The 121,896-nt window shown below is 37.5% G+C and overlaps 7 protein-coding genes across 13 annotated transcripts; 4 read left to right on the top strand and 3 right to left on the bottom strand.

The window, feature by feature from the left end:
- Nucleotides 1–1,047: 1,047 nt before the first annotated feature.
- lmna (lamin A) lies at nt 1,048–27,215 on the top strand. Of its 2 annotated transcripts, XM_077526908.1 has the most exons (14): nt 1,048–1,362; nt 5,956–6,003; nt 9,607–9,968; nt 17,496–17,652; nt 17,889–18,014; nt 18,090–18,260; nt 20,942–21,067; nt 21,152–21,372; nt 22,275–22,578; nt 22,713–22,820; nt 24,083–24,202; nt 24,990–25,046; nt 25,122–25,295; nt 25,935–27,215. In XM_077526908.1, exons 3-14 carry the CDS (start codon nt 9,634–9,636, stop codon nt 25,968–25,970), a joined length of 1,935 nt encoding a protein of 644 aa, XP_077383034.1. In that variant the 5' UTR covers nt 1,048–1,362; nt 5,956–6,003; nt 9,607–9,633; the 3' UTR covers nt 25,971–27,215. The 2 variants fall into 2 exon arrangements, with proteins under 2 accessions (XP_077383034.1, XP_077383035.1); XM_077526909.1 differs by lacking the exon at nt 5,956–6,003.
- An 8,463-nt stretch (nt 27,216–35,678) lies between these two features.
- Nucleotides 35,679–82,304, bottom strand: pear1 (platelet endothelial aggregation receptor 1). Of its 4 annotated transcripts, XM_077526538.1 has the most exons (26): nt 81,938–81,994; nt 81,770–81,821; nt 80,666–80,867; nt 79,678–79,718; nt 57,521–57,631; nt 56,074–56,175; nt 55,886–55,986; nt 53,723–53,815; nt 48,948–49,194; nt 48,098–48,200; nt 47,758–47,894; nt 47,354–47,566; nt 45,832–46,006; nt 45,598–45,718; nt 45,355–45,518; nt 43,560–43,662; nt 42,294–42,446; nt 42,095–42,226; nt 41,861–41,992; nt 41,660–41,776; nt 40,217–40,432; nt 39,022–39,131; nt 38,806–38,935; nt 38,428–38,490; nt 37,027–37,239; nt 35,679–36,895 (listed from the first exon to the last, which is right to left on the bottom strand). In XM_077526538.1, the coding sequence occupies exons 5-26, from the start codon at nt 57,625–57,627 to the stop codon at nt 36,756–36,758; spliced, it is 3,072 nt and encodes a 1,023-aa protein (XP_077382664.1). In that variant the 5' UTR covers nt 57,628–57,631; nt 79,678–79,718; nt 80,666–80,867; nt 81,770–81,821; nt 81,938–81,994; the 3' UTR covers nt 35,679–36,755. The 4 variants fall into 4 exon arrangements, with proteins under 4 accessions (XP_077382664.1, XP_077382663.1, XP_077382662.1 ...); XM_077526537.1 differs by having other exon boundaries at nt 81,770–82,304; XM_077526536.1 differs by lacking the exon at nt 81,770–81,821 and having other exon boundaries at nt 80,662–80,867; nt 81,938–82,304.
- gpatch4 (G patch domain containing 4) lies at nt 82,019–84,875 on the top strand. Its single transcript, XM_077526539.1, has 8 exons — nt 82,019–82,085; nt 82,311–82,389; nt 82,468–82,541; nt 82,619–82,711; nt 82,857–82,976; nt 83,069–83,178; nt 83,420–83,470; nt 83,554–84,875. Exons 2-8 carry the CDS (start codon nt 82,311–82,313, stop codon nt 84,083–84,085), a joined length of 1,059 nt encoding a protein of 352 aa, XP_077382665.1. The 5' UTR covers nt 82,019–82,085; the 3' UTR covers nt 84,086–84,875.
- Nucleotides 84,331–92,092, bottom strand: LOC144022073 (oxidized low-density lipoprotein receptor 1-like). The gene is made up of 8 exons (XM_077526540.1): nt 91,916–92,092; nt 91,096–91,173; nt 90,869–90,949; nt 90,542–90,649; nt 89,725–89,910; nt 87,702–87,871; nt 86,687–86,808; nt 84,331–85,968 (listed from the first exon to the last, which is right to left on the bottom strand). The coding sequence occupies exons 1-8, from the start codon at nt 91,962–91,964 to the stop codon at nt 85,809–85,811; spliced, it is 954 nt and encodes a 317-aa protein (XP_077382666.1). The 5' UTR covers nt 91,965–92,092; the 3' UTR covers nt 84,331–85,808.
- A 418-nt stretch (nt 92,093–92,510) lies between these two features.
- Nucleotides 92,511–95,137, top strand: LOC144022074 (tetraspanin-13-like). The gene is made up of 6 exons (XM_077526541.1): nt 92,511–92,673; nt 93,338–93,505; nt 93,608–93,688; nt 93,756–93,869; nt 94,121–94,240; nt 94,564–95,137. The coding sequence occupies exons 1-6, from the start codon at nt 92,611–92,613 to the stop codon at nt 94,636–94,638; spliced, it is 621 nt and encodes a 206-aa protein (XP_077382667.1). The 5' UTR covers nt 92,511–92,610; the 3' UTR covers nt 94,639–95,137.
- A 1,094-nt stretch (nt 95,138–96,231) lies between these two features.
- Nucleotides 96,232–113,346, bottom strand: bag6 (BCL2 associated athanogene 6). 3 transcript variants are annotated; one of them, XM_077526111.1, is made up of 25 exons: nt 113,182–113,346; nt 111,996–112,083; nt 111,806–111,923; nt 111,182–111,399; nt 111,024–111,095; nt 110,647–110,769; nt 110,316–110,524; nt 110,101–110,233; nt 108,715–108,915; nt 108,257–108,488; nt 108,000–108,047; nt 106,440–106,792; nt 105,875–105,947; nt 105,372–105,691; nt 104,376–104,640; nt 101,322–101,491; nt 101,105–101,158; nt 100,901–101,009; nt 100,568–100,692; nt 100,362–100,496; nt 99,373–99,429; nt 99,070–99,273; nt 97,763–97,870; nt 97,081–97,227; nt 96,232–96,800 (listed from the first exon to the last, which is right to left on the bottom strand). In XM_077526111.1, the coding sequence occupies exons 2-25, from the start codon at nt 112,074–112,076 to the stop codon at nt 96,705–96,707; spliced, it is 3,651 nt and encodes a 1,216-aa protein (XP_077382237.1). In that variant the 5' UTR covers nt 112,077–112,083; nt 113,182–113,346; the 3' UTR covers nt 96,232–96,704. The 3 variants fall into 3 exon arrangements, with proteins under 3 accessions (XP_077382237.1, XP_077382239.1, XP_077382238.1); XM_077526113.1 differs by having other exon boundaries at nt 108,395–108,488; XM_077526112.1 differs by lacking the exon at nt 113,182–113,346 and adding an exon at nt 112,796–113,026.
- A 536-nt stretch (nt 113,347–113,882) lies between these two features.
- Nucleotides 113,883–115,061, top strand: glrx3 (glutaredoxin 3). The gene has a single exon (XM_077526114.1). It carries the CDS (start codon nt 113,921–113,923, stop codon nt 114,890–114,892), a length of 972 nt encoding a protein of 323 aa, XP_077382240.1. The 5' UTR covers nt 113,883–113,920; the 3' UTR covers nt 114,893–115,061.
- Nucleotides 115,062–121,896: the final 6,835 nt, after the last annotated feature.

The raw sequence follows: 121,896 nt of genomic DNA, 5'->3' as shown, positions 1-121,896 counted from the left end.
AAAAAATACACATCATGAAAAACTAAAATAAAGAATACATTTAAATATTCAAAAGTATTATAAATTCCTACAATAAACAGAAATAAGAAATTAAAAATTATACTGAAAAAAATGTCTGCAAACAACAATAAACTACCAGTGTTTGGTATCACACTGGAGCTGATGTTGCTGTCATGTGGGAATATGAGTCAGTGTGGATGACTTCATTGCTTTTTGAAGCTATTAGGTCACTGCAACTCTGAATTCCCCCCCCCCCCCCCCCCCACACACACACACACACACATTCCCCTCCCCCTGACCCAACCCGTCCCTCCCTCCATTGCCTCCAATCAAAATGAAGATGATGAAGAAGATGATGAAGGCTCCTCACCTCAACGCTTGCTTCCTGGATGCTGTGATGACCTCATGCGGGTGACATCACTGACAACCTGGGAGGAAATGCACACGCACACACGAATATATTTGGACGTGATGTAACAATTAAAAATTGTGTTGATGTTCATAGTGCACAGGTAGAAGTGACAAATTTCTTAATGTTTTTAGAGCTTCAAGTATTTGTAATTTTCTGACTACTTTTCACTTGTGCTCCCTACATTTGAAAATTCTTCAAAACGAAGCTTCAAGCTGTTTAATGCCACTCCCAATTAAAGTTTACTGTTCAAAGAAACAAAACATTTTTGTTATACTTTTTTATGTACAAAAAACCCCCCACACACATAACAAATAAAACTAGAAAAAATATATTGAATATTTCAATAAAACGATAAGGGAAAAAAATACCCTTGATTTGAAGTCTAAAATAGCCTACATAATAAATATACATAAACAAAATAATGTATAAAAATCGATATGGAGGAGAAAATACGTCTAAAGTTGACTTACTAGTGAGGCTCAAAGAATGTACTTCCAGCTGGATATTATTGACGTGGAATAAATGCTGAAATTTCGACATTTATTCCACGTCAAGAATCTGACATGAATGCGGAAATGCCTTAGCATAAATACTGCACCTGGTTCCCTCCCCCAAAAACCCCCCATGAATGCCAATTACATCCACTAGGTGGCACTGTGATTGTGCAATTAAGCAAAGCGAGCGAGCAGGCCCACTTCCACGACACAGGCTCGCTCACGCACTCGCTCCGTGTTTGTATATTCTCAGTATTTGCAGTCAGTGTGCGCCAAAGGGGCTTCTGCTTCTTCCCTGGATTCAACGCGGGGGTTTCTCCTCACATATCTGCTTTCTTCTGCAATGTGACAGTGGGCCCACTGCGGCGTTGCTGCTGTTGTACGTGTGGACGTCAACAACGCGTGGAAAGGTGCCGGGTTGCAAATTGATCCCGAGGAACATTCGAGAAAAGTCAGGTAAGGTTTCCGGTTTGGGACGTGCATGCGGCGGGTTTTTGGTGTTTGCGTTTTGGTTTAATTAGCAGGTTGTGTAGTTAAGTTGACGTCATGAACTCTGCGACCCCCCTCATGAGGACGTGATAATGTTTTTGTAAATTGACTGCTTGGTTTTGGTCTTGCTTGGACATTGTTTAAAGTATGGTGTTTGTTGTGTTAAAATAAAAAAGTATTTTACAAAAGAGAAGGGGAGAAAAAAAAAAAGGACGTGATAATGTTGTAATGTTGTAGAGGGGCTCCTCAGCCGCTAGGTGGCGCCAGGACACTTCTTGACGGACTTGTTGGTTGTGTTGTGATCGATAGAAGGCCCACAGAGGCGCTAGCAATTCATGTAAATTCAATGGCAAAAGATACAAATTAAAGTGACTGTAATGAGCTGAAAATGATGTTATGAAGTAAATAAAAATTTGTAATTAAAACCCTAAACAACAAACATAAATCATAAAGCTGACTAGATAAATTAAATTAGATTAAATTAAACCTAAGCTAACATGTAAAAAAAAAAAATTCAACTAAACCAAACAATATTTCTTCAATTACTAAAACTAAAAACTGACGCTCATGTTAAGTGTAAAGACAAAAAGGTAAATAAGTAAAATTTCTTCATAATTTTATTAAAACTTATACGAAACCAAAAAAAAAGCCTAATTTTTTTTTACTCAAACTAAACTTAAACCTAAATTAAATGTAAGAGGAAAAAAGAAAAATAAATGGACCAAAAATGTATTAAACTAAAATAATTTCATGAATTAAAAATATTTAAACTTAACTAAAGCAACAAATCATAAAAAAAATCTTAAGACACAAAATAATGTGTCTAAATGATAAATTGACTGCTTTTTATATAGCACTTAAACTACAAACACAAAACGATACGTAAAATGAAAAAACAAAAACAAATGAACAAATAAATAAAGTATGAAAAAAAGATAGACCTGATGAAAACTAACGGGAAAAGAAATTGTTGATTTTTAAAATGGCTGAAATTGGTTGACTTAACAAATAATGTTTCTATTTTTTAATTTTATTTAAACTAAAACTAATAAATAAATGCTACTATTAAAATGACTAAAAATACAAAAATAACTGATGTCTAATATTAACTATAAAACAAATCTTAAATAAAATGTATTTGAAACTCTTCTTTCTCTATATGAGAACTGTATTTTCACAATTCAAATGCATTCGAAAAACAAAAAACAAACCTAATAGAAAAGTCATTTTCGTCTCGCACAGGTCACATCATTATTCATCATCGGGACATTGACAGTAAAACCCAATGTATACATTGAGTGTTTGCACAGCCTGTTGAACCTTCCTCCCTCCGGTCAAACCACTGTTGTGTGCGCACCCAAAAAGTTCCTCTTGATCTGTGCCTGTTGTGAACAAATCATGACCATCGTAAAGTGTTGACCTGTCACATATTTGGCTTTCAAGTATTGTCGAAAAAGATGCGACGGTGATTTTTGGGAGCTTGTTGGCCTTCTCTGTTGGAAAGGAGCCTCACGGTGTGTGTATGCGTGAAAGTCCACGCCCTCGTACTCGGCGGCCCCACCCAGGAAGGGAAAATGACACTGCAACGATAACACGTCACTCTGTGTGTGTGACTGTGTTGCGAGTTGTTGCTATCGCAACAAGACTTCCCTAGGAGATACGCCTCTTTGTATCATTAACACGTGAAAACAAGCTTTGTGTTACACATTTGCATGGTGCGAAACGGGAATGTCAATAGCGTCAAAAATTCACACTCTAAAAAAGTAAAGATTCTTAGTACCCAAATGCAGTTCTTTGGGGAAAACTATTTTAAAACTGCTAGCAAGATTTGAATGTTGCCTCACTTCACTCAACATATTTATGTATAACGGTGCAACCAAATATTTGTACATCACTGTAGTTTTATTCCCAGTGCGTTTTATTAAAAAAAAAAAAAAAGTGGGAAGTCTGGTTTCCACCCCCCTTCTTCTCCAAACAGACATTAACATTTCAGGCTGACATTCCTGTGTGTGTGAGCATGTAGTGAGTCAAAGACGACAGACACACCTTTTGTGTTGCGTGTGTGCCTGCTTGGAATGTTGCAGGCCCGACTCGCGTTTGCGTCTCGCCTCGTCTGACATGTTGCATCACAAGTCGCTCCACGCACACATGCTCTAATCAGAGCTTTAATCTAGAAAGTGTCAGCAGAGCTGGATTGGGATCACTTTCCAACAGTTTATATTAGGAATGGACTAGTGTCGCTGTCATGCCACAATTATCTTGATACTTGACAAAAACACAATGTAACTGCACGCAACTGTGCCACATACATCAACCGGAGCACTTCAGCGCCATTATTTATTAAATAACACGCAGATTGTAACACGTTTTGAACAGTTTTCCTCTGACCAAGCAATCGGTACGGATAAATGCTGACGTGAGGACCAATTTGAAATGTGCAGTCCCATTGCTGATATAGTTGGCGTTATGAGACCCTGGGCAGATTAGATTGACATAGCAACACAGAGGATGAAATCTGATTGGACAAAAAAGAAAAAGAAAAAGAAAATCTTAACTACTGAAAGCAGTTCAGCCAAGAAAAGACTGTTTGGAATTAAAATTTAAATGGAATAAATATTAGAATCTAGCTAATCTATCAAATCTTTTTATACACTCCACAATAATGATTTTTAGCCATCACATGGGCTGCAGTTGAAGTAATGCGGAACTACTAACATGCTAACTTTGCTAGCCCGCATGCTAGCTCTAGTAAATTCACATCTATGAGACGGAGGTAAAACAAATATAAGATATTTCAGAGAGATAAAGAGCTTCCTTGACTCCAGTTTTCCTGATCAAAGCAAAATTGTGTGGTCAATTCAATTATAAAAGATCAAAGAAAGTGTCAAGGAAACAAGCTCAAATTTAAAAAGGAAGTCGGCCATTTCGGTTTGACAGCCATTTTGGGTGAATGCTCAAGCTTAATTTTCGTAAAATAGTAAAACTAGTTCCTCAGATACCAGTTTGACCAACATGAAACATGGTTAGGATGTACAATATGTCAAATCTGAAGGACCCTTATGTTAGAAATTGAACAGGAAATCAGCCAAATTCAGACATGGCGTCAATGTTTGCTGATCATCTAACTAACATTCCAGTTTGTTGATGTGTGACTCAGTAGAACTTCAATGGAAAGCCAATTTAGGGGAAAAAGAGGAGGAGGAGGTTGTTTAAACGTGTGACTGCTGCTTTCCACTCGGCCTGCCACCACCAGACCAAACCGGGACGCACTGTCTTGGTCCATATTTAACTGCACACACGTATATGCATGTCTTTGTGCCCTCTTCATCTCCATGGTTCCATTAACTCCACCCAGAGAGGAAACCCATATAAAAGCAAACTCAACATCTCCTCGTTGAGACGTTTGAAGATTTCCCTCGTGAATGAGTGGATCCATGAATGGAATATCACAGATGACCGGATTTTTTTTTTTCTTCTTCTCCTATTTCGGATTCAATGGAGCACCAGAATCTCTTTCACGAGGATACAGGCAATTGTGTACACAGGATGTCCTTAAGGAAGTGAGATTATTCATTTATTTATTTATTTATTATTATTATTATTATTATTATTATTATTATTATTATTATTATTATTATGAAATATAGATACCTCATGTTGTGGCCAGTAATGTTTATATCTTGAGTACTTTTTCGCATTGTTAGACAAAAATAAAAAAATAATGTGTGTAGATTTATTTCATGCTTGATGATTTTGCGGAAATAAAACATAAGGCGCCATAATACGTAGCCCTGTGGGACGCCATCTGGAAATATTTTTTACCGTTTTTATATCAGCCCAAACCATAAATCATAAGCCAAATGATAGTTTGTCCCACCAATAGCTATGCAGTGTTGACAGTGCAGCATTCCGTAGGGATGATATTGATGTTCGGCATCAGAGAGCGACAACATTGACGTGACAAAACTCTATCAACGCTGTTTCATAAGTATTTGTGTGTAGCAGCCTTTTGTCCGTGTTGCTGCTCCGTATTGAAGGTTTAGAATTACTGTAACATCTGTGCTAACTGGTGTCTTTGCGTTGTATGTTAGCATTACGCTAGCAGACGTTTATTACACCAAATGATATGACTTGGTTGGGCATTTTGGTGTTTGGTTGCTCTGCATTGCAGATCTTCCACCTGTCACAGGTGAGACTGGGACGTATTCTCCCGCGATCAACGGGGTTTCACTGTAGTAGTCAGTTGCAGACTTTCAGTAGGGGGCGCCGGATTAGTGTCATCACATGAGGTCACTGTGTCTGTCTGTGTCTGTCTGTCTGTGTGTGTGTGTGTGTGTGCTATCTGGTTAAGTGAAGATAAAGCTCAACAGCTGCAACTTCACACACACACAGTCTCGCCTGACTCCTCCTAGTCACCTCCCTCAGTCCCTCCCTGCCTTCCTACAAGCCGGAAAGCAGTCCAGTTTTCCAGGCGTGGACACACGCACACACATGCACATACTCGCATAACCAGTAAGCGAGCACTCTTCTTCTTCTTTTTCTCCTCCTCCTCCTCGACAGGCGCGCACGTCCCAGCAAGCTTCTGCCTCCATTTGCAACCCTGACGAGGTAAGGTCTAAACTTGTGCGTCTTTTTCTTCTTTTGTTTTGTTTTTTTGCAGTGTTCCATTTGGTCCGGGAGAGGCCTCGAACAACTTTTAGCTGGGGGAAAAAAAGTATAATTTGTAAAGTAGGCGCTGGTTAAAAGCTCCACACGTACACGAAGAGCGTTAAATGGGCAGGCTGATGTATTAAATGAGCAGTTTTATGTATTAATGAGCACTTTTCCATGTTGAGTGAGTTTGGAGAGAGCTCATGACTTTGCTCATGTGGGCGTGTACGTGCACATGTCAGTGGGGCTGGCGGGTGGGTGGCAAAAAAGTTTGGCCGCCCACTTAGGAGGCCCCCTCCGAGTCGACTTTTCCCGACAGTGGGTGTCCTGGTGTGTGATGGTGACAGCGTGCATGATGGTGTACCTGAAGGCATCGTTTTACTGCGGTTGCACTGCAGGGTAAAAAAAAAAAAAAAAAAAAAAATACAATTAGAACTTCATTGATTCCGGATTTGCCAACTGGAATATCCTGTTTAATGGAAAATAAGTATTGAAGAAAGCGTGCACAAATGTTGACGTTGTTGGATTGCGAGAATGCTTGTTGATGATAAATTTATTTAATAATTTATGATTAGTGCTGCAGCTAGCAAACGTTTTTAGAACTGAGTATTCTAGAATTATTTGAGTAATCTGATAAGAATAAATTTTGCATTATTAAACACAAATGTCAGGTGCAGCTATTAATTGTGCTCACTGGGAGTCGCCATCCTCGCTATAGTATCTGTGACTTTTGAGCGTGTACGGCTTTAAGAGGCGGGGCTTGCTTGGTTTGGTGAGTGACGTGGGTTTCAGCAAAATCAAGCTGGTAACTTGCTAACCTGTTAGCCAGCCTGAATGTTGTGTGACTGCTGTTACTATAAAAACTCGTGTGATTATGCTTAATATATGCAACAACAAAAAAAATCTTATGGCAATATTTTGTGACTTTTTTTTTTTTCCCCCTTGCATTCGACAAATATGCCATGTATTAATTAAGCATTCTTTTTATTTTACACATTTTTATATTTTTTGTTCCAACAAATCAACAAATTATTAAATGAGCTTAATAACTCCCTCAAAAAATGTATACGTTTCAGTGAAGCAATTTTAAATGAATGCACCAAATATACATTGCCAGACTCTTGTTAATATAAATGCTCAGTGGGCCTAACATACTTTGTCCCAGCCACGTTTAAGCGTCGCAGACGTCGCCATTGCGCAAGAAGACCATTTTTCATTCATCCACAACCAGCAAACGAGTTGCTGCAATCAGCAATAGAAAATCCAACTTAGCTGTAATCCTGTTGCCAGGCTGCTGCTGACTCCCATGTAAATAAACGCCCAGCAAGCACCACGCCCAAATTAGGACTTCCTCCTCGGCTGCTTAGAATGTCAAATCTTCTTTGATAGTAAACGGAAATTGATGCCAAGTGGTGCAGTTGAGAAAGAAAAACCGGTCGGGCATCAACATTTTAGGTGACTACATAGCAGAAATAAAATAACCGTGGCTTCCAATTAAATTCACTGCCTTTGACAAGTATACTTGTCAATTGTATTTTTTAGAGCGGTGCTAAATGGGGGCGAATCTGAGCATGCTCCACTGTAAATATCAAACTTGGAAACAACTTTACTGATGCCCAACCACCGGTAGATGACATCATTGCCCCATTTTATAGGAAATAAACACAGTTTCAGAGTCCATGGGAGAAATGGGTGTATTTTGGCAAACCTACATTTTTCTGCTGTCAATTATAAAAGAACGGGACGGGACAAAAAGTAGGGAGTCTATTCTGTTATTTGGTAGATTCGGTTTACATATAATTATTGAATGGAATATCACGTGAGTATTGGTAATGTAAAAATTTTCTATAATGACTGGCAGTGAATGAGTTAAAATGTCAGACACGCTTTACTGGATATTCAAATGTCAGCAAAGTCTGCCAGCAAAGCAGACTTGATCAAAAGGATTATTTTTTATTTTTATTTTTTACTGGTCATGTCACGTACCATCTGTGATTTGTCATTAGGCATCATTTGTGGGGCACCATCTCTTCTGAATCAATTGAATCATATTAAATGCTTTGTTTTAGTTGATTAGTTTTCGTTAAAAAAGTAAATCAGAAAATGCTATTCTACTTGTATAATAAATGTGATATACAGTTCTTTCATCGTGAAAAACTACCAGTAAAATAAACAAGGTTTTTATTCTATGATTAATATAAATAGTAAAATACTACAAGTATTTTTCTGACAAAATAAATTTAATTTTTTAAAATGTATTTTAAATTGGCCAATTATTTTTTTTAATACTGATGAGAATGGTTAAATTTAAAAGCAGCATGAAATATATATATATTTTTAAATTTTGCAAATAGATTTGTAGTTTTATTTATTTATTTTTGTTTTGTTTTTTGTTTTTTCTAAATTCTCCTCTAGGGCTGCTCGGTTATGGAAAAAATAATCATGATTATTTGGGCAATAATTGTAATCACGATTATTCAAGCAATTTATTTTTTGGTACAAAACAAGAAAATCTTTAAGCATTTAACAATATTAAGAACAATTATAAAAATAGAAAACCTATAATTATGTAAGTTACTTTTGGACCAAGCAGAATTTATAATAACATATAGTTTATAATATTTATTTATTTATTGGTACAAAAAAAATGTTTAAACATGAAAAATATTAAGACAAATAAAACTCTATAATTACGTAAGTTCCTTTTGGACCAAACAGAATTTATAATAGTGTATATTTATGAAAATATATATTTATTTAATACATATAAATTCATTTCTTTTGGTGCAAAACAAGAAGATGTTTAAATGTAAAAAAAAAAAAAAAAAACCTCATAAAAAATATTAAGACCAAAAATTTTATTAAAATTAATAGTAATATTTTTTTGCGATTATGCTGATTTTGTAATTGTGGAGTATAGTAGTTGAAATTGTAATTGAATTTTGATTAATTGCACATCCCTATCCTCCTGCACATAAAACTGCGCCCCCCCCGCCAAAAAAATAAAATAAAATTAAATTAAATTAAATAAAAAATAAAAATGTGTCATTTGAGGACACAAGTTTGCCCCGCCTGTTTGAACAGGAAGCCTCGTGGCGATGGACGCTTGTTCTGATGCGAGTGAGCCAGCCAGGAAATGCGTCCAGCCTTCCTCAGTAGAATAATAGAGGTTGTAAAAAGTAAAAATAACAGGCACTGGGCATTTGATTGAATTCGTCCTGGAGGATTGTGGAAACGTTTTACAAAAAAAAAAAAAAAATCATCTCCAATGTCAGTGTAACAGGGTTCATGCTGGCTATGTGCAGAACTGTTCACTCATTCTCTATTCCGTAATTACTATTATAGGGATTTTTATATCGTGGTCCTAGATTGTTCCCTAAAAATTCCACAAAAAAAAAAAAAAAACAGCGATGAGGGGGTAGAGAAGTGAACAATGTACCACTGTCTGTGTTGTTTTTGTTTATGGCACTGAAGAAATGTTTTGATCTCAAAATGTTTGACTAAACTATTATAATAATTATAATAAAGAATGACCACATGAGCTCTACCTTAACCTCGCAGTGACCCGCCTGATCCGAAGCCATCGCCATGGAAACGTCGAGCCAGAGACGCAGCGCGCGCGGCGCCAGCTCGCCCACCCGAATCACCCGCCTGCAGGAGAAGGAGGACCTGTGCAACCTCAACGACCGGCTGGCCGTCTACATCGACAAGGTGCGCTCGCTGGAGACCGAGAACGCCGGCCTGCGCCTGCGCATCACCGAGTCCGAGTCGCACGTCAGCCGAGACCTCAGCGGCCTTAAGGCCACGTATGAAGCCGAGCTGGCCGACGCCCGCAAGACCCTGGACCAGGTGGCAAAGGAGCGGGCTCGTCTGCAGCTGGAGCTGGGAAAGGTCAGGGAGGAGTACAAAGAGCTCAAAGCCAGGTAAAGACGCTTGGGACATTTGTCCTTTCCCGTTTTCAGGACCACATGCCGGAAAGCAGACATTTTAAGATGCGTCTAGTTTTGAGACTTTACAGTAACCTAGTTTAATTTTATCCAGCATTTTTAAATTTAATCTCGGGTTTAGTCCTGTTTCAAGCATGCTTGTTAGTTTTTATTAGTTAGTCTACCCCATCCGTTTTCATTTAGTCTATTTTTAGTCGACTATAAATCTAGCGTTTTAGTCTTTAACTCATTCACTCCCAGCCATTTTCACTGAAGCAACCCCCTTCGCTCCCAGCTGTTTGATTGTCTGATTTTGTAATGTCCACAAAATATTGTGTTCTATTGCTATAGAAAAATGGAAGCTACCAAAAGAAAGAGTCTCTTCTTTCATCAGGAAATAAAATATAGTTTTATCTGTTTCCGTTTTGCAGCAATTAGCATTAGAATATAGCTGTTTGATCATTATTCAAAACCTGTTGAAAAAACTGGGAAAAAGAGCTTGTTGCAACATGGCCCTGGCTGATCTCTTATACTCTGCTGCCACCTGCTGGCCGTTTCTTTTAATAACTACCAGTGCTTCAAGCGACCTCTTCATGTTCGAAACTGTATCAAAGCCTTCTGTATGCTCTAGCATAAAAAACATAAAAAGAAAATACGTTTTTGGGAGTAAAGGACAATGTATTAAAAAACGTATTTATACAGTTTTTATTTAGTGCAGTACATTTTTGTCTCGTCTTCATTAATCGATGAAAATGCAGACGGATTTAGTCCCAGTTATTGTTTTATTCATGAGGGTTTTAGTCCAGTCCAGTCTAGTTTTAGTCCGGTGAAAATGTGTGTTGACAAAATTATTTTTGTTTACTTTTTGTTGACGAAATTAACACTACAGTAACCCGCCCAAATATGACACCTTTAGGCCTGCTACAGTCATGAACGCATGTGATAACGTTTGGGCTGATGGATTTCTGCTGATGATGGAGGCTTGCCAGCTTCGTGCGGGATGTTGTCAAATGAACGTCTCCCCTGGTGTCTATGCGGGAGGTTTCAGGTAGTGCTGGCATCCGAGGAATGTCTTGGAGCAGTTCAAGTCGAAAGAGGGTGGAGGTCCGAAAGGGAAACCGTTGCTAAATATAGTCCAGTGGACCCTCAGAAGTGTTTTTATTTTTTTTCCTCAGCTTTGTATTTTCAGTGGTGAGCTTTATAAACGCAAACTGATTATCAGCTTCAGTCTTGTGACATGCAATGGGCAGTTTGTGGCCCGGAATCACCCCAATTTGTACAGCCAGCAAGGCCTTGGGCTGCTTTGTGTTTGGTTGCCACGGCGACCGGGGAGCCTCGGCAGTCCCTCGTGATTGAGCGGTGACTCACCAGGGCCGATCCGATTGGTCGATTTTGGAATGAGTGACTTTGTGCGGACAAATTGGAAAGTGTGTGTTCCCTTGAATAGAAGGCGTCCAACTACTACACAATCGCATGCGACACACGCAGCCACCGCACGACCCCCCTCGGGCACGAGCTCACACTGCTGCTGCTGCTGCTAACGGTTCCTCATTGAAGTATTGTTTAATATGGAAATAAGGAAGAGGAGTGCTGATGGGCTTACAGTTAAACATAAATTTGTCTTTTTCTTGTTCCTGTGGTCAATTAATTTCTCTTTATTTTTAAAATCATTGTATTTTTCATCCTAATTTTTGAAGATATTTTTACAGACTATTTCACTTTTAAAAAACATATTTTCTACATATTAAATATTTTAAACAACTAATTTTTAATTAAAAAAATATTGCAGTTAATATACATGTTAAAAGATATAAAAAATTACTTTTTAATTTTTTTATCCTTGTTTTATTTAATTATATATCATCATCATCATCATCCCGATTGTGCAAAAGCAACATCTCAAATTAATATTTTTTAATGTTAGTGTTTTAATAGATTTAGATTAGATTTGATATTTTAATAACAATAAAAATAGAAATTAGTTTTTGTAATTTAAGTCTGTTTCTGTCATGTCCATTTTATCTAATCTACTGTATCGAGCTAATCTTGGATAAATATTCCTATTCCTTATTTTATGTGTTCAGTTTCAATATTTAAAGAAATTAAAACTAATAAAAAAAAATACTTTTAAGTTTCTGTGGTAAATTAAGATTTCTATTTGAAAAATGCAAATATTTTCACTCACCTTTTATTTTTCTGCTTTTTTTTCCCATTTACATTTATTTTAGGTATGTTCAAGTTTCAAAATCCTTTCTGAGACTTGCAATACTTTGATGTATCATAGTTTTTTGTTTTTTTTCTGTTGTGTGATAGTGTCATTATAGTGGCCCTAACATTGATTGGCCTCCTGCAGATCACACCCTTGCTTGCAATTGTGTATATTTCAGCCAATGTAAACTTTTAATCAGCTTGTTTGATGGTTATCAGTTGGCCATTCACCAAGAAGGATATACCTGCTCTGTTACCTGTCAGTCAGTCGGTCGGGCGGGCGTCGGCGGTTGTAGGGCGCGGCGGCCGAGTGGAGGGCGTGAACAAGATTTATGAACACGACATGGCTGGACAAGCTTGAATGTGAAGACTATGAATACAAAGGCAACAAAAGGAATAGTTTCCTTATCATGTTGCATATTTTTCCTGTAGCTAACGTGAACATAATGTAAGAGAAAATGAACAATTTTCCCCATTGGACACACAATTGGGTGAACATGTCCATAATAATAAGATGCACTAAGAATTATCAATCACTCATGTCAGAAAAAAATAAATAGGATGTAGCCATTTTGTTTTAGCAGGTGAATTCTTGGGCACGGACTTCGGATATGTCATGGACATGACTATCATAACAAATGTTGGCATATTCTAAGGCTCATACTTTGACAAGTTAATAAATAAAACTGTCAGGATCTGATCAATATCAATTTGGGCAGACATGCTTTTGAAACAGGAAACAGGACACATACCCCGAAATTTAACTTTTTTTTTTTTTTTTTTTTTTTTTTTGCTAATTTTATGGAATTATGAATTTTCATGAACTTCTAATGTAGAATTCGACAAATGAGCCCAATTGGAAGCAATTATCCTAAACAGATGGACGACATTGGATTGTGAGATTTTTTATTTTATTTTTTATACGCTATGTAGTGTGGGCGGAGCATGGCGACAAAGCTTGATGAATATTTTGACGGTTCTCGGAGAGTTGGAAGAAATTTGCCCCCAGCACCAATTTCACCCGCTGATACCAAAATTGGGTAGAAATAAAAAAAAAAGTCTCAAGCACACATGTCTGAAACGTATCAAGAATTGTTGACTTGTTCTTTGGAAAGGTGTGAAAAATTAGCCCCAACACCAACTTTTGTGTCTATCAGAACCGATTGCAAGAAAAAGTCTCAAAAACTCGTCTTAAATGAAACATGAAGTCGGCCATTTTTGTTTGACGCCACTATTGCGCCGAATGCTAGGTCTTGTACTCTGCTCTTCAAATGAGCCTCAATCAGAAGTAGGCATCCAAGATTGATGATTTGTTTTTTTGGCATACGCCATCCAGTATATTTGTAGCATGACATCAAAGTTTGATTATTTCGAGGTCTGGCCTTGAAACAGTGTGTACGAGGACCCGTTCATCTCTGCTTGCTGCTCTAATTGTCTTCTTTTTCTTATTAAAGCTAACAGTAAGGCGTTGTTGTCTAATGTGGAAATGAGTAGCAGATGTGTCCAATAGCTGTTCTCTTTGTAGACTTTTTGTTTGACGTAGGCTAAATGAGGAGATTGGATCTCCACAACTTTGTGACGAGTGAAGTTCTTGGCAGGATAGTTTATATTGCGTGCGTGAGAGTTTATAGAAGTTTCCATGGAAGTTTGGAGTCGGCTCAGCCCTCTGTGAGTCACTGTAAATCATTGTAAGATGGCGGATGAACGTTCCCAGTGGGCCGCGGGTAAAAAAGCTGGTGCGTTTCCATTCACTGTGGCTTCTTATGTAACACGCAACTGCGTTTTTAATTTGAACCATCTGAACACTTCAATGTTTGGATGATGGGTAGTTTCAATGTAAACAGCTTTGACTTATAGCAAAATTATCCACTGCAGTTCTTTTGAGTTGAGTGCTCATTTTTACTGCACTGACCTGCATGACTTATTTTTTATGAGTGAGTGTTACGTTCACAATCAAAATAATCTAATTCCACCTTGGGCTAGTTGGACAATGGCAGGAAAACGCCATTAAAAAATCGGCACAACCCCGTGTTGATAAAACCTTGCACGGCTCCTCTGTGCTGAATTTGATGGGATGATATCGTTCTCTATGATTAACAATTTTGTTATGATGTGATAATCATAAGACTAAAAAGAGATCACGGCAGTAACGAATGTGTAAAACTAGTCAGGACTCGTGACTCATTCTCCATTGAATGGTTGCAAAACCACACGGGATTGGCACAATGGCGCCTCGTATTACACGCACGCACGCACTGTTGAGTGACTGTTTGCCAAGCGACAGCGTTTGCATACAAATGCTGAAGTTGACTGAGTTTCTCATGGTGACGGCCCAAACAAAAGGCGTCGCTCCGCCTCTTTTGTCAGCAGCCAGACTCCTCTACCTTTTCTTTTCCAGCCCCCCTACCCGCTCATTACACTTCTCTTCTACCCGTCGACCAGCACCGTCACAGGCTGTGAAGCTTGAGGCGTGCGGCGCTTGCTTGAAACTGGATACAGCGACGGTATTTGTTCTCATCATGAGCACATTTTGCCTGCCGTATACCCACACGCACACAATGAAGCACTTTGTCCTCACATACTGGAAGTGATGGTCATGTGACTGCCTCCATTTTGCTACCTTTTCCGCGTCAGAGACCTAGCTAGACATTTGAGCTGTGATTGGACCAAAAAAAGCTATAGAAATTTTGGATTTTTATTTATTTTATTTTTTTTTGGCCCTATGTTTAGATGATGACTCATTGGAAAATCCCACTCACGTGCACATGCACGCACATGCTCACCAGATGTGTCTGTGTGTGTGAGTGAGATGAATAGCTGGTAACGGTGCCTCCCTGGTGCCCCGGCGGCCAGCTGCTCACGACCTAAATGGCGCAAACAAGATGGCTCTGTACCGGCCTGGTCCAGCTGTCCGAGCATGAGGTGGCGGCTGGTGTGCCTCGTTGTGACAAATGGTCTCCGCCATAAAAAAATGCAAACACTCACCAAATAGCTAGCGCAGAACCAAATTAGCTTCTGACTCGGAATCATTATTAGCAAAGTGTTGCTATATTTTCTGCTCATGCTAGCAGGCCTGACGATGAGGCCTGGGTCACCCTGGCAACACCAAAGCAAACCTGGTAGAAGCGGGCTGGCAGAGGGGGAAGCAGGAATTTTATTTATTTATTTTTTTTCTGGTGGCGAGCTTCATTTGTGGCTGGCGCGGTGGACAAAGATAGCTGCCTGTGAGTCATCGTCGAGGCCGGGAGGAAAGCCAACACATTCCTCTTCCTCCTCCTCACATTTCTCCTCTTTTATTCTTTCCCCTTTTTCTGTTCACGCTCTCCCACAATGCACCTCTCCTACCCTCGGAACGGTGTCACATGGCACTCGGGTTGCAAACATCAATCACAATTTAAGGAGACCCAATGCACACTTTTCAGTGGCAAGCCTCAAAATAATTGGCAAAATTCTCGGCAACTTTATTAGCTTCAATCTGTTTCGGATACCTGCTTACGATTTGGGCAATTTCACGAGTAGAAGCACCCAAAATGGCTGATTCAAGAGCAAATGGCCGACTTCCTGTTCAAGTTTGGGCATGGGTCCTTGAGACTTTTTTTTGTGTGTCCTATTCTGATAAGACATGTCCACCAAATTTCATCTTGATAGGTCAAACTGGGATAATTTCTCATAACGTTCCAGGGGGCGCCAGTGAGTGAGACATTCCATAGTTATTTATTCAGAGGCCCTCTTGTTCCACAAATCAGACTTAGATGATATAAACAGGCTGTCTTGCCTTCGGGAAGAGCTCGCACACACGCACACACAAACGCTAGTCAAGATCTAAATAGTACATGACATCAAAGGACACACAAACGCACACACACAGTAACCTAATGGCAAATGCAGTCGATTCTCTTGGTGACTGTGACACATCTATTAACATTACATCTAACATGGGCACCCTGTTGCTTTCTCAATGAGTTTTTCTCCAAAGGAAATAATGAATGAAAAAGACTGAACTCAATTACAAGTTGTACAATGTGTTCTTCATATTTTTATGAGCGTAGCTTTCCTTGGCTTCATTTCAGACTTAAATAGTTGTTTGTGGTTTTGTTTCCCATCACTAGTTTTGTTCTGTGATGTCAACTTAAAAAAAAAAATGCCAAAAAAAAGCAAAAACATAGTGTCTCCAGTGAACCAATTATAGAGGAACTATACAACCATGTGTTAGCATTATGTTAGCATTGTTAGCACCGTACATTAGCATTCTTTGTCAGGGGAAACCAGGTGTCAATTGTCCCATCTTGAGACCCGTTAGTGTCTTTATCTGGTTACTACTTGTCAGCTCGTCTTATTGTGGAAGAATTTTGCTAGTAAATGAAAAGTCATAATTGTAAGTACAGCTAGTAGTCTCGTCTACGTTTTGATGGCTTTTATTTGCAACTGTGACATTCACATTTTTGTTTGTCTGGTACAAACATCTGTTTTGAAAATGGCAGTTATGTGTAATAAATTACACTGCTTTGTTGTTCAAAGCAACAGCAATTTTGAAACTTTTAGCAACCCACGCCAGCCCTCAAAATGCTTTTGTGCAAACACACTAAATCAATCAAGCACTGTTTAGCATTTAGCTATCCTTTTGATAGCTTAGCTTCTTTAGCTCTTTGCCATGTCTGCACTGTTTATGAAAGCCACACTAAGTCACGGTAATAAGATACAATGAAGAGTTTCCCCCTCGGAGCAAATGGAATTACAGGAGGCTTGTTTCCGTCCTCGGTCTTCTTTTAATCTGCACACATGCGGTAAACATGAATTCTCCTCACCGAGGAGCTGGAGCTTAATGGGCACTTACTGGCTAATTTATGGCTAATTGCAGCAGCGCGTTGTTGGTGACATGTGGGACATGTGTTAAAATAGCTCTGTGAGGCGTTTAGGGTCATGCGGTGTAAAGCAAGCATATGATTATGAACAGAAAAAAAAAGTACAGCAGTGCGCTATTCCTTATTTTAAAATAAACATTACAGCATTAAAAAAATAAAATAAAAAAGGCAGGCAGTATTATCAAAATATTACTAAAAGGAACCACACTTAAGTGTTTTTTTAATACAAAAATATTCAATCAAATTTCTTTGCACACTAGTAACCATAAACTGCAAAAAACATAATATTAAATTTGTGCACACTTTCAGCAGGTTTCACTGTTATGGTTCACTTGCATTAATCAACTATAACTGTGCACTAGAGATGAAATGGTGTGAAAATAAAAAACAAAAAAAAACACTAAAACATCCATGTGTGACATCATCATCTTGTTGTTGGTGATGTGTCTGGCAGGAACAGCAAGAAGGAGTCCGACCTGGACGCAGCCTTGGCCCGCCTACGGGACTTGGAGGCGCTACTTAACGCCAAAGATGCCTCCCTGAATACGGCCCTGGGGGAGAAGCGCGCCCTCGAGCATGAGATCAAGGAACTCAAAGCTCAGCTAGCCAAGGTAACCAAAACTTGGGCACAACTTTTTATGCTCTGTGAGGGCTGGCAGCTCATGATTAATGAAGACAAAGTTGTCCGATTGCTCCACCTAGTGGCACTGCTCATAAAATACTTGCCTTTTCACAGTCCTCAGATTTTGCTTTTGTTTGGGGTCTTAAGTTGGAATATTAGTGTTTCACCTTATAGTGTTGAATAAATGTACTTTAAAAATCTTAAGTGTTGTTCTCCTTTCCTCAGTTGGACGGTGCCCTGGCAGACGCCCGTCGTCAGCTTCAAGACGAGATGCTCCGCCGCGTGGACGCTGAGAACCGTCTGCAGACGGTGAAAGAGGAGCTGGAGTTCCAGAAGAATCTCTACAACGAGGTGCCAGCTTCTGGCCAATTAGCGACCAGCTTGCCGTTTTCTGTACGTGTGAGCAATGCACCTTCCGTTTCTCAGGAAATCCGCGAGTCCAAGCGCCGTCACGAGTCTCGCATGGTGGAAATCGACAGTGGGCGGCAGCTGGAGTTTGAGAGTAAACTGGCGGAGGCTCTGGCTGAGTTGAGGGCTCACCATGAGGAGCAGGTTGGACTTTACAAAGAAGAGCTGGAGAAGACTTATAATGCCAAGGTAAACTGCACCATGGCGCCACCTGCTGTCCAAGCTGCGACATTTGTAATGTCTTTATGTACTACACAAGCATCAATCTGGTTTATGGCTAAAGCTAACGCTAATTATTAACCCTAGTTATAAAGCTTTCTCCTAAACATAGCTCAACCCATAGCTAATAGGAATGCTAACCACAAATTCTAATCCTCTGTCAATGGTAACAGCTAACTCAACATGAACCACCCCGCCAACAATTACTGTAACCCTGATCGTAATGCTAACAACTAACCTGTAACGCCAGTGCTAATGCTAACCATGAGTCCTCATGCTGGCTAACCCCTAGCCCAATACTAGCCAAAACCACTAACTTTGCTAATAGTAGCTTAGCCATTAGCTCTCTGTCGAATCCTAACTAATAACTAATCCCTGACCCTTAGCCCATAATGAAAATGTCTAGCTGAAGCTAATCACAACCCCTTACCCAAGCCATGTTAACTGCTAACCCCTATCACTATGAGTTAAACATTAAATAATAACACGTTAAGTTAACCCTAACCACCAACTCTTACATAACCTAACCCAGACCACTAAATGCTAAATGGTGGTGCTAGCTATCCTCAGGGCTGGACTGGCACCAAAAAAAAACAAAAACAAACAAAAAAAACGGCCCTGGCATTTGACTTTGGACCACCGGCCCGGCCCAGCTCTTGCCTAACATGTAGTTCTGTTTAAAGGAAGGCTCCTTTAATTTTACATGTATGGCTTGATTGGCAGTAAATAGTTAGTATAGCTACGAAACATGCATAAGTACTGAAGAATACACTCCTATATTGATTTATTTAACTTTTTTCAACATAGAAGTACTTCCGTGTTGCAACGCCCCCAAGTGGTGACGTCACTAGTGTGTATACTCGCTTGGGGAACAGTAGTTCACGCAGACATAACAACGAGGAAGACACAAACGTCAGTTATGCCTTACTGTATTGCAAAATTTTGCAAGGCGTCGGCAAGGAAAAACCCGCGAGACCCCCCCCCCCCAAAAAAAAAAAAAAAAAAAAAAAAAAAAAGCTACTTGAGTAGACAATGGTTTGTTTGCTAAGTGCTGTCAACCTCCCGAAGGACAAGCAGGCGTGCGCGCAGCGAACATTTCAGGCATGAGGACTTCGAATATATGTTACAATTTGAGATGGGGTACGCCACACGCCTAATACTAAAGCCCAACGCAGTACCGAGTATCTTTAAAGAACCAGACGTGGGAAATAATCAAGCCGATGGAGGAGCCGCAACTGCTAGCAACACGGAGCCTTCACTCTCACAACAGCCGGCACAAATCGAGGTCTTACTACGGCCACTGAAAGATCTCGGAGAAGCGAAGCAAATTTAAAGCGAAAGGTAGGCATGTTTCGGGGGTGGGGGGGCATTGGTTATTATACTGCACGGACTGTTTTATTTCATAATTCATTTGAAGGTGGCCAACGCAGGGGCACGTCGGCACGTTACCGTAATGCACAGTATTAACAATCGTTGGGGCGGCTGGCTTGACTTCGTCTTTTCGAGTGGCGGCTGGCCTGACCGCAGTGGGACGCTACGCAAAAAAGAAAAAAAAAACAGCTAGGGGAGGTTGGGTGCTGTAACGACGATACATTTAATTTTACTATTTTTTCTTTTTCCTGAAATATTTCGTCAGTTCCACACGTTTTGCATTGCTCGTACTGTGTGTCACTTTACCTGTTGGATATTTGCTCCTCCAAGACTTTTCTTCTTCACATCTTTCATCGCAACCAAAGCTATCCTGAGAATGTCTATTTAGTATTGCCATGTTGAATGTCTGATGTTCCAGGATGCAGTTGAGATTGTCCGCAAGGAACCGATCCTCGAGTTCTTTCATTTCCAGACAGCACACATTCATTAGCGGATTGTCCATTCCTGCAGCTCCCGCACGAGCACCACTCACCCCCCGCCTGATTCACTCGTTCGTCAAAGTTTATTTTGTGCCCGAAAAGACCATCTGGCGCCACAACTTTCACATCCAAGGCAGACTTTCCTTCGGTAGTGTTATTTTGTCGTGTTGGCTCGAAGCGATAAGGTTTAATCCTTCCGGGTTTGACGCTAGATGCACGGCTGCGTTGCATAGTGCTTCCATAGTGTAGCGTTTACACACTAGTGACGTAAACATCCGGGTTATTTAGTCACGTGTAACAAACATGCCGGCGTTCGATTCATTTTAACAATGGTTTAAAAGTTATTAAATGTACATAAAAAAATAATCACGTCACCAAATTAATTATTGAAAAAGTAGCAACTTTTTGCTGCTAAAAATGGATCAATAAGTAAAGTGTCCCTTTAAGTTAATGGACTGGCCCTTCTAAATTGTGGGCCAGTCTCTCGTGGTAAAATGTAGGAAAATAATAATGATTTAAAAAAAGCACTGCATCTGCCTCAAAAGAGGCCGGCCCACCGGGCAGCTATCCTTTACGCCAGATGGCCAGTCCAGCCCTGGCTATTCTGAACCCCTAACTCCTAAAACCTTACTTTTTAACGTCACAATGTTAACCACAGCCCGTACCACTAACCTTAACCCTAGTAGTAAAACTTAAATGCTAACTGTGGCAGCTAACCCTAACACTAGTTTCAATATGATCCACATATCAAATGTAGCGGCAGTTGCTAACCTACGTGAACTCTCGTCCCGTCTCCGCCAGCTGGAGAATGCCCGGCAGTCGGCCGACAGAAACAGCCACTTGGTGGGCGCCGCGCACGAAGAGCTGCAGCAGACGCGCCTTCGAGTGGAGGGCATGACGGCTCAGCTCAGCCAGCTGCAGAAACAGGTGTGCACACATTCCATCTTGGAAGTTGGTGATAACTGCCACCTTGCACAATAGAAATAAAAACCTTCCCTCTCCCCTGCCCAGCTGTTGCTGAGCGAGGCGAAAGTGCGCGAGCTGGAGGAGATGCTGAGCCGGGAGCGCGACTTGATGAGGCGCAGGATGGAGGACAAGGATCGCGAAATGGCCAACATGCAAGCGCGCCTGCAGCAACAGCTGGATGAGTACCAGGAGCTCCTCGACATCAAACTCACCTTGGACATGGAGATCAGCGCCTACAGGAAGTTGTTGGAGGGCGAGGAGGAGAGGTGAGCAGACGCCGGAAAAAAATCAAATCTTGAAAAAAAATAAAACATCCATTTTTATTTTATTTTTTTTGCTCCATATATGTTAGAAAAAAGTAAAACTAATAAAAACTTAAAGCATTAAAAAAATATACAAATGTAATTTTTTTTTTTTAAATCAAATATTTAAAATTGACTGAATTAAAAAAAGTCAAAATGAAATAAAAAATTATAAAAACTTTCGTCAAAAAAAAATAATTCAAATGACTGAATTTTAAAAAATGTCAAAATGAAATAAAAACTATAAAAACTTTCGTTAAAAAAAATAATTAAAATGAGTGAATTAAAAGTCCAAATGAAATAAAAACTATAAAAACTTTCGTTAAAAAATAATGACAGAATTAAAAAAAAAAAAAAAGTCCAAATGAAATAAAAAATTACAAAAACTTTCGTTAGAAAAATAATTAAAATGACTGAATTAAAAAAGTCAAAATGAAATAAACTATAAAAACTGTTGTTAAAAAAATAATTGACTGAATAAAAAAAGTCAAAATTAAATAAAAACTTTCGTTAGAAAAATATTTAAAATGACTGAATCAAAAAAGTCAGAATGAAATAAAAACTATAAACTTTCGTAAAAAATAATTAAAATGACTGAATTGAAAAAAGTCAAAATGAAATAAAAACTATAAAAACTTTTGTTAAAAAAATAATTAAAATGACTTTTTTTTTTTTTTTTCAGTCAGTCAAAATGAAATAAAAACTATAAAAACTTTTGTTAAAAAATAATTAAAATGACTGAATTTAAAAAAAAAAAGTAAAATGAAATAAAAACTGTCACAAGAAATCCAAAATGATTAAAACCCTGTTGTGAGTTAACCCTTAATCAGCGAATTGATTCCTGACTCCGCCCCCTCTTCCATCAGGCTGCAGCTGTCCCCGAGCCCAACGCCCGGCCGCGTGACCGTGACGCGCACCTCGGGCTCGTCGTCCCACAGCCGCCTGCTTCACGCCACGCCGGCCCTCGCCTCCAGCAGCCGCACGTCTTCCGGCGCCGCCAAGAAGCGGCGTCTCAACGACGACGACAGCGACACGTCCAGCATGGCGGCGGCCGGCGGCACCGTCACCAAGACGCGCATCATCCAACATGCCGCGGCAAGCGGCCGCGTCACCGTGGACGAGGTGGACCAGGATGGCAAGTTTGTGAGGCTCAGCAACAAGAGCGATGAGGTGAGCGCTTGCGGAAAAAAAAATTGGGGATATTCAAGCGAAATTTGTGATAACCAAACGAGGAGTACATTTTAGGTCCAATATCCTGAAAATATTGGGTGTTGTGTATGCTAATGAGCATTTGTCACCTGCAGGACCAATCATTGGGCGGCTGGCAGCTAAAGAGGCAAGTGGGCGGAGGTGCCACCATTGTCTACAAGTTCCCACACAAGTACACCCTGAAGGCCGGCGCCACCGTCACTGTAAGATACACAAAGATTTTTATTTATTTTATTTTTTAAATACCCAAATGCACATTTATTGATAACAAAACAATTTAATTTAAGGCAAAAAGAAATGTGTAGTGAAAATAAGCTTTAAAATAAATATCTTATATATTTATAAATTGTAACTAAGAAGCATAAATTGTACTTGAGAATAAATTGAAAAAACTTCCAAGGAGCGGCTTAAATGAAAATGATACTTTTGCTACTTTTTTTTGCTAAAAAAAACAAACAAACAAACAAAAAAAAAAAAATTGTTATGGCTAAATAATATTCTCTTTTTTTTTTTTTTTTTATTATTTTCTAAAAATATGTGTTTATTGCTCACATTTATTTATTTATATATATATAAATTAGCGCATTTTTTTGCTTACAAAATCTTGATTGGTATGTTTTTCTAAAATCAGTACAGTGCTCCTTCGCTATAATATGGTTCACTTTTTGCAGCCTCTCTATTTCACGGATTTTTGTTTTGTTCAATTTTGCATGCATTTTTTTTTTTTACAGTAATATATCCATTTTATAAAAAAAAAGTATGAAGGGTTGAACATTGAAAATTTAGTTTAAACAAGAGAGAAATGTGAAAAAAATGTAAATGAATCGATGAGAAAAAGAGTATAAAAAATGTGGTAGGGGGTTTAGTGCCTTAAAACATTTATAGTAAATGTAAAACATAAAGCTAACTACTTCACAGATTTTATTTATTGCTGATATTTTTTGGAACCTAACGCCAGTGAAAAACGAGGGAACACTTTAGTGCATTTTTGCTTAGTTTTTGTTGTGCCAAAACTCAACATTTTTTTTTGTATTGTATTCACTAAAATATCTTTATTATTGATTTAATTTTTTTTATTTTTTTGGTTCGGTAGGCGTGGCTGAAGTGGTTAGTGTTTATATAAAAAATAAAAAAATATCCCGCCCCCAAAACTTTTATTCATGTTTTTTTTCTGCTAATAAAATGCAACTACTGTAATTGCTATTTTTAATTATTTTTATTTTTTTACTAAATCATTGATCTCTTTGACTAAGGTTTTCAGTTGCGTTTATTTACTCTACATAAACAAATGTTTTTTCTTCATTTAATAAACGTGGAAAAAATATCTTTGAACATTTCTTTCTGCTCTTATTTTTTTTTACCGTGTTATCCCGCAGTAGCACACGCCACTTTGTTTTTTGTTTTTGTTTGGTGGCTGCAGTTTGATTATTGTTCCTAAGTGTGACCTTTTGTGACCTTTGCACAGGTGTGGGCTGCGTCAGGTGGCGGAAGTCACTCCCCTCCAACAGACCTGGTGTGGAAGAGTCAGGACTCGTGGGGCACCGGCGATGTCCTGCAGACGGTCCTCATCAGCGCCTCTGGAGAGGTCGGTCACACGAAAGTCACACGCGTGCTCGCTTGTGCACAAAATTTATTGACTTCTCCCTTTTACACTATAATGACCATAACGTTGAGATTTTTTTTTTTTCCCCTCAGACAATTCGGATATTTTTCTTCCATTTTTGTCTCTGAACATTTTTCTGGTGAAATATTTGGCATTAAAAAGTGGGTGCTTTTCACAATTATTTTCTTATATTTTTCCTCTAAAATTTAGATATTTTTCTTATAATGTTACAGGTTAAATACTCAATTTAGGTATTTTCCCAGAAAAAATAAATACATTTTTGCTTACATTTTAAATATTTTTTCTCCTTAATTCTAATAGTATTGCTTCTCAATATTTTTTGTTTCCCTTGTAAAATTTCAACATTCTACATTTTTGTTTACATTCAAATTCAGATTTTTTTTTTTAATAATTAAATGATGTCTTTTTTTTCACGTACAAATTCAGATTTTTCTTGTAATTTTACAACTTATATACTTTTTTTTTTTTTCCCAATTAATCTATTTCCCCTCAAATGTGCATTTTTCTTTCAAATTTTTCACATTTTCCTCCAGAAAAGCAAATTTGGTCGATTTCCTTTTTTTTTTTTTTTTTTTTTTAATTTATTTATTTATTTATTTATTTATTTATTTATTTAATGATTTGATATAGAAAAGATATCCGAAGCAGAGAAAAAAAAACACAAATTAAAAACAATCAAGGGAGTGAGTTTACTGAGTGTCCTTGAAGGCATCATTACAACCATAATGACTTTTGTCTCGTCCATCAGGAAATGGCCAGCAGAAAAGTGACCCGCACCCTCTTCCAGGAGGACGAAGATGACATGGTAACATCTTCCTCTTCCTCACTCTGGTGACGTTGAACATGCAATTATATGAACACGCTCTGCTGCCCCCCGCAGGGAGCTCACAGCACCAGCGGTGAGAACGAGTACAACCTCCGCAGCCGCACGGTCATCTGCGACTCGTGCGGCCAGACGTCTGACCGCGGGCACGGCAGCCACGGCGGCGGCGGCCCCGGCCCCGAAGGCCTCGTGGGACATTCTTTTTTTGTGGCCGACAACCTGCCCAGACAGGTAACCCAGTTCCACTCGCTTATTGCCAACTAGACAAAGTGAAATTTCTGCAGGAATTCCGTGGGAATGCTGAAAGCTGAATGCTAATAAAATATTTTCCAAGCGAGATTTGAAAAAATGCACTTGCATGTCTCCGTAACGCCAGGCAAGTACTGAACATGTGAGCCAACTTGGCTTGTTGAAACTCATGGCTAATGGCCTATTTATATCTAAAAGTGTTATCTGAAAGTGCCCTCCATTCATTTAGATGGAAAAATGGAACTGAGACCCAATGGAAAAAGAAAAAATTAAATAAAATAAAATTCACGTAATAGCACCACCTAGGCATGCAGTACCCGCCATTCATTTAGCTGGAAAAGTGGAACTAAGATTCAGACGTACATGTAATCACTTAGCATAATTGCCATGGATACATTTGCAATGTACAGTCGGAGGTGGGAGTCGAACCCGCACTTTTATCCTTTTTTTTTTTTTTTTTTTTCCCCCCACCCTCCTAAAATTTCAACATATTTTCTTCATTATACTTCTGTCTGTACACTCTGATCATATTGTAGCTTCATTTTGATATGTTAAATATATTCATAATTTTTCTGTGCAAATGTTTTATTATTTTTTTATTTTTTTATTTTTTTCTTGCAGAGTCGCGTGAAGCCTGAGAACTGTGCGGTTATGTAAAAGCAGACTTGGCCCCGCCTCCTGTTGCGCAATCATGAACATCAACTTTGGGATGTTTTTGTTTTGATTCTTATTGTTTTTGTTATATTCACTATCAACTTCTCTGCTGCTTGAATGTCGCCTGAAGGTTTCAGGAGCTTGCTTGTGTATAATCAATCCGTTTACTGTATCCTATTGCATGCATGCCAACGCTTGCGCTAATGCTAAGAGAGAAACGCACACGCGCACACTTCGACAAATTCAAATGCGGTTCACGTTGGATGCTGTCAAAAGTCAACACGCACAGATGGTGTTTTTTTTTATACGATGAACTTGACAAAATACAATTCAGAATTCCAAATTGTCATTTAGAGCGTTGATTTACAGAAAGTGCAAAATAGCAGAAATATATATATACATATGTGTTGTTAGTCTAATAGCGTTGTTGCTTAATTCATATTTGAATGTTTTCAGGAAACAAGAACAAATCAATTTTTAGCATTTTTATTGATATTATTAGCCTAGTAGCATAATTGACAGTATTTTGCTGTCACAATATTCGTACTTGTAAAAAATGTTTTGTTTTGTTTTTCCCCCCTTGTTTTCTGAGAACATTTAAATATGACTTAAGCAACAAAGCCATAAGGCTTGCATTTCCCCCACTTTTTTTTATTTTGTATTTGTGATTGCGCCTGGATAAAAAGTTTGATAATCTCAGGGCAAAAGTTTTTCTATGTCTTATTATTTTCATTTCCCGTCTTGTCATTATTTTCATAAAATAATTTTTAAAGGATGTTTATTTTTGTTTTGTTTGTTTGTTTTTGTGCTCAACATCAAAGATTGTGGACTTTTGGATTGGGTGTCCTTGTATGTGGCTGGTGCCACACATGAACCTTTATTTGCGCAATGATTGATCATGTCGTGATGCTTTTTTTTTTTTTACGGCAACTTTTTTGCCTTGATGGAACATTTGTACTGTAGTTGCGCAGCTTGTCCGCCAAAGAAAGCATAACCAAGCGCTTCTTGGAAAATACTTGATGGCTCTTGTTTTTGTTTATTCCCTGATGCTTTTTTTTGGGTGATATTTTGTTACCCTAAAGTGCCTTCCAGTCATATGCAACGATTTCGAGTTAAATCTGCCAAATGAAATATATGCTTGCTCTTTTGAGATATCATGTTTGTCTTGACCGAAGCCATATTCATCATTGTTGGATTATGTTTGTGCTTTTCCAAATAAATATGTTTAAAAAAAAAACAAAGAAGATACTTAATTGTTTTCATGAATACTCCACTTTTTTTAAATTTTATTATTATTACAAATATGCAAGAAAAAAAAATATGGTTACATCTCAAAATATGAGAATATGAATATGTACAAGAAAAGAACACAAATCTTGTAAATTTATTTGCAGGTTTGACTTTTTTTGGGTATAAAAATAAAAATCTCATTTGAATTAAATTCTGAACATTTATATATTTTATTTTCCCACTTTTTTTATTGCATTTTTTTTTTACCTCACATTCCTTAATAGTCACATTTTTCATTGCAATATTTTGCACATATAATATAACTATAATCTTGTAATTATGACTAAAATTCCTAAAGTATTGCCTTTTTTAAAATGTTCAATTTGTCATGTAAAAAATGTGGATTTTGCATGCCAAAGATGTTGACTTTCTGCTCATATATGAAGACTTTCTTTGCTACATGCAAACATTTTTAAAATAGTTTTCACTCCCCCCCCCCCCATATTACAACTTCATTCTTTACATTTTGACCTTTTTTGTCAAATAACTACTTTATAGTAATTTGATATAGTAAGGCGGTTAAAAAAACAAAAAAAGACCATGTAAGGCGTTTTATTTTTTTTTGAATGACCATGTATATAGTAAGGTGTTTTTTTTTTTAACGACTATGTATTGTAAGACGTTTTTTTTCTTTTCTTTTTTTAAACAACCATGTACTGTAAGACGTTTTTTTTTTTTTTTTGTAATCGACCATGTATAATAAGGCATTTTTTAAAAAAACAACCATGTATAGTAAGGTTTTTTTTTTGTTTTTTTTAAGCGACCATGTATAGTAAGGCATTTTTTTTTTTTTAAACGACCATGTCTAGTGTTTTTTTTTTTTTTTTTTTTTTTTTTAAGCGACCATGTTTAGTAAGGCATTTTTTTTTTAATAAAAAAAAAAAAGACCATGTATAGTAAGGCGTTTAAAAAAAAAAAAAAAAGACCATATAAGGCGTTTTATTTTTGTTTTTTGAACGACCATGTATAGTAAGGTGTTTTTTTTTTTTTTTACGACTATGTATTGTAAGCCGTTTTTTTTCTTTTCTTTTTTTAAATAACCATGTACTGTAAGGCATTTTTTTTTTTTTTTTGTAATCGACCATGTATAATAAGGCATTTTTAAAAAAACCGACGATGTATAGTAAGGTTTTTTTTTTTTTTTTGTTTTTAAACGACCATGTATAGTAAGGCGTTTTTTTTTTTTTTTTTAAACTATGTATTGTAAGGCGTTTTTTTTTCTTTTCTTTTTTTAAACAACCATGTATTGTAAGGCGTTTTTTTTTGTTTTTTGTTTTTTTAAAGCGACCGTGTATAGTAAGGCATTTTTTTTTTATTAAAAAAAGACCATGTATAGTAAGGCGTTAAAAAAAAGAAAGAAAAAAAGACCATATTTAGTAAGGCGTTTTTTTTGTTTTTTTTTTAAACGACTATGTATTGTAAGGTTTTTTTTTTTTTTTTTTTTTTTTAAATTAAAAAAAGACCATGTATAGTAAGGCGTATTTTATTTTTTTTTCCTTTTCTTTTTTTAAACAACCATTTACTTTAAGGCGTTTTTTTGTTTTTTTGTAATCGACCATGTATAATAAGGCATTTTTTTTTTTTTTTAAAACGACCATGTATAGTAAGGCGTTTTTTTTTTTTTTTTTAAACGACTATGTATTGTAAGGCGTTTTTTTTTTCTTTTCTTTTTTTAAATAACCATGTATTGTAAGGCGATTTTTTTGTTTTTTGTTTTTTTAAAGCGACCATGTATAGTAAGGCATTTTTTTTTTTTATTAAAAAAAGACCATGTATAGTAAGGCGTTAAAAAAAGAAAGAAAAAAAGACCATATTTAGTAAGGCGTTTTTTTTGTTTTTTTTTAAACGACTATGTATTGTAAGGTGTTTTTTTTTTTTTTTTTTTTTTAATTAAAAAAAGACCATGTATAGTAAGGCGTTTTTTTTTTTTTTCCTTTTCTTTTTTTAAACAACCATTTACTTTAAGGCGTTTTTTTTTTGTTTTGTTTTTTTGTAATCGACCATGTATAATAAGGCATTTAAAAAAAAAAAAAACGACCATGTATAGTAAGGCGTTTAAAAAAAAAAAAAAAAAAAGACCATATAAGGCGTTTTATTTTTGTTTTTTGAACGACCATGTATAGTAAGGTGTTTTTTTTTTTTTTTACGACTATGTATTGTAAGCCGTTTTTTTTTTCTTTTCTTTTTTTAAATAACCATGTACTGTAAGGCATTTTTTTTTTTTTTTTTAAACGACTATGTATTGTAAGGCGTTTTTTTTTTCTTTTCTTTTTTTAAATAACCATGTATTGTAAGGCGATTTTTTTGTTTTTTGTTTTTTTAAAGCGACCATGTATAGTAAGGCATTTTTTTTTTTATTAAAAAAAGACCATGTATAGTAAGGCGTTAAAAAAAGAAAGAAAAAAAGACCATATTTAGTAAGGCGTTTTTTTTTTTTTAAAAAACGACCATGTATAGTAAGGCGTTTTTTTTTTTTTTTTTAAACGACTATGTATTGTAAGGCGTTTTTTTTTTCTTTTCTTTTTTTAAATAACCATGTATTGTAAGGCGATTTTTTTGTTTTTTGTTTTTTTAAAGCGACCATGTATAGTAAGGCATTTTTTTTTTTTTATTAAAAAAAGACCATGTATAGTAAGGCGTTAAAAAAAGAAAGAAAAAAAGACCATATTTAGTAAGGCGTTTTTTTTGTTTTTTTTTAAACGACTATGTATTGTAAGGCGTTTTTTTTTTCTTTTCTTTTTTTAAACAACCATGTATTGTAAGGCGTTTTTTTGTTTTTTTAAAGCGCCCATGTATAGTAAGGCATTTTTTTTTTTTTTTTTAAAAAGACCATGTATAGTAAGGCGTTTAAAAAAAAAAAAAGACCATATAAGGCGTTTTATTTTTGTTTTTTGAACGACCATGTATAGTAAGGTGTTTTTTTTTTTTTTACGACTATGTATTGTAAGCCGTTTTTTTTCTTTTCTTTTTTTAAATAACCATGTACTGTAAGGCATTTTTTTTTTTTTTTTTTGTAATCGACCATGTATAATAAGGCATTTTAAAAAAAACCGACCATGTATAGTAAGGTTTTTTTTTTTTTTTTTTTTTTTTTTTTTAAACGACCATGTATAGTAAGGCGTTTTTTTTTTTTTTTTAAACGACTATGTATTGTAAGGCGTTTTTTTTTCTTTTCTTTTTTTAAACAACCATGTATTGTAAGGCGTTTTTTTTTGTTTTTTTGTTTTTTTAAAGCGACCATGTATAGTAAGGCATTTTTTTTTTTATTACAAAAAAAAGCCCATGTATAGTAAGGCGTTAAAAAAAAACAAAAAAAGACCATATTTAGTCAGGCGTTTTTTTTTGTTTTTTTTAAACGACTATGTATTGTAAGGCGTTTTTTGTTTTGTTTTTTTAATTAAAAAAAGACCATGTATAGTAAGGCGTTTTTTTTTTGTTTTGTTTTTTTAAACGGCCATGTATAGTAAGGTTTTTTTTTTTGTTTTGTTTTTAAACGACCATGTATAGTAAGGCGTTTTTTTTTCTTTTCTTTTTTTAAACAACCATGTATTGTAAGGCGTTTTTTTTTTGTTTTTTGTTTTTTTAAAGCGACCGTGTATAGTAAGGCATTTTTTTTTTATTAAAAAAAGACCATGTATAGTAAGGCGTTAAAAAAAAGAAAGAAAAAAAGACCATATTTAGTAAGGCGTTTTTTTTGTTTTTTTTTAAACGACTATGTATTGTAAGGTTTTTTTTTTTTTTTTTTTTTTTTTAAATTAAAAAAAGACCATGTATAGTAAGGCGTATTTTATTTTTTTTTCCTTTTCTTTTTTTAAACAACCATTTACTTTAAGGCGTTTTTTTGTTTTTTTTGTTTTTTTGTAATCGACCATGTATAATAAGGCATTTTTTTTTTTTTTTAAAACGACCATGTATAGTAAGGCGTTTTTTTTTTTTTTTTTAAACGACTATGTATTGTAAGGCGTTTTTTTTTTCTTTTCTTTTTTTAAATAACCATGTATTGTAAGGCGATTTTTTTGTTTTTTGTTTTTTTAAAGCGACCATGTATAGTAAGGCATTTTTTTTTTTTATTAAAAAAAGACCATGTATAGTAAGGCGTTAAAAAAAGAAAGAAAAAAAGACCATATTTAGTAAGGCGTTTTTTTTTTTTTAAAAAACGACCATGTATAGTAAGGCGTTTTTTTTTTTTTTTTAAACGACTATGTATTGTAAGGCGTTTTTTTTTTCTTTTCTTTTTTTAAATAACCATGTATTGTAAGGCGATTTTTTTGTTTTTTGTTTTTTTAAAGCGACCATGTATAGTAAGGCATTTTTTTTTTTTTATTAAAAAAAGACCATGTATAGTAAGGCGTTAAAAAAAGAAAGAAAAAAAGACCATATTTAGTAAGGCGTTTTTTTTGTTTTTTTTTTAAACGACTATGTATTGTAAGGCGTTTTTTTTTTATTTTCTTTTTTTAAACAACCATGTATTGTAAGGCGGTTTTTTGTTTTTTTAAAGCGCCCATGTATAGTAAGGCATTTTTTTTTTTTTTTTAAAAAGACCATGTATAGTAAGGCGTTAAAAAAAAAAGAAAAGACCATATTTAGTAAGGCATTTTTTTTTGTTGTTTTTTTAAACGACTATGTATTGTAAGGCGTTTTTTTTTTTTTTTTTTTTTTTTAATTAAAAAAAGACCATGTATAGTAAGCCGTTTTTTTTTTTTTTTTCTTTTCTTTTTTTAAACAACGATGTACTGTAAGGCGTTTTTTTATTTTTATTTTTTTTTAAACAACCATGTATATAGTAAGGTTTTTTTTTTTTTTTTTTTTTAAATTAAAAAAAGACCATGTATAGTAAGGCGTTTTTTTTTTTTTTTTCCTTTTCTTTTTTTAAACAACCATTTACTTTAAGGCGTTTTTTTTTTGTTTTGTTTTTTTGTAATCGACCATGTATAATAAGGCATTTAAAAAAAAAAAAAACGACCATGTATAGTAAGGCGTTTTTTTTTTTTTTTTTTAAACGACTATGTATTGTAAGGCGTTTTTTTTTTCTTTTCTTTTTTTAAACAACCATGTATTGTAAGGCGTTTTTTTTGTTTTTTGTTTTTTTAAAGCGACCATGTATAGTAAGGCATTTTTTTTTTTTATTAAAAAAAGACCATGTATAGTAAGGCGTTAAAAAAAGAAAGAAAAAAAGACCATATTTAGTAAGGCGTTTTTTTTGTTTTTTTTTTTAAACGACTATGTATTGTAAGGTGTTTTTTTTTTTTTTTTTTTTTTTTTTTTTTTTTTTTAATTAAAAAAAGACCATGTATAGTAAGGCGTTTTTTTTTTTTTTTTCCTTTTCTTTTTTTAAACAACCATTTACTTTAAGGCGTTTTTTTTTTTTTTTTTTTTTTTTGTAATCGACCATGTATAATAAGGCATTTTTTTTTTTTAAAAACGACCATGTATAGTAAGGCGTTTTTTTTTTTTTTTTAAACGACTATGTATTGTAAGGCGTTTTTTTTTTCTTTTCTTTTTTTAAACAACCATGTATTGTAAGGCGGTTTTTTGTTTTTTTAAAGCGCCCATGTATAGTAAGGCATTTTTTTTTTTTTATTAAAAAAAGACCATGTATAGTAAGGCGTTAAAAAAAAAAAAAAAAAGACCATATTTAGTAAGGCGTTTTTTTTTTTTTTTTTTTTAAACGACTATGTATTGTAAGGCGTTTTTTTTTTTTTTTTTTTTTTAATTAAAAAAAGACCATGTATAGTAAGCCGTTTTTTTTTTTTCTTTTCTTTTCTTTTTTTAAACAACGATGTACTGTAAGGCGTTTTTTTATTTTTATTTTTTTTTAAACAACCATGTATAGTAAGGTGTTTTTTTTTTTAACGACTATGTATAGTAAGGCGTTTTTTTCTTTTCTTTTTTTAAACAACCATTTACTTTAAGGCGTTTTTGTTTTTTTTTGTTTTTTTGTAATCGACCATGTATAATAAGGCATTTTTTTTTTAAAAACGACCATGTATAGTAAGGTTTTTTTTGGGTTTTTTTTAAGGCGACCATGTATAGTAAGGCATTTTTTTTTTAAAACGACCATGTATAGTAACGTTTTTTTTTAATTTTTTTTTAATTTTTTTATTTTTTTAAAGCGACCATGTATAGTAAGGCATTTTTTTTTTATTAAAAAAAAAAAGACCATGTATAGTAAGGCGTTTAAAAAAAAAAAAAAGACCATGTATAGTAAGGCGGTTAAAAAAAAAAAAAAGACCATGTAAGGCGTTTTATTTTTGTTTTTTGAATGACCATGTATTGTAAGGCGTTTTTTTCTTTTCTTTTTTTTTTTTTTTTTTGTAATCGACCATAAGGCATTTTTTTTTTAAAAACGACCATGTATAGTAAGGTTTTTTTGTTTTTTTTTGTTTTTTTAAAGCAACCATGTATAGTAAGGTTTTTTTTTTTTGTTTTGTTTTTTTTAAAGCGAACATGTATAGTAAGGGATTTTTTTTTGTTAATTAAAAAAAGACCATGTATAGTAAGGCGTTTAAAAAAAAAAGACCATGTATAGTAAGGCGTTTTTTTTTTTTTCTAATTAAAAAAAGACCATGTAAGGCGGTAAAAAAAAAAAAAAAGACCATGTAAGGTGTTTTATTTTTGTTTTTTAAAGCGACCATGTATAGTAAGGCATTTTTTTTTTAAACGACCATGTATAGTAAGGCATTTTTTTTTTTTTTTTTTTTTTTTTTTGTAATCGACCATGTATAATAAGGCATTTTTTTTTTAAAAACGACCATGTACAGTAAGGGTTTTATTTTATTTTATTTTATTTATTTTTTTTAAAGCGAACATGTATAGTAAGGGATTTTTTTTTAATTAAAAAAAGACCATGTATAGTAAGGCGTTTAAAAAAAAAAAAGACCATGTATAGTAAGGCGTTAAAAAAAAAAAAAAAAGACCATGTATAGTAAGGCGGCTAAAAAAAAAAAGACCATGTAAGGCGTTTTATTTTTGTTTTTTGAACGACCATGTATAGTAAGGTTTTTTTTTTTTTTTTTAACGACTATGTATTGTAAGGCGTTTTTTTCTTTTCTTTCTTTTTTTTTTTTTTGTAATCGACCATGTATAATAAGGCTTTTTTTTTTAAAACGACCATGTATAGTAAGTTTTTTTTTTTTTTTTTTTTTTTTTTTTAAAGCGACCATGTATAGTAAGGCTTTTTTTTTTTTAAACGACCATGTATAGTAAGGTTTTTTTTGTTTTTTTTTTGTTTGTTTTTTAAAGCGACCATGTATAGTAAGGCATTTTTTTTTTTATTAAAAAAAAAGACCATGTATAGTAAGGCGTTTAAAAAAAAAAAAAGACCATCTATAGTAAGGCGGTTAAAAAAAAAAAAGACCATGTAAGGCGTTTTATTTTTGTTTTTTAAAGCGACCATGTATAGTAAGGCTTTTTTTTTTTTAAACGACCATGTATAGTAAGGTTTTTTTGGGGGGTTTTTTGTTTGTTTTTTAAAGCGACCATGTATAGTAAGGCATTTTTTTTTTATTAAAAAAAAAGACCATAAGGCGTTTAAAAAAAAAAAAAGACCATGTATAGTAAGGCGGTTAAAAAAAAAAAAGACCATATAAGGCATTTTATTTTTGTTTTTTGAACGACCATGCATAGTAAGGTGTTTTTTTTTTTTTTTAACGACTATGTATTGTAAGCCATTTTTTTCTTTTCTTTTTTTAAATAACCATGTACTGTAAGGCGTTTTTTTTTTTGTTTTTTTTTGTAATGACCATGTATAATAAGGCTTTTTTTTTTTTAAAGCGACCATACAGTAAGGCATTTTTTATTTTAATAAAAAAAAAAAGACCATGTATAGTAAGGCGTTTAAAAAAAAATAAAAAAATACCATGTATAGTAAGGCTTTTTTTTTTTTTCTAATTAAAAAAAGACCATGTATAGTAAGGCGGTTAAAAAAAAATGACCATGTAAGGCGTTTTATTTTTGTTTTTTGAACGACCATGTATAGTAAGGTGTTTTTTTTTTTTTTTAACGACTATGTATTGTAAGGCGTTTTTTTTTCTTTTCTTTTTTTAAACAACCATGTACTGTAAGGCATCTTTTTTTTTTAAACGACCATGTAGAGTAAGGTTTTTTTTTTCTTTTTCTTTTTTTTAAAGCGAACATGTATAGTAAGGGATTATTTTTTTTTTTTATTAAAAAAAGACCATGTATAGTAAGGCGTTTTTTTTTTTTTTTTTTTTTTTAAACGACTATGTATTGTAAGGCGCTTTTTTTCTTTTCTTTTTTTAAACAACCATGTACTGTAAGACGTTTTTTTTTTTTTAAACGACTTTATTTTTATTTTTATTTTTTAATTAAAAAACGACCATGTATAGTAAGGCAGTTAAAAAAAATGACCATGTAAGGAGTTTTTTTTTTTTTTAAACGACCATCTATAGTAAGGCGTTTTTTTTAAATCCTTTCTTACCTGGGGCCCCTGGAGAATATGGTACACCACATACACCGCTCACCTATGATGGCTTTTTTTATTTACAAATCTACACAAAGAAAACAAATGGTTACATCCTGAAATACATGATCACAAAAAAAACAAAAAAAAAACAACAAAAAAACAAACAAAAAAAACTGAACAGTGTATAAGTAGCATCTGTAAAGCTGACAAAAGAAAAATTGCTCCTGGTACTTTCTGCAGTTGAGTAAAGAAGAGGCCTCTGACTGGCCAGTCCATGAGGAATATATATTCTTTTTTTTTCATTTTATTTTATTTTTTTGTACATACAATTTGGGGAAAACAACCAATAGTGTAAAAAAAAAAATAAAAAAAAATAAAAAAAAAAATAAGTTCATGAGGGTCTCAACATTCCTCATTTATTTTTTCTTTTATTATAAATTTCAATGTTTTCTTGTATTTTTAGGACTTCATTCTTGCAATTGCAACTGTATCGCGCAGTGTAGCTTTTCTATGAATATGTTATAACTTTATCCTCACACTTTTACTCTAATATCTTTGTTTTAGCTATTATTTTATTTTTTTCTGCAATTGGGTTAAAGCTATCGTGTTAAAAATGTGAGCAAATTTGGAAGTTTCTGACAATCATATTTTCTTGTAAAAATTGTAGCTTTTCCATTCAAATAGTTGTATAATTACACCACTCTTGTATGATTACTATTCTTTTTTACATGCAGTTTGTGGAAAAACAACCATATTAAAAAGTGAGCAAAGGATTTTTGTGCTAAAGTGCATCATGACATAGCGACAAACTCGAAGAAACCAGACAAAGTTGTAAACAAAAAAAAACCCCAAAAACATTGAACATTTGCCAGCTGAAGAGGGTTCGAACAATCCTGACATCCTCCCGTCAAGTCTTTTCTTTCTCTTCGAGTCCCTCCGCTTGTGCGGAGTCCCCACCTGAAGTGGCGTTTCCTCACCAGTCGTGAACAAACCAGCGTCCTCCACCAGGGGGCGTACGGCGTCTTGGAGGCAGTTTGAGGAGCCTCCCGTGAGTTGGCGTCATCGACGAGGGGTCAGCGCGGCGTTCTCTCGGGCGAGGGGGGTCGACGGAGGGGTGGCAGGTCGTAGTGGCCCGGGATGTGGCTGTTGACCGGGAGGTCATAGTGGCCCTGCAGGTCCTCGTGGGGGGCGTGGCCCACAGAATGTTGACGCTCTGCAGGTGGGGAAACATTCAATAATTTCCATCTTATTTATTTTGTTTTACTGCATATCAGAAATCCCATTTGAACAGGGGGTGTGTAGACTTTTTAAATCCCGGTATAATTTGTCATGTCTGTCACTCACGTCGTCGTAGAGAAGCGGCGCTGAAGGGCGGCGGCGGGGGTGGCGGGGGTCCGCTTTGGGTGTAGGCGCGCTCTCGGGGGACGGCCGCCTTCATCTCCATGTAGCTGCTCTCGGGGGGGCAGAAGGGGGGTCCGGGAAGGTCCTTGATGGTGGCGTACGGGTTCTCGCTATTTAGGGAGCTGCTGCTGGCCCTCCCCGCCGCCTCCGCCAGTTCTGGAGCCGCAATTGACATCACAAATCAGGATTTAGTGGCACAAAAACTGCAGCAAAATTCATCATCACAGTCCAACAAAAAGCAAAGAAAACAAACAAAAATGGTACTGCAATGTTTTTAAAAAATCAAATATTTATTGTTGTTGTAGTCAAAAATGTAAAAAAATGTTTAATCTCAAATTGATTTTGTTTGGTATTTTAATAATTACATAAAAAATAATTAATTAAAAACAAATAAAACAATGAATACATTTGAATATTAATAAATACAATACATTTTAATATAAATAAAACTATAATAATAATAATAATAATAATAATAATAATAATAATAATAGTAATCCCACAGCAGCACAAAGAATCCAAGTTCTGGAGAAAATGGGACTGTTTCGTCAAATCTGAATATGAAAAACAATTTGATGATAATGATGACGTTTTGCAATTCTCTGTACATATTGTATCTGTGATCTTCTAGCCTTTTTTTTCTTCCTCTCTCCCACTTCATGTTTGTATTTCAAAAAATGTTAAAAAATAAAACATTTAAAAAATGATAATAATAATAGTAATAGTCTTATATGTCTTATGTTTTCCTACCAAAAAGTAAATAATTTGAAATTATGTATTCTTGGATAAAAAAAAAAATACTGTATAGTACATATTTTAAATCACAACTTTCCAGTTATTTTCTAACAACAACAAAAAATGTTAACAACAATAACAATTTAAAACCTCATTTTTGCTGGTGTCTTGTGGATTTAGAAAGATTGACTTCTTTATTGTTTTCCAGATCAGAAAAGTAAAATGGACAATTGTTATTGTGTTCGGAATGCAATTATTATTTTTTTTTTTTTTAGGAAAAAAAACAAACAAATGTTCTCAATATTTTGGGGATTTTAACCAATTGAAGATGTTTGTTGTTTTCGTGGGGGAGGGGAATTTATTTGTTTTGTTTGGCTTTCTTGACAATTTTTTATTAAATATATAATTTTTCTGTATATAAAGTATGTATTTATTTTTTAGCTTCATTTTTTTCCCCGCCCATTGTTGTTTTTTTTTGGAGGAAAATAAATCAAAATCAGTATTTATTTAAAGTCTTGCAGTACCACTCTGCGCCTCTAGAGTGCATGAGTGAGTCCTAAACGCAAGCGTCAATGTCTCTTTCAAGAGGACTGCGCACATCCTACCGACCTTTGTTGAAATATTTTCCAAGGCTGGCGCTGTAGCTGTAACTCCGATCGATCCCAAACGCTCCTGTGAACACCAAAAAAATACTTTTATTAGGGAAAGAGATCGTATAAAATGCGTTTGAATTGTTTTTATATCTCCATGTTCAACAAGTCTTCTTGACTTGCCCAGAGGAAATCCTGTCAAAGATGTTTTATAGCCAATAAAAGCAGACTTGGCAACACAATAAGCGGACGATTGATTCACATCCAACAGACCACAAGAATGAATCAAACTCCTTCTGTTCTGCTGACTTTGAATGTATAAGTCAATGTGTAGGCAGTGGTGGGAAGATATGAATAGATTCATTTTGAAATATTGTCCCTTATCAGCCCATCTGACCTGGCTCCTTGTTACGACCTTCGTGATGTTTCCAGTCGGCGGGCAACGTGGCGTTGCTCTCCACGCCAAACAGGCCGCGTCTCTCCCGATCTGTGTTCTTCATGCTGCAGAACAACTGCTTGTTGGTGTTCTGCAAAACAAACAAACAAACAAAAAAAGTCATCAGGAAAGTGGACAAAGGAAGATTTTGAAAGAGCGTAGTGAAGTAAAGGTCACCTTGATGGTGCGGTCGTGGTTGTTGGGGAGGTGAGGCAGTGGCGGACGGTTGTCCCGAAGCGTGTGGTAGCTCGGGTTCGAGTAGTAGTGGTGGTAGTTGGGAGCCACATCTGCACACATACAAACACATGGAGAAACATCAATAAAGTCACATCATTTACACAAAACATATATATATATATATATATATATATATATATATATATATATATATATATATATATATACACGTGTGTATATATAAATAAAACTTCTTTGTTGATTTCTGGATAAGAAATGTAAAAATAAGAATGTAAAAAAAATTACCTCAATCAACAATTTGTTACAAAATTTGTAAAAAAAAAATTGTAAAAAAAAATGCTTTCTTGATAATCATAAATATAGTTTTTATTTATTTATTTTTTTTTTTATTTTTTTTTTTTTAACTATTATTATTTGCTGTTTTCTGGATATACTTTTTTTTTTTTTTTTAATTACCTAATCATTTTTGTTCTTCTCTCGATAAAAAAAAATCTTAAAAAAAGATTTTAAATATTTCTAAAATTAAAAAAAAGTACAAAAAACACTAATTTACTTGAAAGACATTATTGTCAAAGAATGTTTTTTTTTTTAAATACGTTTTTAATGACTTAGTGTTTTTCTAGATTACAACAGTAAAACAACTGTCATTTTATAAATTACAAATCTTTAAAAATAGTAATAATAATAAGAAGAAGAAGAAGAAGAAGAAGAAGAAAAATGGGGTAAGTGTCAAACTTTACGCACATGTTGAAAAAGAATTTGTGAAAAAATTGTATTAAACCCCAACTCATTTTATTTTAGATTGGATTTTTCTGGATATGAGTTAAAATGATTAACATTTTTTTTTTCTACATGAAAAAAAGTATAAGAAAAAATGGGCTGAAAAAAATTAGAAAAAAATTTGATAAAAAAATTGTTTTTTTTATTAACTGAGAAAATGTTGCTTGTTTTCTATTTTTGTATTTATTTTTTAATAATAATATATTTATTTCATTTATTAATATTTTTTACATTTAAAATTAGTTAGATTTGTTGTCTTTTTGTTTGAAGGCAAAAATATTAGACAGGAGTGATGTGGAAACCCGGAATCAAAATTGTAATTTTTTTTTAAATGTAAAAAGTACTCATTAAGTTGATGATGAGCATGTGGCGCGGCGCACGTGGTGTGGCCTACCTGGCACGGCGTACTCGGAGTTGACAGTGCGACTGGCGGAGAAGGAGACGGTGGGCGCGTTGTTGTGCTTGAGCCTCTGCTGGCGTCGGTAGAGCAGCAGCAGAACCAGCAGCAGAACCACCAGGATGACCAGCGCCACAACGCCGCTGATGGCCGCCCACGACTCCTTCTCGCCTGGGGGCAGCGGCACCATCACGCTGCCGGGCTCTGCCGCTTCTGAAAGCAAATGTGGGAAAAGTCAGAATTGGTTTTGTGCAGGAATTCTCAAAACCCAGCGATTGGATGGGGACCAGTTTGGGGTGTACCACGCCTCCCGCCCGTTGACAACTGGGATAGGCTCCAGCATGCTCGCGACCCTTGTGAGGACGAGCAGTTCGGAATAATGTGAAAAAAATAAAGAGATACTTCACTTATTTAGCCCATTATAGCAATAAAACGTTAATATTTTGTCTATAATTAATTTGCTACTTTCATTATTTTTCACGTACAATTAGTACCTTCAAAAACACATTTTGCAACTTTCTGTTGACTGAAAATGATATCACAGGGGTTCAGGTAACCAATTACAGCTCACCTGTTTTCTAGGCTTGGTCATGTGACATTCACAAGCTGAGCTGTGATTGGTTACCTGAGCCCTTGTGATGTCATTTTCAGTCGACAGCAACTTGCAAAATGTGTTTTTAAAGGTAATAATTGTACATGAAAAATAATGAAAATATCAAATTTATTATAGGCAAGATATTCACAAAGCCTGCTTGTAGGAGGCCTCCCTCTAGTGGTATGCCGAAGAAGCACTGTCCAAGTACAGTTTAAAAATTGTCATTATTTAGGTCATTTTAAAGGTTAACTTTTTGTGTGATACATTTCAATTGAGTCGTTATTTTAATTACAGAATTGCAGACTTAAAATTGGCATACAATTGTTTTTCTTGAAATATAATTTAGTTTTTAGTAACTTAAAAATTTAGTAAGTAACAATTCAAAGAAAAAATGCTTTTATTAAAAAAAAACTCAATTCAAAGTAAGGATTAAAAGACTAAAAATCAAAATTAAGAAAAAAAATAAATTAATATTCAGAAATAAGCAAAATATTTTCTAAATGAAAAATGAGAAAAGAAAATCAAATTTAAAATGCATTTATAATAAACACTTGGTACAAAACATAAATTATATCATAAATAAAAATTGTGATTAAAAATGTAATTTAAATTTCAATCAATTAGAGCAACGTAAAATAAAATTCCATGATTAAAAAAAACAAAAAACAAAAAGGGAAACATGAATAATAACTCAGAAAAATATTGCAAAAAAAATAAAAAAATCAAACTGAATAAAAGTTGATTAATTATTGAAATAGAATTTGCATATGTTGCATAGAACAAATGTTGTCATTTTCATTTTTTTTTTTTTTTTTTAATACGTGTGCGTGCATGTATGTGTGTACCTTGTTGACAGTCAGCGTCTTCGCACACACATTCTCCCGTGACGCGGTCACACAACACGTTGGCGGGACACGAGCAAGTTTGGGAGCAAAAGGAGCCGAAACGTCCTGCGCCACAAGCTGGAGACCCAAAACACGATTTTAAAATATCCAATCAATAAATAAAAATAATGAGTAATATGAATCTGAAGAGTTGCCGCTGACGTATTGAGCAGTCTGTGGCGGTCCAGCCGGGCAGACACTGGCATTGGCCGTCCCGGTGGTTGCATGTGGCGTTGTTGGCGCAGCTGACGCACACTTCGGAACAACCTTTGCCGTAGTAGCCGGACGGACAAACTGCAGCAAACATGACACGTAATATGAACAACAACTTTTAATCAGCCTGGGGCACTCTGGGCTGCAACCCCAGTGCTTGTGAAAATGAATGACTGGACCCACCTTGATGGCAATCATCCCCGGTGTACCCCGGAAGGCAGTCGCACTCCCCGGTCACATGGTGGCAGCGATACGATTGGCCGCACGACGGGCAGGACTGGCCGCACTGGTCGCCGTACGTACCCGATCTGCATTCTGGGGTAGGCGGAGACGCGTCAGCCGCAGACTGGCGTCGCGATCGCTGTCACTCGGCGACACTCACTGTTCTGACAGGTGACCCCCCAGAAGCCCGGCCGGCACACGCACGCCCCCGTTTCGCGCAGGCACGTGTCGCTGTTGGGGCAGTGCTTGAAGCAGGTCTGGTTGCAATGGCGCCCCCACAGGCCCTCGGAGCACGGCTCGCTGCAACGTGGGCCTGACGGGGACAAGGCGGCTTGATTGACTGATTGATCGATTGATTGATCGATTGATTGAATCTTTCCTGCTTTCTTTTTTTTTTTTTTTAAATCATTGACTGCCACCCAAGTTCAAAAGTATTTTAACGTCTATAACCGTCAATGGCAGTAAATAAAATATATATATATTTTTTTTAAATATTTATTCAGCATGCTAATTATATAGCTAATCCTGTTTTCGCAATATCACTTTGTACCTGTTTTGATTAATAAACTCACACTTTTTATTGTTGATTTCTAGATAGCATGTTTTTTTCCCCGAGAATATTTTGAGTGCAAAACAATCATTTTTATTCTTTCACAATATTTTTTTTTCGGATTTTGACATTAATAATGATAATAAATAATGATAATAAAATTCTGAATTTGGCTTTAAAAAAGAGAAAATTTCCCCCTCATATTTAGACTTTACTGATGCTAATGTATCATTTTATTGATTTTTGCAATTAGTCAATACAAATTAAACTCAAAATGATATTATCAGTCTTGTTATTTTTATTATTTATTTTTTAATTAAAACTAATATTTTAAAGTATAAGCTTATATATAACATTTTAAAAAGATAATATTTGTTTAAAATAGATGCTGCAAACTTAAGCTAAAAATGTGAAAACATTGAACTTTTATTATGGATTATCTTGTTTTACTAAAACAGTCCAAAATAATATATCGTAAATTTGTAAAATATTTAAATGTTAAATATATTTTTGGTAGATTTTTGGTTTCTTTTTAATTTTTTTGGGGGGGGATTAAAAAATAGCACTTCTTACTGGATAAAATGAATGTAAATATTCAATAGAATAAAATACTAATTAAATAAAAATTCAATATATATATATATATATATATATATATATATATATATATATATATATATATATATATATATATATATATATATTTTTTTTTTTTTTTTTTTTTGATCAATAATTAAACCTGTAGTACAGTTGTACATCACTACAAAATATAAACAAAATATTAAACATATTCTTCCACATCTCAAAAGTGAGCATTACCATCGTATCAATATGTGTTTTATTGCTAGTGTGCTGTTTGAAAAAATGGCCACTCACCAAACCAGCCTGGCAGACAGTGGCACTCCCCTGTGGTTGCCTGGCAACCGTCAGCATGGACGCAGTCGCATCTCTTCAGGCAGCCCGGCCCGAATGAGCCCATCTGCGAGTGGGAAGTAAAGCCAGTCAGGAGAGTCTCTCCAGGCAGTCAAATGGACCAGCGCCAGGCAAAATGCTACAACAGTGGGGGGGCTGTCACCATGGCAACAACGAGAATATCCAAAAAAGGCTTCCAAGGAAAATGTAGAAACATTTTGTAAAGCAGACACAACAATGTAGATGAATGGAGAACAGTTACATGGTCACTTGTTGCTAGGCAGAGTTCATTGATGGTACCAGAGGTCAGTGTCAAAACTGGCACATGGCAGCCATCTCAAGTAAACTATTCAAAAGGCGATTGGATTATAAGATGTTAATAATGCTCTGTATTAAATGTAAAATGCATAATTTGGGGGTTATGGTTGTTTTTTTTTGTGTTTCAAAATATTTTTTCCTGTTTTCTAGATCATTGTGTTTATTCATCCATCCATCCATTTTCTTGACCGCTTATTCCTGACAAGGGTCGCGGGGGGTGCTGGCGCCTATCTCAGCTGGCTCTGGGCAGTAGGCGGGGGACACCCTGGACTGGTTGCCAGCCAATCGCAGACAAGGGTCGCGGGGGTGCTTGTGTTTATTCAGATTTTTGTTATTTCTGGACACAAATATGTTTGTTTTTTTTGTTTTATTCTGGATGCAAACATTTCATTTTTATGGATTAAAACATGCTTTTGTTTATAGTCGGTTATTTTAGTTTTAGTAGAGTTTTAAAAACAAGACACTTTAGTTTTTTTTGATGGTTTCAAAATGTTATTTTTGTGTTTCCTGTATTTTGCGGGGAAAAAAGCGCAGGTCAAGTTTTTTGTCATTATTTTAGGGATAAAAATATACCTTTTATAGAGAACATTTTTGTTTTAATTTTCTAGGGAAAAAGTGCTATTTTTTGTGTGTTTTCTGTATAAAGAAAGTTAACATATTTGTTTCACAGAAGAATATATCTATTTTTTGCTGGTTTTATTTATTTATTTATTTTTTGCTTCATGGATGAAAATATTCTGATATGGGTTATTTTCTGGTTAAAAAAATGTCTTTTTTTTTTTTTTTTTAAATCAGTTTTTAATGTTTTCTGGTAGAAAAAAAAAATTATTTGTTGTTTTCTTGGTTCCGTTATTGGGTTGCTTAACCTTTTTTATTCATATTTATTTTTTAATTACTTCTTTTTTTATTTCCTTATATATATATATATTTTTATGTGGGCGGCACGGTAGTTGACTGGTTAGCACATCCGCCTTCCAGTACTGAGGACGCAAGATCGAGTCCAGGCTCCGGCCTTCCTGGGTGGAGTTTGCATGTTCTCCCCGTGCCTGCGTGGGTCTTCTCTGGGTACTCCGGTCTCCTCCCACATTCCAAAGACATGCATGGCAGGTTAATTGGGCGCTCCGAATTGTCCCAAGGTGTGCTTGTGAGTGTGGATGGTTGTTCGTCTCTGTGTGCCCTGAGTGGCAACCAGTTCAGGGTGTTCCCCGCCTACTGACTGAAGCCAGTTGGGATAGGCTCCAGCACCCCTGAAAGCCTTGTGAGGAGCAAGTGGTTAAGAAAATGGATGGATAGATATTTTTATGTGCATTCTGGATAATAACTAAAATTTCAAACATATAACGAGAGACAATATCTATCTACTGTGTCTTGAGGGGCATTGCATCCCCTGCCCCCGAATGCATACACACTCTTCTTCTGTCTAAAGGTGGCGAAATCTCACCAAACACGCCTGGTCGCAGTGCGCCCCCTGCCAGCCAGCCGTGCAGGTGCAGGATCCATCCGCTGGGTTACATTTAGCCCCGTTGGCGCACTGACAGGTGCTGTTGCATCCTCGGCCCCAGGTTCCCTCCGAGCACGGAAGCGAGCAGTCGGGCCCTCGCCAGCCTGAAGACATTAAAAAATGAGAGTGATGGCGGAACCTTTAACGAATACCCGCCCACTTGCATGTGTGAAGAAGCTTCACCTTCTTTGCAGAAGCAGGTGCCGTCGATAGGTGAGCAGTCCACAAAGTTCTTGCAGGAACACTCCAGGGAGCAGTTCTTGCCGTAGGTGCCGCTTTTGCACGGATTCTCGCAGTGAACACCCTGCGAACATTTTTCAAACGCAAAGTGTTATTTATAGTAAGTAATATGAAGTGAAACTGGATCACTTCCAACCAAGGCACACTAATGTGGTTGGATGATGGCGGGTTGCTGACCGTGTATCCGGGGGCGCACTGGCACAGTCCGGTGGCGCCGTGGCACACGCCGCCGTTGACGCACAAGCAGGGCTCCAAGCAGCCGTCGCCGTAGAAACCGTGGGCGCAGGTTTCGTTGCAGTGCAGCCCGGCCCAGCCTGCCTGGCACGTGCACTCGCCTTTCATCGGGTGGCAGCTGAAGGCAATAGTCAGGTAACATGAAATTAAATTGGAAATTGGAAAAAATACAGTTAAAAAAAATAAAAAATTACAAAAATTTAGCTATAAAAAAAAAAAAAAAAAAAAAAAAGAATCAGACAAGAATTTTTTTTTTTTTTTTAAAGGAAAGGTATTTCTATTTTGTTTTCTAGATTAAAAAAAACACACCACAATTTACATAACTGTTTTCAGGATTAAAAAAAATGTAGTTTTCGGATGATATTAAAAAAATCTTTTGTTTTAATTTGTTTTAGATAAAAAAATAATTATAAATGTAATTTTTTTTAAATTTTGTAATCAGAAAAAATAATACAAAAATAATAAAATAATCTCAGTCATGTAATTTACAAAATATATATTTGCAGCTGAAGGGAATTGTCATGTAACATGAAATGAAATTGGAAAAATTACATTTAAAAAATGCAGATTGTTTTGTCTATTTATAGAATCAGACTGGAAAACACATGTTGATGCTTTTTTTTTTTTTTTTGAAGGAAAGCTTTTTATATTTTGTTTTCTAGATTCAAAAACACAATTTACTTAATTGTTATCAGGATAAAAAAACAACTGTTAGTTTTGGGATGATATTTAAAAAATATTTTGTTTAATTTTTTTGGAGATTAAAAATAATTATAAATGTACATTTTTTTTTTACATTTTGCAATCAGAATTAATAATACCAAAATAATATAATAATCCCGGTCATTTACGGTAATTAAAAATATATATATTTATTACATTTAAATTAACATATCTTAATTGAATGGAATTTACTGGTAATTAATTTAATTTAAAACCAAATATTCAAATTTAATGCACTTATTTTGTTTATCTGGATTTGCAGAAATAAAGTGTTTTCTGTATTATAAAACACTTTTGTTTTGTTTTCCAAAGTAAAAAAAAAAATTGTTTACTGTCGTTTACGAGATTTAAAAAAATATTTACTGGCAAAAAAAATAAGAGAAAACCTTTCTTGTATTCTGTATTTTAAAAAATAATCATTTTATTGAAATTAAATTAATTGAAATGGATTCAATTTAATTTAGCCTCCATTAATTTTATATCTTGAAAAGTAAAACATGTAGACATTGACATAACTGCGCAATTAAGTCACTCCTATGCACATATCAACAATGTTCTAAAAAACACATGCTTCAAAATCATAAATATGAATATTATGCATCATTAGCACCAAAGCTCCAATTTTTTTGTGTGGTAGCCAGGGGGCACTATTTACCTGCAAACCTCCCAAACAATAGAGTGGCTATGGCTGGGATTAGCATGAACACTAATCTAGTTTGCTTTACTTTCTTTGTATGCTCACCTGAGCGTATGCTTGTCCTGGCAGAGACACGCGCGTTCGCAGTGCATGCCGTATTTTCCTTGCGGGCACATCCTGTCCTTGCAGCTGGGCCCGCTGAAGCCCGGTTCGCACAGACAGCCGCCGTCGATGTTGTAGCAGCGAGCGCCGTTTGCGCAGTCGCACGCGCCTTTGCAGTCCTGACCGTAAGAGCCCACCGCGCACTCCTCGTTGCACCTGAGCGAGACAAACAAAAATCCAGGAAGGTTTTGAGGTATGCAGGCATCTCACAAATTCTGCCTAGCAACAAGTGACCTCAGTGCCAAAAAAGCATTACAAACAAATAATTAGTTTCTTGACTGCACTGTGATCGGCTGACGCACACCTCCGGCACTTCAACGTCCTTGGTCACCTTGACAATTACGCACCTGTTCCCGGTGAAGCCTTTGGCACACTTGCACTGTCCCGTCTCGGGGTCGCATTTGCCGCGATTGTGGCAAATGCATTCCTCAGCACAGTTGGGTCCGTACCGTCCTTCGGGACAGCGCTCCGTGCAGACAGAACCCTGTAGTGAGGAAGTTTAAAAGAAAAGGTCAGTTGAATATGATGCGAAGTGGAAGTACACTGAACAACTGGCGGATGGATTATCTCGGCAAAGGAGAAGTGCACACTAGCAGAGCTTTAGACATAATTGTGAACGATGTTGAGTTGTGCTCATTAAAAATGAGAAGCAAAGCAAAAGTGTTGCATTTCTAACATTTTGCTTACCGTCCATCCAGGAGGACAGGCACAGATCCCTTTGCCCCGACAGATGCCGCCATTTTGACACGGACACCGTGCCGGACACTTCCTGGTGCACGGCCTCTCACAGCTAAAAATGCATACAATAACATCTATCAGCTCGCATTTCTATTGTGCAGGTGTACCAAAGCACAGACTGTATTTTACTAGGGCTGGGTATTGTCAACAATCTCACGATACGATACGTATCACGATACAGGGGTCGCGATACATATGTATCCCTATACATGATCTTCAAGGCAATACGTATCCCAGTATTTGACATGAATTTACTTGCATTTTTATTATAACAGTCATATGTATAGCTAAGTGATATGTTTATTATGCTGGATGGCAAAAATGCAGCTCTTCTGGTTTACCACCAAGTAAGCAACCTTGTTTTAACTCCCTATTTAAAATTAATGAGCAATATCGGTTCTGACGCCTGCGTATCGATACGTGTATTGTAATGAGGCCCGCAACGATGTATTGCCATATCGATTTTTTGAGCACACCCCTATATTTTACATTAGAAAAATCCCACATATCATTCCATACTCATCTTATGAAATGCTAACGTCTTAAAGATGATTTGATTGAGAAAAAAAGTCACAAATTATATTCGATAGTGCTTCCTTGAAGCCAATTACTACTTTCCTTTTAGTTTAGCCAGGGCATTCACGCCAAATTATAGCATCTTAAAGCATCAGGGAAAGAGCACAAAAATATCTCCATTGCACATAAATAATAACTATCATGGAAATCAAATGACAAAAGTGAAAATTATCATTTCCTGATGATCTCTCACAGTTGACGACGTGAGTCGTGAAGTACTTACAAGGTGCCAGTGAAGCCATCCCGACACGTGCACTCCCCGCTGGCTTTATGGCAAGATCCTCCGGTCCCGCACTTGCACTTCTGCAGGCAGCCCTTCCCAAAGGTTCCAGCCGGGCACGCCTCCTCGCAGTACCGTCCAATGAAGCCCGGCGGGCACTGACACGTCCCCTTGACCGGGTCGCACGGCGCGCCGTTCTCGCACTTGCACTGCTGGCCGCAGCCCGGACCCCAACGTTTGTCTTCACAGGCTGAGGGGAGAAGTGACACTGAGGATTATTTTGAGTTGTTTGGTTGATTTCTAATGTGCAAGATGGTGGTTATCATGAATAACTGCTAAGGAACAATCACATTTGAGTGATTGTATGAATTGTATTCACATTATGTTTTGTCGTGTTTGTTTTGTTGTGTTTCTGTAAAGCGCTTTGTGACAGCTAAGGCTGTTTGAAAGTGCTATAATGAAGATGACTTGACTTGACTTATGTCGCATGATTGACTTTTTCAATGGATTGGATGGATCATGGAAGAAGTAATGGTTTATCATTTTTAATTGGAGCGCATGATATTTCATACAAATGGAAATTTTATTATCATTATTTTTTATTTTTTTATTTTATTGTTTTATATTATATTATTATTATCATTATTATTATTATTATTATTTATTTACTTGTTTGAATTTGAACTAACGATGATCCAGCTTGAGAGTCATCAAGTTCACATTCTTAGGGTGTCCCACAAGGATTCCAACTGGGCCCTCTGCCTTTTGTATCACCTCATCCATTGAGGCTGGAGTAAAACACTGACAGTCCCAAAGTAGGAATTTTTCATTTTATCAAGACATGCCAGAGTATTGTAACTTAGTGGGAATAGTTAGGAATCATTTGAACATTTTATGAAGCATTTTTCTATACTTTACAGTATAACTTGCCAGATGGCGCAATTAGAATCAAACATGCAACATGTCACTGAATGTATGGGGGAAAAAAATAATGGAGAAGTTATTTCTAAAGGCCTCCACTGACTCTGGCACTTGATCCATTTTCCGACCATTCAGAACAACAGTCACCTTCCCGTTAAGGAGCCTTTAGCATAACTTACGGTAATGGCGTCTATTTAGCGCCGTGTGGTAACACTTGATGATGATGTCATCGAGAGAAAAAAATGATTAAATGAATGTCAAAAAAACACAGCCACATATAAATGAAAAACAGAACACTCTTGCACCAATTGTGGTTTTCCACCGCTATCCCCCTACCCCAACTCGAACGCCTGTCATCCAAAATCTGGGGCGTCGTTTTACCGCCCGAGCGATTCAAATGATCTGGGAGATTTGCATGGAGCTCACAAAAGTCGGACTTTGTCTTATCCAGCAGTGGACTTTCACACAGGGTTTTGAGTTTCCAAGAGCATTCTGTCCGATGATGTCACTGATGGATGGGCGTCAGTCACATGACAAACGGCGCCAACAAATTCTTGTTGACCTCTGTGGATGTTATTTTTAAATCGCTTGGTAATCTAAATCGAGGCCCGAGTCACTCCTTGTATATTTTTTTTGAAGTAGTTGTAGGGCTATAGCTCCCAAAATAGTTTCTACTAGATCCAAATTTGGCTTGGAATGATCTGCGCTGCCAGTGTTTATGCAGCCAACGTTATGGCTTCTTCTCGTCTAAATGGGTCGGCAGAGGGGGGGGGGGGGGGGGGGGGGGGCTTGGCTCAACTCTGTCATGTTGAGTAATGAGAAATTCAGATGGTGTCAACCATTGTGTTTACACAGGCAGATTTTCTGATGAGACTCAATAGGAAAAAAAAAAAAATAATGAAAATAAAATTCTGAAGTGACTCCTTCAATCTTGTTTTAAAAAATGAATTAACAGCTCCGTAAGGTCCTAAAAAACATCAAAACAAGATAACAACTAAAAAAGAAGAGGAAAATGAATTTTTCCTCAGGCGACATCCCGCAGGAATCAGTACTAGGAACCTTATAAGAGCAGCAGCACAATGGCCGGACAAAAAAAAACAAAAACAAATTCCAGTGGTTCCTTGAGGTATGAGTTTTATATACTTGTAACTCAAAACACTCGTAAGTCATCATCTATATATATATATATATATATATATATATATATATATATATATATATATATATATATATATATATATATATAGAGAGAAAAAATATATAGAGAAAAAAAGGAAAATAGCACTCTATAATATTATTAATCTACTTTATAAAAACATTAAGTGACAACTTATTTTGATAAAATGTAAACAATTAAGCAGTTTGTGCATCATGGTTAATTCATTGCAGCATCTTCTAGTGTATGTGACTTGTCAAAAAAAAAAAAGTTATGCAAAAAAATGATAACTAACTCTAATCTGCAGCAATATTAATCTTTTTTTTTGCAAGGACAAAGAATATATGCCTTACATTTTCTCTCTGCAGGTACTGCACCATTTGAGCTCAAACATCCACTCTTTAAAGGTGTCCCACAGGGATCAGTATTAAGTCCTTTACTAGAACACGATAAATGGAGAAGATAAACAAATTATATCCTCAATAAAACCAGTCTATAATAGGTTTTACAGCAGAGTTCATCCATCCATCAATCTATCCATCTATCTATCTTCCACGCATCTGCAAATCATTTATCCTGCTGAGTCATTTTTTCTGGTTTTGACGACGTCAGAAGCTCGGAGAGTTTGACAAACTATTGATTTTTAAACCACCAAACGAAAAAAAAAAATTAATTAATATTATTATTAATTATTATTAATATTTCACACAAGATTCATCATTTTTCCACTGACGTTGCTACCCTGATACACATTTTCCTGTAATATCTCTCGAGCTTAAACATCCAAACCACAGGAGTGCGTTTTGGAAGCGGCTTCAAAACCAGCTGCTACGCTACGCTAACTTTTCAAAGTCGTTCCTGAAGAGATTTTAATTGCAACTCGTGTGCGAATATGCACTGGAGAGATGATTAGATCAGGTATTATTTTATGCATGAGGCAGGATCTCCAAACTGTCCAATACAAGTTTTCTTGCACCACCATCCCCCATCATTTCCCATCCCTCTTCATACTATTTAGCTCAATTGCAAACCTCAAAAAGCCCCTCTCCTCCAATTTCACACACTTTGATAAGTCCACACTCAGACAGTTCTCCAAAACAGAAAAAGGAGAGCAAACAAAAAAGAAGGAAACAAAAAAGAGGTTTCAAAATAAGAAGGGGAAAGGGTACACAGGGAGCAAAAGGCGAGATGGAGAGACTGTGAAAATGAGAACGTTGTGGGCTCATTTTTTCCGTTTCCTCACCGTCAAGACAGCAACTGCTACCCGTTAAAGCTAATTCCCTCTCTCTGCTGCACAGGGGAAAACAATAATAAAGCGGCCGTACTTTTGACCCAAATGAAGCAGGCTGTGGAAAACAGCCACGCAGGCCAATGATATGAAGATCTCTGCTTTCACTCTTGATTAAAGGAAAACAACTCCGTCGTGTTTTGGTGACGTCCAGAGCAAAAAATGTGTGTATCTCATTCATGCATGAAAGCGTAGAAAAAAACAGAGAAGCACTTTTACAACTTGTTTTTGAATCTTACAAAAGCTGCTTAAAATCACAATTTACATAGATGCTTGTTGAGAGTCAAGAGGCATCCCACAGGGATCACTACTAGAACCTTTGATATTTCGATAATAACGGCCATCATTTTGATGTTTTAAAGATGATTATTATTTGTGACATTACCACAACATGATAAAAATGCATAAATCAGGATATGCTTGACAATATGGCCAGACTAATGGAAGTTATTACTGACTTAGAAATGACTTATTGCTCTGCTTTTGAAGTAACACATTTATGAAAAGGTGAAAATTATAATACATTTATTTCAGTAAAAGTATTTTCATGCAATATGACAGCTTTAAAGATCCTGCTTGTGCATGTTGAATGCCAATTTTAATCGAGTCTAACATAAAATAGACAAATCAAGACAAACAAGCATTCATACAATTACGCCTAAGGACAAATTAGAGTCTTTAATTCACAACATGTATATTTTGGAATGTGCAAGGAAACCAGAGTACCTGGAGAAAATCCGTACAAGCACAGAGAGAATATGCAAACACCACGCAGCCCAACCGTAAAATTTGAGGACAAAAAAAAAAATGCAATTCAATGATTTCCTTAAATTGTTCTGCTCTAATTTTAACGGTACTGAGATACAGCAATTACTCTAATACATTATGTGGAATGCAACATATGGTTTGGAATTTGTTTGATAATTATACAAACCCCACTAATGCTAGGCTAATGGTTTTATTTTGCAATTGCCCTTGGCTACTTGGAATGTTTGTTAATTTCAAAATAACTGTAAATGTTGCCATTTATTACTTAGGGATTGCTATAAGTATACTATTCAGTAACGGTGTCCACCAGGGATCACTGTTAGGTCCCCTATTGGAGCGTCAACACACTAGCAAGCAATTCAAAATTCCTATTTTATAATTATTTATCATTAATGTTAATGAGAAGTTACACATGTCTACGAGGACTTCTAAAGCTTCTTTCTGGGATGAAATACTTCACCATACTGTTTCCATTGGAGGAAAATCTGGTGTTTGTAATGGCCTTGAGCCGCTTTGACTGACGCAGTTGATGTCGTTCCTTGTTGTGTCTGCTCTGTTTATTAATGTTGAATGTTTGCATTTGGTGTCACTCATATTAGTGAGACTTTTTTTTTTTTTTTTTTTTTTTTTTTTAAGTTTCCATACCGCTGGAACAGTCGTCGCCTCGCCAGCCTCCCTCGCACTGACAGCGATCCGGAGCCAGGCAGCGGCCGTGGACGCACTCCTTGGTGCAGCGTGCTGGCGAGATGAAAGACAGACGGAGGCAAATAATGACAATGTAGGAGCAAATGTTTCACAACTTGTCATCACATGAACACAACATGTCGTTATGCATAATGATATGTTTATTGGCTAGTAAAAGAAAGAAAGCTCTGGTTTGGAAAGAAGGTGCCTTTTGAATGTTTCAATTATACAAGTCGTGCGCGATGTGACACGTTGTATGAGAGGGTTCCAGTGACTAAAGGTACTATTTTCTTTGCCCATTTTGATCGTTCTGTTGCGCTCTATTCATAAAAGTCACCACGGGAGTTAGCGTGAGGCCATGTGTAGTATAATCACAAGCAGAGCTACTCACAAAAAGAAAGAAAATACCCCTTCATACTTTAGCAATGACTCAATTACTTTGTATTTTGTCTTTACTACTATTATTATTGAATGAGTTTGATCTTTTTTATCTTTGTTAGTCAAGTGCAGAAAATCTGCAAAAATAAATAGTGCATTTGAAAGTTGTTTTGCACATTTTGCTGTCAATCTGTTGGGAGTCAATACAATCATGTAATTGTCCATCCATCCATTTTCTTGACCGCTTATTCCTCACAAGGGTCGCGGGGGCTGCTGGCGCCTATCTCAGCTGGCTCTGGGCAGTAGGTGGGGGACACCCTGGACTGGTTGCCAACCAATCGCAGGGCACACAGAGACGAACAACCATCCACACTCACACGCATACCTAGGGACAATTTGGAGCGCCCAATTAACCTGCCATGGATGTCTTTGGAATGTGGGAGGAGACCGGAGTACCCGGAGAAGACCCACGCGGGTACGGGGAGAACATGCAAACTCCACCCAGGAAGGTCCGAGCCTGGACTCAAACCGGAGACCTCAGAACTGGGAAGCGGACGTGCTAACCACTCAACTACCGTGCCGCCCTCATGTAATTGTAATTGATCAAAATTAATATTATATAAAATACTATTAATATTTAATAATAGAAGTCCTTTGCTGATTACTATAAAATATAATTAGTCTCATAGCAAAAGCCTTTAAAAAAATGTTTTCAGAAACCAAAAAAATAAATAAAAAATTACACAAAAATGAATAATCAAGAAGAGTTCAGTTGCCTCAATTCAAACCTTGAGGATTCACATAACTGGATGATTTTGAATCTACACTGATTGAAGAAAAAATACAAATTTTAGCAAGCACAGCAATATTTTTTCTTATTGATAATGTAAAAATTATTTATGTTATTTGGCTAAAAATGTTTAATATAGAGACAGTAGGGGGAAAAACGATCAATTTACTCTTGAGTTTTGGAAAAGAGATTACAATTAGTTATTAAGATCTACACCTTGAAGTACTTTTTTGGATTTCACCATTTCATTTTTTTGGATTTTTCTGGCATTATTTTGACATAACAAATGAGGTCAAAGGGTGGAAAATCTGGAGAAATCCTTCAAGTCAACTGAAATCTGAAGCGAAATTTCCTTGATGGGAATGTTATTGGGTCTTTTCGCAACACGGCTGCAGCCAGTAGAAACAGCCACCAGCCACATGGAATTTAAACCCTCAATTTTGGACAAAGTGCTTTATGTTGACGGTGCACAAGAAAAGCTTACGGAGCTTCATGTGTCAGGAAAGCTTTCGTTTAAAATAATAATAATAATAATAATAATCAAAAATCATTTAAAAAATACATATTGCTCATGTTTCTTCCAAATTTGAAACGGTTCTCCTATGCCTTAATAGAATAAGACATAAGCGCCATCAATTATAATATACTTTTCACCATTTTTGCCTCACAGAACTCAGCAAGTTTTATTTTTGTCCACTTGGGCTTGTCATCCTTTTGTTCTGCACTGTAGTAAATGTGACTTTGAGTGTGTGCAGCTTTAAAAGGCAGGGCTGGAGATGTTGAGTGACGTGTGAGTCAACAAATAAGAGTATAGGAAATCTAGTATATCTGAGGAAAAATGATCGTTGCAAAATTCCATGATATAAATGAAACATTTCACAGACAAATATGATTTAAAAATCTGCGACACAGTGAGACCTTGAATAGTGCATTCACTAAAATATATTCTGACTTACGAACGCATTTGTCGCGGCTCTCATAGTAGCCTGGGCAGCACTGGTAGCGTTTGCGGTAGTCCATCTTCACAGCCTGCCTGTAGGCTGTCTTGTAGGTGATCCTGGACGTAGAACATCAACATAGCACGATTAGTGAATCGTCATGCTGGTTAATGACAATGTCCACCGTCATTAGATGTCCTTGTCACCTGTGTCGCGGGCATCTGTAGTTATTTCGAGGGTCCGAGCAAGGCTCCTCGGTCACGTGGTCGTAAGGATGCGAGTAGGACTCCTTAACGGAAGTGGTGAAGCTGAACAAATGTAACAAAACGCAAAATGAATCAGGTCAGAGTTCATCCTTTGTGACACATGGAAATGAGCCAAAATAATAAAGATGCTCAGCTAACGTAGCATACAAATCACAGAGCAATTAATTGCAACAAGCATTCAAAAGCAAAAAGCAACATGTAGGCTACTAACATAGCTAGCACCACAGATAGTAACTATGCCTCCTATTAGCAGCATGAACTTACCCAATTTGAGCTAACAATAGCACGGCATTGTTTTGCCGAAGTTGATTGGTTAGCTTGGAACAGACAAGCAGTGATTGATTAAAAAAAACAGATAGCCTAAATGGGGATGAACGCATAGCTTTATCTAGAGCGTCGTATTAAAAAAAAATAAAAAATCTGCCTCATGCTAGCATAATGCTAGCATTGTGGTTAACAAGCTAATCACAGTATGCCATTACTTTTACAGAAGCGGCAGCAGATTTGTGATGGATTTTAACAGCAAGGTGGACAGCCGCATAGCTTTATCTAGAGCCTAGGCCTTGCATGAATAGCATAACTTTAGCATTTTAAACTTACAATCGCTATCGCGCATATTTTTGGATGTGAGTAGGCTACATGTTGCTTAGCTTGAAGAAGACAAAAGGTCTACCATTTTAAAGAGCAATAATAATGTACGTAACGTCCATAACCTAAATTAACACGAAAAAATATATATTCTGCTTGTATGTGTTGCTGCTCCACTTTAAGTGCCAGTTGTTTGAAGAGTGAAAATGACTTTTATGCTAACATTTATTAACATGTCTATGGCGTTTTCTGTATATGTTAGGATTTCGCTAACACAAAGTTACGTTTTGAATCATATTGATGTTTAAATGTACAATATTTAATCTGCTTTTCTTTTATAAGTCACTTTCAGTTTAGGGTAAAAAATACACTATAAACACTTTTTAAATTGTCTTTCAAAGTAAATCATGTTTTCCAAAATGTTCTTATTGTAAGCTACTTTTTATTTCTTTACTTTTAAATGTCTTTAAATCTTGAATTTAAAGGCTTTTAAATATTGTCCTTGTGTGAAATGCGCTATTTATTCTTGCTCTACTGTATCGCAGAATATTCTGTAATCTCTCACAATAACCTTTTCATTGGTTCACTGTACTCAACTGTCTCTTGATTTCTTGGCTTGGAATTCACCAAACAAGGAGCTAAAGAGCCAGAGAAAGTGATTCAACATTCTAAGTGCTGAACCTTGCTCCTCCGTCCTCTCCATCATGTCACACGCAGTATGAGAAAGTATGCTTTCACGTCATGACAGCAACAGTAGCGGCAATGGTGCGTTGGTTCGTTTCAGCCGAGCGGGCCTCACCTCTCCCACAGGCTGCACACATTGGGGTCTCTCGGGTTGAGCGAGTAGGCCAGGCTGAGCAGGAAGCAGAGAAGAAGAAGGAAGTCCACGCTGTGCGCGCTCCACATGGTTCTGCACGTGCCAGGGAAATAGCAAACATAACACAATTGTTAAAAAAAAAAAAAACACAAAAAAAAACATTACAAACAAGAACAGAATTTAGCAGACAGAAAAAGCTTTATTTAAAAAAATGCTACAACAATTTTGTTGTTGATTCTTTTAATTTGACCTGTGACATAACACTCAACTCAACTCTCAACTCAACTTTATTTATAAAGCGCTTTAAAACAGGCATTGCTGTATACAAAGTGCTGTACATGAAATAGAAAATTGGTTGTGCAGTAAAGAATAAGGTAACAAAAACAAGAACAAAGCAAACATTTTAAGTGAGTATAAAAGTATTTTTTGCATAAAAGTAAATAAATTTTACAACAGTAAATAAACAAGAAGTAGGCGAGTGAATAAATAAATAAATAAATAAAATTGAATAAAAACATAAATATAATAATAATAATAATAAACAAAATGTTAACATGTAATACATTGGTGTGCATATTCAAAAATAGCCAAACATGTACATAGTAAAATAAAGAAAATAACAAAACGTAGGCCAGGAGAACAAATTTATATTGTTGTATTTTTTAAATTAAAAAAAAAAATACACAGCATCAGTTTTTTCCAAGTTTAAAATAGGTCTAATTGAACTGAAACCGAACAGTACGATATATGGGTGTTTGCAAAATGCAGAAAAAAATAATAAAAATTAAATAAAATACAAATAGAAAGAAGAAAAAAAATGGGCTTAATTTATTAAACTTTTTTAATTTATTTATTTTTTTACTTGAAATGGTCAAAAAACAACAAAATAATTAAGAAATATATGATAAAATGTCAGGCAAAACTGGTCTTGTAATCCCAATTTAATTTAAGATTAAAATAATGTTTTGTTTTGATCTCTCCCCAATTAATTTTTTTTTTTTTAATCATTAAATATAACTCAAATTGACCCATAACATATAAGGGGGTTGTTGTTTGGGGGGAAAAAAAAAAAAAAAAAAAGAAAAAAAAAAAAAAAGAAAAAAGAAAAAGATAACTTGAATGAAAAGTACAAAAATGAGTCTGGCAAATTATCCCAAAATTTTGTCTGTGTTCCCCCCTCCGTTTAAAAAAACAAACAAACAAAAACAAAAACAATAATTTATAATGGGATAATTTGCCCCATGACAAAACATAAGGATTACTTGTCTAATACATAAATTTTGCAGAAACTGAGTGACTGATCGGCCACCACAATCCACCGCGCAGAACGCCAGCTGACGCAGCAGATGAAGACGAGTCAAAGAGGAAGAGGGAGGCGAGGTCAGGAAACGCGGCTCCCAGCTCGATCCTGACCTCAATCCATCACAGGCTCATCTTCTCTCCTCGCTCTCCTCGCTTTTTCGTCTTGTTGTCCCGGTGCTCGCTCCAGCAGCATCTGGATTTCATCACACGCCGTCAACCCGAGAGAGCCAGAGCGGCACGGCGACCCTGTTAGGCTCTCAGGGAACGAAAGGGAGACTTTTGTTCCTCCCCCCCTCACCTTTCTTCATTCTCACCACAGAAAAAGAACTTAAGTAAGGCGGTAAGACGTCTGGTAAAAAACATTGTGAATGTCACATCAGACATCACCTCTGAGCAATGCCGTGTTGACATCAGATTCGTGGGCCCATTGGTGATATTTCAGGACTGCGACATCACTGTGGTATCATTTGGAAATGAAGTTCCTTAAATTCTTGTAAACTCAACTAAATATAACTTGAAAGAATAAACAGAAATTAAAATAGTAGCAAATTAAAATAAGAGTATAGCAAAATACAGTAATAGCAAATAAATAAATAAATAGGTCATGTTTCTGCTGTGCTTGTGCTGGCCTCTTAGGGGCAGTGTGGCGCCGTGCAAGTACAAACTTACAGTGAGATAGGAGTATAGAGTAAAAGAAGAAAGTTGCAACTGAGCTTAATAAAACTCATTTTTCCCAGATTGGGAAGAATATGTGCATTTAGTAATTGTTATGTTATCTGTGTGTATACATTCATACAGTATTTGCATGTGAATATTTATATTCACATTATATTTATATATATTTGAAGGAATATCACACCCGGAGGTCGATGCTAATTTCCTGTTTGCATGTCAATGGGATTTTGCATTGACTTTAGCATTAGCGCTAGCAATGTTTTTAATTTGAGATATGTCTCGTATTTAAATATACAATGTGTGTCATTCTTTTTGGTTTGTGATTAGTTTTACAGTAAACTAATAAATAAAAAAAAAGACAACTGGGGTGTCGTTGAACCTGGGTTATTATAGTTTTGGAATTTTTCATTATAGTTAGTTTTGATTTCGTTTTGAGTTTTGTTTTTTAAATTTGAGTTACTGTTAATTAGTTTTCAGGGTGGTTCTGTTATTTTTTTTTAATTAGTTTTAGTTATTTAATAAATGCTTAGTTTTAGTTTAGTTTTAGTTTTAGTATTAGTTTTAGGTTAAAAAATGTGTATTACTTGTGCGCAATATTAAAAAAAAAACACCATGGGAGCAATGTCATCTGAAGGTGCTTTTCAATTGGCTGCTCCTAGATGACATCACTTCTGTGTGACACACCTTCAAACGTCTTTATTCCTGTTAATATCAAAATAAATCTACTTAAAATCACATTTAAAATCATCCCCAAAGGCTCATGCATTAAATTAATTATCAAAGACTAAAACAAAGAACATTTTTGCTATAATTATAGTTAGTTTTAGTTAATTGTGTAAACCTAAAATGTAGTTTGTTAGTTTTTGTTTTTTAAAAAACATTTTAATTTTAATTTTACTTTGTTAACTAAATTGTCTGAATTTTAATTTTAGTTTTAGTTTTTTCATTAGTTTTAGGTAACTAAATTAACCTTGCATTGAACATCTTAAAGCACACTCAGGGAGGCCAGAATCACATAACGTCACACTACTGCAACATGGTGCATTCAGCGTACTTTCACAACGCCGTTTTCTATATTAAGTTCTTCTTCTTTGAATGTTTTTAAGATTGTGAGAAGCCAATACCACAATTACATTTCGATTAACTGCCCACTGTATTCTTGTTCACGCAGCCCCCATCAATATTACCTCACAAACTGACAAAACAACAGGACCATTCCATGTTAGTACAAAAGTGCAGTGTGAAAGGAACTATTGATTGCAATCTCATCTGGCACTCGCCATTATTTACTCGCAGCCTCCCTTGTTGTGATTGGCTACCATTGTTTAGTTGTTTATGTTTCTGAAGCGCGTAACAAAATGTGTAATGTGGTCTTTTTGATGTGTTGGTGCTCAATAAACACATTGGCGACCACTCAGCGCCTCGTTTCGCTGATTTACGCGCACGTGATTGAGGAATATCGCGGCTGGCAGAATCTCACACTCGCGGAGGAGCTAATTCACTCCGTGTCAACAAAAGGAGACTTTTACTAGGGGAGGCATATGGTTTCTATTAGGGGGGAGTCATCAACTCGGCGGGTTTGCATTTTTCATTAGCTTCACTTCTTCTTAATTGTGCTTCATTAGAGAAAGGCTCCAAACCGCATGCCAGATTCTTGAATGCTGACAAAGACGACTTGAATGACTTGTTGTTTTGGAGTTTAGGAGGGGGGTTGCAGTTCGGGGGGGTTGCGGTGGTCACAGGTAGACGAGCTGATCTCCAGGTGGTGTTGTCATCATGTGGAAGAACGTGAAAGCGTTCCTCGGAGGAGACGACCTTGATTCTTCTTGGAAAATAATCTTTTTCTCTTGGCCGGCGACGAGCGGCGACCGTTTTTCCAATCATTTTTCAGGCTAGCTAGCTAACAGGCGCTAACACAAGTGCTTTCCCCACGGGACATCTTCGGCATTCATTTGGACAGAACTTGCCACTTTGCGCATTTCCATCATTTGATGTGTGACAGTTGCCTTAAACACAAATCTCCTTGGCATTGAATTTCAGGTATTAAATGTCACTTTCTCTAACACTACCTGCATACGTTTCGCCTCCATTCTGCCTTCACGCAGCCATTGCAGCTTCTTCCACTCAGATCATTTGATGCATACACCTTCTCCTTACTTACTGATGACATTCTGCTTCTGTTACATCACTGCTATTTGTTTCAACAGCTGTTGCGGATTCACGCATTCAGATAATCAGATGCATTCATGCAGTAAGTCTCAAGTTGGAAAGCTTCGCACACTGCCGGTATTCCGCCTCTGTTACCCCTGTGACATTACATCGGAAACCGGCATATTCGCAGGCCCGCTTCTATCACGATTATTTCGCATCGGTACCTAGCACAAAGAGTAACATTTTGGGAAAAAGCCGTGAAAAATCTCAGCCAGCGTGAAAGTCACCACGTACTCATGTGCAACAAAACGACAGCCTGGCGAAGGTTTAAAGTCTATTTCCGAAAACCAGAAACTGGAATTGGAACCTAATAAACAATAAATTCAATAATAAATGTTTTGGGAAAAAAAACAAAATACTTTTAAATTGAATCAAGACAGATTTAATCCAAGCCAGATGCTCTAAGTATGTTAAGCCGACTTCTTTCCTTCAAATCTTATTTACATCGCTCAAATATACTGCAACTCTAGCCAATTGAATATTTATAGTAGTATGAAATAATAACATTTTGCATTGGGCAGCTCAGAGTGTGGCATATGCCCAAGTGCCATCCCACAGGTATCACCATTAGGTCCCCTGAAACATTCATTTAGCTCCATTAATTACACCTGCATACCATCCCTGTTTTTTTATTTATTTTTTAATATTGTACATGGAGACAATTACTGTGACATGAACTGCAAACGGATGAAAATATGGAGTTGATTAGACACGTACAGTGCACAACATCCCACGGGCCACTGTTGCTATTTCAAGCTGTGACATAACACAACACAGTCATTACAAACGCCTTAGATGAGTTCATAGAAGAGAGAGGGAGAAAAAAAAAATCATTGTACTATCTGAGCATATTTTTTGCCAATTCACTAAATACGCACACGCATCGTAGGAGCTGTTTGCAAGCGGCGCAATAGACTTTGCAGATGTACACGTGGGAGTGGAGTCACAACAAAGGCCAAATCTAAACATGTGCTGGTTTTATGTTGGTCTCTAAAGACACTTGTAGCCATGATACTCGCTTCCATCAGCACTGACAGCTCCGCGTTCTTTTCTTTCTTTCCATCTTGTGCGCGACAAACGTTTATTCGCAGGACGGACTTTGCACAAATGAAGCGAGCAGTTGAAGAAGTTCACTTGAATTATTTGCACTAATGGACATATTGGCGGCAGCGCACACGCAAAAGCCGACCAGTAAATCAAGTCAGGGAATTAATGGGCGGCTGTGAATTAAAAATGACGAGCAAGTAGTAGCTCACGCAGTTGTGAAAAGGGTTTTGTTTGGAGCAACGCTGACACTTTTAATTCTCCTGTTTTGAAATGTGATGCAGCTGCAAACGCAAAGGGGACATGGCTCCAAAAAGTTGATGGAAATAAAAACAGGAATAATTCAAGGGTGAAACTATACAGCAACCATGGTGTATTTTAACTCTTTTACTGCCACACGTATCAAAAAAAAAAAAAAAAAATATGACAAAGGCTTTGATCATTTACGTCATCCTTGAAAACGTTCTATTTCATCAGATTTCGTCCTGTTTCATTGTAATTTCATACAAATTGAGCCCATTGAAAAGAGATACAATGCTGCCATCTGCTGGCCATAGGTAGTGAGTGTTTTGATTACACAACTCATTGACCAGGCAGCGCGCGCTGCACTTAGACGGTGAACTGCCCACTGATAAAAAACAAACAAAACAAAAAACGTAGTTGACATCATTTAACGTTTATGGCGACATACAGCGTGATTTTACTTATCGTTATTAAACGTTTTTGGCGGTCAAAGTGTTAAGCATAATGGATGACTTCCTGTTTGTTCATTTTCGGGTATGGGTCTGTTCGACCAGTGCTTCTCAAATGGGAATACGTGAAGATATTAAAATATATTTCAAAAGTATGTGTAAATATTTCAAAAAATATACAAGTTCATAACATTTATTTTAGATTCAGTAGGTTATTCAATTTCGGTGTTGTACAAACCCAGCATCTCCCCATACCAGAATGGTTCGACCCAACTTGTCATATTGTCACCCGCTTAAAATAATTGCCTAAGTCTTTTTATTTTTTGGGGGGGCAATTTTTATTTTATTTTTTTAATCTTTCACAGGGGGTACATGACCTGAGAACCACTATTTTGGTGCATCTTGACTTCATCAAACAATCTCACTAAATTAATTGTATAAAAATGAGAGAATATACCTTTATGGATTCAGTTTTGAAAATCAAAACCATGTTCATTTATCTACCAAGCCTCTGTGACATTCTGTCCACATTGAGGTCAAGCTGCTCTGACAAGAAAGTAAAATATTGTTTTCATCCTACTCAAAGCTGTTTCATGGTCGTGCTTTTGTCAAATCTATAGCATAAAAATGCACTTGATCTACGCTCTACGCATCCATGTTCCCGTGGCAACCCTAAAGCGAACACAGAGGAAGAGCTTTGAAATACGTTGCAGGTGCGAGACGCAGTTAAGCATGTTGAATTTGGATGTCATGTTGTCACATAAATCAGTCACATCACAAAGCACCACTAACACCATCTGATTTACAATAATTCACTTCAAGACTGAAATTTGCACAAGTGGAAAGAGGTTTGTTGAAGTCGACCTGCAAAGTAGCATCAGATGGTAGAGGGGAGATCGAGCGAGCCCTGCTGCAAATAATAGAAAACAGCAACTGACGACCCTAAAAAGGTTTATAATTGCCTATATTGACGCTTTTACAGCTGTGGACGTTTAGATTCGTCCAACTAAATACTCCCACTGACAAAATTATGTAAAACTCAAGTTTGTACACAACTCTAAAGACTTAACAGAGGCCTGTAGATGGCGGTGTTGCATCTGAGTAGAATATACATTTCTGGCACTAAAGCTAAAGTTGGGCAAGTTTAGGAGCCATCAGTGCACCTCCACAAAATATAAAGCTTGTCTTTCAGTAAAGATGTACCACGTCAACATACTTCCTTGACACCGATTTATGTATACTTTCCAATTTACATAGACTTTTGACGCCATCTTGAGTCATGTTAGGGTGTTTCATAGAGTTTTTTGGCAACTAGCTAGTTTCAACCAAAAAAATGAATTGGTGAATGCAAACCATGACTATTATGATTAGTGTACATACATAATCATATTTATTAGCAGACCATTTCCATATGTTTCTGCCAAAATCACTGCAGCCTGTGACTAATCAATGATAAAATATGCATGGAGAAAAAAAAACCCAACTAAAAATCCACATAACATTCCCCTTTGTGACTCAATAATGCTGTTGGAATAACAACTCCCTGGAGCAGTGCACCTTCCATGTGACACATCCACCACCGCAGGCCCCTCGCCCCCCGCCATTAAAAAGCAGAGTTACTGTAAAGCCATAATCCTTCTCATCTGGATCCAAGAGCCCCGTTGAGACCGCAGTGGGACTGGCACATGGTGCCTTATGTTGAGGGGGCTTCTGAGACCCTTAGCAACACATTGGTGCAGAGACGACCATCCCTGAAATGTGAGCGCGGAATAAACACACCCACATATCACTCTGTTTACGGTAAAGAGGTCGAAAACGCCTCGCGCCGCTGGAGCCGAACCCCCGCGCTGGAAAATGATGGTAAGAGGAAAAAGGCTGGACGCTTCTGGACGTACTTTCGGGATAAAAGATGATCCAGAGACAGAAAGATGGCAGTTGAGGCTCACATTTCGATGATGACGCGGAATTAGCGGGATGCGCACCAGACCCAGAAGAAAACATTGTCAAAAATTCAAAAAGGAAGCAAAAAATACATTGTAGAAAATACATAGTAGTAGAAGTAAGCCCTATTCATACTGCAAAAAAAAAATTTAAACCATTTTTTAATGAATGAATTCATTAATTAAAATTAAATAAAAATGTTTTTAAAAAATTTAAAAAATTCAAATTAAATTTTGGTGGCACAAAAAGGCCAAAAAGACTGAATACAGGCCTAATGGCATGCCACAGGTTAAACAATGCAAAGCATACAGCAAAATCTTGTTTTCCACAAACCTTTGAGGCAGTTAAGCTAGCGCCCCAAATGAAGATGCAATGTTGAGGACAAAATCAGATGCTCACTACAGCCTGTTAATGTGGACTGAAGTTTGTGAATTAGCTAAACTTTTATGGAACAAAAAAACAAATGAAATCAGGTCAACTCTTCAGATTGCCTGGAATTCTTCAGGAAAAACAGGAAACGGCAAGTGACTTCTCACTTCCTGGCTCCTTCGCTTCATTCATCCTCAGGTTTCCACAGCTGAGTGTGACTTCGTTGGTTCTCATCAAACGAGATAACTTAGAAGTCGCCATCTTGGAAGTTTCATGAAGACGGATGACTACATACAATTGCGATTGACTAAGGAAGCTCCACAGTTGAATTAGCAATTGTGAAGCTTGCTGTTACAATACTTTTGGAGGAGAGTGTAATTCAGAAAGAAAGAAAGAAAGTTGTAGGAGAAATCAACAACATGAAAATTAGTGTTGCCAAACAATCAACTATGTATCCATCTGTCCCAAATTTTTTGGACGAGAGCGTAATTCATTTCAGACCTTAAAATCCCATACGCAAGGCTAGTAATGCTAACATGTAGCCCCCTAGCATGATGACCTAATATCCACAGATAACAGTAATGGAATGAAACATGACACAACCAAGAATCTTCTGAGCTAATAGCACTCTCTTCATAAAAATCCATCTCGTGATTGGTCCATCTTAGATTTTTTTTCCCCGCCTTTCCCCAAGTTGACTTTTACAAGCATGAGGTCAGTGCCTCCTCTTTCCCACCGCTGTGATGGAGAACAGAGCTCACGGAGAGCAGCGTCGGAATGATAACGTCGCCGCGGCAACGCTCATGTTGTGGACCACGTGAGGATATCAACAGGGAGAGTTCAGCAGAGTGCAGCGAGCGTGAAAGGAATATTAAAAATAACATCAAATCACCATCAGATTATGAATGTGTCAGATGGACTATTTTAAAAGCGGGTTGGTCTTATTTTTGATTCCCAGTACAGGAGCCAAGTAAATATTTTTGTAAACATCAACAACAATTTTGAATACTAATAACCTAAAATATATGTTGTTGTAAACATCAACAATGATTTAGTCTTTAATTACCGTAACTAGTCTAGAAAACTTTGAGACTTCAGTTAACCTAATACTAGTGGCGGCGTGGCCAGTAGAGGGTGCTCATCACTCACCGAGAACACAACAGAAAAAATAAACTAAAAATGAAATAATAAAACGAAAATATTTTTAAATCTATGTGGATCTATCTTAAGATGAGCAGGGTATATATTTGTTTTAATTGTGAAAGGGACTTTTTAGTTTCATTTCATTTGTTTTTGTGAGGAGACTATCCAGTGAGATCCAGTGGCATAACTACTTAAATGAGCAGCTAAAAATAAACAAATCAATAAATGACTATAAATAGATTTGAAGACAGGAAACGAAATTTCTAAGTCGAACCTTGGATGCCACATTCTCTTGTGTCCTTTTGTATATTAACACCAAATTATTTTTCCGCAAACTATTTTAATCACATAATTACACGTTTCAACCCTTTAATGCAAAAAATCTTCATCTTAATTATGTTGACGACCACACGCGCCACGAATCCAATGAATCCAACATGATGTTTTGTCAACATCAAAGACAAAAATAAGAGTCTTTGATAAAGCTATAATGTGTTTTCTGCTGCTGTTAGTCACGCTTTCTTTTGAATCTGGTGCAATTTAGGGCTGAAATCTTTAAAGCTGAAATGTAGTGAGTTGTCTTTAAATAATATAATGTGATATTCCTCTTTTAATTTTTAAAGTAGGTTTTAAGACAGGAAAGGAAAATTGTAAGCCAAACCGTGGATGCCACAATCTTTGTCGGACAATTTCCTCTTTCGGTTTTGTAACTTAAAACCGAGATTCAACAACAAGCACTTTTTAGCAAAGTATTTTAATTACAAAATTACACGGTTAGATCCTTAATGCAAAAAATCTAATTTCCTCGCCGTAATTATGCTGACGACCGCACATGCCATAAATTCATCTATCGCAAAAAGGAAATTAAACCAGAAGATGACAAAGGAAATAAATTACCCGCATGCGGCCGTACAATCTTTACATTTTGCAGATGTGTGCTGTCACATGTGGCCGGCCAGTAACTTCTTGCCAGTTGGAGGCAAAAACGGTGCGTAGCGCCTGCGCCTGCACATGGGCCGACCCAAACCGCAGGCGGCATGACTTGTGGCTCCGCTGGTCAGGGAGACAAACTAACAAACGGAAAGGCTGGGAAATACACGGCCTCCATTCACAGCGCTTTGGGCCGGGCCAACATTCAGCCAGCAAAATGGCGCAAAACCCAAAATGGATGACTTTAAAAGAGGACACGACCATACTGGGTTGTAATTATACGTGGCGTAATTCACTGCGGATCATAATCTATGCAGAGACACTTTGACGGAAGGAAACCCAAAACCCGAAAACACAGCTTAGCTGTATAAACAGCCGCATTACCAACACCAGTGACAAACCCTCGACGTCCGCAATGTCACACGAAATGGGGACTGTCAGGAAAAAAAAAGCTTATATTCTAGGTTGCTGCACTGTCGGAACCGCATGGACACGGAATAGGGGTATGAAGACATTATGGAAATATTATCGAAGGTACTAAGGTACACTGGAAAAGCTGCACACCCGAGTTGCAGTTTTTCTGCTCCCAAACATCTGATGTTCGTTACTACCTCAGAAGCCGAAAAATGTACAGATCAACTTCAACGGCATATTCCACCTGGGTGATAGCTTTTGAAAAATAACACAGACCTGATTTAAAAGAAAAGTCTGAAGTATTGCTTTTTTTGTTCTTCACGGACATTGAATGGGGGTGAAAAGTCATTCTGCAAATACTGCCATGTGGGGTAGACTGCAAAAGCGGCACACCACAAAATTTGTCAGTCCACTATAACACCCCTTTCCGTATCAAGTGGTACATTCCAGACACTGGCTTGTAGTAGGTCTCCTGATATTTTGCCTTCCGAGGTGATATCAAAGCAACGCCGACTATTGTGTTTTCTGCTCCTTTCACACATCTACAGGCCCCCCTCTGGAAAACCTTTACTACCGTCAAAGCCGGAAAATTTGAAGGTTGACTACAACACTCCATTCTGAATGGAGAAAACGTTTGACCCATCATTCTACTGCCTTTGAAGGTAATATTGGAGTATAACTAAGCCAACGACACCGCTGACACTTTGAAGCCGTGACATTTGTGAGTTCAACTCCCAATTTGTCCTCTCATTATTGTGAAGTTAGTATCAGGCTTTCCACTATCTCGCTTTACAGAAGTTTCACCCTGCCCTCTGATAGCCCCTCGGAAGCCGTATAATTTCATTACCTACAGGAACAAGTGAAAGGGGCTACATCTTCTGCAGTATTTCATCTTCATGGTCTCAGTAAAAACAATTGATGAGGCTGTTTTGCAAGATCTCTGTGTGCTCTCCAAGGTCCGGACCACGGTTGAAACATTACCAACAGGACCTTTTGGGGCGGGGAATTTGCAGTCAGCAATTACAGACCAACTCAGCCCGAAAAGAATTATCAACACGGTATGAAAAACTAAAACAACAATATTGAGCCTTGGTATACTTAATTGGCTGTTAGCCTCAGGACCTCCACAAACATTTGCGACCTCCAGTAGAGACAAAGAGGATCATCTGGAAGGACACCGCCGTTTTTAAGACACTTCCTGAGCCTTGTAGGACATTCTCAGTGTCCGTTTCCTACTGGGATTTATGACCTTGTTGTTCATTGTTATCCCGTCGTGTAAAAGTCCGCTTGCTTCCTGCCTTCTGGGGAAATAACGCCACACACGTTCATCCCTCACATTTTTGTAAATATCAACAACAACTGGGGGTCTTCAGTGACTCGAGCTACAGTGCGTGGCTCAGTGGATGAATGGTTGTCTTCCAACAGAAAGTTTGTGGGTTCAATCCTCAACTTTGTAGACAGTTTAACTATATTTAATTAATTTTGTTAACATCAAAGACAATTTTAGTATCAAACATTTTGTCACTGCTATGTGAAAAACACTTGTGTCTATTTTTGTCATTTTTTTTTTATTTTTATTTTTTTTAGGTTTTTGGGATGAAACTGCATACCCAAAATGTAAAAACGTAAAAATTGAAGAAAAAAAAATGGACATAGGTATTTTTCACATAGCCGCGATGATTTACACTGCTTAACAGGCACACCTCTGCTGTATTTTTTTTTTTTTTTTTACTCAGCTTGCCAACGTCACAAATTCAGAAAACAGGTGAGCTGTGGTGACCGTTACCTGAGCCTTCAGACACTGTGATGTCCTTTTCAGTTAACAGCAAGTACAAGACAAAATGGCCACCTCGTGTACAACAGTTGTGTTTTTCTGTTTACTTCATATTGCACACATGCAATATTAATCGGACAACCATGTTTAGACAATTAAGGGCGCATAGAACGAATACTGGTAATTGTTTTTGTACTTGACTTCCATTTGAGACATTCCGCACAAGAATGACCTGCCTGGCCTTGATGCATCACGTTAAAACCATCCATCCACTTGTAATGCTTCTATTTTTTTTTTTCAGTGGTGCCTGATGATGATTTGGAATGGTCTTCTCAGCGTTGTTTCAGCGTGAATCACACATGACTTGTTGATTCAGACATACGTTGTCTCTTCCTGGTCTTTATTATCTGGCCACGTGTCCGCCAGCCTGCTGGAAAACTCTACATGTGTCTCACATTACATTTTCAAAACAAACTATCATTGAGACTTCTTGCTAGTTGCCAACAAATGACCACTGCAAATGTGGACTTTTTGGAGAGATATTGGAATTATTTCCTATTTTTCCATGGAATTTGGCACTGATGGTCAAATCCGAAACTATGTGCATCCTACTCTGTTTCGGAGGTCACAGAAGTTGTGGGAAACATGACAGTGATGCAAAAGCAACACAACAGCAACTCGTTCATTTGTAGTCCGAGCCAGTTCCGTAAACACAAACAGAAGCAAGGTCAAAGGGGTCAAGGGCCTTTGAAATGTTTGAGTAGAGGTTAGGAAAACACTCATGACCTCTGCTAACGTCTCTCAGCCATGATAAACTAGCGATGTGAGTTTTGTAAATATTCAACAACAAAGCCAACTAGACTAAGTGCAATTTCTGAAGAAATTGCGTGGGTATGCTGAAAGCACATTGAGAGATGAATTATGAAATTATAACCTCCTGGTTACTGGACAATGCGCTTCACAAACTGTGCCACCGAGCAGTATCAGACACCTGGTAATGATAAGTTATATATATATGGAAGTGGAAACTGATACTTAGAAAAAGTTCAATGACTGTCCCATTGAAAATGAATGGGGAAAAGGTGATATTAAATGTTAAATTGTGCAAATACTGTAAGTAGTGTGGAATCAGAGGATATATACCCCGGGAGGCGTGAATTTTTGAAGCTCGTTGAAATTTGAACAATGTAAATTATAAGTATTATGTGGGAGTTGTTAGGCGGCAAAAAAGTGTGTAGAATTCCCACAAAATATGTTCATTTTTCTAAGCTTTGTACTGGATTGGTACTTACTGGATCTTCCCAAATGAGAAAATATTTACTACAACCAGTTCACATCCACAACTACCAATAGTGACCTGAAGTGTTTTTGTTAACATCGGACAAATTAGTCGTCAAGATAATTTAGTGAACCAGATACTTGATACAGTTAATGGACATCAAAGACAATCACAAGTCTTTGATGAATTGAAGCAAAGATTATTTTCATTTGTGTGTATTTTTTGTAAACTGAAGTAATCAATGAACCAAAAATGTGCATTTGGTTAACATCAAATGGAAGTTAGTCTTAAAATGAACTTAGCGTATATTTTTTTGCGCCAATGAATCTAAGGCACATCTTTTGGAACAGCGTGTGTAATTATCAAAGGCAACGTAAAATCTTCAGCGAACCTCAAGTCTTTTGGCAAGCAACAAAGACAAGTCTTTCATACATGTGGTAAAAATATCAAAGACAATCTGAAATCTTCAATAACCGTAATGTCATTTCACTAACGTCAAAGACAATTAGTCTTCAATGAGCCTCACGTATGTCTTTTTTACTAAGATTATTAGACAACCTTATCAATGGCGAACCTAACGTCTTTTTTTCCCCTCAATGAATTTCACTTACATGATCTTGTTTTCAAATAAACTGAAGACAATTGTCTATGAACCTAACGCAACCAAAAAAAAAGCACTCTGAGTTTTCAATGGCTCTGTTATAGCCTACATGTTTTGTTAGACATCAAAGACACACAGTACACAACGCTGTGGTTTTTCTCGCGTAGTGATGGATCCATCCCGGAACGTTCACAACCACTTTTCTCGTCTACAATCAACTCGCGTGAGGGGAAGCAAGAGGACTGCTGAGTCATCACAAATGTCATGTTGACATAAACACAGATGTGCTCACACACCCCGAAGACGCCGCTCGCTTCACATCATCGAGCTAACTCAAGGACGCGATGCGGCCTTGTTCTTGACAGGGGGTCGCCACAGTTTGATAACACTTGACCCTCACGGAGGGTGGTGGGAGGACTGCTGGGGAGATGAGAGGGTGGGCGAGTGGGTCGGCTGTTGTCCAAAGCATGGTTGAGGTGAGAAATCAGAGGGGCAAATACTACACAAACACGAGCATACATGCAGTGACCGTTCAGCAGATGATTGCGTTTTGTACATATTCAACAACAAAACTTCATCTGCTCTTGACATGATCTTCACTGAGCTCTGAAAATCTGTGAGAAAAATCATAGACCTAAGGTTTATAATAACCTGTAGATTCTACAAGACAGTGCCAAAGCACTACTTTTGCATTCAATCTTTATACTGTACCAATTCACATTGACACCAACCAACAATTTAGTCCACTAGGAATGAACCTAACATAATTGTTTTTGTTATTATCAATGACAATTTCAAGTTTTATTGAAGCTTAAGTAGATGTTTTGGAAACATCAAAGATAATTCAGTCAGAAAAAAGACTAACGTGTGTTTTTGGAAACGTTAAAGACAATTTAGTCAACAAACCTAACTTCCACATTTGTAAACATCAAAGACACTTCAGATTCTGACTAAATCCGATTTACTGTACATGCTTTTGTAAACATCAAAAACAATTTCGTTTCAAGAAACTTATCCTGTAACGCTCTAAGACGAGCAACTCAGTGTTTATGTTTTTGCAGGCATGAAATACAGTAATCCGGACAAAACTAACCTGTTTTTTTCTGTAAATATCAAAGACAATTTAGACGCTTAATGAATCCAACGTATGCTCTCTGGAATCATCAAAGAAAATTTAGTCTTTGAGGAACCTCACACATTTTTTTTTTTTTTCGTGACTATTGAGGACAATTAAGACTGATGTACATATGTGTTTTTGAAACATCTCCACAAACCTAGCAGATTTTTTTTTTAATGTTTCAACACACCTAACATATTTTGTAAACATCAAATACATGTTTGTTGGAGTCTGAACAAAACTAATGTGAACTGTTTTTTGGATTAATCAAAAACTATTTAGTCTTCAAGAAATGTTTTGGTGAAATTCAAGTCTCAAACCTCATTTTGTAAACATCAAAAACAATTCAGTGTCTTTAATAAACTAATCCAACACAATTTTGAGTCTCAATCAATAGTAGAAATCAAAGACAATTCTGTCTGAACTAAATGTTTCCAGATAGCTTGTAAAAGTAGCGAGGCCTGCCCGCCTTCCTGGGTGTCCTTGTGGCGACCAAGCCTTTTGCGAGTATCAGGCCGACATTTTATGGAGACGCGCGTGGGGGTTAAGAAGTGCGACCATAATTCACGCAGAGACGAAGGTTCCCAAGCGACGGCCTTTGAATACGAGTCTTCAAGTCGCTACTAAACGACAGAGCGAGCAATTTAGAGAAACCCGCCACACATCTGTTTTGGATTAAAACGACACTTGTGAAGTGAGTGCATGGCAGCTGCTACCTAACGTACACTGCGCTGGAAAATGTTGCAGTCACGCTGGTTAGCACAAACTTTCCATCAATGTTCCATTTATCAAATATTGTGGGGATTACGGTAAAACTGCTGACTTAGGGGGAGCTAGCATTAGCATTATTATTAAGTACAGTACAGTGTTACCATGACTTATGCAGGCCCCAAAATTATTATTATTATTATTATTATTATTATTATTATTATGAGTGTCAGCCGATTAAAATTTTAATAACATTTTCATAATTAATCGCATGACTTCAATAGTTAACTCACGATTAATCATACATTTTATATCTGTTTGAAATATACAATAAATATTTTTAAATTAGTTTTCATACTCTTATTAACATAAAAGTAGGGGGAAAATGTTAAACTAATAGAAATATGGCTGCATCTTTTAGTCATTGATATGGTAAGTTCATAAAATTCATTAAAAAAAAACATAAAATTGAGTTAAAATTAAAACGACGTACTGTACTGTGTAAAAAACGAGTGTGATATTGATTTGTGTTATGCTCATTTTTCTGCCACTAGATGGCATAATTGCATTTGTAAGACGGTGACAGTTCAGTGCATTTTTCTTTTCATATAATTTATTAATCGTGTGTTTAAAAAATTGGGGCGTTAAAGGAACTTTAAGTTGTATGAGTATGGAGAAAATGTTTTTTTTAATCTCCCTTTACAGGAAGTCCAGCCTGGGCCAGTAAAACTGCTCAACGCTGGGACCTGTTGATTTAGCGCACCACCTCTGGCATGTGGTACGAGGCCCGTGTCTAGAGAACCTGAAACTTATTATGCTGATCACTTCACAGTCCCAAAAAGCTGACTTCCCCCCCTCCCTCGCTGTCCAGATGTGGCCCATTGAGTAAGCATCTGGAAGCCAAAAAGCTCATTTTCTCCTCCAAACAGCAAAGAGCCACGTGTGCTACCCCTCAGGTGAACCCGCTTTTTTTGAATTGTCACAAGGCTGCTGTAGTTTCCTTCGCCAACAGGAGGCACTGCAATTTACTTTAAAGGGGGCACACGGTACCCCTTCATAATGGTAATAGCCATACATGAGCTAACGAATGGCATCTCCAGTAGAGTTTTAAGCAATGGACTTTCGAACACAAATGAAGACAGATGATATAACAATAATCACAGGAAACTAATATTACTTCTGCTTACTGGAGGAGTTTCAACCAGTATATCCATGTATATCTTTATTATACTTCTCCCTAGCGTTACGCTCTTATTTGCTGACGCCCACGTCACTCACCAGACTAGGCCCCGTTTTTTTTGTTTTTTTTAAACCAAACATACTCAACGTCACAGATACTACAGTAGAAAGTGGAAAAAAATAATAAAACGGGAACTTTCCATGTTATTGTGTTTAAAATATTTTTCATTCACTTCATTAAAAGTAATTAAAACTGTTGCATTTGCTCCCAAAAAGGTATAAATACATTCTATTTTAAATGTTTTAATTTACATGGTTTTTGTTTTGTTTTTTAATGTTTTTATGCTCGAGCATATAGAAGGCTTTGATGGAGCCTCTGAACTGCAGAGAACGAGTGGAGCAATGGTAGTAATTACAAAAGCGGCCAGCAGGTGGCAGCAGAGTATAAGAGCTCCATGCTGCAACAAGATGATTCCCCACAGTTCTAAACAGACTGTGAATAATGGTGAAACTCAGCCATATTATAATGCAAATTGTTGCAAAACAGAAACAGATATATATATCTATCTATCTATATATATATATATATATATATATATATATATATATATATATTCTGATGAAAGAAGAGAGTCTAATCTTTCTTTTGGAACGTTCCATGTTTTTATAGCAATAGAACACAATATTCTGTGGGCCTTGCAAAATAAGTCAAAATCCAACATTTTGTTTTTGTGAACCATTTTTGTCACCTTGTTTCAGGTACCTCAGTCAAGTAAGTGTAAGTTTGTATTTACTTGATTACACTACATTTTGTACAGTTTGTTATTTTTAATATGAGCATTCTTTTTTAACATGCAAGTGGTTTAATTGCTGTGTTGCGCCACATATGAGTTTTGCACATTGCTGTTTAAAACCACAAATGATAAAACAGATGCCACTTTTATGATCTGTTGTTGTTGTTACTTTTAGTAGGCCTTGATAATCTCAAATATCCCACAACGTGCTTTATCCTGAAATGCCATCAAAATAAAGTACTACTTCTGCAATCATATTATAATAAGTGGCGTATACATGATTCATACTGACTGTAATATTACTGGCAGAATCAAGAGCCCCCCCCCACCAACAAAAATCAATTTGTATTTAAGGCCCATGGAAGCATGGCACAGCTCTGTGTCATGAACTTGTTAAGACACCTGGGAACTGTTTAAACTTGCGGAGGGAAAAAAAGCAAACTACGTCTCGTTTCAAAGATGAAAGTACACAGACTCCTCCGCAGTTAATGGACAACATCGGTGTGGTCATCAGCGATTAGCAGAACACAACAGGAAGAGTGGAGGTCCAGTGGGGGTGGAGGAGGTACGAGTGCCACACACACACACATGCACGACATCCTGGGAAAACGACGGAGTGGGGTGTAAGGTTTGTAGAGGTGGAGGGGGGTTGTAAAGCTTTACGAGAAAGACAAGTCGAGGGGGAAACTGAGGCATGTGAGAGTGACAGCAATTGTCATCAAGGCAATTAGTTTGGATCATGCGGCCATAAAAAAAAAAAAAAGGACAGCAGCTGTCACTTTAGCATTGCGAAATGTCACTGTTAGGATATTTTTAAAACTGCATTTCATACCGTGATCACGCTCATGACTCAAAACATGTCTCAAATCATCTTTCCCCATTGAAATGAATAGAAATGCCATCAATCCGTTCTAGCGGACCCCCACTTCAAAATAAATAAATAAATAAATAAATAAATAAATAACTTTTTTTAATAAATAAAATAGCACTAATATATTGAAATATCTGCCTTAAGCATATAACCCCCCACCCCCCACCCCCCACACACACACACACGCACACGCATATTTCACATTTCTCATATCATAATTATCTTCTTTCACTACATTGTAGCTTGCTGGGGTGGATTAAAAGTTCAGCAAAAGATAAATACAGATTGCATGCAGTCAACTAAGACATCAGGCGACTTGTTTGATGTATTCTGTGTGTACAACTTTACAAATTACATTTCTTTTGTTTTTCTTCTTGGAACAAATGGCCATCATCAGTCATGCCGCAAAAGGTTTGTCTTTGAAAAGTGGAGCTGGATGACTGAATTGAAACATAAGAGCTCTCATAAAAGCGAGATGGACGACAGGGAGCAGAAAACAGCTGGTGGCTCGATGAAGAAGAAGAAGAAGAAAAAGAGGAAGAGGAGAAGAAGAGGTGGAGGGAGAAGAAAAGCTCAAGAAAAACAGCAAAAGTTCCCTCGGTTCACGTGCGCACGTTGCCAAGCATGACATACTGTAGACTGGGGACCGGTTTGTTTTTTGGATGCAAAAAAAGCAAGTCAGCACCACCCCCCTAAAAGGGGGCAGCAAGAAGTGAAAATCATATGATTTATACAATAATCCACAACACAAACACAAAACATTTCAACGTTGGCGTCCTTTTTGGGGCCAAATCATTTCTCGCTTATTTCACGTGTCGGGTTTCAGCTAGTTTCTGACTTAAAGAGCAATGTCTGCAGTGTGGCTACACACGCACACGCACACACACACCTACACACACGCCAACATAAGCAAGTCCAGGAAAGACCCTCACCACAGTACAAGTAGTCTGTGGTGTGTGCCTCTTGCTGGCTCCTCTTTCACATTTATGACGCTCACACATGGAGTGAGGGGCCCACTTATGTTAGGCCCCTCAACTCTCTTTAAATGTTGGGAAAAAAAATAAAATAAAGGCATAGCAACACGGAAAAAAAAGCCAGACACATTTCTTCCTAGTGTCAAAAAAGCCTCAATGAAAAGTATTGAAGACGATATTTTTAAATGCTACATTTATCCAAACAGAAACAAGGGGGTGTTACTTTTGTCCGTTCAAAGCATGCAGCAAGATTTCCTATTCTTTTACTTTTTTTCTGCATGTCTCTCTTGCGACTAAAATAATTGCAATGTTGGAAAAAAGTGCGTGTCAGTGTATGTTGTGTTTCTATATGTCCAACAGAGGCCTCCTGCAGTTGGCCCATTCAAAGCATGAAGCAAACCATTTACTGCGTTCCACAGGGGTGCCATGCTACTGAAATAAGTATCGTTTTGACTAATGGCGTCCATATAGACGGCATATATTTAATGCCAAACATAATTCATGTTAATATTTGTCCACCAAATGACATAACCCCAGATCCCATTCAAAGCATGCAGCAAAATTTTGCTGTCCATCATTGCTGTACATGTCAAAAAATGGGGGGAAAATATGTATTTTTTTTTTTTTAGTTTTATTATGTTGCAGGTCAAATGGGCAGGTTAAATCTTCTTCAATATTTAAAAAAAAAATGTAAATAATAATAATATATTTTTTTTTTTAAAAGAGCGAATGAAACCTGCTCCCATTATCTCACTTTTGTGCTGTACTGCAAACAAATCGCGACAACAAATAAGACGAGTCATGCTTACAAGTTGGATTTACACTTTTTATGACTCCACTGAGCTTTCCACAAGAGCTTTCAAAAGAATTATTTAAGATGTGATGTGAACTCGCACAGGATCAAGATTCCGTCAAGTCGTCAACAAGTGATGATGAACAACCTGGCAAATAATTGCAGAAACGTTTCGACCATTTTCTATGCTTCTTATCCTACGGCCAGCTGACTGAGTATGTGCGATGATCAGCTGTCAATCAACGGCGTGCTGAGTAGAAATTGCTGCCGGCCAGCTGCGTGAATACCAGCTATTTGAATCACTACAATGGCCAAGGCCCCCGCCCCAAAACATGTCAAGTCATCAAAAACAAGCACATTATAATGGATGACCTGATTTACTACTTGTGAATACTAATAAGACAATTCTGTCCAAACTTTGGAACTTTTGGAACCCTAACCCTAACCCTGACCAATTCATGAAAAAAAACGTTTAAAAATAGAAGAAGGCAAAAACTTCATCGTCATAAAGCTCAGACATTTATATGTGTTTTTTTAGTGACTTTTTATTCAAACTTTGCACAGATGTTATTGGATGAATTGCAACATGAGGTAATTAATCCTCTTGCTATGTTTTTTTCTTTGGGTCAATGTGACCTACTGAATGATAAGTCATTAAAAAAAAAAAAAATTCATTGGCATTAATTTTAAAAGTATAATAAATAATATAAGAAAATAATACAATTAGTCCAACATAAGGAATTTTATCCCATTGTTATATTTGTACTTAAAAACTTTAAAAAAAAAAAAATTTTAAACTATTGATTTTTACATATAAATGTTTGTTCATTTGGGTCAATGTGACCCACTGCATGTTTGGTCATAGATTTATTATTTTTTTTGTTTTTAAATATGGAAATAACATAAGTCAGGTCAAAAGAAAAAAAAATTATCCTGATTTATTTTACGTTAAAAATATATATTGACATAAGAGGACCATTAAATACACAGATTTGTACACTTCCACAATCATAATAACATGGAGTGGTGTAAAACTAATAATAAAAATACTGTATCGTTGTTTTCCTACATTTTGTTGCATATAAACAACGGCCACAACACCTGCACAATACAGTGAGATCCAAAACACAAGAGCCATCTGATGACATTTATGACCAAAATATTAGACACAGCTCTCAATGTGATGCAAACTTACAAACTCCAAGCACAGTAACTAAATATATATAAATCCTGTATGACAGATAAATAAAAAAAATCTCTCTTTTTTTTTTTTTTTTTGACAGCCAGACCCATCCCACCAAGTCATAAAAAGTCTTTACTGGACTCACCTTCCCGCCGCTTGCTGCCTGGTGGTCCTGTCCGGGTATGACTACACTCCAAAGTATCCAAAGACCAGAAAAAACAAAAAAACAAAAGAGAAAATGTTACCTTTGTGTAATTGTGTAATACACAGGTTGCATGAAGTTCTTGTTGCACAAAGAGAGTCCGTCAGACTTTGAGAGGGGAAGAAAATGAGAAAGTAGCCACAGAGGAAAGAGTCGTGTGGCATCCAAAAGAAAAAGAAAAAAAGGGAAACGAGGGGGGAGGGTCGTCAAGACCACGCAAAGTGGAAAAACTATGACCGAGGGAGGCAGGAGGAAAGATGGCTGTTTGAACTCTTTTGAGATAGATAGATAGATAGATAGATAGATAGATAGATAGATAGATAGATAGATAGATAGATAGATAGATAGATAGATAGATAGATAGATAGATAGATAGATAGATAGATAGATAGATAGATAGATAGATAGAAAGAAAGAAAGAAAGAAAGAATACTCATATGTGTCTATTATTGTATTTCTATTTTAGAAAGTACAAAATATTGAAATTGTAAACATTTCTTTTTTGTGGAGATGCTGGAATGGAGTAATAATGACATTTCTATTTATTTGTTTGGAGAAAGATAATTTGAGATACATGTGTTTTGAATTAAACTAGTATCTCAAGGCAGCACTGTACTTGTGGTTTTCAATGACAAAACTCAAATCGTTTACTTACTCACGCTTTATGTGGATTATTCTGTACAAAAAAAAAAGATGGATGGATAGATAACAGATGACGGAAAATGAAAAGCAATAATTAAATAATTATATAAAATAAACAATATGTAAAATACAAATCAATAATACATAATTAAAACAAGCATAAATAGCAAAATAGAATATATGAAATAATAGCAATGGCAATTTTAACAAAAAAACGTAATTTAAATGTTTATAAATATTGGTGTTATTTTAACGTGTGTGTGTTTGTGTGAGCGTCTGACACACCCACTTGACTGTCTGCTGTGAGTCGAGCTGCCCCTGCGAGACCACCAGTCAGTCAGTTTGTCAGCGAGCTTCCCGACAAGAGCTGGATGTCTTTCCTCCCTAAAACAGGAGGCCGGCCTTGATAAGCAGCTGCTGCGCTGCTTGTCTTCTCCTCCTTTGCAGATTAAGACCTCATGCAGGCATGCATACACAAGAATTAGGACATCCTAGTGGAGCAAAATATAATATTGGTTCCATGAAATTGCAGTCATTTATTCTCAAAAGTGTAATCATTTCTCATAGTTGCACTGCTTCCAGTATATCAAGAATGGGGAGGTTAGATTTATTTGTCCAATGAGATTTCAGACTCCATGTGCTACCATGTTAAACTAATCTACCCAGGACGTTCACAATAAGTAGTGCTGGCACAAATAACTTCACATCACAGTAGAGTGCACTATTTATTACGAATGAGACTTTCAACTAACAACTAGCAAAACAAGTCTTTAGTAATCTGTGCACATTAACATAATTAGCATCTCTGGTGAGTGTGGAGATTATTTTAGTGATGCATTTTATTACTGTTTTTTTTTTCCCCTCGTCACATTTTCAGATCAATACTGAACTGCTCCTGATAGTATGTGCAACAATTGCTACTATTATATTGTTTTTGTACAATATTGGCTGTTTGCATAACTGTATTGATGTTACTGAGATGGATTAAGCGATGTACTATAAATCCACAAATATTCACTATCATAACTTTATCACTTATGTGAAGAAAATGAGCTACTGCATGACATTAGGCTTTATGACTCTAAGGCCTATGCTGTCATCTAGCGTTCGTTGTTATATGTAACATGCATTTACAGAAGTTTAGTAACTTTAATGCAGTATAACGTTTTAGGGAATCTTGATAAAATGTGTACATATGGCCCTTTTCTTTATTAAGACAGCTATCAATACATTTTATTTATTTGTTTATTACACGAGACGACTTTCGACGAAAGTGCTGACATGGATAAAACGGTGCATTATAGAACTGATTTTTTATTTTTTTAAATAAAATTTAACTCAAATTAAAACATCAGGGTAAGTTCATACGCCAGGAAAGCAAAAATAAAAATACCTTATCTTTCTTCCTTGATTTAGGGAGTGCCGATGAGAACACAACTTTTTTTCTTTTTTTTTACGGAAAATGTTAAATTTTGATTACGGAGACGTCAACTTATTTTTTTTTCTTTTTTCCTTTTTTTGTAACCTACATGTTATGGGATAAGAACAAATACAAACACACCTTTCTTCCTGCCAATTGACAATTGCTTTCTTTTCGAGTCAAGTGTACAAACAAAACTCGAGGCGCTTTTTGGTGTGGGGCGCTATGCGTGACGTGTTTCCGGTGTCATGTCGGCCTCCTGCTGAAGACGCGTGTCACACTTCTAAAGGTTTCAGCTGCGTTTCTACCTCATATTGAACGAATACAGATCTAATACGTTTTCGGATTTAACTCGATAATATTTTTATGACATTTCTATGTTATTCAAAGATCGCCGCGAAAATGTTACCAACGTATTGTTACGATAATTACCGTGCTTTGGGCGTTTTCTCTGTTAACTAACAACGATGATAACATCATACAGGTGTTTACAAACTTGCCTTCCTTCGTGCAGATGACTGACATTGTGCAAGAGAAGGGCCACGGATTGAGGTTTGCCGAGCAGCAGCTGAAGCGTCACGGTTGGAAACATGGTCAGATTGTTGATTCTTGCCGTTTATCATTTCCCAAACACTGTAGCATGACATGTCAATTATTGTATTGATCTTTAGGTAAAGGACTGGGTCGGGATGAGAACGGTATTTGTGAAGCCATCAAGGTCAAAGTGAAATGCAACAAAGGCGGGGTGAGGGCTGTTGGTGGTGGTGGTGTTTGTATGCGTGTACCGTCAAGTGTTAACAAAAGACTTGTGCGTTGTGTCAGGTGGGTCATAAGGAAGGAGAGCAGTTCACTTTCCACTGGTGGGATCACGTCTTCAATAAGGCTTCATCCAGCTTGCAGGTGGAAACCAATCAGGTTGGTGGTTAAAAAAATAAATAAATACTCAAATAAATAGTGTGGATAAAAATAGACTATTTCAGGGTCAAACTGTCACAATTTTACATCACCAGCTGTTAGTATTGTTGAACTTTCCATCATCAGATAACTTCTTTTGATCCAGGAAGGCATTTCGTTGAAGAAGGTGGCTGAGGACAGTGAAGAAGACGGTGGCGTCATTTCTAACAAGAAACCTCGGACGGCCGCGCTGGCTAAAGCTAAACTCTATGGTTGCTTTGTTAAGGTAAAATGCTTGAAGGTTTTCTACGAGGAGTTGCGGACTAAAGATGTGTTGACTGAATGTGTTTTGTGTGTGTGTTTTTTTCCCCCCTTCAGTCGGCCACTCTGCTGTCTGGTCAGGAGCAGCCAGAACCAGCTGGTGACAGCGACAGCAGCAGCTCGGACCAGGAAGAAGATCACAAACTGGATCTGTCCTCCACTACCAAGTGAGAACTTGTTTTCTTCTTTTAATTGTTCAGAATTAAAGCTTTGAAAAACTAGTGTTCAACACATTTTAGTAAACAATGCAGGTGACCCATATAGTGGCGTGTTGACCCCATTCATAGAACCTTTCGAGACTCATCTAAATCAAAGCATGAAAAAAATAAAATAAAAAATTAAGACAATGGGGGGTGGGGGGTACCTCATCCACGCTTTTTAACAAACACATTTTGTGATTCCTTGCAGGCTGTCCGATAGTGACCTCATGAAGGCTTGTGGAGGACGCACCGCCCACAAGTCAGTCCATTTACGGAACCGCATCTTTAAGACAGAAATTATTTTACATTCCTCATTTTATGTTTTTTTTTTTTTTTCCCCAGAGGAGCCAGACACGGCTTGAACATGAGCGCTAAGCTAGCCCGGCTGGAGCAGCAGGAGGCTGACTTCATGGCCAAATATGGTAAGAAGACTGAAGACAGGCACGAAGAAAATGAGCCTAAAAACAAGAAGAAGAAATCCAAGGAGAAGACTGAAAAATTAAACATCCATGATGTTTCACTTTCGGAACCATCTGATGTTAAAATGAAAAAGAAGAAAAAGAAAAAGAGCGATGAGGAGGAGGAAACGACGCACATAGAAAACGGTGATGGCGACCACAAGAGGAAGCGGAAGAAGAAAAACGGAGAGTTTACAAGCCCTGACCTTGATATCGCTCCACTACTGGAAAAAAAGAAGAAGAAGAAGAAAGAGCAGCAACCTCCGATAGAAGAACAGAATAACTACACAGAGTCAGAGCTGCTTTTTCCCGAACATCGAGTCAAGAAGAAAAGCAAAAAGAGCAAAAAGGACTCCAACATCTGCGAGGAGACACAAGCATCACCTCCACCAAAGAAGAAGAAGTCCAAAGACTAACTGCGGACTTCGCCAATAAAGTCATGACTGAATCATTTGATGGGCATTCAAGTCCATCCAATCATCTTCAGCTTCATTTTGACGAAGACTAGAAACGGATCAGATGTGTAATATGAGTAATCCAAATCTCAATTATATCCACAAATTTACCTTGCAGATATTAATGTAATTAGCATGTCACTGGAGGATTACTGGCCAATGACGAGCATGAAAATGCAGACACTGCACTGAGTATGTGTGGAATCCAATTTTGAATTTTTATTGTCTCTGTGAATATTTTTTAAAACACTCTAACCCTAAATGAATACTAACAGTTTTGCTTGCATTATTTTTGTGGCTGTCTCCTAAACCCCGTATTGAGGTCCGTACAGTTCAAAGTAAACTCAACTACATACAGTACGTAGCCACAGCAGCTACCTACGGCCCCTCGAACCACCACCACCAAACATGGGAATCCTGTATACTCACTGTAGATGACTAAATTGTATGTATTATGACTACTCCACAGTGGACACCCAAACTTGAAAAAGGACTGAATGAGATACATGAGTTTATTCTCACCAATGCCTTGTGGGTATTTTTAGTTTACATTTGTTAAATTAAACAGGACATGGCGCAAAGACGGATTGCGCAACTCAACTTCTCGGAAAGTTATCATCCGAAACGAGGTTGAAATAGAGGAAGTTGAAAAATTGTGTCGTACAATCTCTGCTGATAAAATGCAACACGTTTGTTGCCAGTCCTATTTTACCCTCACTTCTGTATTTGCTATTAAAGATTAAATCTATCCGTCTTTTTTTTTTTTTTTGTTGCCTAACATTTCCACCTACGATGATGCTGGATGCTATTGGGCCACACATATTAGTTTCCATAGTTGCACAACACATGGTTGCTAAATGCTTTTATTACACACCACTGGCCAGAAAAATCTTAATGGAAGTCACAGTGCTCTGATTTTATAGCAAAAAATAAATAAGCTCCCTACCTTGTCAGTTGTTTAGTTTTGTTTTTTTAATCTGTCCTTTAAACCATGATTAGCTTGTGTTGTAACTGGTTCTCGGCCTACAACTGGATCAGGCTTACCTGGCCAGCATTTATTAAATCAACGTAGCGTGCCAGCTACGACTTGCCAAGCATTCTATTTAGCTTGCTAGCTAACCAGCAAGCTTTTGCGCTAGCTTTATCTTAACTTAAAGGCTATTTAGTTCGCTACCTAGCTCATATTAACTAGCCAACCAACTTTGTGCCAAGACTTTTACAAAGTGATGCAGCACATGACCTAAGAAGCGAGCCACTGAGTTAAGATTTGGTTTGCCAAGTTTTCTAGTTAGCTTAATTAAGTCTTTGTTGGAGTGCTTAACTAGAGAGTGGTCCGGTACTCCTTTCTTGGGGCCCGTTGAATAACCAGCCGGCGCATTTGAACAACGCTCTGTGCTTCCGAACAGTCGGAGTGAAGCAGTGCGTGTTCGGAGCGTATTTCTGATGGCAACCTATACATGGGAGCTACTAACCTAGATTTGGCTTGCCAACTTTTCTATTTGACTACTTAACAATCTACTTCTCAATTTACAGCTATGGTCTTCTGTTAATGTGTGGTGGTGATTTTGTCCCAGAGTTTTCTTCTGAGCGTTCCAGTAAGCTCAACGTAGCCATCGTAAATAGCTTCATAGCCAGCTTTGGTGTGCATTACTCTTTGTCGTGATGTCGTGTGGGTGATGGTGTGTTAGGGTAGATCTGGTTTGGCGAAGGCATGGGTTTGGCAGATGAATCTGTTCTTCATGTCGCAGTTGGCTTTGCTCCAGTTGTTCAGGGATTGTGATGCTCGTGATTTTGACGTAAGTGCACATCTGTTTCTGTAGTAGTAGTTTTCGTTTCTCCAAAATCTAGAAGCAACAGAAAATGGTCTCCGTGAGATATCAATGCAGGTGTTATCCAAAGGTGTAAAAGGTGTAAGTGACCTATTTGTTACTTTACTTCAGGCAAATATTTAACCAATTTATTTGGGTTATTGGTCTCATAAGAGTGTGTTTTATGTTGTGTAGCTACTGGATTGATTAAAAAATTTCAAATTAGTTCAGATTAGCTTCTGAGCTAGATTTAGCTCGAGAACTTTCTCATGATGTGGTGAATCAGTTTGAGTTAGCGTTGACTTGAGCTAACCAAATAGCTATACTGCTTATGAGCTTATTATCTCACCTTAAGCAGGTAGCTATTTAACTAGATTTCGAAAGTTAGCTATTTAACAACTGGATGGATCAGCGGTTAACGCGGCTGACTTTCCAGCATGGGGTCCAAGATAAAAATGGGTGAGTTGTGCCAGGAAGGGCAAAAACAGTGCCAAACACACATTATAGATTTGACAAACTTTTGTGTAAGAACTAACATCTAGCAACTGAAATAGATTTACATTGAGTGATTTACCAGGTAGCTTTGTGCTACATGTAGTCATACTTAGCTCAACTTACTGTGTAAGGTAACCTATAAGCTACTGACTGAAGATTTAGCTTGAACACTTTCTTATGCTATACAGTAGGTCTACATAGCGCACAAGGATCCTGACTTTTGTTATTTTTGTTGCATCTTTGGTATTAGCTCACTCACGGCAGAGTAAGGTTGCGTCCGTCGTTCCAATTCCACCTGTCAGAGTCTTCGTTCTTGCTCAGCCCCATCCAGTAGCCGTGCTTGTCATCGTTGTAGTACCTCGTATGGTTGCTGACAAATTCCTGAAACAAACAGGAAAATCGCATTTGAGCATTTGTTCCATATCCTTGAAATCAGGCGGTCAAAGAACATACAAGTGTATGGCCCTGAAGATGGCTATCGAGGATATCAACTAAATGGTCAAACGACAAACGGCTATCCATACGATACTCTATGTAAAGAGAATAGCTTTTTTTTTTTTTTTAAAGTGTAAAACTAGCGATGAGTTAAACTGTTGGTATGACAATGTTTCCTCCAATACTGGATACTATTGTGCCACTCATACATGGATTATTTTCCGTGATTGTGCAACACATTGCGTTGTTGCATTGCTTAATACTACACATGGCTGGTCAGAAAAATGTAAGTCACTCACTTCAGGACGGTTTCGTTACACTTTTTTTTTACAGCACTTGTTTAGATATTAATGTTGTAGCTGTCCGTTAGATATATTACCATTATATGTTTGAGTGTGGGTGCTACCAAGCTGTACAGTATACTGCAGCTAGTTTCACTGAGCGCATTTTAGCTTAAGAATGAACCAGTCGGTGTCAGTACCAGGTGTGATCAAGCTTCAAGATTGTATTGGGTCCTTTTTTTTGGTAACCTCACTTACACAAACATGCACACATACAAACATGGTCTCCCGGGTGGGGAAGTGAACCCATGTCGACGTCACACTACAGGATCGAAGCGTAAGTTATTCACGGCTTTGGGAATTGGATTGTGGTTACTGGTTATTCAGAGGGAAAGCATGGGTATGTTTTACAAAGAAATATTTCACATTTAAAACATACACTCATGTAGCATGTTATCGACAGACCCTGAGTACACCCCCGCCCCTTCTTTTGTCAAAAAGGACCATACAAATTTTGTAAAATGCACACCTGTGCAGCATTAGTAATGTAATGTTTACCTGTTCTTTCCAGCTTTCGATGAGCAGCAGTTTCGCATTTCTCTGTTTGCAATCGTCAACGCTATCCTGCCAGGTCTTCCAGTCGGCATAGTAAACGGCGTGCACGAACAAGTAACACTTGGAGCCGAACTGCAGCCAATTGTCCGCGCACGGCTTGCACAGGCTTAAAACTATAAAACACAAACATAACTTTCCATGGCTTATTCGTTCTATCCATTTTAAATTCAACTGTCAATTGAAAATAAAACATCCAAAATGTGATTAAAAAAAAATCTTACATTTCAAATGGGGAAAAAAAATACCAGATTTTTCATAATTCATTTTTTAGGCTCAGATGGTATATACAAAACAGAAAAACAGCTCGCAGCATTGAGTTTGATTTTAATATCTATTTGGTCAGTGGTTTGCTAACAAGCATTAGTAAAGCTGTATTAGTTTATTAGCCGCCACATTAAGTCAGAACCATGACCTCAATCCATCAAATGATCTATATTAAATACTATGTACTACTACTACTACTACTACTATCCATCCATCCATCCATTTTCTTGACCGCTTATTCCTCACAAGGGTCGCGGGGGTTGCTGGCGCCTATCTCAGCTGGCTCTGGGCAGTAGGCGGGGGACACCCTGGACTGGTTGCCAACCAATCGCAGGGCACACAGAGACAAACAACCATCCACACTCACACGCACACCTAGGGACAATTCGGAGCGCCCAATTAACCTGCCATGCATGTCTTTGGAATGTGGGAGGAGACCGGAGTACCCGGAGAAGACCCACGCGGGCACGGGGAGAACATGCAAACTCCACCCAGGAAGGTCCGAGCCTGGACTCGAACCGGAGACCTCAGAACTGGGAAGCGGACGTGCTAACCACTCGACTACCGTGCCGCCTCTACTACTACTACTACTACTACTACTACTACTACTACTACTAATAATAATAATAATAATAATAATAATTTAAATAAATTATAATCATTAAAAATAATTAATAATAAAAAAATAAAAAAATAAAAAAATAATTAATAATTTAATTATAATTTCAATTCTAATAATTATAAAATATATAGCAACAAGTCAATATTTACAAGTAACAAAACAGTGACTAATCATTTTAATATTGAAATCTATATCATTATAGCTATAAATAAAAAATATCTATTTGGATAAAATTATATTTATTATATTTACAAATATTACAAAACAGTGACGCTCGCAGGACCATGGAGCAGGTTAATTGGGCGCTCGGAATTGTCCCTAGTTGTGCGTGTGCGTGTGAGTGTGGATGGTTGTTCGTCTCTGTGTGCCCTGCGATTGGCTGGCAACCAGTCCAGGGTGTCCCCCGCCTACTGCCCAGAGCCAGCTGAGATAGGCGCCAGCAGCCCCCGCGACCCTTGTGAGGAATAAGCGGTCAAGAAAATGGATGGATGGATGGATATTTACAAATAATGTACAAATAAATATGAATATATATACACATATTTAATAATTTAAAATATTTTGTAATATTTATTACAATAAACATAATTTAAAAAACTTGAAAACTTTTAGATAAAATGTATGTAATATATTATTAAAATAAAATATATTTTAATAAAATATGTTCCTAATATTTGTATTTATAATTATTTTAATATCAACACATATGCAATGTATTTCAACAATTACCCACAAGGTTATTCTAAAAATATATGTAATGTATTGTAATAAGCTTCAAATGTAAATTTTATAATAAAATAATAACAATTACATTAATACATCTTACAATGTAGTAATTCAGTATTTCTAAAATCCAAATGGGATTTTTTTTAAAACAGTTAAAAAAATTAATATACTGTACTAAAAAAAAATCGTTAGGGTAAAATGATATGTGATGATAATGTTATGATAATACAATGGTCTTGTAAATTTTTCTGCTGATAATTTATAAATTCCATCCAATTAAGATACATAATGACATCACCATGGAAACCTGTTTGTAAACAACTGTCATGCTAAGGCCCTGGCACGCGTGTTAACCTTTTTGCGGGCAGAGATCGTTGACAGGGAAAATGTCAAAGCGGAGGACCTGGCCCACGGTCCAGTTGAGCTGGTTCCGTTCCGTGCTCAGCTCAAGGGCTCGTTCCTGCAGCAGCTCCAGCTTGGCCTGCATGTGAGCCGTCAGGTTGACGCTCTGCCGGCGCTGTTCAGCCATGACGCTGTTCACTGGAGCAGGGAAACTTCTCTTACTAGCCAGCCTTTCATTTTTAACTGGCCATCAGACATCAACAAAATCAAAAAGTGACTGATTATTTGGTTTGTTTGTGTTGGAATCTAACACACACACACAAAAGAACATAATTGTGTGATTTTTCATATTACAATCACAGACTCGAAAGAATTGGAAGAGTTGCAACCGCCAAATTATGATAACAGCAGTGACTCAGAGTGTGGTCTGTGGGCTCCCTCTAGTTGTGCATGAAAGAATCACTGAAGTGGCTCAAATGTTTTCTTAATCCAATACGGCGCCAGTTCAGTTTTATTTAAACTTTTAAGCATTTAATCTTTAAGAATTGGTTGGTTTCTAAACAATTATTTCTGTTCAATTTTTAGTTTTGATTTCCAGGCTACATAAACACAACCAATTAAATATTATAACCTGTTTTTCCATTTTGATTTTTTATATTAACATCAAAGTGAAATATAAAAATTCAGACATTTTTTTCCTAATTTTTGTGTTAGATTAAAAAAAAAGCACCAAAATAATCAGTCACATTTTCATTTCTTAATTTCTGATGGCTAATTCAAAAGAAATGATACTTTGAGGAGGAAGAAAAACAAAAACAGGTGTGCTTACAGTTCAGGGAGAGGGCGATGATGACAGACATGAGTATGACGCAGAGGATGCCAAGCGCGGCCACCACCAGAGTGACAGGTGCATGGAGAGATAATTTTGACACATTTTCTAGAGGCAAACAAAGAAATATTTTCATTGAGAGCCCAACCTAACATAAAAATAGTCTACCAGTATGTGTGACATTTTTTATTATTATTTTTTTAGAATGACCTTAAACTGCTGTTAATGTTTATGTTATGTTTCTGTAAAGAGCTGTTTGAAAGTGCTATATAAATAAAGATGACTTGACTTGAAATAACATTGAAAAAAAAAAAAAAAGTCAGGGACCTTGAAAGATGTGAGGCAGGTTACAAGGTAACTCTTTGGACCGCACGTCATCGTAGATCTCCTCCACATCTCCAGACTGCTCTGGACACAACCAACGACAATTTTGTAAGTTTGTAAAAAATAAAAAATAAAAAAAAGTCTGTAGATGGAAAAATAGTCAAAGCACTGCTACAAAGCCGACAGGATTGTGAATGGCAGCAGTGAAGAATGTGTAGGGAGCGCGAAACCTTGGGTAGAATGTTGTGGCGGCCGCATCTCCAGCTCACTCCTCATATCTTCGTAGATCACGCCATCATTTGGCAAGTCTGGAAAAAGAAGTTTTCAATGTGTTGTCCTTGCCAAATAGTGAGGCCAGGCAGACCTCTGTTGCTTCCCTTATTACAAAAATAAAATGATAATAATAATAATAAAGTTTACATTTACTTCCAAACTAATGAAAACCGAAAAGAATTATATTTAGCTTTATGCTAACAAACAATACAAAACACCACAGACGCTGCCGTATTTGACCACAAACATGTTGAAATATACACATATATAATACACATACATACATACATACATACATACATACATACATACATACATATACAATATACACATATATGTTCTGTTTTCATAGGTCATTGTTATATGCTTCTTCTTCTTTTATTTATTTATTTTTTTATTTTTTTATAAAGTCCAATATTATAAAGTATTTGTTTTTCTTACAAACATTTTGCTGAATTTTTGGGTAGAGTGGAAAAGATAAACAGTTTCATATCTCAAAGTACCACTGTACCAGTATTCATTGATTTGTCAAGGACTTATTAATTATCCCTTAAAATATTTATTTTAAAAAACCGTTCAATTCAGACTTCCTGTGCGCCTACGTTTGAAAACCATTTATTATGTAAATTCATTTGAGGCTTTTAATATAACATAAGTAGTTTTCTTGTTGAGATTGTGTACATACTTAGGAAAACACGTAGCCTACATCAATTGCTAAGTCGTTCTAAATCCCCAAACACTAAACTATTAATTAAAGGAAATGATGTAAAAACTCACTGTGAGAGTTGAACTTGACTGTCACATAATTGAGTTCTTCTTCTGCCATAATTCAATGGGCAAAAAAATAAACAACAAATATAATAATAATAATTTAAAAAAAGTAGTACTATAACCCTACAAAGGCTTTGACCTCATGCTAGCTAGCAAAAAGTGATAAGAGACAGCTGCTTTGAGGCACACAAATGAAACTCAAGTGTGAGTAAGAACAAGTTCTTCTTTTTGCTTCTTCTTCATTTTGGAGGATGTGATGCAAATTGTGCAAGTTGGAGGTTTGTTTTGGGGTTGTGGGCCGGCTGGTGGCGGGGCATGGTCATCAATACAATACAATACAATATACAATACAATATATGTACAATAGAATATATGTCCGTTTTGACCACTAGATGTCGCCATCTCCCAAATGATTCATCGTCTAAAACTGAGAAGTCATAAAGAGCTTAATATTTTCAAATGATTTTATCAGTCATGAAAATTTACTAGTCATGGCCCAAAAAATATTTTATGTGGCAAGAGTTGCATTTATTAAAAAAATAAATACAAATAAAACAATTGAAAAAGTAGTCAGCGCTTACGTCAACAAGGAAGTGTGTATACATCACGTGGCAAACACCTGAACACGATTACAGGAATTAATAAAAAACAAAATCGGGTTCCCAGGTGGAGAGTTGGCCTGAAACTATTGAGTGGCAGAAATGGTTTGCGGAGGATTTGTTTGCACTAAAAACTCCCTTTGCGCACTCAATGTACTTTACGTGGTAAGTACTGCACTTAACCTTTTTCAATGTGTCATGAATGAGATCAGTTGATGTTTCATTTTTGTACTTCTTCACTTGTCGTCGCGTTACGTTAAAAGTTCAGAATAGCCCCATCTACATAAGTATCGTATTTGCTGTTTTATTTGAAGGTAACTGAGGTGACTAACTTTACTCATTTAACTTTTTGTATGGATTGTCAAACATTGTGACAGTTAGTTTTAAGAATGGTTTACACTAAATGTCCCATAAAAAAAATTACATTTTCCTAATAACGTTATAAAACTTACATTTATATATAGATATATTTCAAACATATTCACTTGAACAGAATTGTCCTGTTTAGGAATACAGCGGTGTCGTTTTTCGAGACATATCATTCGGCAGATAGTTATTAGTTATTATTTTAGGCTCTGACTTGCAAGTGTAGTTGGTGTGCAGGGAAGAGTTACTTACTGTCCAAATAAAAATAAAACAGAAATAATTGTGCTTTTTTTGTGGAGGGTGGGGGAACTTCATGGACTTTTAATCCATCTTAACATTAAAAAATATATTTACAGTATGTTGCAGCACTATAGTATAACAGGTTGAACACAAACTGTGAAACATGTTGACAGACAATACATCACTAGTATATTCTTCTAACATGATGTGTTTGGTACCTCAGCTGGTGAGCCTGCTGCTGGTTGGCGTGGCAGCGTGGGGCAAATGGTTCGGTCTGGTGTCCAGCATCCAGGTGGTGGCGGGGGTGATCTGTGTGGGCATCTTCCTACTCCTGGTGGCCTTCGTGGGACTATGCGGCGCCCTGCGGCATCACCAAGTGTTGCTCTTCTTCGTATCCTTTCGTGCTTTGCGGCATAGCTGGCAAAAGTACTCATAATTTGGATTTAAACACAAGACAGGTACTCTCAAAAGTGACGTTTCCTGAACATGGCAGTACATGATCGTCCTGTCGCTGGTGTTCGTGGTGCAGCTGTCTGTGTCATGTGCCTGTCTGGCCCTCAATGAAGACCAGCGGGTAAGGTCCCCACACCCCCTCGCTCCACATTCTGATGAACTTGACCGACTTCTTGATGTTCTCACAGAATCACCTCTTGGAGGTAGGCTGGAACAAGTCCGAGTCAACGCGGACGGACGTGGAGAAGACGCTGAACTGTTGCGGCTTCTCCCATGTGGACTACAACAGATCCTGCGCCGCCGTAAGAAAACCCAGCCGGACCACTGGGAAGGATTGTCAACTGATGCCCAATTTTTTTTTTTTAACTATTTACAAAGTGTTTAACTTTTATTAGGATCACTGTAGTTAAATTCAATTAAGCTCATAAGTATTATAGTAAATTCAACGTCTATTTGTTTAAGCTATAAATGGATTTGTATCACAGAAACTCTGGACCATTTGGGTCCACTGCATTTGTCTTCGGTTTTTATAATATGGTTGTTGTTTTTTTAGAGCTGTTTTAACCAGCAGCCGCCATTGTCATGCGCCACATGCTCCGACATCATCGAGAAGTACGCTGGGGAAGTTCTGCACTTTGTGGGCGGTATTGGACTATTCTTCAGCTTCACAGAGGTCAATGACTGATGTTTACTGTCCCCACCCCTTCTTATTTACTCATTAGTGTACAGCAAAAAAAACACAAACCCTTTTTATGACTTTATAGGCCTATTTTTCCCTTGGAATTGAAGATTTCTGAAATTAGTTGAGAGTAAAACTTAAAAAATGATCAATTTGAATACCATTTTTATATACATACGTTTAGTGTGCTAATGATACCAACTCTGAAGACTTGAGCTGTTAAGTTACTACTACTCAAATTCCAAAGTTATAACACATCTTAACTTTATTTTTTTATAATATGCTACTTTATTGACAATGTTCTCTTTCCATGACAGATGCTTGGCGTTTGGCTAGCCCGTCGCTACAGAAACATGAAAGACCCCCTATCAAATCCCAGCGCCTTTCTATAAAAAAAAATTTAAGGAATAAACAATACATTGCACTGCTCTAATCAATGTTCTTGCCTTTGTATTGAGTTTGTATGCTAAAAACCACAAATGGCAGCATAGACTAGTTTAACATGTAGGCTTGAATGCAAAAAAAAACGAAAAAAAAAAAACCCTGAAGCTTATTGTATTTAGTTACGTTTTTTTTTTTTTTTTGCCATATTGATGGTATCATGTAAAATAATATTCAGTTATCTTTTCTAAGCTAAGAATGTCAAATTGCATTTGAAATGTGCTTATACTAAAATGGCTATTAAATGTTAATCTGATGTGAAAGCATTTAAATATTTTCACGTTGGTATCAATGCTCATAACCACCACAAAAAGCTGCTTAGCATGTGAACCTCATATTGATCATATGTTATGGATTAAAACACTGGACTGTGTATGTTTGAATCTTGAAATTATATTATTTCTACATGTCATTCCAATGGAGTGTTCAGCAATAAATGATTGTCTCACATGAGGAGTCTTTCAATGTGTTTACATAGAGGGTGTTTCAAAATGTTTTGACCCCATTTCGTAGGCCAATAATTTTGACAATTTTCGTTGGAATGACCTCAAATTTTCACAGCTTTTGTAGAACCGTTTCAAGTTTTTGCGTGTAATGTTTGGCATTTCTATCTTTTCAGGTTAAGAAATGCCGTTCACGTCAAAAGAAAAGGCACTTTGCGTGTTAAGAGTATGCTCAGACTGTCACCGACGACAGTGCAGCGTGCCGCCTTCACAAATTTTCTTTTCTTTGTAAATTTAACCAATAAAATTTATGACCAACATAGTGTAATTAGTTTCATTAAGATCCATCAAGTAGTTTACGACATATGGGCATTTAGAATGGAGTCAACCATTTTGGAACACCCAGTATTTACGTGTGGGTGTCACTCGGGATGAGATTAAGTTCAAATGTTGAGATGTGAAGCAAAGTTATTTGGATTTAACCGTCTTACCTCGACTTCACACCCTATGAAACAATGGGAGTGTCACACTGCATGTTTTAAGTGTCAAAGACGACGTGGGTGTGACTCCGTCATCTGTTGATCCAACCAGTCTCGGCGTCGGCTGGGTGAGGAAAGAGGATGAGCTCACCTGACTCAACAGGATGACAAGCAGGAAGTTGAGCAGGTGGTTTGACCTGTTTTGTACTTTCACACGTCATTTGCGCAATAAAACCAGCAAATGTGGAACTCCTACTTGATAAGGGAGAGAATATTTGGATCATTAAAGCATAAGTGGCAAATGCAAGCTAAAAAAATAAAATAAAAAAAAATGCAACTTTTTTTTATTTTTTATTTTTTTTTATTTTAATGACTTAAAATTATTTTTTTTCTTGTAATACTGTCACATAAATCCGGAAAATACATGACATTACTGACTTTTTAGCTCTAAAATAACTTACTTTTAACCCCCAAACAAAGTTTAGTTTTTCTTTACAAGGGTGCCTTACTGATCTAACAAAACCCATTTTGGTGTGCACCATTGAGTGCAAATTAAACATGTTAAAATGCATTATTTGAAAGGTGTATGCTTTAAATCAATAGTGTGTTAATCAATACAATGTTTCATAAACCAAGGTTGTTTTATTAAGCGTTACTGTACATTCATGAACGAAAAACATGATGTTCGCCCCATGAAAGTTAACACACAAGCACTGGAGAGCGCAGAACTGGACTTGTTTTGCGCCTCCTGGTGGACAAATGCAATGCATTTGACACAAGCAAAGTAATTTATTTTTTTTGTTAATATCTCGAAAGACGGCCGAGGGGGCGACAGCTCACGTTAAAAAATGGCTCAAAAACAAATAAACAAAAAAAATGGAGCCGGGTCACACAAAAACAACTAAATCGGTCTCAGTCGGATCAAATCAGAACATTGAGAACAGTTGGGAGCAAAGGACACGCAGAACAATAATAAATAGGCACTATTAGCATCCTGTCGTTAGCACTGGACTGACTGAAAAAGAAGAAGTGTAACAAGGAAGGAGGGGCATACGGGGTGGTAAGGTTGGGTCGGCGATGACGACGGCAAGCGTACTACGAGTCTGACAGGAAAGCTCTGTTCGTGTCCGGGAACTGCTGAGCGCTGAAGTCGGCGTCATCCCGCACTCGCTTTTTAATGTCTGTTTTCACCTGTGTGGAAATACAAAGACAAAAGGTTATGAGATGGATTTTTATATCATGAACCTTAGATTTAGTTTCTTAATACAACAAACATTGAGGTACCATATCATAGTGCATTATTAGGCAGACATAATTTTAAAAAATATATTTTTTAAGGCACTGCTATTTTCACTTTACAGTGATTTCAAGCTAGCAAACATGAACATTTTGGTGTTCAAACTGGGAGTGACAACTAAGCGGCTATTTCAGGACTTTTAAGCTAAATTGTAGGGAGTGGTGCAGCATTCACCTGCTCTGAATAAGCTTCCCGCAATTCGGGCGCGTCCAGCTCATCCTGCAGACGCTCGCCGGATGTGATGGGTTTCACGCCGGCTGTCCTGGCCGCCTGGCTCACAGCATCCGACAACGACACCAGGCTCCCGCTGCCCAGTCCCGTCTGAGAAGGGGAAAAAAACACACAACTACAGTGAGGAAGGAGTTTAATTAAGAGTGCATAAATTACAACCTTGGTATTAAATTAACGAAAACTAACAAAATAAGAAACGCTAAATAGAAAGAAACATTTTCATTAAAGCCCGTATCTCACTGAGTGGCGCAGGAATACTCGCACACAAGTGTTGTTTTTTCGGCAGGCTTCCTTCAGTGTTGCAAAACGTTGCTAAGACAGTAAAAACACTGGAGAATAGAGGGTATAAAGAGGTTTTGAGAGTGTCTGACAAGTGTCTTTGCAGCGTTTTGCAAAATTGAACGAAGCCTGACGAAAAAGCATCACTCGCTACGTTTTTTTGCACACATAAAATATACAAAAAATGTAAAACTATACACAAAAAAGAACAAATAAAACAGTCTAAAACTAATTAAAAAAAAAAGACAAAAAACTAATAAAAACTAAATAAAAATAAAATAAAAAAAACTCAAAATGAACTAAAAAAAATATGACCTTTCCAAAACCATTATAATCCATCGCTCACCTTCCTACGTTTGGCCGGCATGCCGTGCAAGTAGGCATCGGATAGCGGCGGCTGCGCCTTCATCTTCCTCTGTGTCATCATATCACAACGGATGATGGGCACCCACTCCTGCAAAAACAATTCAAAACCAAAATCATCATCTACCAAGGTTATCAATGCATCTTGTAGTCGGGATCTTCATTTAACAAGGAACAGTCGACGATCCATCCATTTTCCAACGCTAACGTGTGTTTAGAATTGCTAATTGATGGCACAAAATGACGGCAAAACACTACTTGTAAGAAGCTCCTCCTTTCAATAAGTAGTTCCTTGGCACCAAGATTCCACAAGTTGCGCCAAAGCAACACTTTTATACAGTGGACCCTCAGTTTTTGATTCTATTTTTGACATGTTTTTTTTTTTTTTTTTTCTAAATGAGTAAATAAATGAATAAAAGTACAAATAAAAACATAAAAATATAATTCAAAAATTGAATACAAAAAATACTAAATGGAAATAGAAACAACAAAATATCCATAAATACATCATATATGAATAAATAAAAGTCAAAAGTAAAAGTAAAAATAAAAAACGAGATTCAAACAAATAAATGTAAAAATAAATGTGAAATAAATAAAAAAAAAATATGTAAATAGAATTATATATTTATGGATATATGCAGTATATTATTGTTTTTATTCCAATTTATATTTATTTTTTTTATTTATTTTTTTATTATATTTTTTCATATGCATTTTTATTTTCATTATTAATTATTTATTTAATTTTATATTGGCAGTTTGGGCTAATTTATGCCTTAGTTTTTGTTAGATTCAATTTCTGACAACTTTTAAAAATTTTCTTTAACTAACAAACCGCTAACAGACTATGACATGTTCATGGGTGCCATGGCGTAGCATTGTCTTAAATGTTGATATTGTTGATATTATTTTCAATAAAGATGAAAGTGATGTTTATTGTTTATCAATTTTAGCAATCGTATTTATTTCATTCCTCTTTTTTTGTATGATACACAATAGCTTCAATAAAATTATTTTTGTGTGTCTCTGGAAATGATTAATTGGATTAATTCCTATGGAAAATATTACTTCGGAGCTCATACGGTTTAGTTTTAGAACAAAAATTACTGTAATTTCTGACATATTGAGCTCACCTATTATTGCAGCCTTGAGCACAAAAGTTTGCCCACCGTTGGGATAAAGCAATGTCCATTTGAACGCTTGATTGACAAAAGTTACTGTTAATCAACAAAACCCTTAATAACGACCAATTAATCCCCGGGTTCCAACGAAAGAAGAAGTTCTCACAGGAGGAACGGTGGCTGCCCAGGCTTCCGACTCTCCGGCCGAGACCTCGCTGGTGCCCTCGGCCCCTGCTGCTGCCTTGTCGCCGCCCAACGGCGCGGCCCCGCCCGCGGCGCCCAGGTCGGGGGGCGGCGCTCTGGTCTCCCGTGATGACGACATGGCCTCCTCTGCTGTGGTGGCGGCGGCCGGCGAGAGGGTGTCACTCATCTTTGGAGAGACGGGGAAATAAAAGGGGAGCAAAGTCAAGCATCGGTTTAATTTTCACACGCAAGTAATGAAATAGAAAGGAGGAGACAGATGGTTTACCGTAGCACTTTGTGTCTGTTCTGGATCCTGCGTGTCAGTTGTGGCCAACTGATCCCTCTGCGAAAAGAAAAATGCTATATATATTATTTATAAGCAGTTAAGATGGCCAACGTAACAGGATATAAGAGGAAGAGCTTCGTCAACATCCCACATGTGAACTGTGGATTACTTAAATTTATACACAAATAATGCACACCCAAAAAATGTGGTTGCTTTCTATAGTTTAACTAATTCACTGCTGTGGAGGTTTATATTTGTTAACTGCAGTCCAACCATTTATAGCTATCTATATATGGAGGACCAAAACTGACAAAATTAAAAATAAATAAATGATTAAAACTACAAATAAAAATGCATATAAAAATATAATTGAAAAAATTAAATACAAAAATATAAATGGAAATAAAAACATCAAAATATCCATATATAAATAAATACAAAAAATAAATATTAATGGAAATAAAAACAACAAAATATCTATAAATATATCCATATATAAATAAATAAAAGTAAAAAGAAAAATAAATGATTCAAAAAATTAAAATATAATAAATAATACAATAACATAAAAATACATTTAAAAATAAATTTGGACATAAATACAAAAAGAAGCATGTAAATATAATTTTATATATAGTTGTTTTTATTTCCATTTATTTTTTTCATTATATTTTTTTACATGCATTATTATTTTCACTATTATTCATTTATTCATTTACTTATTTTTTATTTTGGCAGTTTTGGTCCTCCATACCTATAAAGCACTGGGGTAAATCCTCTATATGAAAATAAATCAGTCTACCAAATGGTTGAGGCAGCATCTAGGGTCCTTAATATCGATTATTTGCTTTCTTAATTAATGAGTTGTACTGATTAGTCGAGTGGGCAGTGAAGGAATTAACATGGCGTGTGCAAGAGGCTATGCCATAGCATAGCCCCTAAACACAGGAAATAAGCCAAGCTATCTCTGAAGCAGCGTTGGCATTTACCGGCGTGTAAACAATATAATTCTGGATCTGGTCAATGTTGACGGGAAGGTGCTCGAGGATGAACTGCAGCCTCATGGTCATCATGCTGGTCATCCAGTTGAGCAAGCTAGGGCTGACGTCGCCCGACATCCTCCGCTAGATGTAAACACAACGCAAGTTATGCACCACAAATATATAAAGTGGAAAATATGGAAGAAGTGGCGTACGATGCGGTGGTTGATGACGGCGGTCAGCGCGCGTTGGTCTCCTCTCAGGCAGTGCAGGTTGAGTGCAAGGCACTCAAACAGAGCCTGGTTGCACAACTGAAGCAGACGAAGCCCGAAAGAATCATCTGGGAGACAGAGATACAAATTAAGTTAAAAACAAACAAACATTTAATTCATCAACCAACGTGCGCCGCCATACAAAGCTGAATTTTGCACGTCACACATTTGTCTACTTTTTACTCATCTACCACAGACATGAGCATGCGGTAGCTGCCATTAGAGTTCAATAAACAATAGCTAAAAGCTAATAATAACCACCCAAATGAAGTACACCTGTGCAGCGAAGGATGTGTGTGGCAATCTGTGTCAGCTGCTGTCTAAAGAATGACATGTTGGTCTGGGTAACATCCACGCCCTCGAGCACGGTGACAGAGGATTCCCTCTGTGTGCGGCAAAAAACAAAAACAAAAAACAAACTCGTGACGACAATAATACACGACAAGGACAGTGGTGCAAAAACAAACAAAAAAACCTCACAAAGCTCTCGGTGATGTCTTCCTCCAGTTCTTGCACAATGGTGTCAGCAACGGCCTGTGAAGGAAAAAAGGACGTTCAGCCTCTGTTTTTTTGGGCTTATATTGCTGGTTTATTTGTTAAGTAATTTCCCCTTATTCGGTACTGTTCTATGTGCATAACTGTTATATTAAAATATGTGGAAATGAGCTACTTTGAGATGAGAACAAGCGGTACTGACGGCGATGTTTTCATCGGTGGGCTCTCGGCCGTTGAGGTAGTTCTGGCGGAAGAACTGGGCCAGCTGGGTTTGGATGCGGTCCAGCGGCTGGTGATGGCCGTGCAGCAGCATGACCAAGTCCGACATGGTGAACGTCTGGCAAACCAGCATCAGCAGCTCTCCGAAGAACCCTGAACGCAACAGAGACAGGATGAAGGGATTGTGCTCCTTCAGTTGTTTACAAAAGGATGTTAAATGGATCTACACAAGGGATGGGAAACATTGGCAAGGTGATTTAAAATCTAAAAGAAAAATATATATAAGAATGAGTTTTGAACGTGATTTATTTTAATAGTGAAATAAATCCAATCATGATCCAAATTAAGCTGTCAGGGGATTTACATTTTTAATCGTAATTAATCACATGATTTCCAGTTAACTGGTGATTATTTGATTTCTGTTCTAAATTTTCAACGAAATATTTTTTAAGTTTTTAATACTCCTGTTAAATAATAAAAGTGGACAAATATGTGTACCTAGTGCTATTATACTTGTACTTTTAGTTCATTGATAGAGTAATTTTATAGTAATGCGGTTTTTTGAAGTTAAAAAGATATCATGTATTATACAAACTCAAATGTGTAAAACATTAAGTCATCAATTTCATGTTGAGGCAATTTTCCTGCCACTAGGGGGCAATAGCGTTTCATGTTGGATGCTGGTGACAGGAACAGTACTTTTTTTTTTACTCCGTATTAACTTGTTGATTTGGACACCACTAATTCAAATAAATGACGAATGCTGAAATGTGCATGTTTTATTATAAATTAAAAATAATACATTTCATTTTAAATTATTCTTTGCTGTAAATTATCAATTACAATTTCTACATCAATAAATAAAATCTACTGTAGTGTTCCCTCGTTTACGGCTTGCGTTAGGTTCCAAAAAATACCCGCAATAAATGAAATCCGCGAAGTAGTTTGCTTAATGTTTATTATAAATGTTTTACAGCTCTAAAATCTCTCACCACACAGTATATACACTTCTCACATTTATCTCGTTTAAACATTTTTAATGTTCAAACCTTCATAAATTTTAGAAAATAGGTACTGTGAAAAAAATGCATGCAAAATTGTACAAAAAAAAATGTGAAATAGCGAGGCCGCGAAAAGTGAACCACGTTATAGCGATGGAACACTGTATATGTGTCCTGTAATTATTTATTCTATGTATTTTGAATGCTAGAGACCTGCCTTCCAGACTCTCTGAAAATACTTAAAGGAACACTTTACTTATTGATCCATTTTTAGCAGCAAAAAGTTGCTACTTTTTCAATAATTAATTTGGTGACGTGATTATTTTTTTATGTACATTTAATAACTTTTAAACCGATGTTAAAATGAATCGAACGCCGGCATGTTTGTTACACGTGACTAAATAACCCGGATGTTTACGTCACTAGTGTGTAAACGCTACACTATGGAAGCACTATGCAACGCAGCCGTGCATCTAGCGTCAAACCCGGAAGGATTAAACCTTATCGCTTCGATCCAACACGACAAAATAACCCTACCGAAGGAAAGTCTGCCTTGGATGTGAAAGTTGTGGCGCCAGATGGTCTTTTCGGGCACAAAATAAACTTTAACGAACGAGTGAATCAGGCGGGGGGTGAATGGTGGTGCGGGAGCTGCACAGGAATGGACAATCCGCTAATGAATGTGTGCTGTCTGGAAATGAAAGAACTCGAGGATCGGTTCCTTGCGGACAATCTCAACTGCCAATATCCAACAGGTAACGTGACACACAGCACGAGCAATGCAAAACGTGTGGAACTGACGAACTATTTCAGGAAAAAGAAAAAATAGTAAAATTAAATGTATCATCGTTACAGCGCCCAACCTCCCCTAGCTGTTTTTTTTCTTTTCTTTTTTTGCGTAGCGTCCCGATGATGTAAACGAAAGGTTGCAAGAAGGTTGTGTATTAACCGTGTTTATTTATAGACAGAATGAAGTAAGGAAATGCGAGACGCCGTTACCTAGGCTGGTTATCAATGGTTTGGATCCGAACGAAATGCAAATGAAAGTGGAAGGCACCACAGGAAGAACAGCGGGACAGAACACAAATGTAGTACGTCGCACATGACACATGATAATGACACTAATCCACATTCTATAATTTTTTTGTTAAAATAAGATTATGAACATGGTCAGTTTGTTTAGTATAAACAACTTACGAGCTAATAAAACATAACGTCCTCGTCCCCGTACTTGACGATGTTCACACTCAAATGAATTATGAAATAAAACAGTCCGTGCAGTATAATAACGAATGCCCCCCCCACCCCCTAAACATGCCTACCTTTCGCTTTAAATTTGCTTCGCTTCTCCGAGATCTTGCAGTGGCCGTAGGGAGACCTCGATTTGTGCCGGCTGTTGTGAGAGTGAAGGCTCCGTGTTGCTAGCAGTTGCGGAAGTAGCCGCCAGAGATCCTCCATCGGCTTGATTATTTCCCACGTCTGGTTCTTTAAAGATACTCGGTACTGCGTTGGGCTTTAGTATTAGGCGTGTGGCGTACCCCATCTCAAATTGTAACATATATTCGAAGTCCTCATGCCTGAAATGTTCGCTGCGCGCACGCCTGCTTGTCCTTCGGGAGGTTGACAGCACTTAGCAAACAAACCATTGTCTACTCAAGTTTTTTTTTTTTTTTAGGGGGGTCTCGCGGGTTTTTCCTTGCCGACGCCTTGCAAAATTTTGCAATACACAAAGGCATAAGTGACAGTTTGTGTCCTCCTCGTTGTTATGTCTGCGTGAACTACTGTTCGCCAAGCGAGTATACACACTTGTTACGTCACCACTCGAGGGCGTTCCAACACGGAAGTACTTCTATGTTGAAGAAAAGTTAAATAAATCAATATAAGGGTGTATTCTTCAGCTCTTACGCATTTTTCGTAGCTAAACTAACTATTTACTGCCGATCAAGCCATACATGTAAAATTAAAGGAGCCTTCCTTTAAAATAGTGAGGGGAAAAAAGCGTGTATGGCGACAACATACTTCATTGTGTCACCTACCAGATGGTTCCTCCGGGCTGATGAAGATGTTGGTGCTTTGCGAGAGCCTCTGCATGAACTGCGCAATGCTCTCCGTGTCATTCTGCGTCTGGCCCAGCGAGCCCATCATGCTGGTCAGGACGCCGCGGACGATGCCGATAAACGGCTCCGGGTTGACGGCGTCGGGTGCCGCCGCGGGGTTGGATGTGGGATTGGAGCCTGCATTGGGCGCGCCGGTGGTGTCAGTGGGGGGTGGAGGAGGCGGCGGTGGTTGGGAGAAGATGGGCTGCGTGGAGTGGAAAGGAGAGTGGACATGGGCACCAAGAAGAGAAGAAAGCCAGTCGCATAACAGGCGGAAAAAGTACTCAGACTTAGGTAAAAGTACAGATAACTGCGTAAAAATAAATAAATAAATGAATAAATAAATAAATACAAATGAATAGGACTTGATTAACTCATTCTCTCCCGGCCATGATCACTGAAGCAACCCCCTTTGCTCCAGGCTGTTTTACTGGATTTTGACTTATTTTGCAAGGCCCACAGAATATTGTGTTTTGCTACAAAAAACATGGAACCAACCAAAAGAAAGATTAGACCCTTCTTTCATCAAAAAAAAAAATAAAAATAAAAAAAATTCTGTTTCCATTTTGCAGCAGTTAGCATTAGAATATAGCTAAGTTTCATCATTATTCACAAATCTGCTTCAAATTATGGGGAAACAGCTTGTTTTCATTCTGGCCCTGGTTGATCTCTTATACACCGCTGCCACCCGCTGGCCTTGTTTGTAATTACTACCATTTTTTTCACCCATTTTCTGCAGTTGAGAGAGTGCTTCAAAGCATTCTGTATGCTCTAGCATAAAAAAAAACCATGAGAAAACGTATAAATACATCTTTGGGACACTTAATACATTCAAAATAGAACGTATTTATATGTTTTTTGGGAACAAATTAGTTAAAAGAAGTCCTGATCCAATTCCAATACTCAAGTAAAAGTGAGTGCCACACTGCCACCTACCTGCTGCATCAAGTCAGCCACTCCCCGCATGATGTTGGGAATGCTGGAGGTGGTGACCGTGATGGAGGGCGCCCCCGCCTGGCCGGTGGCGCCGAGCAGCGAGCCGAACATTTGGCCGAGGTCCGGCATCTCGGGTGGCTGGGCCTGCTCGCCACCGCTGCCCTCGGGCTGATTCGGTGGGCTGGCGGCGTTGGTCTCGCCGCTCGAGGCGGAGAAGGAGGAAGACGAGGAAGTGGAGGACGTTTGGGAGGAGACGGACGAGGATGTGGAGGAGGATGTGGAGGTGGACGAGGAAGAGGCGGGGTTAGCCGTCTGACCAGCTGTGAAAAGATGGAAATGAATATGGATGACAGCCATCTTTCATTTAAAGTGGAGATGAACTGGCGTGTCCAAAATATGTCATTAAGAAGCCTGTGAACTATTTTTGTTTTGTTTTTTTGGCAAAAATTTTTTTTGTCCCCTCTTAAGATTTTCCCATGAATTAATCAAATGCATATACGTGCCCATTTGTCCAGGCATCAGAATCTGACCAACCACCGCACTAATCATCTGGTTGACAGCAGCAGCGTTGAAAACCTGTCAACAAGACAATTAAATTATTAGATTAAATATTAGTGAAAATGTACAGAAGAGGATAAGGGCAAGTGAAGAGAGGGAAAAAAAAAAAAGCTTGGCAGGATTCTCCATGTATTCTCTGAATTGTCACTTCAATCTCAGAATTCTGACTTTAAAGCCAGAATTCTGACTTTATTCTCAGAATTCTCACTTAGAATTCTGACTTTATTCTCAGAATTCTCACTTAGAATTCTGACTTTATTCTCAGAATTTTGACATTAAAGTCAGAATTTTAACCTTAAAGCCAGAATTCTGACTTTAAAGCCAGAATTCTGACTTTATTAGTGCTACTATTACAGTATTCTCACTTTAAAGTGAGAATTCTGACTTTAAAGTGAAAATTCTGGGAATAAAGTGAGAATCCTGACAAACTTCATTTTTCTCTCTTCTTCCTAACCCTCTTCCATACAATTGCAAGTAAAAACCAAAAGAAAAAAAAAAAAAACTTCCCACCTGCCCAGGTTGCTGGCCTGGCATGGCCGCCCTAACGTTTATGGTAGTCCCTCGGGTGCCCAACGCCGGCATAAGGATGTTGGGAGCGAAGGGGGGCCGGGTGAACACCACTCTCGCCTGGGGCTGGGGGCCGGCGTGAGGGGGCGGCGGCGGTGCAGTGGGCGTGGTGGTCGGGGTGTTGGGACCCGTGGTCGTGGCCGAGGAGTTGGCCGTAGAGCTGTAGCCGGGCGGGGTGGGCTGCGGCGGGACCGGTTGGCCCGTGGCGGCGGCGGTGGCGGCGCTGGCCGCCACGGCCGTGGCGTACTGAGTGATCTGTTGCATGAGATTACGCATGAAGTCTGGTGGAAGACCGCCTAAAGGGGAAGCAAAATCAGAGTGACCAGTCATTAACACTCATTTTAAAAATGGCTCAATTAACTGATTTCACTGAAGCAACCCCCTTCGCTCCCAGCTGTTTTAGTGGATTTTGACTGATCTTTTTCAAGGCTCACAGAATATTGTGTTCTATTGCTATAAAAACATGGAACCTACCAAAAGAAAGATTAGAGTCTCTTGTTTCATCAGGGAACAAAAAGTTGTTTGTTTCCGTTTTGCAGCAAATATTTAGAAGACAGCTAAGTTTGATCATTATTCACAAATCTGTTTAGAATTGTGGCGGCACGGTGAACGAGTGGTTAGCACATCCGCCTCCCAGTTCTGAGGACTCGGGTTCGAAAATGGATGGATGGATGTTTAGAATTGTGGGGAAATCAGCTTATTTGAATGTGGCCCTGGTTGATCTCTTATACTCTGCTGCCACCTACTGGCCGTTTTTGTAATAACTACCATTGCTTCAACCGTTCTCTGAAAGAGAGAGGCTGCGTCCAAGCCTTCTGTATGCTCTAGCATAAAAAAAATAATTAAAAAAAATGTATAAATAAGCCTTTTAAAACAGAACGTATTTATACATTTTTGAGAGCAAATGAGTTAAAAAGGGGATGTCAACCCCCCAAAAAATGTTTTTGACAATGTGTTCTATGCAGCCTCACTAGTCTAAATATGGTATTCAGGTTAATATTATATTTGTGGAATATGAGTTAAGCAGCAAAATCCAGTCGTTTTTATCCATCTCAAGGAGCGGCCATATTGCCACTTGCCGTCAACTGAAGATTACATCAATGTTGTTCAGGTTTTCAGGTTACAACCAATTATAGTGCTTCAGAAAAAAAGGTGAGCTCTGATTGGCCGTTGCTTGAGCCCTGGGCAACTGTGATGTCATCTTAAGTCGACAGAAAGTGACAAAATGGCAACCCCGCAACCCCCCGAGATGGATAAAAACAGTTGGATTTTGCTTCATAACTCATATGCCAAAAATGTAATATTAATCAGAACATCATGTTTAGACTAGTGAGGTCACATATATTATAGTCACGAAATGTTTAAGGTTGACTTTCACTTTAAGGAGACGATTTCATTGCCCCTCATCTCATGTTGGTAGCTTAAACACAGCAAACTGGGCAAAAGCTGGCTTCGACTAGCCAGTGTGAAAAGAGTGCTTGTGCTGGGGAAATATCTTTTTACCTGGCTGTCCTGGCATCTGTTGACCAGCAGTCGGGTTCGGGCCTGTGCCTACATACACACATGCAGAAATATCACAAAACAGACAGATTTTTGTCTAAAGAAAATAAAAATTAAAAAATACAAACACTGTTATGACCACTAAGTTGATCCTGAAGGGAGGGAGTGTGGGAAAAAACACATTTAACCACTGAAACGCCACACTGGCAGCCGTGACGTGTACCAAACATTCAATCAGTGGCAGGCAGGGGACAACACACCATCCGTGTTCATCTGCATCATAACCACCGGGCCTGCCTGGTGGCTGATCCTGATGACGCGGGGGCCGGCCTGGCCCTGCCCCTGTCCAGCCTGCTGATTGGAGGGGGAAGTCTGTGGGGGAGAGGTCTGTCCCTGACCTGCCTGCTCCGACTGACCGGCCGGCGGGGCGGGCGGGGCTTGTCCCTCGGTGCCGTTGGTTGCTGCAGCGGACATGGTGGCGCCCAGGTTCATCTTTGGGGGGAAAGACACAGGCTTGAATTAGCAGTGACCAATAAGGCAAAGCTGCTTTCAGCGACGAATATCAAAAAAATGTATGTGGTCAACTTTTGTTTTTACCATCCCCATAGACATAACGGTAGTACAGATGTTTTTGAAAGTAGAGAGTAAAAATAAAACCCAAAAATCGATTTAATTAAAGTAGCTGTACTTGGTTACTTGGAACCACTGTCAAACTTACTTGTACGGGAATGCGGTGGTGCACGGCGCCAGGCATCATGACAGGAACAGTGTAGTGGGAGATGGGTCGTACCACGTGAAGGTGGCGTGGCACCGGGCTCAGAAGATTCAGCCGCAGGTCGCTCAGTGCCACCAGGGCGTTGCCCAGGAGACGCAGACACTCCCATGTGAGGACCAGAGTTTGCTGGTCGTCCTCTCTTTCCTGTGGACAAAAAAAAAAAAAAAAATCACTTTAATTGCTGATTTAAAAAAAAAGAAAAAGAAAACATGAGCAGTCTCATTTTCGCATTTTCTGTCTGACGAGGAATGAGGCTGAATATATGATAATGAGAGAGCAAGTGTAACCCTTTAAACAAAGTGCAGCTCAGCCTCTGGCTAGTGGACAGAGCGGCTAGTAGGGGTGGTAATCCTTGACTGTCTCAGGATTCGATTTGATTCCATTCCATTCCGATTATTGGTCTGTGATATGATTCAGAATCGATTTTTGATTCAAAATGATTTGATTTGACAATGATTTGTGCTCCATTTTATAGATGAGCAAATAATTGTCATTATCTATTCCAGTCTAACTCACTAATGCTAATTAGCGCGCTATTCGCTGCACTTTTATCCCTCAAAAGAACAGCTATTCATACAAAACTCTTCAGGAATGTATAAAGAAAAACAACTTAACATTACTCACTGGCATATTCTCTTCCTACACTAAAAAAAAAAAAAAAAAAAAAAAAAAAAAAAAACTTTTGACATAACTTCATCCTAACTTTTTCCTTCTACTTTCTAACGTGGCTACAACTTAACTGTGTATCAGCATGCACGGAACCACACTGCCCCTAAGTGGCCAAATCGGGTACACCATGAACACAGTACACAAATAGGTCAAGTCAAAATCGATTTTAGGACATTTAAAATCAATTCTGAATTGTACTAAATGAGAATCGCAATTCTTGTGAGAATCGATTTTTTTGGCACACCCCTAGCGGCTAGCATTATGTTTTTGCCGTTTGAAATTGGGTCATTGATGTTACGCTTTTCTAAATAGAAAAGAGGATACTGCATGTGATTAAACATACATATTTTATTTAAATGCACATTCTGTGATTGGCTGGCGACCAGTTCAGGCTGTACCCCGCCTACTGCCCGAAGCCAGCTGGGATAGGCTCCAGCACTCCCCGCCACCCTTGTGAGGAGCATGCGGTTAAGAAAATGGATGGATGGATAAATGCATATTATTTTTAATGGGGGAAGCTTTCATTTAGGGCAGCATGATGGTTGACTTGTTAGCACATTCGCTTCACAGTGCAAATTTTGTGGGTTCGAATCCTGCCTCCATGAAAAGCAAGGTAAAACACCCAACTGTGACTTGTATGTTTGTGTGTTTAAATCCTACTGTGTTGTTGCTGTATTCTGCGGAGGTGGCTGTTTCCAGGATGGTGTGAGCTCTCTGGATGAAGGGCTGCAGCCTCTCCTCCACGCGTCGCAGTTCTGACAACATCTCGGCCAGCTCAGTTGGGCTGGGGTGGCTAGCGGGAGGGACAATGACAAATTAACTTCTAATAAAACAAAACAAGCCGATTATGATCAACAAGTGTGTGAGAGACTAACTGGGGTCCGGGTTGAGGTGTTGGTCCCTCGGGTGGTGCCGAGGAGGCGGAGGGCGGTGGTGGCGGCGGCGTCACAGGAGGAGGGGAGGTGTCCATGGGCTGAGCAGAGGGAGACGGGGTGGAGGTGGTGGACGAGGACGAGGGAGGTGGCGGGGCGGCAGCGGATGGCGTCTCCCTTTGGGCATGAACAGACGGATCGGCTGACCGACCCTGGCACAAACGCAAATGCAGGAATTAACAAAAGCCAACAAACTGAATTGAAAAAAAATCATTAAAATCCAAATGTACAAGAAAAAAAACAAACTACAATTATAACAATTCTCTAGTCTCACCTCCATCCTATCGATGAGATCATTGACGTCCCTCAGCATGTTCTCAGCGAGCACCAACCTCAGCCGAGGTTCGCTCTGCACCGGCTGATCCATGTCAATGTGCACATTCACCGACCCATTGCTCTGAAAGAAAGAAGGCGGACAAAAATATTGGCGCATGTGGATTATAAAACAGACTTTACTGCTCTTTCGCCAGAAAGGCACCAACTGGCTGGATGAAACAAAAAGTCCACAAAGTTGTGCTCGGGTTACACTGACTAGACTAATCCCAGCTTCAGGTTGGTATGTTAAATAGGTGTGCGCATGAATTAGGAACTATAATGGCAATGAGTGTATTGCATTTTGATTGGCCGTGATGCTTGTTGTGCGTTACTTACCCCAGTGCTGGTGGTCACTCTGGCATTCCTTGCATTTTCCCCCATGCCGGACACCATCTGCTGCACTGACATCTAAACAAGTTTGAGGGAACAAATGACAATGCTGGAAACCGGAAAAAAAACAAACTACAAGAACTAAGAAGATCAACTGGTTGCACCTGTATTTGTTGGGGGTCCATGAAATTGACGGGGAGGTTGAAGGTGCCCAGCATGACGTAGCTGTTGGCGTTGCGGTCATGCGGAGGCGCGTGGGGCACGTCCTGCGATGACGACGAGCCACCGCCGCCGTCGGCCGAGGTGCCACTCGGGCCCGAGCCGGGTTGGGAGGGCGCAGGGGGCGCGCGCTCCACTAGGTGAATCACCTTGCCGCCCACATCTAAGAAACACAGGAAACGTTGGGGAGGGGGGAAGTTACTTCAAATTAATCATATAAAGTTGACGCCTGCAAACTCACTCACAAACTTGACAACTCACATGTAGTTTCAACTTAAAGCCAGAAACACAAGTATGTAGGGATCACTAACAATTTAAAGAAACATGTTAGATGCTTCCGTCCACCCTGAGTGGCTAACTACCAAACTATTTTTTAAATTTGTCCATGTCAAAATGGCTGCTTGAATTTACACATGAAACAAAATAGTAGTAAAACAGATCCAAGTAATAAAACAAACTAATGTGACTCATTATAATAATTTGAATTGTGAGACGCTGAGACCAGTAAAGGTTAAACAACGTCATTTCCAATTGTTCTTAGTTTAGTGACGTATGAGTGGATTACTCACTGTAGTCTGCCAAGGTCCTTTCATCCTGCAAGACTCTGCCCTGGTAGATGAGCCTCTGTTTGTCAATAGGAATCCCCACAGAAGACGCAATGTGCTCCTTAAACTCTTTTACGGTCAACTACAGGGAGGGAAGATCAAATCAAGCCATTTAGAAAGTGAAAATCTGATTTGGAGTTACTTCCTCATTTACCTGAGCGCCGACAGTGTAGGTTCTGCTCTGAGAGTCTAATGTTTTCACCGTCACTTCTATGTCTGCACTTTGTTCCTCCATGGTGTTCCTGTAACATGCAACAGGGTTCATCAACATAATTACAGACTAATATTTAACATTGTGCTTTCATCATGTGATTATTTGGGATGTAAAGGCCGCCCAATTAACTTTTGGTGTCACCTGGAGTTCGATGCTACTTTTTTCAAAACAGTACTCAACAGTCACCGATATCGGTCCAATACGATACCTGGTTTTGGGACTCATCCATCCCGAAATATTATAATACAGTAGATATTAATCTAAAATAATGAAGAAAAAACAGCATACTTGCTTACACAGCCAGCATGTCTATTTTGTATTATAAATATTTTAGGTAATTTTATTATTTTAAAAAACGGCACCAAACATTTTTTTTTCTAGTTGTATTTTCAAGAGTCTTCCTAACCTTTGTCGACTGTGACCGATGATACAGGCAAATGTCAGTTGAGTAGTTAAGTAGTCCAACTTTTAAAATATTTATTTTAAAACTCAATGATACAGTATAACCAAACATTGACTGAGTTTAAGTGGCATCAGTGACATTACTACTACAATGGTTCATACTGGAATGAGCTGGCTATGTTTCGTTACGTCATTTATTTTCGAAAGTAGATCAGATAATTGGAATTCCATCAAGCCATCCATTTTCTAAAACGCTTATTCCTCACAGGTGTCAGTAGACGAAACTTGGAAAAAAAGCAAACTAAAACTAGTACTGCACTTGAAAAGTAAACACACACAGCTCCTCTTGGAAGGCTGCCACTTTAATCAGCTCCGTTGTTCAAATCTGTGTACAGTACTACGTTGACCCTGACGTTCTGGATTCATCTAGATAGTCGAAAAGGAAACGCTCAACTAGGAAAAAATAACAACATTATTCATTTCAATAAAATGTCTAAAAAACGCAAGCTGAATATGCAGCAAAACAATAACTGCCGCCTCCTCCTCCTCAAACATACTAGCTGATCGGAGCAAGCGACCGATCCTGCGTGGCGAAGGTTAGCAACCAAGCTAACAAGAGCGATTCCCGAGCTAACGATAAGCAACAACCAGGTATATTTTTTATGTCAACACACAAACCATGATCGTAATGGCTGTGACGTACTTTAAAAAAGTACAGTATTACCTTGATTGATTGCGGCTCTGCTCCTTTCACTTATCTGTCGTACACTTCTGTTTCTTATCACCAAATTCCAAACGCTTTCGGTGCTAGCGTCTCTAGCTAGCTAGCTAGCACTTTCCGGGGTATGGAGAAGTGACGTAACGTCGAACAGGAAACTAGAATTTCCTTGTGTTCTTTTTTATTTTTTTTATTTTTTTATTTATTAATACATTATGTTGTAGTATTTGTCGTGAATTTATAATAATTTGATACAATTTCATACATTAGAATTTGAGTGCTCTTAAATATCAGTGAATGAAGAAAATCAGAGCAAGAAAAGGCTTGTATTTCTCTGTCTGGACATTTGTTATCGTTATTGTATTTTTTTGTCCCCTATAAATTGTTTATGCTATTAAGAGTCGCTCAATGAAAAGGATCAGAAATAGAATAGCTTGACATTGCAAACTCTTGCAAACGAGAACAAAACGAGTTGCAATACCGCAAACGGAATTTTGGGGGCAGCATTAGCAAGATGTTGTGTCACAGTTACGTCAGATAGCATATTTTACCAAAGACCGAAATGCTCAAAACAACATGATGAAAAAAAAAAATCACAATTCAATGGAAATTATACAAAATGTTAAACTTTTCAGTCCCTTTTAACCCATTTAGTTAAAAATAAAATTAAATTAAAAAAAAAAAATCGAAAAATGCATCACAGTTGCGTCACCTACACTAAACCGGAAGCGGTGCTCGAAGCAACATGGCGAACTTCGTGGAGGCGAAAACTCGAGCGGAGTTTGAAGATTTCCTGGCCAAAGCCGGCCCTCGACTCACAGTGGTGCATTTCCAGGCATCATGGGCTCCTCAATGCGGCCAGATGAACGAGGTGATGGCCGAGCTGGCCAAGGAGCACGCACGCGCCACGTTCGTCAAGCTGGAGGCTGAAGCTGTGCCGGAGGTGTCGGAGAAGTATGACATCGCTTCCGTGCCCACTTTCGTTCTCTTCAAAGGTGGTGAGAAAGTGGACCGACTGGACGGGGCTCACGCTCCGGAGCTCACAAAGAAGGTCCAGCGCCTGGCTGCCAGCGGGGGCTCGGACCCTGATAGAGGCCCGGCGGACTTAAACGAGCGGCTGAAGAAGCTGATCAACGCGGCGCCTTGCATGCTGTTCATGAAGGGCACCGCGCAGGAACCCCGCTGCGGCTTCAGCCGGCAGATGGTGGCCCTCCTAAACGAGAGAAACATCCCGTTCAGCACCTTCGACATCCTGTCCGACGAAGACGTGCGCCAGGGGCTGAAAACCTACTCCAACTGGCCTACCTACCCGCAGCTCTACGCCAATGGCGAGCTCCTAGGCGGCCTTGACATCGCCAAGGAGATGGCTGAGTCCGGCGAGCTGGAGAGCGCCTGCCCTAAAGCGGTCACCCTGGAGCACCGACTCAAGGAGATGCTCAACCGCAGCCGGGTGATGCTGTTCATGAAGGGCAACAAAGAGGCGGCGCGTTGCGGCTTCAGCAGGCAGATCCTGGAGATCCTGAACGGCACCGGCGCGGACTACGACACGTTCGACATCCTGCAGGACGAAGAAGTGCGCCAGGGGCTCAAGACTTATTCCAACTGGCCCACCTACCCGCAGCTGTACGTGAAGGGCGAGCTCATCGGGGGTCTGGACATTGTCAAGGAGCTTCAGGAGAGCGGCGAGCTGCTGAACGTGCTCAAAGGGGACTCTTAAATCAAACTGGCCCGCTAGAACAACGCATCACATGACAGCCACAGAGAGATGAACAATAAAATCTGTACCAAATTGCAAAGTGTCTCCACGTTTAACAGTTGAGAATATTGCTGGCATATTTGTTACCAAACCCCTTTTAAAAATAAATGGAACAATAATTACTAATTCACTCGTGATTCCAAAATGGTTTATAATCATATGATGTTTACAGCAAACCCACACTTCTTCACTGGAAAAAGGGACAGAAGTCACAATTACATAAAGTAAACATAATGTTTTACAACAATACTTAACCATGTTTACAGTTTCACATCCTGTGGATGAATTAGGTGAAGGTTCTTCTGGGAAAATGTTTTACTAGCTGATCGCATGTTACTGGGGCTGTTCAAGGAAATGAAAGTGATCCCCGTCTTTCAATATATTGTACCCGCTTTCCTTGTACCCGCTTTCCTCTTTATGGTGGCCACTAGGGGTGTGAATTGCCTAGTACCTGACGATTCGATTCGTATCACGATTCACAGGTCACGATTCGATTCGATACCGATTAATCCCGATACGAATTTATAAGTCGATTGTTGCGATTTTTTTTCATTCAAATTTAGAAAATACTAATCAGTACGCTTGTAGAGTGTAAGATTTATATGAAAATGTATTATTTATTTATCTGAAATTTCAGTCTTATAGAGGTTGTAATCTGTTTCATGTTTGAACAGCATTAAAATAAAATATTAAGGCTTAATGTTCCGTTCATATAACATTCTTCCATGCTCAAGGTGTGAATCCTAACCCGAAGTCAGACGTTTTGTTGAATATTTTTCCATTAAAAATGGAAGTTTAAAAATCGATTCACACACACACACAAAAAAAAAAAGGCAATGATGATAAGACGTTGAATCGGTAAGACTACCGAATGAACAATTCTGAGCTCTTTAAAAAAAAAAAAAAAATCGATTTTTTTTTTTATTGAATCGATTCAAGAATCGCGCGATGTAGTATCGCGATATATCGCCAAATCGATTTTTTTTAACACCCCTAGTGGCCACACACTACACAATATCACTCAATGAACCCACAGGTTGCTCCAGAAAAAGGGTGTGGTCTAATAAAGCCAAGAATTGGTATACATTTAAAGACTGGGATCACTCAATGGATCCAGTGACGTGCGCACGGATAATTTTTACCATAAGCTTCACTAATTCCACAGGTACATTTGGAATTGCAAATATGGTTAAGTATTGTATGGACATTCTGGAACCTGTAATGGAAAAGTACCGATATTTACTCGACTCTTAAGATGCCACTAGATGACAAAGTAATACTTTTAATTGCTTTTTCATGCAAATAGGTGAGTTTTTCAGCTAATGGCCTGCAGTAAAAGTTGCTCCACAATTTAAAAACATTACAAAATTGACCACCAAGAAAATGTAATCTACGCAATATTGTCAACAGCAGGGGGATTATGGAACCTGTTTGGAAGCTTTAATGCCAACAAAATTGCTGTTTACAGTTTGACTCACACTGACAGTGTCATCGCTCAATCAGTTTCACATTTAGTCACCTTCATTTTCTGTAGGATGGAGCTTTGTTACTACTGTGTGGTCTGGGTACATTAATGAAAGGTATTAAACTTAACACTTACCCACACTTTGTGTGTTAGATCTGGGTTCATTGTGTTATATGATTCATACACATCTCAATACGAAAAAATAATACAAAAAAGTTAATTGATTTTAGTAGGTCGCAAACAAACTCATAAAAGCTGTATATTTTGACTGTATAAAGAGGAAATCAAGTAAAAAATGAACAATATTATATATATAAAACTATATATATAAAACTATATATATATATATATATATATATATATATGTGTTATAATTAACAAAAATGCTGTATGTTCTATGTGGCCCCACTAGTCCAAACACGGTATTCTGACTCATATTGTGTTTGTGGAATATGAATAAAAGCAGCAACTTCCACCTGTTTTCATCCATCATCGGGGGCGGCCATTTTGCCCCTAGCTGTCGACTGAAAATGACATCACAGTTGCTGAGGTACCGACCAATCCCGATACAGCTTGCTAACATAACCTGACCAAACTCAGAATACAGGTGAGCCGTGATTGGTCGTTACCTGAACTCTGACCAACTGTGATGTCATTTTGTGTCAGCGGCAAGACCTCCATAATGTTTGTTAATATTGTGAAATTTACAATCATTACAAAAACAAACAATGTGCCATTAATGTTATGTTGTACACACCCAGTTATGTTAATATTCTGGGAGCAGAGAAGTCATACCTGTGTGCCTCATTTAAAAAAAAGAAAGAAAAAAAAGAAGTTTTTATTTAAGCAGGGACAGCACCCGGTGAACAGCAGAAAGCCTGCCACTGTGAACAGCGTAGGTGTCTGTTGTGTTTATGTGTGTGTGCTCGATACAGATGAGTAAGGAGAAAGCGGGTGACATTTAAATAATCGAGGAGAATGCTCGCTGGATGCTGGGGAATTTCCCGTTGAGATGACCTTAAAGTGAAGTGAAACTTTTGACTCATCTCTCGGCTGACAGCAAGTTAGTCGTATGCGCAAGGAAATATGGAAGAGGATGATGAGCTCACTAGCATTTCACAAGTCAATGGTATTACAGGACTCATACAGTCATGATACAACCTGAGTGAGGTTTGTTCATTTATAGGATTAAAAAAAAAAAAAATTGTAATAAAAATTTTTCTTTCTTTCTTTTTTTTTTTTACATGATCAACATCAGATTATTTCTGTGCCAGTCATTGATTTTAATTTCAGATGACTAATAACAATTCTAAATTAATTTACCACAATCGATCAAAAATAAGAGGGACCCCTAATATAGCACCAATAGACATCCCAACAATCAAATCAAATTTGAACATGAACAAAATCTATATAAAGTTTTTAAATGTGTATTAGTGGTCATTTTGTGTGTTAGAGAGCTAAAAAAAAATTAATAATAATAATCCAGGCATCACAATTGATCACAAACACCACAAATGTTAATCTTTTACCTCGCAATGACACAAAAAAGAAAACAATTTGTGTCAGTTGTCCTACTTCCCATTTGATGACTGCAATATCCATCCAATTAACCACAATTGATCACAAATAAGTGGGACCCTAAATAGAGCCCTGAGGCATCCCACAAGCTAAATGATGTAATTAGGGCCCGAGCAGCGACCGCTGCGAGGTCCCTCTTGTTTTTGTAAGAATTATTAGGGCCCGAGCAGCTACCGCTGCGAGGTCCCTATTGTTTTTCGATCGGATTATTATTATTATTATTATTATTCTTCTTCTTCTTCTTCTTCTTCTTCTTCTCCGCAAACGATCACGATTTTGGGTACCTAAACATTTACGAAAACTCACCAAACTTTGCACACTCCTCAGGCCCGGTGAAAAATTTGATATTATGAAGTCGTCATAACAACGCGACTCGATAGCGCCCCCTAGCGTAGAAAAATAAAAACCAAGCCCGGCATGTTGGAGCTAGAGCAACAAAAATTGGCAGGCACGTGTAGCACCCCGAGACGCACAAAAAAGTCTATTGGGACCATGTAGCTAAAATGTACAGGAAGTGAGGTATGAATTTTTTTATGTCCAATTTTGGCCTATTTTGGCACATTCACTGTGGTCATGCTTTTTCCCCCTTTGCAAACATTTTTCATCCAATTGACTTCAAACTTGGCATTTATCATCTCAAGACCTGGGAGAACAACTGGGCAAAAAATCTTGCCTTTTCGAAATACTATATGATGGGGGCGGGGCATCAAATATTGTCTTTAAAATTTCATTTGTCCAGAAAGAGCAAATGCTTAATAACTCCCATGTACAAGCTCCAAAAAATCTCAAACTTCTCAGGCAACGTAATAGTCACGGCCTGAAAACACCTATATGAAAAAATTCAGTTATACATATAGCGCCACCTAGTGGTTACAATAAATGTCATACTTTACGTTTTTAGCTACTGTGCTGAGCTCGTTGAAGGGATCCAGTTGAAAATTGGTCAGAAAAGCCTTAAGATGTTGATGATGCCCCACACCGAATATTGTAACTTTTCGCCAAAGGGCGTGGCCGCTACGGTGACGCAAAGTCTGAAGATTTTTCGTGACAATAAAAGCTGCATGAACTTGACCGAGATGATCCTATCTTCTCAAAATTTCACACATTTGATGAGAGTCCAGCCCTAAAGACATCTACGAACTTATATTTCATCTAACTGATAGCGCCACCTAGTGGCAATTTTTTTTCTTACGAATTTTCTTGTACATTTTTCTCCAAACACGTTAACTGGACCAACCTCATATTTGCTCAGATGGGGGTTTCGGCCTTCATGATGTCACAACACGAAGTTTGTGAGTTTTCGCGAATCGCTGTGGGCGTGGCTAAGCACTGTTCGCCAAGAAAACAACGCTAGTTTTGATGGTCTAAACATGCGCAGAAACTCATGAAACTTGGCACACACATCTGGCCTGGTAAAATGAACAATATTTTATTGTTGATTGTACTATTTTTACAAAAATGACTCAATAGCGCCCCCTAGAAATTTTTAACGAAGCAGCCCAGATTGTACGTTTAAGCAAGATCTACGAAAATTTTTAGGTGTATGAGGGAGTCCAAGACCTACAAAAAAGTCTCTTGGACCTATGTGCTAAAATGAACAGGAAGTGAGCTATGAATTTTTGAATGTCCCATTTTTGACGATTTTTGCACATTTTCAGGGGGCATACTTTTGCCCACTTCTCCTACACATTTCATCCGACTGACTTTAGACTTGACCTGGACCATGTCAAGACCTGAGCCAACTACAGGCAGAAAAATCTTGACTTTTGGAAATACTATATGATGAGGGCGGGGCATCAAATTTTGTGTTTCGCACTGAAAAAGGATATGCTTAATAACTCCCCGGTACATGCTCCAAAAAATCCCAAACTTGACATGTATGTTTATAGTCAAAGCCTGAAGGTATCTCTATGACAAAATTCAGTTATATATGCAGCGCCACCTCGCCCTTCAGGCGTGAAAAAAAAATACCCCACATACGGTATTTTGTACAAAAAATGTCAACTCATTCTAAGTGTGATAACTCCCATGTTCAAGCTCCAAAAAATCTCAAACTTCTCAGGCAACGTAATAGTCACGGCCTGAAAACATCTATATGATAAAATTCAGTTATACATATAGCGCCACCTAGTGGTGACAATAAATGTCATACTTTACGTTTTTAGCTACTGCGCTGAGCTCGTTGAAGGGATCCAGTTGAAAGTTGGTCAGAAAAGCCTTAAGATGTTGTTCATGCCCAACACCGAATATTGTAACTTTTCGCCAAAGGGCGTGGCCGCTACGGTGCAGCAAAGTCTGAAGATTTTTCGTGACAATAAAAGCTGCATGAACTTGACCGAGATGATCCTATCTTCTCAAAATTTCACACATTTGATGAGAGTCCAGCCCTAAAGACATCTACGAACTTATATTTCATCTTACTGATAGCGCCACCTAGTGGCAATTTTTTTTCTTACGAATTTTCTTGTACATTTTTTCTCCAAACACGTTAACTGGACCAACCTCATATTTGCTCAGATGAGGGTTTCGGCCTTCATGATGTCACAACACGAAGTTTGTGAGTTTTCGCGAATCGCTGTGGGCGTGGCTAAGCACTGTTCGCCAAGAAAACAACGCCAGTTTTGAGGGTCTAAACATGCGCAGAAACTCATGAAACTTGGCACACACATCTGGCCTGGTAAAATGAACAATATTTTATTGTTGATTGTGCTATTTTTACAAAAATGACTCAATAGCGCCCCCTAGAAATTTTTAACGAAGCAGCCCCGATTGTACGTTTAAGCAAGATCTACGAAAATTTTTACGTGTATGAGGGAGCCAAAGACCTACAAAAAAGTCTCTTGGACCCATATGCTAAAATGAACAGGAAGTGAGCTACGAATTTTTGAATGTCCCATTTTTTACGATTTTTGCACATTTTCAGAGGGCATACTTTTGCCCACTTCTCCTACACGTTTTATCCGACTGACATATGACTTGACCTGGACCATGCCAAGACCTGAGCCAACAACAGACGGAAAAATCTTGACTTTTGGAAATACTATATGATGAGGACGGGGCATCAAAATTTGTGTTTCGCACTGAAAAAGGATATGCTTAATAACTCCCCGATACATGCTCCAAAAAATCCCAAACTTGACATGTATGTTTATCGTCAAGGCCTGAAGGTATCTCTATGACAACATTCAGTTATATATGCAGCGCCACCTAGCCCTTGAGGCATGAAAAAAAAATACCCCACTTACGGTATTTTGTACAAAAAATGTAAACTCATTCTAAGTGTGATAACTAAGTCATTTAGGAATATTCTTTTACCTTCCACCACTCAAAATATTCACTGGCATCAGACCTAACCAAACATACATATTTTTGTTATTTAGTTTTATGTATTTTTGATAGCCTCTATGGACATTAAAAGCAATATCGTGAATGAAGGCTATGCTTAATAACTCCCAGGTACATGCTCCAAAAAATCCCATATTTGAAATGTATATTTAGAGTCAAGGCCTGAAGGTATCTCTATGACAAAATTCAGTTATAAATACAGCGCCACCTAGTCCTTGAGGCATAAAAAAAAATGCCTCACTTACGGTATTTTTGCAAAAATTGTAAACTCATTGTAAGTGTGATAACTAAGTCATTTATGAATATTCTTTTACTTTCCACCACTCAATATGTTCACTGGTATCAGACCTATCCAAACATACGTATTTTTTATTTAGTTTTTTTTTTTTTTTTTATCGCCTCTATGGACAATAAAAGCAACATTGTGCAATGAGTACGAGCGATGATGTGTGTATATATACTTTTACGAAAAATACCAATCAGAGCAACTCATTGCCTAAAAATAAAAAAAAGACGCTGATTTTTGCAGATCTTAACAATCACCAAAACCCATTGAGCTTGACACACTCATCAC

Source organism: Festucalex cinctus, chromosome 7, assembly GCF_051991245.1.
Source record: "Festucalex cinctus isolate MCC-2025b chromosome 7, RoL_Fcin_1.0, whole genome shotgun sequence".
Classification (NCBI taxonomy): domain Eukaryota; kingdom Metazoa; phylum Chordata; class Actinopteri; order Syngnathiformes; family Syngnathidae; genus Festucalex; species Festucalex cinctus.
This window is presented reverse-complemented; position numbering and strand designations above follow the sequence as displayed.

Excerpts from the sequence above, each read along its gene's own strand:
- LOC144022074 (XM_077526541.1), top strand. The coding sequence starts at position 92,611 with ATGGTTTGCGGAGGATTTGTTTGCACTAAAAACTCCCTTTGCGCACTC. Across the intron at positions 92,674-93,337 it reads CACTCAATGTACTTTACGTG|CTGGTGAGCCTGCTGCTGGT; the intron begins GTAAGTACTGCA and ends TTGGTACCTCAG. Across the intron at positions 93,689-93,755 it reads CCCTCAATGAAGACCAGCGG|AATCACCTCTTGGAGGTAGG; the intron begins GTAAGGTCCCCA and ends ATGTTCTCACAG.
- LOC144022073 (XM_077526540.1), bottom strand. The coding sequence starts at position 91,964 with ATGGCAGAAGAAGAACTCAATTATGTGACAGTCAAGTTCAACTCTCAC. Across the intron at positions 89,911-90,541 it reads CATCGCCCTCTCCCTGAACT|TGAACAGCGTCATGGCTGAA; the intron begins GTAAGCACACCT and ends TCCCTGCTCCAG. Across the intron at positions 87,872-89,724 it reads CGATCTCTGCCCGCAAAAAG|TTTTAAGCCTGTGCAAGCCG; the intron begins GTTAACACGCGT and ends TGTGTTTTATAG.
- gpatch4 (XM_077526539.1), top strand. The coding sequence starts at position 82,311 with ATGACTGACATTGTGCAAGAGAAGGGCCACGGATTGAGGTTTGCCGAG. Across the intron at positions 82,390-82,467 it reads GCGTCACGGTTGGAAACATG|GTAAAGGACTGGGTCGGGAT; the intron begins GTCAGATTGTTG and ends ATTGATCTTTAG. Across the intron at positions 83,471-83,553 it reads GGAGGACGCACCGCCCACAA|AGGAGCCAGACACGGCTTGA; the intron begins GTCAGTCCATTT and ends TTTTTTCCCCAG.
- lmna (XM_077526909.1), top strand. The coding sequence starts at position 9,634 with ATGGAAACGTCGAGCCAGAGACGCAGCGCGCGCGGCGCCAGCTCGCCC. Across the intron at positions 18,015-18,089 it reads AGAAGAATCTCTACAACGAG|GAAATCCGCGAGTCCAAGCG; the intron begins GTGCCAGCTTCT and ends TCCGTTTCTCAG. Across the intron at positions 18,261-20,941 it reads AGAAGACTTATAATGCCAAG|CTGGAGAATGCCCGGCAGTC; the intron begins GTAAACTGCACC and ends CGTCTCCGCCAG.
- glrx3 (XM_077526114.1), top strand. The coding sequence starts at position 113,921 with ATGGCGAACTTCGTGGAGGCGAAAACTCGAGCGGAGTTTGAAGATTTC.
- bag6 (XM_077526111.1), bottom strand. The coding sequence starts at position 112,076 with ATGGAGGAACAAAGTGCAGACATAGAAGTGACGGTGAAAACATTAGAC. Across the intron at positions 111,400-111,805 it reads AAGGACCTTGGCAGACTACA|ATGTGGGCGGCAAGGTGATT; the intron begins GTGAGTAATCCA and ends TGTGTTTCTTAG. Across the intron at positions 106,793-107,999 it reads ACAGATGCCAGGACAGCCAG|GCGGTCTTCCACCAGACTTC; the intron begins GTAAAAAGATAT and ends CTTCCCCTTTAG.
- pear1 (XM_077526537.1), bottom strand. The coding sequence starts at position 57,627 with ATGTGGAGCGCGCACAGCGTGGACTTCCTTCTTCTTCTCTGCTTCCTG. Across the intron at positions 47,567-47,757 it reads AAAGGCTTCACCGGGAACAG|GTGCAACGAGGAGTGCGCGG; the intron begins GTGCGTAATTGT and ends TGTCTCGCTCAG. Across the intron at positions 43,663-45,354 it reads ACTGCGACCAGGCGTGTTTG|ATGGGCTCATTCGGGCCGGG; the intron begins GTGAGATTTCGC and ends TCCCACTCGCAG.